The following is a 144,179-nucleotide window of genomic DNA, read 5'->3' as shown; positions in this document are numbered from 1 at the left end:
ATCATTCTGATCACACATAGCTGACTAATTAAATTTAGGCTATATATTCTTTCTTTTTTTTAGCAGTTGGCTCTAAAATCATTTACTTTACAATATTATTTTTTATGTTTTACTTGAGGCGAGACACGGCAGGCAAAAACATCGTTTTTTTTACTGGTCAATTTTGAGATTTTTGGATATTTGTCTTCTTTCAGACTTGTGGTGAAAAAAAGTCTGAAATACACATTTAGGTCTTTATTTTATTACACTTTGTCTGTTTGCGTCTGTAGATTTCTCATAAATTCAACAAAAGTTGGCGTTCTTAATCAACATGCTGCTCCGCGATCTGCCGGCACCCTTTCATCACATGCACCGTTAGGAAGCTCTCTCTCTCCTCATACTCCAAGTCTGAAATCTCCACTTCAGTAGCACCTATACACCAAACTTTCCAGTCTTGTACCTAGTTATATTATGAAGACATTTACAGAGGGATTTGTAAATATATTATTCCTAGCCTGATTTATATAACATCTTATTCAAAAAAAACATTTTTTTAAGGCTATTGACAGTATTTTCTGATTTACAGGATAACAAAAGTAGATATCCATAAATCCCTCTGTAATTTTTTTCCCATCTAATATGTGAACACAATGAAAAATTATTTTTAACCTGGCTTTATCCAATACTCAGATTTTAAAATATATGCAAATTAGCGCATATTTAATTAGATATTGCCTAATTTGCATATTTAAACATTAAATTACAGAAAACTTGTAATACATTTCTTTCTCATCTTAATGTAGGTAATCAACTGGGAAAGTTTCATGGTGATATCTGCTAGTTAAAAATTTTACCCTATTCACCTGTAGTGTCTCGCCTTAATTTTACATGGTCTCTTAACCAGATCCAAATAATATCTGTTCATTATTCATTTGTTTTTATAAAAAAGTCATCTGGGTTGTTTTGGTTCTAAAATCATTTCTTGTTTTGTTCAAGCTTTAGCAGATACCTCCACTCAAACAGTCTCTCTCACTATACACACAAATAATCTTTTCAACAGCCTCTTAAGACTCTAACTTAGACAGAATGTAATATTAAATTCATTACTATATAGAACTTTCTAATTAAAACCCTTACGACAATCTAAAATACGTTATTCAAGTAACATTTCTTAGGTTATCTTTAGTTTAAATGCTGGATGGATTCACTTAACCTTTGTTATCCAGATTTTCTCTCTAATTTTTTTTCTCAGAAGATCTAAGATTTAAAAAACAGTCTTCATCTTTAGCCATCACCATGTCTTGGTCATTATCCTATGCCATGTCTAATGACCTGTAGGAGTAAAACTATGATATAGTCAGGAGGCCAATTCTGAAAAGGGCTTCCGTTAAGACTTTTGCGGACATGTTTTGGTACAAGCTGTCACCCTATTTTTTTAGTTAGAAGACAACCATAGGTAAGATATTAGGGTGGTTGTCAAGCTGAATTTTTTTTTTTTGTGACTTGTACAAGCAATTTCAGGCCAATTTGTTGGTTTCCTGCTCAACACGACATGCCAACAGTAAATGTTGAATATCTCCACAACCACAAGGGCCATATTCATAAAAATGGTATCAAATGAAAGCCAACACTCATGGGATGTCTGCTGAAGTGTCAGAATGAACATTTATTGTACAGTGTAATAGACAACAGAACTAGAACATGAAAAAAACAATCTCCGCCTAAAGAGAACCAGTTTTCAAAGTGAATATCAGCTTGGAAACATAACCTAGTATCCCAAAACCTCTATCAATCAGTACCCATATCTATGGGAATGAGTCAAGCCAAGTTTAAAGCTTGTAGGGAGAGACAGTGCAATGCTGCACAAGTTATAATACTTTAATGTCAAGGCGGAAATTTAGAACTGTAGATTATGGTCTATGGTGCTATTTGACTTAGTGTACCAGGTTGTAACACAAATTATATTTAATTCACATATCACTATAGTTATTAATTCCATCCTAACAAAACTGCTCTTTCACTTCTTTAGGGTTAGGGGTTAGTAACTAGTTAGTAGTAATAACTATGTAATAGGCGTATGGCAAAGGTATGTTTTTCCCCATCAAAGCAGTGGCTCTCAGGTTGGCAGAGGTTGGCTCTCAGGTTGTCAGTCTCATCCCTTTGAGACTGAATGGATTGAATAAGCAAGGTCAAGCTAAGCGCAATGCAAATAATGGTGTGTGTCTATTATATTGCAAAAATTTGCACAATATTATACTACAATAATCTCTAGAAAGAGCACAAAGACACCACTTCCTGAAAAATCACTTCAATCAAAGGGCTTTATCTTGACAAATGAAACATTTTTCCCAATCAATATCTCTTCCTATTTTTTTTTTCTTTGGACGCTAGGCTTACTGCTCCCTCTGGATCCATGTTATCTCATCTGAAGGCAAAGAAATTTTTCACTACACTAGTCTGATTGGTTTCTGAGTGGATCACTACAATGTCCTCTGACATAAGCTGAGGGCTTTGCTATCTAACAAACTTATTAACACTTTTAGCTATACACTGTAAAAAATTTGTAACACTCCCAAATCAAAAATTTCAATTGACCGATAACATCTACATTTTTCAATTGGCCCAAGTGAAATTCTGTAAATTCAAAAATTAAATGTACAGATTTTCACTTGGGCCAATTGAAAAATTTAGATGTTATCGGTCAATTGAAATTTTTGATTTGGGAGTGTTACAAATTTTTTACAGTGTAGAAGACTGTAAAATAGGCTGCTGTGCAGCAAATAAATTAAAAACATAATATTTCCATTACACATCTGGACAAAACTTAATTTACCTATTAGTAAGTAAGCTAGTAATTATGAAAGTAAATTAGCCTAGCTATACACTCACCTAAAGGATTATTAGGAACACCTGTTCAATTTCTCATTAATGCAATTATCTAATCAACCAATCACATGGCAGTTGCTTCAATGCATTAAGGGGTGTGGTCCTGGTCAAGACAATCTCCTGAACTCCAAACTGAATGTCAGAATGGGAAAGAAAGGTGATTTAAGCAATTTTGAGCGTGGCATGGTTGTTGGTGCCAGACAGGCCGGTCTTAGTATTTCACAATCTGCTCAGTTACTGGGATTTTCACGCACAACCATTTCTAGGGTTTACAAAGAATGGTGTGAAAAGGGAAAACATCCAGTATGCGGCAGTCCTGTGGGCGAAAATGCCTTGTTGATGCTAGAGGTCAGAGGAGAATGGGCCGACTATTTCAAGCTGATAGAAGAGCAACTTTGACTGAAATAACCACTCGTTACAACCGAGGTATGCAGCAAAGCATTTGTGAAGCCACAACACGCATAACCTTGAGGCGGATGGGCTACAACAGCAGAAGACCCCACCGGGTACTACTCAACTCCACTACAAATAGGAAAAAGAGACTACAATTTGCACGAGCTCACCAAAATTGGACAGTTGAAGACTGGAAAAATGTTGCCTGGTCTGATGAGGCTCAGAGTTTCTGTTGAGACATTCAGATGGTAGAGTCAGAATTTGGCGTAAACAGAATGAGAACATGGATCCATCATGCCTTGTTACCACTGTGCAGGCTGGTGGTGGTGGTGTAATGGTGTGGGGGATGTTTTCTTGGCACACTTTAGGCCCCTTAGTGCCAATTGGGCATCGTTTAAATGCCACGGCCTACCTGAGCATTGTTTCTGACCATGTCCATCCCTTTATGACCACCATGTACCCATCCTCTGATGGCTACTTCCAGCAGGATAATGCACCATGTCACAAAGCTCGAATCATTTCAAATTGGTTTCTTGAACATGACAATGAGTTCACTGTACTAAAATGGCCCCCACAGTCACCAGATCTCAACCCAATAGAGCATCTTTGGGATGTGGTGGAACGGGAGCTTCATGCCCTGGATGTGCATCCCACAAATCTCCATCAACTGCAAGATGCTATCCTATCAATATGGGCCAACATTTCTAAAGAATGCTTTCAGCACCTTGTTGAATCAATGCCACGTAGAATTAAGGCAGTTCTGAAGGCGAAAGGGGGTCAAACACAGTATTAGTATTGTGTTCCTAATAATCCTTTAGGTGAGTGTATGTCTGGTAAGTATATAGCTAGTTGGAAAACAGTTTAGCTTACCTGTTTCTGGCAACATTTGATGGTAGAATGGTAGAATCTTGAGGTAAATGTTTGTGTAGACAAATAGATCAAGTTAATCTGTTGTGTGGTTGTGTGATTCACTCCTTTATAAAGTTTTGTTCAGACTGTACTGTTGACACCTGCTGTGATCATCTTCTCTGGATCTGCTGCCTCAATCTGCTGCCAAATCACAGCTGTGCTGACACAACAGTGACCCTTGTGGTGTGATACTCTTGTGGTATTTATTGATTATTATTTTTTAATGATCATGCTTGCACATAAGTTGGATTATATTGCACATTTGCCCAAAATTACAATAGGTAACATGGAAGAAAATGGAAGCACTTTGGGAAAAAAATCCGCTTTTACCACTTTTAAGAATATAGTGTTAAAATGGACAAAAAACCATTTTCTAAGCTGACAACCTGGCTAGAATACATGTTGAGGGGTTAAATATTAATACTGGATAGGTTGTATACTTGTACCAAAAAGTGTCCAACAAAGTTTTAATATCAGTTTTGGCCCCCTGACTAATATAGACATACCGTAAATCCTCTAATAAAGGCCCGGGCCTTTATTTTACTCAAGCGCATCGCGGCCCAGGCCTTTATTGGAAGGAGGCCATAATTAGAGACAGGCCTTTATTTGTATTTGAGCAAAACGGACTACCAGTAGAATGAATAAAAACGAGATTTTGTGTCTATTTTAACCTATAAAATACTAGGTTAATTGATTGAAAACGTACAGTTAGTTACCATATAACATTATGGTATGCATACAGAACATTAACAACAAATAAATATAATATAAATAATATTTTTTTGTGAAAAGCAATGATTCATTTTGAAACAGTATTTGTTCCAGCAGTAGTAAAGTTAGCTCCACAACAGCACGCATCTGTGCATTCATTGATTTCATTCATTCATTCACACACTAGAAACGCGTGTCTTTTTGCGTGTAACTTACAGATATTGCGATTAGAACAAAGCAAATAGAACTGACCTATTTCTCAGCTGGATCCGTTGCTCCTCGAAATAATACTTCCAAGCACTTCTGAGGTAAATTTTCCAGGATTATTATTACTTAGATAGATGTGTGTTATCCAGCTGATTGTGGGTGTTCAGGTTTGCGTGGATCGCCTCAGATTATTTGCGTTTGAATAACGCGCGCTCTCCGTAATTAAGAGATCAAAGTCAACAGAGTATTTTGAAACTCGTTTGCACTTAAGAAAAAAAGCGAGCCTATCGCGCCAGTGCGATTGTCGATCCCAGGGGGTTAAAAAATAGATTTTCGCCAAAAATCCTCTTTGGCTCTGCAGCTGCCATGGTAAACAACATTAGCCTACCGGTGACTGAATTCTCACGTGCGAGTCAAGAGCGAAGTGATTGACATGACCAGGCTACCATAGCTATGGCTTGGATTCATTAGCAAACATTGCCCCCCTGTGGTATTTGCATGTTACTATCACAAGCATAATGTTGTGGCCTGCCCAGAAAAACGTTGTATCTAATAATAGCCCCGGCCACTATTAGAGACCGGCCTTTATTTACCTCCGCCAACAGCGAGACCGGCCAATGTTAGAGACCCGGCCACTAATGGAATACAGGCCACTATTAGAGGATTTACGGGTATTAGTTCAATATCAATACTTAAAGGGATACTTCACCTCTGGGAAGATGAATGTGTATTTAAAATAGGTCATTTAAGTAGAAGAAATGTGAAGAAATTTTTGAATTTGGAGCTTTCTAGACTGAGAAAAGCCAGAAAATGTATTTTTGGCTTATGTGGATGAAAGACAACAACTCCCAGAATGCACTTGCTTCGCTGCCTTAGGAGGCCACGCCTATCGGTAAGAGTGCGCAGTTGTTGAAAACAACAAAGCTAGCCTACGTGATGAGTTTGCGAGGGATTTAGAGATCGTCCAAAATGTCCGGGATTCGGCTTTTGCGTTCTACAGTCGCCCTTCATCATGTTTACTGTGGCGAGCAGGATGAGGCTGACGGCCGCGGGAGAACGGCGCGAGGCCGGTGGCATGATTACTGAGACGCGCCGGGTCTCGCATCTCTCACGGAGGAGCGGGAATTTTTCTTAGCAATGGTAAAACGCACATCAACCGATCACTTGTTTAGCGCTCATGTAAACACCAATCGGAATGAATTCAGTTAGATTGAAAGGTGTGCATGTAAACAATGAATGGCGACCGCAGAAAGCAAAAGCTTGAATCCCGGACATTTTGAACGATCTCGCCCGCCGGACAAGTCCGGGAAAAGGAGGATGGTTACTTACTCAGCTTTCTCCTACTATTCAGCTTTCTCCACAGAACAAGAGCTTGCTAGCTTAGCTTCCAAAGAAAGGCTGACTGTGTGTACATTCTGTGAGTGAGATCCCACCCTGTATGGGCGGGCTGAAAACATGCGGAACAACGCCATCTACTGGCTGTAGTCTTTAGCCTCTGGCCAGAAAATCCTCCGATGACGCAAAATGACGATTTTTGCGTCATCGGAGGATTTTTTCCAGACAAAAAATACATAAATCTCTTGTCTCAGGGGGATATGAGGGTGGAAAGCATGGTAATTCGAAAATACTACAGGTTTTCTACTAATACAAAGCTTAATGCTAAATCCTGAAGTAACCCTTTAATATCAATATCAATATCAATATCAGTACATCATGTTCCTCATATAAACGAAATTGTCTCCACAACAAATAATGACAATCACCTCATGGTCTTAGCTGGTTTTTGAAAGCCCATTCCCATCAGCTCTTTATTTATAATCTTCCTCTCTTCAGGGTCTTTTCTTGGCACTCTAATATCCATCTCACATAAAACACCTCCCATCAGGAGATGCCCAGCGGTGGCGTGACCCCCTGCCTTAGGTTGCCCTCTATTTGGCCAAAGAGGATCTTACCAGTCATTGAGAAATCACCTTGTGCACACTGGTAACCGCTCTTTCCCATCACAAAATCAGTTTTCTTCAACAGAATCAGGTGTTTTCTGGAGCTTAGGTAAGAGCCACCAGAGCCATTGGGGTTGCGTAGTGTTAAAACAGGGAGACAGGTTAATAACAGCAGTAATTAATCACTAAAATCCATCAAACACTTAAAAGCATCAACCTAGCACTGCTGAGATTATACTCAGTGAATTAAGATCACAACCGTCCATTCAATGTAATGTTACATCTGTAACTGGAGCCATCAGCCCTGTATCATGGTGCAGACTAAGATTAGACAAAGAAGTTACTGGTCCTAAATAAACTAGTCAAAAATGTCATTTCTATTGTTTAAAGTCTGTATCATTATTTTAAAGACTTCTTTAAAGTCATTTAGTTTTACTTGTATATTTTAAATACAATTTGCTCTCTGAATGGCAATTATTTCTTTTAACATTCTGTTGATTCAACTGAAACACTGTGCTTAATAGCTTATTATCACTTATGACACAGGCTCAGATAACAGCATTCAGCTGACTTTGAATTAGAGAGAGACTCTGAGGCATTCAGGACTGGTCTTTTCATAAACTTGTAACATTTTCAATCTACTATCTTTTTACTCTGGCCCAGCTTAAGTGATCTTTGTCAGCGTTTTCAATATAAACATAATTTTTATATAGTTTTGCAACTCACGGTAACACTTTATAGTAACGTTCAGTTGTAAGTCATTAATAAGTGGTTAGTTAATGATGAACTAATCATTTACAAAACATTCATAAATGATTAGCAAGTGATATACTAACATTTTATGTATGTTTTGTAAATTCCGTTACAAGTCATTTACAATTGATTAGTAAATGATTAACTAATCATTTATGAAACATGACTATGCATTCATAAATGATTAATAAGTGATATGTTCATTATTTTATGTATGTTTTGCTCACATCAGGTGCACAGTGGTTAAAGACTCCATGTGTTTCAGAGAAGACCGCTGTCTATACCCTCACCAGTCAGCACTTACACTGCAGTACACACTACAGTGTTCAACACCTGTTATAGATGTGTAAACGCATGAATAAATCATTTACAGCACTTTCTGCATCCCCTAATCTAAAGTGTAAACTATTCATCACTTGTAAATGTCTTACACTTCATTCATAGATTACCACTTCAAGAATCAAAAAGGCATAAGATCTACGAATGTTATCTACGAATGTATATGTAACACATTTACAAGTGGTGAATAGTATATAACATTATTTATTAAACATTTATGAAACGCATATTCATGTTTTGTATATGATTAGTTAATCATTTACTAATCAATTGTAAATGACTTGTAACGGAATTTACAAAACATACATAAAATGTTAGTATATCACTTGCTAATCATTTATAAATGTTCTGTAAATGATTAGTTCATCATTAACTAACCACTTATAAATGACTTACAACTGAACGTTATTATAAAGTGTTACCAAAATGGGTATTATAGAACTTTCCTTCAAAAGGATTTCCTTAAAGGGATACTCCACTTTTTTCGGAAATATGCTCATTTTACAACTCCCCTAGAATTAAACAGATGAGTTTAACTGTTTTAGAATCCATTCAGCCGAACTCCGGGTCTGACGGTACCACTTTTAGCATAGCTTAGCATAGATCATTGATTCAGACGAGTCCAGTAGCATTTCTTTCAAAATGACCAAAGAGTTTCAATATTTTTCCTATTTAAAACTTGACTCTTCTGTAGTTAATCAAGGAACTGTGCGGCCGTACCATGGGTGCAGCAGGCGTAGTGATATGACGCAGCGCCTGAAATTAGTCCCCAGCTCGGTAACTTCTTCCAACGTGACTGGGACTAAGTTTGTCTAACCTATTAGACCTATTTTCAGGCGCTGCGTCATATCACTACGCCTGCTGCACCCATGGTACGGCCGCACAGTTCCTTGATTATTACGCCGGAATGAGAGTAGTTCCTAGCCATATAGGCTTAGAAAATCGCAACTTTTCATTTTCCGTCGATCTTAGTACACGGTTTAACTACAGAAGAGTCAAGTTTTAAATAGGAAAAATATTGAAACTCTTTGGTCATTTTGAAAGAAATGCTACTGGACTCGTCTGAATCAATGATCTATGCTAAGCTATGCTAAAAGTGGTACCGTCAGACCCGGAGTTCGGCTGAATGGATTCTAAAACGGTAAAACTCATCTGTTTAACTCTGGGGGAGTTGTAAAATGAGCATATTTCCGAAAAAAGTGGAGTATCCCTTTAAGACTTTAGTCTTTTGACCTTATTTTTATCTCTTATTCTTTCTCAGACGAAAACGTTATTATCGTCATATTAAACACTGATCTACTTTCAAACCCACATTAACACCAGAAATTTCTGTCACATTTAAAGTTACGGGCTAAATGGCCCTGCTGACCACAACTCCTCTAGTGAATTTGTTTCAGCCTCAACTACAGCAACAGACACCTTACCTATAGTTTGATCATTATGAGCTTGCAAACGGATCCAACTTACTGCCCACCTTTGAAGCAATGTGTCCCAATCAGAAATGTAAACAGAGCCACTGATAAGCATGTCTCTGTACTATTTTGACAGTCCACCAGTGGCAGATTCAATCACAATAGCCGAATCATAATCTTCATCATCATCATTGGCAGCACATTCATTTTCATAAGCTGGTTTTCACAAAGTTTCTGTTTACTTTAGTCACATTTGTCCAGGGAAATAATCCCATAATTTCTTTTACTTGTTTTTTGTAAAGCACAGTTATTCATAAATAGTCCCATAAATTCAATCAAACATTTTATTTTCATAAAATAATTGTTTCTACTATATTTCTTTTCATCTATCAAATGGTTAGTCTGCAGATACAACAAGTATTATCATTATTGTCTCAGTCCCACTTATCTCTACTGTTTATCTTATTACTTAATATCTTACAAAATATCGTATTACTCATATCTCAATCCCATAGTTCACACAGACAGCCTTATAGCTGCTTGCTCCTTCAATCCTTATTATATAAATGTAAGTTCTCTAGACATCTAGATTCATGTCATGCATCCATTTACTGGATGAAAAAGTAAAAACTTTTTTTTCTCCTGGCAGTTTGACTTTTTTCTTTGCACTCTGCATCCTCTAACCAGCGCAGTATTGTTGGCTTATAATCAACACACACACACACACACACAACATTCCTTCTGTTATTCACGTCCCTCTACAACAGGGTCTTTAACTACTGTCAGCCTAGTGACACTTAAAGTTCCTTCTCTAGGGAAATCATGGTAATTAACCTTTCAATACTTCTCAAACATTTGAACCCATACACTCTCCTCATTAGACAAAACACCGGTTTATCATAATGATCTTTTTGGCGCATTTTACTCTGAGATTTCCCCATGATGGTCAGTATTTTCTGTGTTTTTTTTCCCCGGCGCGCCTACATAACTCTAGACGTCTCTAGAGAGATCAATTTTTACCTCAATTGAAAAAGGAGAGCACTTGCTCACAGTTTTGATCAGCCAGACCCTCGGGGTTTCCCCCACTACAGTACCGTGGATTAACTAAACCCACCAGACTAGTATCCCCGTACAAGTCACCACAGTGTTCCTTTGAGCATCATGAGTCAATTCCCCTCAGGTACCTTTTATAATTTAGACTTTGTCTCTTACCAGTCTCAGCTATACGCCACTTCAGTTATTTTTATGATTCCAGTGGTGTCTCTCCTGGACCCTGGCGGTCGGCCCCTCGTCTATCAAGTTTACGAGGTAGGGCTGGAACTGCTCAGTCCAGGTGGCCAAACACAGTCCACTCTCAGGTCCAAGAGGCACATCCAAGGAATCCTGCCGACAACACCAAATTGTGGTGGCAAACAAAATTATATCACTGAGTGTGACAGTGAAGGGAGGGCATCGTTTCTCCTTTATAGTCTTGATTCCCAGAATGTTATCTTTCTAGGCCAATGATGGTATTTTCAACCATATGTGGAACATTCTTAGACTTGTTCATCATAGTTTAACCTTGAGTGGAGGCCCTCCTGTCACCTACCGACACTCTTTACCATTCCAATACAATTCCATATTAGAATAAGGTTTGTGTGTGCTCTTTTACTGTCATATGATGGTCACACACATCTTAAAAATAACATTTCTTCCACAGCTTTCTAATGGAGACAGCCTTCAATGTAGCTTGATGATATGCAGCCTAACTGAGAAGCACCCTGCATGATTTTTATTTCCTTCAACTTGTCCCAATGCATTAGGGGATTGCACCAAAATGCAATAAATCCGAAATGAGAAAAAAAATTCAATAAATTCAATGCCAAAAAAACATGGACTTTGTACTACCATTATCTACACAGACACACTGCTGTGAGCATGGAGAATACACTGATCAGCCACAACATTAAAACCACCTGCCTAATATCAGTCCCCCTCGCGCTGCCAAAACAGCTCTGATGCTTCGGGCATAGACTCTGAATGTGTCCGTTGGTATATCTCGCATGAAGTCATTAGCAGCAGATCCTTTAATTCCTGTAATTTGCAAAGTGGGGTCTCCATGTGTGTCCGGTCCTACTCGAACTGGGGTCTCCGGCGTGGGAGGCGGTCGTGTTAACAAGGACGCTAAAGGCCGCAGCCTGTGGTGCGCCTCTTGAGGCCAGAGGAGTGAAGTTTACATGCACAGCTCTTACTGGCATACGTTACACTCACCCCTCTAAACCTCACTCCCATCTGGGACACAGCACCAAATGTAACCAGTCCTACTCAACCCGCTCCGAGCTGGATTCTAACCGCAGGATAACCCTTCCCACGTGGGAGGTCAGGTGTGCTAACAAGGACGCTAAAGACCACAATCTCTAGTGTCAGTTGTTAGCATGCCTTTTGAGGCCAGTGGAGTGAGGTTTGCACACACAGCTCTTACTGGCCTACGTTACACTCACCCCCCTAAACCTCACTCCCATCTGGGTCACGGCACCTAATTGAACCGGTCTTACTCGACCCGCTCCGAGTGGGATTCGACCCTGGGTCTCCGGCATGAGAGATGTGCACGCTAACAAGCACGCTAAAGACCACAGCCTGTAACGTCAGTCACTAACGCGCCTCTTGAGGCGAGGGGAGCAAGGTTTACACACACAGCTCTTACTGGCCTACGTTACACATGGATCGGATTTGTTGGTCCAGCACATCCTGCTGTCTCTGCCGCCCTGCCTTCTTCCCATAGTGCATCCTGCAGCCATCTCTTCCCCAGGTAAACAATGCACACGCACCCAGCCATTCACCAGATCTCACCAGAGAGTTACTGTCATGTCGAGCTTTTATGCTACATATTCATGGTGTGCATGTGCTGTAGGGCAATTTCAGGTGTGGAGACACAAACACAGTTCATGCATCAGCTGCACACACACATACATAAGAGCTTCTTGGCTCATTTTAGACATTTCTGTCTTGAAGCAGAGTGCCTCAGCACTCAGTGCTTTGATCTTCTCTCCCAGTCCAGAGAGAGAGAGAGAGAGAGAGGCAATGAGGAGGGTATGATGTTGCAGAGGAAGTGGCCTGATTTGCAGCCTAATTTTTTTTTTTACTTTACTTACTTTTACTTTATACTTTATTGTCCCATTCCTGGGAAATTTGTCTTGGACAACATGACACGGCCAGTACACAACTTCGATCACACACACAACACAGTATGGCATACAATAATTACAATATAACAACATTCCAATAATAAAAACTAGCAGCATCCTACATTAATTTTGAAAATCTCTATTTAAAATTTTGACCGCAGTTGGCACAAAAGAGTTTTTATAACGATTAGACTTACACATCAAGACTCTGAATGGTCTCCCTGATGGTAACAAATTAAAATTCACATGTAAAATGTGTGTATCATCAGAGACTATTTTTTTTAGCTTGCTTTAAAATAGATGCCTCGTACAGCTCTTGTATGGTTCGTTTTTCCTCCCACCCTATCATTTTTTGAGCAGTATGCACCAGTCTTACTAGTTTTGATTTTGATTGAACAGACAGATTTCTATACCATAAAGTGATACCATATCTTAAGCTCTCAAAAACAGACTGATAAAACAGAAACAATATCCTCTGGTTCACCCCAAACACTTTTAACCTTTGCAGGATATATAGCCTCTGCTGCAGTCTAGAACAAAGAGTGCTGATGTGAGAAGACCAGCATAATGAATTGTCCAACTCCTAAGTATTTATATGAAGAAAACTGTTCAATAATATTACCATGTATTATTACACGGCTATGGTCTCCCACAGATCTAGGATCAAAAATCATTCAATTCATTTAAAATCAAGGAATCAGAGTCACACCAGCCAACAAACCTGTCAACATCAGAAAAATACTGCAAGGGTTTGGTTGTCTTATTGGCATATGTACATTGCTTTACAACAACAGGGTCATTCCTACCATGCAGTAAATGTAATATTCCAGGTTCCTTTAAAAAAGCTAGTGTCATGAATTGGCTGAGAATGAAGACAAGGTAGGCGAAGTAGATCTATAAGCAGCATTACTTTATTAAATCAAACAAAAGAGTATGATCCAACACGAAGAGTAATCCAAACAAGTGAGAAGGCAAAGAAACAGTTTGCATAGCACAGACAACAACAGACAATGAACAAACAGAACTGAGGGCATTACATACACAGAGAACTAATGAACAAATGAGGAACAGGTGAGATCAAATCAATGAAACAATGAATAACCATGGCAATGGAAGAAAACAGAAGGCAAACATTTATAAAATGTGCGTACACAAAGAGTGTGTGTCCACTAATTCCACGGCAACATTAATATTTATAAAAACGATCTTTGGCCTTTACAAAGCAGAGATCAGAAACCATTCAGCTGCGCACAAATTCAAGATCATTTGCGATTTATAAATTTCACTTTCTTAAAGAGAGGTGTACAGTACATTCGTTCTCTGAATCACACGTACGCACATTTGAGAAATTATCGTAAGATCAAAAGGTCGGATGGTTTCTATACAGCATTTTAGAAATGAGGCCCAGGAAATAACGAATAACAAATTAAAAGTCCTTGAAAACAAAACAGAAACCAAAACAGATTACGACAGCTAGTTTCTTAATGAGATGATCCTCCAGGATGTGACATCCTATTGGAGCGCAAACATCAGTGAGTACAGGCAATATTTTGCAATGTTTTGTGGTATATTAGTTGGTTTATCTCACTCTAAAACATTCCATCCTGTTTGATAAAATTACAAAATCTGTATATTGTCCTCATTTGAAAAAAAAATCTAAATGAACTTGTCATGCAAGCAAACACAATCCCTCACTGAGAAACTTCAGCTCTTTATTTCCAACCTGTTATTTTCTCATTGTGCAGATATTTGAGTTATAATTTCTAAAGTCAAAATGTCTGACCTTGACGAAAGGCTGTAAACCATTTTATTAAATACAATCAATAAATTAGAACACAAGACTATATATTTATTTATTTATTTAAAAGAGTCCAAAGGTACAACATAACATGACCCATAAATAGTTTCATGAATACTCACTTCATCCTCTTTTGTTCTCCAGTTCCTCCTCTCGTCCTTAAAGAGTAATGGTGCTCTCTGGGTTTGAGAGATGAGGTGTTGGGAGTTTTAATAGCCTAAATAAAGAACACACAGCCGCTCTGAGAATCAGTCTGGACATAATGGCTCCAACTCTTAGCTAATTAGAACTAATAGTGGTAAGGAAAGAGGCAGAGAGGTTTTTCACACCCTATTGAGCAGCAGATCCGTCCAACAGAGAGCGAAGAGTAAAAAATCAAGGATAGTTACGACCTCCTCCCTAGGTATCAGATCCTCTCTCTTTGTATGGAGGAATGCCGTAATTGAAGGGGATTTGACATACTCATTTCCATCTTGACATTCGTTCCATGTGTCCCTTGGCCAGACAAAGGGCAAAAACAGTTTCTCATTTAAACAAGAGTTTGCTAACTATGTTAAAACCATACTTTATACAGTTTTAAAATTGAAATATTTACAGTATGTGTCACAAAAACACTGAGGATTTCAATTAGGGTGAAACTACACAAAATACAATTAGTTTCCTGCAACATACTTTACGCAAGTAAGAGAACACTCACACTAACACATTAAATTCTCAGCATTGCCTCAAGGGGAACTCTAGTGGGTATTACCGTTTTCTTCTGCAATCAGTTCTCCCTTTTAGCAACAATTTAATGAGTATTGCTGAGCAAGTTAGATACAGTTGATTAAATGCCAAAGATAGCTAAAGGTACCTCCATCCAGTGGCGTAAATAGGATTGTATTGGAACCAATGCAAAAACATTTGATGCCCCCAAACTCCCAGAGCGTACATGAAAATATAACACTGTAATTTTGTCTTACAAAATACTATTCTTTCTATTTAATCTGATTGCTAATATTTATTCGCTTACTAAAGCTAAATCTAGGTGAAGTTCATTATACCATTAACCAATTAAGCCATACCAACCACCCATGAGCACTGTGGGACTGCATTTTGCACTGGAAAATTACTAGTTTAATTTATGGTTTGAAATTGGTCAATTTGATATTTGCAGTAAAGCATAGAATATGTTTTGTCTTCCTTCCTCCCAGAGTACAATAATTTAAAATGAATCAGTAATAAAATAAATAAAATAGAAAATGCAGTAAATCTACTCTCAATGGTATCAATAAAGTTTATGTAACATCCAAGATCTTTTACACTACTCTTTCTTTTTCTCTCTGTACTGAGGGAGAGTTTTGATATCTGATTTCAATGCTGATGTGTTCATCCCTGGGCTGGTGATGTGATCTCCTTTCATATAGCGCATTAAATCTTAATGAGGCCAGCAGCGAACAACCTTTGCCGATCACAGCAGAGGAGAAAGTGACACACGAGCCTGCCACACCTACCCAGACGTTGGTGCGCTGCCCAATCGGAGGCCACCTTATCATTTGCGACATTTTAATGCATTTGTTTAATTGAGTTTCACATTTCACAAGAGTTTCCTTTAGCTCAGTAGATATGGCTTTGGGCCACTCTTAAGATGAAATCAGGAATAGTGGATAATTCAGGCTTCTGTAAAGAAGTTAAAACTAAAAGAAAGAGACAGACTAACTGTCTTATGTTGTGATTATTTATTATGTTTTACAGTTAGTTCAGGATGGTTGGTCTATTGAGGTCAACTAAAAAGTTCTTTTCTAGTGATGATGATTTAATAGTGTGACATATGCAGCTTTGAGCAGGTTTTGGCTTCTCGTAGTCTGTCACTACTGTTAGATTATAAAAAAACAGCACCGCTGCTGCAGCCAAAGCCAGCTTTTGTAACAAATTCAGCCTTTTATAATACATTTCAAGACAATTGTTGGGCTTCAATCACCTGCCGTGAGTATTATTCCAGGTATAATCCATAGCTCTCCATTTATTTCTAAGGATTATAAATGTTTGTGCAAAAAAAAGTGTTATTTAAAGATATTTAGACTTTTTATTTGCTGAATATCCGCGTCATCAAGGGATCCATAACACTTCGGTCAGTGTCGTTTTTGTCCCATCTATTAATTTATACATTCAGTTCACAATGGCTTAAATACACATCTTCTATGATGAAAATGCTTGTAATTTCTATATTAAAAATAATTTTGAAATTCATGAAGTTCTTGAAAATATATATATATATTAATCAGTTAATCATTATCTTCTATAAATTACAAATCTTCGTTGTTGCCACTTGCCATATTTATAAACCCCTGAAGACCATCACAACTGTTTGACAATGAAAATAAGTCTCTTAAAATATCTGATATTTTTAGGTTGTAAAATGTCATATGGTGTGTGGCTTGCCATTTTAACTTTTTAAAAATTAATAATGATATGTACACTCAAATGTATTAAAGCTCTAAAAGTATATTTTAATTGTTACACCCACATGACTTAAAGTCTAAAATAGCAGATGAAACAAACATGAAGTACATTTCTAAGAGCTTGGCACATTTTTTTATTTCACAAAATTTGTAAGAGTTTTTGTGTGTGTGTGTGTGTGTGTGTGTGTGTGTGTGTGCGTGTGTGTGTGTGTGTGTGTGTGTGTGTGTGTGTGTGTGTGTGTGTGTGTGTGTGTGTGTGACAATTATCAGTCATTTACCCACTTACTAATGAACTAATCGTTCAGATGACCCCTGACTAGCATATTTTAAATATATATAATTTATATTTATAGCTTATAGTAGATTTCTATTCAATTTTCATGCAGTTTTATGCTTTATAGGCCCAGCAAACACAGCAAAACTAAATATCTTTGAAAATAAACAAAGAAACACAAAATGTTAATAGAGTGAAAATTGCTATTCTTGTGTGTATTCATAAATCTAGTCAAAGCACACTCAGGTCCTCTAAAGATGGGTGGACTTAGTCATTTTCAGAGGCAAGAACTTTCTGATTCTTTTTGTTAAAGTAATTCTAAACTCTTATATGAGATGAGATTCTTTTATCCTCAGCACACGTGCTCAACGGGAGGCTCCTGTATCTCAGATACATCTCTCTGGTGCGAGCGTTAGAGTCTGCATATAAGAGAGAGATCAGATGGGGGGAAAAGAGTAGATAAAAGATATAAAAAAAACTGAATCTCTTGAATTGAATATTACCGCCCCACCTCCTGCAGCGAAAGTAGAAAGATAATTTACAGATTTGATTCGATCACAGATGGAGACAGAAAAAGTATCCGTGCATCTGTCTATCCAAACTCTTCCTCTCCTTCTCTTTTTTTCCAGCTTTAATCTCTGTTTTCAAAAGTTTGCGACGTGACAAAATTCTCACTAGTTACTTTTCAAAGCTCAACCAGGTGAGTACGTTTTCTTTGGCATGTTGTGACTGTTTTATCATTGTGGAAAGGCTGTGAAATTCGGTCTTCATGCTGCTATGAAGATTTGCGTTTAGCAGCCGTACAGAGCTACAGAAGCTGAAAGACCTGTCATTTAACAGCAAAACGGCTCAAAGCGACAGCATGATTTATCACAGATAAAAACAAATCTTTCTTTTCAGATAACTCTTCGCGGTTTCATTCTCCTTTTTACCCTGCAGTGAAATGGCATTTAAGCAGTGCAATGAGAAGTCCTCTCATATCTTCTTTCTTCTCTTCCTTTATGCGCACGCACACATAAACACACGCACCTCTTTCCACACAACAGATTGAGGGGGTGAAACATCTTGTTTTTTCTGAGACGAGAGGAAGAAAAATCTTCAGCTTCTCTGGCTTCAGTGTTCAGATAATGACACATGAACGTGTTAATGTATTCAAGACCTAAAAGGTCATGCATATCAATAATATGCTTTTAATGCTGGTTATTTATGTATTTCCACAGGAGTGTGGGAGAATCCTGCAAGGATTGAAAATCTCTCTCTTCGCTCTCACACAGGCCTTTGACCTTGGCTCTCCTTTGAGATGGGATACAGTCTTTGCAGCTTTTAAGGTCATTTGAAAGTTAGATCTCTTAATATACATTTGTTAGCACACAAGGGAACTGCCTACATAATCATGGCATGTATCCTTGCCGTTCTCAGTGGAAAAATAATCCAAGTTGTCTTATTTCTATGAGTTGTAACATGTTTACCAAATGTTATGCATTATGTTAGTTGACTTTCATCGACGTTTCATCAACTGATTAGTGAGTCATTGATTTAATGGTTAAAAATCCCCAAAAATTTGTAAAATTGGCCTTAAAATCCTAGGCTGTTTAGAGGCAAGTTCCAATGTGACAGCTTACCCCATATTTGAAATAAATTAAAAGTTTAATTAAAAAAAGGCAGTTCTTTTGAATTTTCTATTCATCAAAAAAAATAAAAAATAAAAATGTTTCACGGTTTCAACAAAGATAATAATAAGAAATGTTTCTTGAGCAGCAAATCAGCATATTATAGAATGATTTCTGAAGGATCATGTGACACTGAAGACTGGAGTAATGATGCTGAAAATTCAGCTTTGCTGTCACAGGAATAAATTACATTTTGAAATTTAAATTTTGAGCAATTAAATACAGCACAAGATACTTCTTTCAAGAAAATTAAAACATCTTATGCTGGGTACACACCAAAAGATAATCGGGCTGATTTTGGGCCGATTTCCCCCCTTCCGACAATCCTAGCTATGTCCCGATTATCTTGATGGTTTAACAGATTATTTTATCAGATTTTCCCTTGGTGTGAGGTGTGTTAAGAGTGTCCGAACCTGCTCGGAAGAACGTCGGAGCCGCTCCGATCGCGAATCGTAAATATTAAACATGTTTAATATTTACGATCAGAAATCCTGATGTGTGGGGGGAACCCCGAGGACAAACGCGCGCACGCTCTGGAGATAATATCACGTGAAACAAAACAATATCCAATCAGAAAGCGAGATGATGGAAGACACGGTCATTCTCTCTCTCTCTCACACACACACACACACACACACACACTTGCAGGAAGCTTAATGTTAAGATTTAGTATTCATAAGTATAAATTTCGAGGAAACAAGCCTTTGTTTTTCATTTTAAGTGCAGAAATTTTACAATACCTAAACACAATATTGGGTTTGAAAAATAAGAAAGCTGCAAAGTGCGTTTCAATCTGTAAACATTTTCAAATTTTTGTTTAACTTTTAAGTTTGTCACTGTTTATGTATATGTCTTTTTATGTTTGTTTATCGGCTTTACTCTTTGTACCCCCCTGACTGTAATTGTAATTCTTCAATAATAATCAAGAAAAAAAAGAAAAAAAAAAAAGAAAAAAAAGAAGAAGCTGAGTGTTAAGGGATCAGTGAGGTTCTATAGAGGGATTAAATAACTTTTTCTAAAGAGACAATAAATCCAATAAAGAATAAATAAAGACAATAAAGAATGAATATATTTCTGTATAAAAGGTTATATACAATGGTAGGTACAATGGTTTTTTCACGTGAATTTTCTGTGAAAATCATTCCAAACACTATCGCAATTTCTTCCTGCATGTTGTCCGTCATGCTTATTCTGAAGTCTCACGATATTTTGCGAGATTCCCTGTGTTCATAGTCGAGACTCTGGTTGAAAATCTGTTTGTGTGTGGTGTGCTGTCTTTGTCACATCATGGCACACCACACACTATAGGAGCAAAACGCTTAAATCTAGGATTTTTTGTCCTCATGTTTGTGGTCTGTCACATTTTGAAAATCTTATAAGATGTAAAAAATCTTTTGGTGTGTACCCAGCATTACTGACACCAAACTTTTGAACAGTAGTGTACAGGAAGAAAAAGCTTTGGAATTGAATCACTGTTGAATCTGCACACGCGTACTGGTACCTTCATTTCTACTGGATTAGCAGTGTAGCAATAATATGTTAATTAACAATGTTAGAATAATAATAACTATTTCTTTGTTTATTTTTCTTCTGCATAACTCACCACATTGTGAGGAGCTCTTTCTTCGCACAAAAATGAAAAAGATATTTAGAAGTTACAGCTGAAAATATGTAAAATAAATAAATAAATAAAGATTTTAGGTGCTTTTTTACAGTTTTTGATGCAACTGCATGAAACCGCTTTATTTATTTGCCTCGCTCTTCTGAGAGGATCAAAGACCTGGGCTTTCAACGGTATACTTTTACTCCATTATATTTGACTATAGGGGTTATCAACGTCGAGTACTTGTAAATACATATTTATTTATTTATTTATTTATTGGTGTGCCTTTTCTATCTCTCCCAGCATTCCTTTTAATCTTACCATCATTTTCTTTGGAATTCTCTCCTTTTCTCCAAACGTGACATAGATAAGCACGCTATCAGCAGCACCGCTTGTTTCAAAAGTCTGACAAGTTCAATGGTTATCATTTTCACAACATTCCAGCTGACGTGAAAGAAAATTACTTCCGAGCTCTTAAACCAGCCCTCACTTTTAACTTCCTCTGTCTTGCCAGACACTATATTTCCCCAATTCTAAGCTTGTTTGAAAACACATCCAAACACAAGCGTGCCATTCTCATCAAAACTCCTTTAATGACTTAAGCTGCGTTGAACTTTAATTCCAAAAGATGATTTAAGCTGAAATCAAGCTTTCTTCTTAAAACTCTTCCTTTGCATCTTTCCCCCTTCATTATGTCAACAGACATGGGTGAAAAGGCGAGGATATGGATACAACTGGCAATTAAAACCAAGTTCATTCATGAAAAGAAACAAGACTGAGAGAGATGGGAAGATAACCCGTGATCATTATCATTTCAGTGCATTAATATGCCTGCAGATTTTGATTTTCCTCAGTGCTGATAAGATACTGCTAATGAGGAGAGACATTGTAAGAGTTTCTAATGTTCACGCTGCAGTCCGATTTGGTTTTCAAATTTCAAATTGGATTTTGGTTTTCATGTCTTTAGAACTGACTGTCTGCTAGTGAGGAAATGTGATCCTTCTACCCGGTTTGCTATGGTAATGATGTAAGTGCCAACACAATGTCAGTACATTGCAAAAACTGAGAGCAGTCACTGTGGAAAGATACAACAGAAATGTAGTCTGCTCATGTCTGTCTTGACATCTGATCTCACCAGTGCTGAACTCAACTGAAGAACATTTTATGTATTCATGCCTATACCATCCAAAATGGCTGAGTCTTCACTCAATGACTGTAATTTTAAAGTATCCCTGAAGGCCTTGATTAGCTGCTACAGGGATGTTTAATTAGGGTTGGAGACAGGGGTGTAGCCAGAACCTTTTTCAGGGGTGGCCAGGCAAGACCCAGTGATTTCACTGGGGTGGAAAAAAAATCTTGCTTAAAATCTAGAGAAAATCACTTAATATGCATGTAACTGTGATTGTGTATAGTCTGAGTGGAATACCTTAAAATGGATGTGGAATGGAACGCACATAAAATGGATTTCATGTAACTGCTCCTGAACAAACACTGAATCATTGTTCCTATATGTAATGTTTGCATTTTTGCATTCTCTTCCATAGACAAGGAGTCTCCTACACAAACGTGATCCATCTATACCGTAAGTGTAATCGGTAGACTGATCAAACAGCTTATAATTGTCACATTGCAAAATGTTTAAAAGTTTGTTAAAAATGCAACAGTGTGTTCATTTATATTTTTGTTGCAAATGCAAGTGGCTGTGCATTTGTTTGTGCTATCACAGGATATGTGAGTAATGTACTGTAAGAGAGCATGTATAACTATATAACTATTTAGGCTATAATATATTACCAGATTTCTTATCTGATCATATAATCCAAAAATTCACTAATAATAATACAATAAAAAATATATACACACATAACATTTACACATAACATTTACACTTCAAACATCTTTACAATTTTAAAACCAACATGCCATCCAAAACCTCCCTCAAAACTCCTTCCACAGACCATATTTCAGAGAACCTTTGAATATCATTAATCAATTTAAAATGTGTATTCTATTTTAATTCAGTCACCATGCCTTTAAAAGTATTTTCTGCATCTACTGTACCCAATAACTTGTTTTTTCGAGTTGTCCAAATTGCCATTTTGGCCATACCCAACAAAAAATTCAATATGCATATTTTTCTTGTCTCATGAAATGTATATTTGGGACCACTTATAAAATACTGATTGGAAAAATCTTCACCAAAACCTTCAAAAAAAAAAAAAAAAAAAAAGACCCCCTAACCTCACACAATAAATAAATAAGTGGTCAACTGTCTCTTCAATTCCACAAAAAGGACATTCCTTACCCACTGCTGGATTCAGGTGTGCCACGTGTCTGTTTGTAGAATAAGTCTCCACTGTAGGTCTGCTGTACGTTTCTCAGTGGGAGGTTTGTACAGAGACCTCCAGGATCCGTTAAAGTCTGATCCAAACACTTCTGTCCACCTCCCTGCTCATACTCATTTTAAAACAGTCTGATGGGCAACTTTAACACAAGTATGGTAGATTGCTTTTTTTACCTGTTTCATGAAACTGTCCCATCTCCGGGGACTTAAAAGTTACGGTAGTAATGTGTCAGCATCTTCATAATTTTCCTTTGCTTCTGCAGATTCACTGATAGTTGGGAACTGATAATTTCTCCTCCAATCTTGAGCTGGTTGAGTTTCCAGTGCCTCCCTGCAGGTTCCAGGCAATGCTCTCTGCACCTCCTCTAACACCTGCTGCAGAAGACGGAGTGATCGAATACCCGTTTCACACTGTAGTGCTGCAGCCGTTTTCCATCCTTTAAGGTCTCTCAGATCTCCTATCCTCTTGAGTCCAGCTCCCGCCAGGCAGTTCATCAAGCTTCCTGATGACAGTGTTCTGGTTTGTATCAGTGGATTGTAAAACAATGGCTCTCCCATAATCCACTCCTTTGGTTTTGAAATATCTCTGCTGACATTGAAGTTATCAAGCCAAGCTTTCAGCATTGACCGATAAAACAGGGTTAAATTACTTAAGTCCAGTTCTTTAAGTCTCAGTTAAAACAATTGTTTCTCATAACCAAGACCAGATGCTGTCCTTAAAATAGCACAGGCAACACGAATCCATCCCAGATCCTCTTCATATAATATTATTTGTGCTGTTTGCAGTCTAAAAGTAATAATCCTGCTTCTTATGTCTATCAGAGCTTGTCCTCCTTCTTGTAAAGGCAGATTTAACGCAGATCCAGGAACCCAGCGTTGCCCCGACCAAAAAAAATCTACAAACTTCTTCTGTATAACTTTTATCAGTTCATTTGGAGGATCCAGCACATTTAGGCTGTGCCATAGCATGGAGGCGGCCAGGTTATTTGTAACCAAGACTCTACCCCTGTAGGATAGTTCAGGTAATAGCCATTTCCATTTAGACAACTTGGCTGACACCTTCTCCAGCATACCCTCCCAGTTTTTTTGTCTAGAATTTTCTTTACCCAGAAATACTCTAAGAATTTTATTTCCCTCTGTATTCCATTGTAACCCCCCTGGAAGCTTAGGTGGCCCACCATTTTTCCAGGGACCCACAACAATTTACTTTTGATGAAGAGGCTCTCTCATATAAAGCTAAACTTCTAGACAGTATCTGAATATCCTCTTGTCCAATAATAAACAGTTACATCATCAGCGTAAACTGAAACAGAGACACTTGACTCATTAAAATCTCCTGGTATATGAAAACATTTCAAATTATTTTTCAGCTTAATTAGCAAAGGCTCAATAACTAAGCTGTAGAGTTGTCCAGAAATTGGACAACCCTGCCTAATTCCCCTCCTAACAGGTTTTGGACAACAATTGTTGACAAATTGCCAAACAACAAGACAAAGGCTCCTACAGAAATGAATGTTTCCCCAAACCCAAATGCTTTCAAAACATTTAAAAGGTAATCATGACCCACACGATCAAATGCTTTTTCTTGATCAATCGATAAGACAGATTTTCCTATTTTTTCATGTCCTCTTCATGTTCTCCCTTTCCCTCCTTTCCTTTTAAAATAAAGATATTAATAATTATAATAACAAATATCAGTAGTGATAATAAAGATGTTGATAACAAACTTTCTGATAATGATGGCAATAGTATTATATTAATAATAATTTGTTTATAAGGGACAAGACAGCATCCAACCTGCAGAGGCAGCCCAAACCCAAAAGCTCCCATCCCCCCCATCCCCATCCCAGCACACTAAAATATGCCCAAAATAATCTGAACAATGCTCAATTGTCTATATTCAGCTCCATAGAGATTTGTCACTGTCCATGGTGCTGAAAGAAGACACTTTTGTTTTTGCATTTGCATTCCACTTGAAGATGAACACGATGATCACGTACAAAAAGTAACAACTAACCCAGTAAATGGGATGTATCATTTGGCTTAAGGAAAACATAACAATATGAAACATCTGTGCATTAAAATGTTCTTGAGCAACACAGGTGTATGTGTATTTCAGTGACTCCAGTCAGCCCATGGGAGCTGTAGTCAGCCATAGAAAGAAAGATGAGGAAGAGATAAAACTGGGGAAGAGCAAGATCAGAATGGGGCCTTAGGGACAGCTTTAAAGTATGGCAATGTACAGACCGTAAAGCAGGAGATTTCACCGAGATCAAACTCCCAGCAGTCTCTGCCGTAAACACGGATATAGAGAAATATCTTCTGTCACAGAGTAGATCTGTGAACGGTGATAAACCGTAGGAAATCAACACCATTGAGTACAGCAGGTAATGTGTCCATGCTTTATGATTTTTATGAGCACTTTCCATGAATACACTTCCAAATAAGGGTACAAACAAACAGGAACATTGTACAATAAGGTTTTATTTGTTAAAATTAGTTAACTACATTAATGTGAACTTACAACAATACCTCTACAGCATTAATTAATCTTAGTTAATGTTAGGTCCAACATATACTTTAAAGTAAAATGCTGTACCTGTTAACAGTGGTTAATGCACTGTGAACTAACATTTTTATTAACTGACATTAACAGGCTAATAAATGCAGCAAAGATATATTACTCATAGTTAGTTCATGTTAATCAATGCATCAGAGGTGTCAAGTAACGAAGTACAAATCCTAGTATCTATACTTCTACCTGAGTAATGAATGTGAATACTTTTGACACCTCTGCAATGCATTAACTAATGTTAACTAATGGGGGGGGGGAAAGAAAGAAAAAAAAATTATTAACATAATTTAAAATAATTTACATTTAAAACACAAATAGTTTTAGCTTTGGAGATAAGGTTTTACCAGTTCTCATGATGTAAATAAAAAAATAAACCCTGCATATGAGTTGACGTCTCTTGATTTGTGTTTATAATAATAATCAAAATTATTATTCTTGAGCAAAATAATCGTGATTGTGCATTTTAACCAATTTATTATCCTCCAGCCCGAAATACAACTACACCATGTTTAAATACTGATTGATATCACTATACTAAAGTGATTTACAGATTAGCACAGAGCCTAAGTACCATAGACAAGGTGAGCACCATGAACATTTATTCTCCAAACCAAAAAGAAAACTGTGATTCAAAGGCCTTTCAAAGCACAACCTTCACAGGCAGTGAAACACCCATCTGCTTATAAAGTTTTCGCTTACAGTAATGTCTGCAGTTTATGTGGGTTAGAGTAGCTGGAGGCTGGGTTGGTGAGGCAAACTTTAACAATAAGCTCTAGTCTGGAAGCTCTGACAACAGTGCAATTTAACAGCAACCCTAATGGGCCTGAACAAATCTGCCACAAGTCTGAGTACATGAAAGCAACAAAGTGCTTATTTTGAAATATTGTGAAGTCACTCAACATGTAAAGGGCCTGACTAGAGAGTTTTAGTAATGCAAGACTTGAGAGATAGAGAGAATTCACACACAACTTTAATCCAATCACCTCTGCAATGAAGCAACAGAATGTAAAGATACCAAAGTAAATGAAAGCAATTCACTTGATTCATTTACACATAATGACACACAAACAGATGTCATGGACTCTTCATGCCTGCAGGCTTTTCATGTCTGCATCTTTATGATCCAACAGTGTTTTTCTGCTTATGCAAAAGTGTGAGTCAGAGACTGAGGAAAATCAGATGTAGGGATATCATAGCACATGATTTTCTAACACGATGTGTTAGAGTGTGTGCACTCACTACGCATACAGCAAGATCACTACTGTAAACTGTTCTTAAAAATAAAGGTTCAAAAGGGGATTTGCACAGCGATGCAAGCTATACTGTAGAAGAACCATTTTGGGTTACGCAAAGAACATTTCAGTGAAAAATTGGTGAAAAAAGGTTAAGTGGATTTTAAAGGTATCATCGAATCAGATGCAATAATAATAAAAAATTGTCATCATGATTTCAAAACACTATATTCACAACATCTTGCTAAAAGTGGTTCATTTATGACCTTTTCCCTTGCAGTTGAATTTTATACCTAATTTCAACCATTTTTATTTAGCTTAAAGGTCCATGTTTCTTCACTTCATGGTGGATGTCGTTGCAAGAATAGAAAGGCCAGTGGAAATTCAAATGGGGAGAATAAACCATTGAACCACTTCCAACACTCATACAAAGAAATACAAATAATAATAATAGATTTTAAATCACAGACAAATTCATTTATTACTAGATTTATTATTATTTGATCCCACTTTATATTAGGTGTCCTTATTACTCTAATTAATTCACAACAGAAGGCCAGGAAATTATGACAGATTATTTATTTTTATTTATTTTATTTTTTGCTTGTACTATACGTCTAAACAACAAATATGTTCTGACTGGTTGTGATCCTGTCATGTCGAGCAGCAATTTCACCTTAGGCGTGGACAGACAAATTGCTTGTCACTGAAATCTTATCACGTCTGGTTAGGACACAGTGAAGAAAGCGAAACTGCCGACTCTATTCAGACCGTCTAGACTGTGGGACTGCGAGTTCCTTCAATACATCTCTCTTCTGTTCTCTATATCACAGAATATATACTGATGGCCAACATCAGAGTGAATTATACAGAACATTTAATTTTTGTTGCAATCATTGCCAACAGTCTGACCTATGGCACTTCTCCATAGTAAACTTTAAAAGTTATCTCTTTCAAAATAACATATATTTTGTCGGTGTTTGTGGGTCTGATTAGGTCTTATTTGAGTTGATTTGATCTGCGCTGTATGAATGTAACAACTGTCTCTCTCTAGGGCAGCAGAAATTATGGACCAACGTGAGAGAAACTTGTTACTCATTTGGTCCAAATACAGTAAGCTATAACAGAGAATGCTATACATGCCAGAAAAAGAATGAGGGACAGCTGTGCCCTTGTTAATATGTAAATGAAATGGCTGCACTGTCCTGGTTTAATTACAATTCTAGAGGATTCAGTAATTTGGAAATAACGTTCAAGGTTTGTGTGCCATGCTCTCGCTTTTTTATGCAGAACCATCATGAATAGATCCTCTAATCACTTAATATTGTACAAAGTAGTGTCACATTCATTAGCTATTGGTTAACCTTTGTTTAGGCTTCCTGTTTCCTTCAAGCTCAGATGGAGTGATTGAGTCCTTCATGGTGTCAGGTACACATGTGTACCGCATAGGGCTCTTTTACAGCCACTTACGGGTCAATTGGTGCTTAGAAATCGCAAGCACAGATGGCATACAGTAATTAACATAAATTAAAATCCCCACTCCATTTCAGTGATTGGCTGTTTTGGAGTCTCGAATGGATGCCATATCCTTCTTTTAAATGTATTGTACCTACTGAGCCCTTAATGGCATTATGAATAGTAGCCTACCTTTATGAAGTCTAAATAACAGTCAAAAGAGTGTGTGAAACGATACTGATGCAAAACAAAGAAACTGATTTCACAACACGACTTTGTTTACAAGTTGTCACACCTCACACTTTTCTCCTTCCATAAATAGGGTACAAAACTTTTAATTCGGGACATGATAAAATACAGTTCGAAAATGCGTGTAATTTCTTAATTTTCTGACAATAAACATTAAGTAATGCAGCCTTCACATGCTATCGGAAATTTCCCACTTCTGAAGTCGTGATTACGAGCTTGCTGCTTTCAAGTGATTTGTTGTCGGAAAGAACGGGAATCATGGAGGACACCAAGTTTATTCTTGCCTGTTTATTGGGAAAATGTTATTAAAGCCAAAATGATATTTAGCGTCCCTTTCATTGACAACCACATAAACATTCACCGTGCTATCTAGTTAGTCAGCTTGCTGACGGTTCTGGAACTTTGGTCAAATACAGGCTATTTTCGCTGTGTTTAAAACGTACAATAGGCTTCAAATTAATATTTATATATGTAAATGTGCCCTTTAATGACAAGACAAGGCGATGTAGCTGTTGTGGAAAAAATTAATAAATAATACCAGTCAGAGCAGCAATCGTTCTCCCCCTCAACCCTCCCACCCAACTCGGGAACATGGGTATCAAAATTATCCTAGAGCTTCCCAGTGGTAAATAGGACTTAACAGTGTGTTCATGTCCAATTTTTGTTTAAACTTTATTTTACAATATGTGTACTGTACTTACAAGAAAGTGCTGGTAATTACATGTAGTAAGGTAACTAAATGGGTTAAGGTTAGGTTTAGGGGTAGGTTCGTACCTAGTTATTACCCAGTTTTTGCAATAATAAGTATGACCATGCGGAACAAAACTGTAAAATAAAGTGCTACCCATTTTTTAACTTGGAACCTCATATTTACGGTAATTCTGATAGCACATGAAGTAAATGTCCATAAATATACAGCATTTATAAAACTAAAAAGATCTTTAAATTTACCTAAATGATTACCTAAATTAATGTTAATTTGTTGTCATGATTATGAATAAACTGACATTACATTTTGATCAAAGGGGACAGTAAAAACATTTAAAATGTCTAAAATTTCTCTAAAAAAAAAAAAAAAAAAAATCTAGAAAAACTATCATGGTTTCCACAGAAATATCAAGCTGCACAGCCGATTTCAACTATGGTAATAATAATAAATGTTTCTTGAGAACTAAATCAGCATACTGGAATGATTTCTGAAGGATCATGTGACACTGAAGACTGAAGTAATACTGTATCTCACAATATTACTGTATTTTTTATCAAATAGTTGCACCCTGAGCATAAGAGACTGAACAATATTTTCCCATAAACCAAAGAAGCATATTAGTTTTTTCTTTCAATAATTAGGGTAACAGTTGATGGATTGAGTTTGACAGATCCTGTCAAGAACTCTGAGTTCGAATAGGCCATCATAATTTTGAGGGAGGGGGAGGCTCATAAAAAATTCTTAAAAACATAATGTGACACCAAAGTGTATCCCTCTTGTAAAAAGTGCCAATCTAATGCTAAGAGGCAGTGAGAGAGAGAGAGAGAACTGATGAGTAAAATTGCCCAAACTTCACATATCATTGTTTTCTTGCACCTGCTGTGCTGTTTCGCAGTCTTCCTTTACTGATACTTGCAGGAAAGGAAAACTCAGCCCAATGTTTTAATTCTCAAAAGCACACTGGCCTTTAAGCAATATGGGTCCTGATTGGATTTCTGATATCCTGAGGCCATCTTAATCACTACCAAATACACACATTCTGATGAGAGAAGTACTTCAAGTAGAGTCTTCTGAGAGAGATAATGACCACTAAAAGAGGAAAGAGGAGAACAAAGAGAAACGATCACACCATCAGAAATTAGCCATCCTCTATGTCCTGATTAGCTGCAGACCCTGAAGAATTCAGATATCTGCTCTTCTAAGCACCTGGGCCTGCTCAAACACCATTTAGAAGTTAATGTAGATATGAATAAGAAAAATCAACTTGCTCAGCATGTTAATGGTGCATAAAGTGGAGGTGGATCAAAAGTACTTCAATAACAATTTCTTTCACAGTTTATTCCCTTAACAAGCTGTCAGACTGTGTTTTAGAGGCCATTTATCTGTCAAATTATAAACTGATGGAGGTGTGTGTATGTGTGTGTGTGTGTGTGTGTGTGTGTGTGTGTGTGTGTGTGTGGGAATGAAAGTGTGTTTTGAGCACACTAAATATTGCTGAGGTAACTTGTCCCGGCAGTGCTGTACCACAGCGCAGTTTGCCAATGCAGTGCACCTTTCACAGTAATTAAAAAACTTAGCCAAACGCTCTCAAGCACATACAGTGAGAGATGTAAATTCTTTCATAGCAGGGTTAAAGAAAAAGGGTATTGTGCAGTGGACTTAAACAGAAAAAAAAAAAACTTTTATTCTTGTGGACAATCACTTTCATCAAACCTTTCATCTCAATAAACACATATACAAGTACTGCTGCAGAGAACCTTACAGACAGCAAGGGATAGTGAACAGGCTCCTGAGCTGCAGAAGTCTACAGGTGAGATTTGTTGTGTTGTTGCATGTATTTATGAACATTCATTGAAGAGATAAGAGAAAAAGATTTCCCAATTCTACATATGAGAGACATCAGTAGAGCGTTTAATAATTTCCTCTGCTCAAGCAATGTATGTCATGATTCGGTTAGGAATGAGGAGAGATGAGCGAGGCTCTAATGTATGTGCAAACGGTACTTTAATTAATCACAAATACACTAGGAAAGCTAGCAAACAAGAATAGGAATAAAACTATGCATGACAAGAACAGAAAAAGGTATGGAAGCTTGTTTCCCCCACAGAATAAAAAATAAAAAAGTAATTGTGACTTTTATCTCACAATTAGGACTTTTTTCTCTCACAATTGCGGGTTTACATCTCGCAATTCTGAGAAATGCATGTTTTAAAGTCAGAATTGCGTGACGTAAAGTCGCAATTGTGTGTTATAAAGTCAGAATTGTTACTAAAGTAAGAATTGCATGATATAAAGTCAGAATTGCATGATATAAAGTCGCAATTGTGTGTTATAAAGTCAGAATTGCATGATATAAAGTCAGAATTGCATGATATAAAGGCGCAATTGCGTGTTATAAAGTAAGAATTGCGACTTTATACCTCACAATTCTGAGAAAAGATGTAAGAATTGCGAGATACTCGCAATTGCAAGTTATAAAGTCCAATTCTATCTTTTTTCCTCAGAATTGCGAGTTTATATCTCACAATTCTGACTTTATAACACGCAATTGCGACTTTATATCATGCAATTCTGACTTTATATCTGTAAATGGCTATATATCGAGATGTAAACTCGTAATTGTGAGATAAAAAGTCGCAATTATCTATTAAAATGTTTTATCCTTTTTGCGGAAACAAGCTTCCATAAAAAAAGACCAAACAAAACAATATCAGTCAATATTCACTGACTGAACGAGGGAGAAAACAAGGAACAGGCGGGATTAATCAACTAAGAAAACCTAGACTAAACACATGTAAAGAAAATAAACTTGAACCAAAACACAGATGATATGTGACAATAGCTCTGTTCCATCCACCTATTTTTATGCAAATTTTGGATGGATGGAAAATGCCAAGATACGCACATAAACTACGATGGAAACACAAATGAATTCCTCGATGCACAACAAAAAACGTGACTGCCTCAACAGAGGATGTGATTGGATAACTGGACTAAGCAGCAGATCAGTTTCATTGCACTGCATTTTAAATGTTGGTTTGATCATTCTGAAATGCCTGAGCCAAAGTCTGTCATCAAAATGATTTGGTTTAATTCATTCCCAGAACTGTCTCACATGATTACGTTCACAAACAACAGGCATCCAAACTCAAGATAACATCCCTGTGTTTATTGAATTTTGTCAGAACGTTCTGAGATGGAAGTCATTTATGATGTACTTTAGGATAAAAGAGCCACAGTGGCTTCTCCGATTGCAGCAACTTCCATTTTTATTACAGATATTTTGATCAAATTTACGAGGAAGTGACGATTTTGTTCTTTGGAACACATGGAATGGAAATGGTGCTTTATTTTTACATATTTTCTGCGATTTCCAATTTTGTGCACAAGTTAAAGGTACAATATGTAAGATTTTGCATTCAAATATCCCAAAATCACAAGGCCAGTGTTATATATTTTGTTAAGTTGATCACTTATAATATCCCAAATGTTTCCAACTATTTTTAAATCGTGAGAAAATTGCGATTTTAACCAAGGAAACGGGGCGTTAGAGCAGGGGTGAGCTGGGAGTCGCCAGTCAATGGCGTCATATCCGCGTTACCCTCGGTTTCCGCTCGTACTGCGTGGAGTCCTGGACAAATGCGGAAGTTGTAGTTGTAGCGTCGATCAAGCAACAAACGTTAGCTTGTTTCGTGCAGTCGTTATGGAACACAATTTTTATTTACCGATTGCAGCTGGTTCTGTCGACAAAGACAAGTCCCATAAAGGTAAACGTCAACGTACGGGTATTATTGCTTTAGGTTTGTGTTTAGTTTATTGACATTGTTTATCACGTCTGGTGTTTATGGCCATGTAAATAAATATAGTGTGGCGAGCAGGACGAGGCCGAGGGCCGTGAGAGAGCGGCACAAGGCCGGTGGCGTGATTACTGATGAGCGACACCTGCGCGACGCACCGGTCTCGCTCACGGAGGAGCGGAAGCATAAAGGGGGAGCGACGACAGTGAAGACCGAGAGAGGACAGGCCTGAACTTGTGTTGTGTTTTGTTTTATTGTGACAGCAGTCGTACGTGAGGGGCTGCTGTCTTTTACTTTCGTTTTGTATTTGTTTTATTTTTATCATTAAAATGTGTCATGAATGTTCACCGGTTCCCGCCTCCTTCTTCCCATAACATCTGAACTTCGTTACATATAGCATGTGTTATACATAAAGATGAATCAGTATTTTGGCAAATGATGTGGGTATGTTCGAATGTACTTTTACAACAATTGTTTAGAACACGTAAAACTGCGCCGCGTTATCACAAGAATGAATTTGACAAATACAGTAACATCTATGATAACCAATTTAGTATTAAACCTTACTTTTCTTGCGGTTAATTCATTTTAATGAAATAAAAGCATGTCATTAAACGCAACATTTATAAAAATAGACCTTTACCTCATCCATGAAAATGATTTTTCGATTCCCGTCTGACTGATTTACATCCACGGTGGAGTTGAAAACGACAGTTCCCATCATTCCACGCTCCTTCACATCGTCATAAAGCTACGCCGTTGTTGTTGTTTGGAATGTAGTGCCCTCTAGTGGCAGAAAATCGTGCATATTGTACCTTTAAATTCACAGCTTTGGATGGAAAATAGCTACTGTAGTGTTTTGTTGGAAAAAGCTACTGGAAATACAAAGTTCTGTTATGAAACTCTAGATGGTGCAGACTGCTACTGTAGGTCCTTAACTCAGTTTGCTTGAAATCCCATCATTCTCTATGGGGCACAGCTGATTGGTTCCTGTTGTATCAGTAGCCATTTACATTGTGTGCTCAACCTTCAAATACTTGGTTAGCATTTGCTGTAGCAGTGCAGCGCTTTCAGAAGCCCTCCATCTTCCCCAGCTCCACCTGTATAGATCTGCTATGGGTAATTCATGTACGCTATATTGTACAGCAGCAGCATGTCTTACTTGCTCACAGCAGTGTGTCGTGTGTGTATTGACAGTAGCAAGTCCTGTATTTGCTCTGCAGCAGCAATAAGCAACAGCAGCAGCAGTGTATGTGTGTTCTAGGTTTACTTTTAGACATAGCTTACCTTTGCAATCATTTAAAGCATATCTTTAAAAACAATAATAGAACTCTGTTAAATGTCATTTTTATCATAATGTTCAACTATTATGTCGTGATACTTAAATTTTCTTTTAGCATTTAAAATGAATCCCTTTTTGTATTACAACAACATAATAAAAAAAAAGAAAAAGAAATGATAAATAAATGGTATTTTCATTAAAAAAGATTAATGGAAATATGTGTAACGATGACTGCAGGGAAGCTGAAGACAGAAGACTCAGGTTCTCACAAAACACTAATAAGTTTAATGCTTACTCAAAGCAAGCAAACAGAGAGTGCAAACACATCTCAGCATAACAGAGACTGGACAAAGAGTGAAGGCAAGGGTGAGGCTTAAATAACAAACTGAAACAAGCTAATAAATGACACACAGCTGAAACCAATGAACTAATAATGACAGTAACCATGGAAACTGAACAAAGGAACATGTGAAACTCAACAGGGAAACAGATCAAAAACAAACATAACCCTGACAATATGGCTAATTATGGTTGAATAATTCCAGAATTCTGACTTTATAACACGCAATTGCGACCATAATCCCCAGCTATATTTGAAAGTTAATGGCTGAAAGCTTCAGGAAACAAAGGCAAAAGGAGAGGAAAAACAACAAAAACATTCATGAAAGGATTTGTCAGTATGAGTCCCCTTTCATCATGGAAAATGCTCCAAATAAAAAATACTGCAGAAATCAGCAAAGATGAGAACAAAACCTTGCTCGTATAGGTGTAAACTATAAGAGAGAACATGAAGTGTTGCTCATATGTTTCATCATGTATTCCAGTATATATTTTTATGAATTATTCATTTATTCCCTTGTACAGCCATTCATCTTTTTATTTTTTGTGGCGTAGTGGGAGTTAAAGATTTCTTTGATCGTGTTCTAAACGTGGGCACTTAGTGTGTAATACTGTTTTTGTTCAATTAAGTGGTCAAAAGCGTGAACATTTTTCTCTGTAGCTGATTTTGCAGTTGAGAAAGAAACCCCATTTGAGTATGACGAGTATACCCTGAGAAATCCATCAGAAAATTCCGCCCTGCGGTGCAAATACACAATATAAATCCACCATAGCTCAGAAACCGTAGCCAGAGAGAGAGTGAGAGATGCAGTGATTGAGGGGAGATAGGGTTATAGAAATAATCACAGTGTCCTTCACCATCAGGATAAATACAAATATTCTAAAGGAGAGTGTAAAGAAAAGCTGAGAAAAAGTTAAGTACTGTATGAGATCAAAAACAGATCAAAGTTCATCTTGCAGATGGAGTGCTGGAATATATAACAATACATAAGTTGCTCAGAACATTCTAAACACGCTGAGGTTATGCTATGTTCAAACTGCCATCAAAAATCAAAACGGCATATTCAGATTTTATCCAGATGGGTTTTTGAACAGATATTTTTTTATCCAGATGGGTCTGGACAGCAAAAAAACAAAAAACAAAAAACAAACATGAAATCAGATATGTATGATATAAATATCATTGTCTATGCAAAATCCTCATAAAACATGGAAACCCAATGTGTGTGTGTGTGTGTGTGTGTGTGTGGTCCTATGTTGTACTATCCCCACATGTGACATGGATAGTAATACCATAAATGTTTTATCTTGTGGGGACATCTTTTTGGTCCCCACGAGGAAAGCAATCATACTAAATTCTGTTGTCTTAAAAATGTAAAAATTCAGAATGTTTTCTGTGAGGGTTGTGTTTATGTTTGTGTTTAAGGGTAGAGTTAGAGGATGGAATATACAGTTTGTACAGTATAAAAATCATCATATCTATGGTAAGACCTCATAAAACATGGAAACCCAACATGTGTGTGTGGTCCTGGTATCCCCTATGTAGTACTATCCCCACATGGATAGTAACACTAGAAATGTTTGATCTTGTGGGGACATCTTTTTGGTCCCCATGAGGAAAGCAGCTTATAAATCAAACAAAATTATGTGTTTTGAAAATGTAAAAATGTTTTCTGTGAGGTTTGTGTTAAGGGGTGGAGTTAAGGTTAGGGGATATAAAGTAAACTTTGTACAGTATAAAAATCATAATGTCTATGTAAAGTCCCCATAAAACATGGAAACCCACCATGTGTCTCGAGCATGCCAGGCCCTCCCTCTCTGTCATTCGTGCCTCGCTTACAACCTCGTTCATATACCGAATAGGGATGAGTGGAAGACGGCGTTTGTGACACCGACGGGGCACTATGAATACCGGATGATGCCATATGGCCTGGTCAACACCCCCTCCATATTCCAGGGCTTCGTGAACATGGTGTTCTGGGAGTACCTCCACCAATTTGTCCCGGTGTATCTCGATGACATGTTGATTTACTCCTGGAACATGATACTAGCCCTTGTGCTAGAGTGTCTATGTGAGTTCCAGTTGTTCCTCAAGGCAGAAAAATGCTCTTTATGAATGCTCTCCAAGAATGCAAAAACAGATGCTTTATCACACCAATACGCTCCTGAGAACAAGAAGCCAATACTGACTCCAGAGATTTTCACCTGTCCAATTCAATGGAACCTTGATGATCAGATCATCCAGGTTGCCGCCACTAAACCCTCTCCACCTGAATTTCCCGAAGGGAAATGTATTCCAGCATCTCTCAGATCCTCCCTCATTGAGTCCGTTCATTCCTCACTAGGCACCGGCTACCCAGGTATTAGTCAAACCCTCTCGCTTCTCTGACAGAAGTACTGGTGGCCCCATATGTCCCAGGAAGCATAACACTTCATCCAAGTATCCTCAGAATGTGCCATCGCCAAATCTCCATGTTATTTTACCTGCCGGCAAACCCCTTCCATTGCCTGAACCTCAACACCTCTGGTCACACCTAGGGGTTGACTTCATCAAAGACTTACTAGTATCCAAAGGAAATACCAGTGCCGTGGTGGCTGTTGATAAATTCTCCAAAGCATGTCGACTGATACCACTGAAACAGTCATCCACCACCATGGAAACAGCAGAGCTACTATTTCTTCATGTGTTTAGAAATTTTGGATTACCCGAGGATATAGTATCAGATCGCGGCCCCCAGTTTATCTCTCGGTATGGCGAAACTTCTTCTCACTCCTGGGTGTGACCATAAGTCTTTCGTCTGGGTATCATTCACAATCTAACGGGCAGTAGGGACATTCAGGGACTCCAGGGACATCCGCCTCTGACTCCCATGTAAAAAGCTAAGTACAAGATTTATTGGTCCATTTACCATTGTCAAACAGATTAATCCAGTGATTAACCAACTCAACCTTCCTAGAAATTACTGTATTCATCCCAGTTTCCATGTGTCCCTGCTCAAACCTCAATACTCTTCTGTGTCTGAAACTTCCACAGAGCCTGGTGCTGCTGACGGTCCTCCACTGGGTCGGAGTATATTGTCCATTACTTCCTGGACTCCCGCCGTCGAGGAGGGTGCCTGGAGAATATGGTAGATTGGGAGGGTTATGGGCCCGAGGAAGTAATCCTCACCGTCCTGCCTTACTCACCTGTTTGATGTCTTGTTTCAAAAACTGTTAGAGATCTTACCTGAGTTATGTTTGATGCCACGTATCAAATACTGTGAGAGATCTTACCTGAGATTACTTACCTAAGTTGTGTTGAATGTATCAGTCAAAGGACTTTGTGAATACTTACATGTGAATAATCACCTGACTTGTATCCTGTTTTGCCCTTTCTGGTGAAAGCTTTTCTGCTTCAAGTATGTGCCTTGCCACCCGTTGTTTCGCAACTGTCCAGTCATCTTGCTGGTCTTATGCTGATTTCAATAAAGGTCCTGCAACTGGACTCATATTGACTACCTCTCCCTAGTATCACTACAACGTGTGTGTGTGTGTGTGTGTGTGTATGTGTGTTTGAGTTCCTGCAGTAAATCATTTATCATTTGATTTTGCCAGGAGGGATGTTCACAAAAACCAAAAAAAGCCCTCCAAATCAAATCGCTCCACTCCTCCACCTTTAGACATGAATAACTTCATACTGCTGTGACTGATAATATTTTATTTCATTGCCTTTGTACCAATCAATAAATATCTATTTTATGAAATCTAACAAAAATGATTAATGATGTTATTTACGGCCCAAACAGAAGATAAATGAAGACATTATTCCCTCATTTTATGAACTGATACAAAAGACTATTCTGTCTCTTTCTCTCTTTTGTCATGTTGCTTTTCTTTTCAAATAAAATGAATAAAACAAGTTTTTAATAAGAAAAAATGTGAATGTGAACTTATAGCTAGTGGTTATAACACCCCTCGAAAACAAAGAATTAGGTTCACTATACTGTACAAAAAGAATACATGAATGTTTTGGTAGCCTATAGAAATAACAGTTTACTCATTCTGTTAATGTATAAGAAGTTAATGAAAAATATATTTTTGTATGCTACAGTAGGTGTCAAGTTTTACACAGTGATGATATTAAAAGGAACAATTATGATGCAGAAGGAATATCTGATGGATTGAAACAGGCCTCTGTTTTTTTTAAATATATATATATTATGCTTGTAAGAGACTTAGAAGTATTTTACTGATGGCTCTGTATAAGAAGAATCTAACTTCAAAAATGTGATAGATTGTTTTCAACAATTGTGATCAGGGTCTTGCACATGGATGGGACAGCTAATGGCGCTTTTCCACTGCATGGTACGGCTCGGCTCGGCTCGGTACGGTTCGACTCGGCGCGGAACGGTTCGGCTCGCTTCGCTTTTCCACTGCGTGGTACGACTCGACTCGGTACGGCACGGTTCGGTTCGCTTTGCTTTAGCTCGGTTGCTTTTCCACTGCAGTTAGTAGCCTACCGCTTCAAAGTGATCGTTATATAGTTGCCGTCTCTACTACCATGACATCATATTAAATGCGAATTTTTCATTCCGTGTTTCCCCATCCACTCCTCGCAACTGACGAGAGGAACGTCTGCACCTCGTCCACTGACCACGATTCAGCCATTTCTTTTTTTAAAAGTTTATACTCTTTTTTTTTTTTTTTTTTTTTTAGCAAATACTTTTAAAACAGGTGTTACAGCGTTGGCTGTTGTCTACTGGCTATTTAAATCTAGCGGGTTTAGTGTCTCGTGTTGTAAATACAATGACGCTGGTAGAGATGATTCTGTCTGACCAATCAGTGATCTGCAGTGTTTTCACGTCACATTTTAGTATCGGTACGGTACGCTTGGAACCTCAACAGAGGTGGTACCATTTAAAGCGAGCTGAAGCAAGCCGTACCGTACCGTACCATGCAGTGGAAATGCGCCATAAGTGAGCCGTACCGAACCGAGCCGTACCGTACCATGCAGTGGAAATGCGCCATTAGTGAGCCGTACCGAACCGAGCCGTACCGTACCATGCAGTGGAAAAGCACCAAAGCGTGCCGTACCGAACCGAGCCGTACCGTACCATGCAGTGGAAAAGCGCCATAATATTTGATGTAACAGGTGGAAAAATATATTTACATTGCCATTTGCATTGCAGGCATGGCTTGGGAACCAATAGACATGGGCAGACTGCGGGTCCAATATCAAGACTATTTAAATAATGTTCATTGTTTATATATTACGGACCCTTTCCAAAAAATTTGAATATCATGGAAAAGTTTATTTATTTCCATAATTCCATTCAAAACGTTAAACTTCCATAGATTATAGATTCAGGGCCCACAACTTAAACGATTTCAAGTATTTAGTTGTTTATTTGTACATAATTTGGGCTTCCAGCTCATAAAACCCACGAAAACAGGATTTCAAAAAATTAGAATATTACATGAAATCACACAGTAATTACACAGTGATACCATGGTCATTGAACCAGGTTTTGGTTCTTTTGGCAGTGTGGGCAGGTGCAAATCCTGCTGGAAAATGAAGGAAGCATGAAGTGCTCTGAAAATGTCCTGGTAGACGGCTGCGTTGACTCTGGATTTAATAAAGCACAGTGGACCAAAGTCCTCTTTTCTGATGAGAGCAAATTTCGCATCTCATTTGGAAACCAAGGTCCCAGAGTCTGGAGGAAGAATGGAGAGGCACACAATCCAAGATGCTTGAAGCCCAGTGTGAAGTTTCCACAGTCTGTGTTGGTCATCGGCTGGTGTTGGTCCACTGTGCTGTCCACTCAACGCAGCCGTCTACCAGGACATTTTCAGAGCTCTTCAGGCTTCCTTCAGCAGACAAGCTTTATGGAGATGCTGACTTCATTTTCCAGCAGGATTTGCACTTGCCCACACTGCCAAAAGAACCAAAACCTGGTTCAATGACCATGGTATCACTGTGTAATTACTGTGTGATTTCATGTAATATTCACATTTTTTGAAATCCTGTTTCCGTGGGTTTTATGAGCTGGAAGCCCAAATTATGTACAAATAAACAACTAAATACTTGAAATCGTTTAAGTTGTGGGCCCTGAATCTATAATCTATGGAAGTTTAATGTTTTGAATGGAATTATGGAAATAAATAAATTTTTCCATGATATTCAAATTTTTTGGAAAGGGTCTGTATTTAGACACCTTAATAAACATGCATGGCACATGTAGTAGGATCCCTCCAAAACTTACCCCCTAATATTATGTTTTGTCTACCTGATATAGTAGATTTGGATCAGGATCTTCATGTTAAATGGCTTGTGTTGGATCCAGAATTAAATTAGTGCTGTCAGATGTCAAGTTGGGTGTTCAATGAACATATGAGTGCAGGATAAGTGAGGGTTTACCAAATTTCAAATTCGTTGATCGCCAAACGCACGTAAAAATTGGCCTTGACGAGTAGATTACTGGCCATTTGGCTGTCAACTTCATTAGGAACTACAATAACTAGGTGTAGATTCCAAGAAGAATAAGTTTCCCTCCTCAGATTACAGAGATTCGACTGAAGTTCATCCAGGAAGCATTCTTATTGGTTTTCCTTTATGACAAGGATATTTTATGCATTTTAGATGGTATAATTTTTTATGCTGCAAGTAACAACGATTAAAGTAAAATTATACCTATACTGTATGTTTGAAAATCCAATTGTTGTTAATGCATTATAGTCGCAATGTAAGTAGCGACAGATCTTTTCCTTCAAATTGTGACACATTTGAGTTAAATGAATTATCAAAAAAGAAAACAATCAGTTATATTCATTGGTTGTTGATTGGAGGAAGGCAAATCTGAATGCGAGCCTGCAGATTAAAGGGGCGGGGTTTAAGCAGACTAAATGATTGGAAAAGTCTGCCATACATCATCAGAGACAAGTCTGTCATTTCACCAGAAGATTGAGTTATGAATTTTTTATAAAAAATCTGCAAAAACTGTAAAAAGAAATAAACAAATGAATAAAGGAAATGCATGAATCATTCATTCACAATAAGATAAATAAGATTTATTTTTAAAAATAGAAGGTTGAATTTCCATTTCATGCCGACTCAAAGGTTTACAAACAAATTCAAGCGATACATTTTTTTCTATAATATCTAATTATGTATCAGTGATATTTTCCGATATGAATATATATACACACATATGATTCTAAAGTGCAATATTTATACAACATGCAATATTTTTGCACTTTAATTGCATACTGTCTCTATAAGAATCACCCCGGTGTGGGTCATTAAAGTTCAGCTCCAAGCCCAAAAGAGTTTAGCAAAGATAGCAGCAGTTACACTGTTAGTTAGTTACATTATCAACTGAAGAGAAAGGGCCAGGAGAGCCTTTTTACCTCTTGCTGTGCTTGTGGTTTTAGCAATAATTTAATTTAAGTGTTTCTTAAGGAGTTGGGCCAAAATCAGCAGACAATGCCAGTTTCAATGCTAATTTGCCAGTGTAAATATTGAACAGTGCACAACCACAGAAATAACCCCGTGGTACTCATATCTTCCAAACATACAGTTATTGTTCATTTGATTAGGTTTTTTAATACATCTGCAAATTACAGAATATTTCATGCTACTGTAAATATAATAAAACATTTTCACACAGATTATGATTACATCCATATCTTGCTTCCACGTGGGGTTTTCTTTTGCTAAGAACACACTGCGTCAGCACACTTAGGAAGGTTTAATAATTTGAAATGGTATTAAATTATCCCCCAGCCTCCTTTTTACACAAATGCTTCTGAAGTTGTACGAGTCCAAGTTTTCTTTGCTCTTATAAAGTGGGGCACCGAGCCACAGGCTTCAAATATTAGAAAGCAATCTGAACAACAGATGCTGAGGCATAATTTGAGCACTGGCTTCTCTCAATTGTTCTTTTTAAATATCCCAGCTCTATTGCAGAGCCAGAATTTCCAATAATGTGAAGGAAGGTTGGCATGAGCTGCAGGTATAACCAAGCCCAGGACCCGTCAACCTCCCATAGGAAATATAACTTCTAACTCAAGTTCAAAGTGTGCTAAGTTGTTTAGTATTGTCGGTACTGTTTAGTCATTGTGAGATCGTTTACTGAGCCGTATGCACAGCGAGTCCTGGGAGGTTCTATATTGCTCAACATTTGTCTTGGCATTGATTCTGTGCCTATACTCTTGTTCCGGTGTGTTATGATGATCACTGTATACTCTGCTGTGTCTGCACATTTAGTCTGACACCATGGGAGTTCATTAGGAGAGTTAGCCTGGGATCAATTAATCAGTTTTACCCATATTTTTATGTATTATGTTTAATATAAATATATATTGGGTAGACACACACACACACACACACACATTAAAGGGGTGGTTCACCCAAAAATGGTGATCACGTAGTAAACACAGTGCAGCGTTTCTGGGTTCTACGTGGAAATGCCAGCTCATTACCAGCCACTTTATTAGGCACACCTGTTCAACTGCTCGCAAATATCGAATCAGCCAATCACATGGCAGCATCAACTCTGAATCAGACATTGGCTGAATTCGAAATTGTCCCATACCCTCAAATAGGGCACTATTTGAAGGGACAGCCATTTGTAGTGGTGTCTGAAACATAGTGGACGATATTAAGTGCACTCATTCAATTCCACATTGCACCGCAATAACGAGTGTACAGCCGATGTATACGCTCAGTGGCTGTCCGAATTCGCTCACTTGTTTTCATTTACTCCTTCAAGTGAACTGTAGAGGACTTATGTAGGGAATAGTGATTTCGGATTCAGCCATTGTTTAAGACTCAAAAGTTTTGTTAGTCTCATAGCAATTCTTGATTTAATGCTTTAGAGGGGTCAATATTGGAGGCAATTAGGTCTTAGGTAGCAAAATAAAGATATTTATTCACACTGATATTCCGATATTTGAAATCTGATGTTCTTCTATACTGTTACTATTATAATACAGTGCAATTCCTAAACTGTGCCTATTGGCTACTAAACTGGTACAAATTAACTAGTTACCCCTCCCAATATGTTCAAAACACAATTATGTCCAATTACACCATAGTGAAAATTCATTCTTATAATAAACGTACAATAAATACCGGCTGCACTCAAATTTTGCCAGGTATCGTGTATTGTCTGTTATATTATAAACATAATTTGTCATATTTTATCAGTAGGAACAGTTCGCTGGTGATGATTGATGTTTATTAAAATAGCCTTCAGATCAATCTCATAACATGTCAGACATCATCCTATATTGGGCCTTTGGTTTACTGTGCAGGGAATCAATCCCATTAAACTGAAATGACTGCAAACATACACGTTTAAAATGTCTCAACTGCAATTTCCTTTGCAGGAAAAAACCCTGCTGCTAAATAAGAGCTCCAGCAATGATGCATTGCTGACTATATCTAGCACTGTGGTGAAAACTGCCAGTAATTATTAAGGTTATTATTTTAATTGTAGTTATTATTAAGATTTTAGATATAACTAGGGGAGCTATGGCTACAAATAGAGGGTCTTAGACCCTTTTAACCAACCTGTAATTTGAACGCTCTCTAATAACGTTTCTCAAATAGCATCAAGACTGAGAATTTGGGGTTAATTCTCCTCATCCATCTCTCCATCATCTCTGCCCTCATCACGTGTTTCACTTCACATTCATTCAGCGAGTAATGCTGAATGCCCTGTGCAATCTCTGGCTGTGACATGCCTACAGCTCACCACAGATCTTTTATAGATCATCTACCCATCCGTTTTGTTTCCTTTCTTCCCACAGAGAAAGAAGAGGACTCTTGTGTTCCACTTGAGTGCTTCCATATTCTCCAGATGCGACACGAGTGTTTTGAGGTGCTCCTAATGGAAAGCAAGGGAACTCATAATACCTGTCAACTGGCCTCACGGGAAGATGGCTTTACGCGTGTTCAGGCATCAGTGTTTGAAGTGCTGTTTTATAATCTGGCGACCAGGGGCTGTATGCTTCATGTGCAAATGTGTTAGCTTTGTCATGGAAATAATGGCTATAAACGATGTGTTTCAGGCAAGTGTTTTCTATTGGAGAAATTATGGCTGTGTGTTCACCAAAACATTTTTAGCTAGCTGAAACTGCCAGGTGCTCTTCTGAAGACGCCTAGCTGTGATCACTTGAGAGCTATTTTTTCTCAATTGAGACGCTTTGGTTGCTATAATGTGGAATATCCGTGGAAGTGTTTCAAGTATCTGACTTCGCAGATAGTTTGTTTCTGAATATAATAGTCAGACTTGCTCTGGCCCTTGTTTTGGTTGAGGACATGCCTTAACATAGGGTTACCATATTCCAGGACATGTCCGGCCGGGATTTCGAGATCGGGATACGGCTTTTGCTTTCTCGTCGCCATTCATTTTGTTTACATGCACACCTTTTGATTCAGTAGGACTGAATTAATTCCGATAGGTGAATCTGAATGTAGTGTTTACATGAACGCTAAACAAGTGATCGGTTGATGTGCGTTTTAGCATTGCTAAGTGTTTTCGTCTCGATCGGGATCCGTGTGAAGCAGAATGCATGACCTGCAAAGCTGGCACGTAGGTGTCAGTGTCAAATAATGTAATAATGTAAACATAATGAATGGTGACTGTAGAAAGCAAAAGCCAAATCCCGGGCATTTTGGGCGATCTCGAAATCCTGGCCAGACATGTCCTGGTTAAACAGGACGTATGGTCACCCTAGCTTAACATGTAGAAAGAGAGAGGACCGTTGCATTAATGCAACCATTTACAGTGATGCATGATACACAGCGCTCAGCATGAAATAGACACACAGTTCCCATTAAAAACTATTGATAAAATATGCTGGCCTAAGGGGGGGAAAACACTTTGGTGGACACACTGCCTAACTCCATTTGCAGTGGACTTTGTGCTTTAAAACTTTCCAGATTGTTTACATGCACAAACAGATATATAACAATAAAGGAAAGGGACATTTAAAAAAACAACAAAAAACATAATAGATTCCCATTAAACATTCTTTATGAAACCATCAATGCCAATAAAGAACCTTTATTTGTAAGAGTGTTGCATGTGCACACACTGCCCAAACATTTGCCATCCATCCATTCATCCATCCATTATCTCAAAAGACAGCATGCAAATCATTCTATTCATTTCTAATGTGGCTTGCAGTGAACAATGTTAGAATGTCCTTTGGAAATGACAAAACAAAAGCAAATTGTGTTGATTTTGGGCCAGCTTCAGTTTAAATAGGAAACGACAGCATCCGAATGTGTGATGAGGGCTGAGGGTTGTATTGATTATAGAGAAAACAGACTGTTTGGCTATGAACAATGTCTGGCACACTGCTGACAGTCAGTGAGAGAAGAGGAACGAGGAAAATAGGCAGAAAGAGAGGCTACAGGAAAAGGCTGTATGTACAGTCTCATCTGATTTATATGTACACAATTATATATATCCATAGATAGATAGATAGACAGATAGATAGATCCCATTTGATGTAGCGCATGGATTGGAATGTCTCGAGTAATGTTAACCACAAACCTTAATTTATTCATAAACTCTAAAACCTATTCTCATAAATGCAAAAGGAATTACCAGAGAGAACCCATGGCTTTAAAATGCAAATTCTCTTTCAGGTTTTATGACTACAAACTAAGCAGCTAAATTGAATTAAAAAAATTGATGGCTTATATAAGCTAGTAACATATGAATCATGCATAACTCAATTCTCTTGACCTCAGACCTTGACCCTTACATTGCAGCGGTTACTACAGTGCCACTTTCAAAAGCAATACAGAGTGAAACACATTTTACATTTAGATAAAAACACATGAAAGGCGTGTCGCTAGACCCTTTAAACTGAGACACGAGCCTCTGTGAAATATATCACTGTGCCCCAGTAAAACATTACTGATCAATTCTTGTCTGACGATTAAGATTAAATTATTCTGACCTGAATTTTTTTTTGATCTATTGATCTAACAGGTCCAAAGGTTTGCAAAAAGGTCTGAAAATTACTCCGCTTAAATAATTCAGACAGTTAACTCACGCTCTGTGTGCGCGTGCGTGCGTGCGTGTGTGTGTGTGTGTGTGTGTCTACGCATGCAAGTGCTTAAATACACAGGGAGATTAATCAAGGGAAAACAAAACAGGTGTGGTATTAATCAAAAACCAAACTAGCAAACAGAACCAGTGGCTCCTGACCGTAAGTTTAGGTAGGCCAGATTCTGGGTCTTAGTGCCAGTTTATTATAAACATTTTGTAAGCTTTATTTTGTTATCTCTGAATACACTCAGAACAATTTTGGCAGAGGTTGCCTAATTCATCCTGAAGGTGGCGCTCTAATGTTGATTGACAGGCTTTATGTACACACGGCACATGCATAGAACAGTGCTATCTTAGAATTGCCTTAATGTATAGCCTATTTATTGCCTCCAGATTTTGTTTTAAAAATTACTAGTTGTGGAGGAATTCCAGTGAGGAAAAGAAATACTATATAAGGCTATTCACATGAGCACGTTGAAACTAAAGGATTTATACTTTCATTCATTTGATACTCTACTCCACATAGGAAGAACAGACATGCCAACTAGTTACTGACCTGATGCAGACTAATATAAACATAGCTAAAGCGGATTTATATCGTCTCGGTATGGAGCGGGGTTGATGCAAGCTAACATGAAAATAAGCAGGGCAGTCTGAAATCTGCCCCAATGACTCTCTATGAGAGCGTGCTGCAGTTCCATTTTCCACCACAGAATAACATTGGAAATTTGTGGGGCGCTGTGGAGCTAGGGAGGGCTCAGGCACCCGCTGCCCCGCTTAGTATCATAATATATGCCTGCGGGATTTTAAATTTAAATTTTAACACATCCTGCTCACTTCACAACTTAAAATAGTACAATTGGTTGCAGAATTCTGAACACATTTACAATTTATTATTAATTCAGTTTATATAGAGGTCTATGTTTTGGATGAATATTTTGCCCTTACAGACAAGCCTTGGCTGAACAGAACTCAGGTAAACATCAACACTGCAAGGAATGAAAACAAAACAAAACTAAAACAAAACAGAACTAGACCATCACACACAGTGGTTTTTCACAGCAAAATAGTAACTTGATACAGAATAGGAAAGAAAGGAAAAATACTACTGGGTGAGGTGTATATTCATTGTGGGCAAAAAACAACAACTGCAAATGTCTTCTATCATTTGTCAAAATATGAAAATATAGGGTATCAAAATATGGGGACTTTTTTTAATGGTGAGCCTAAAAATACACCACCCTTAGAAAGGGGGAAAAAAAGAAGCTTCAATGGGGTTATATAAAGAAGCCAAGGGTTCTGGAATTTTAAAGAACTCTTCATGCCAAAAAGGAGAAATTTCTTAAACGATTGCATAATACTTTCATGTAATGAGTTATATCATTTTTTTCTATAAAGTATGTTTTTGAGCTGCTTAACTCATAAAATCTAATTAAAACAAAAATTTATTAAAACTAAATGCCATGATGGGAACCCTTAAAAGGTTCTATATGAAAACATATTTCTTTAAGGTTCTATAGAACCTTTGGTAACATTTTATTTCGATAGTCCATTCCACTAACTAGTAACTTTGCAACTACATGTCCAGGGCTGCCAACTTTTGAGTTTAGCTTTTTTTTTATGACTGGTAGGATACAGTTTTTATTATTGCTTGACAAAAATTTCAAGATTTAAATTCCATTCTTGTGATTTGATTCCGATTTTGATTCAATATTGACTATTTTGGTAGTCTACTATTTTTTTTTTTAAATAATCTCACCTAATGCTGTAAACATAGAGGGCCCAATCTGCTGAAATATAATGCAGTTTTTGTTATAATAGCAATTATTTAATGACATAAGTAAAAATATAATAAATATGTAATATAGTGCTCAGCAAAATCTCCTCTCTAGCTATTTTTTTCTATTCAGTTAACATGCTATGGTCATTAAATGGCTTTCCTGAGGTAAATATAACGTTATGTGACATAATTGTTCTCCTGATGTTATATTGGGCTCTTTCCGTGGTTGAAAAACACTAATTGGTCGATATTATGTATACTTTCGGTAAGTTGTACTGCATCTTTAAATAAAAAGTAACAGATGATCGGTTCACGTGCACTTGAACTGAGGCGCTCAGCGATCTGTCACGTCACATTTACAAGCGCCAAACGTATTTTTGTCTGAATTTCGTAATAAAATTGACGAAATCTAAGAGCTGAGAATTAGTTTAATATTAAAAGTACCTCTTTGTACTTGTGTGGCGTGAGAGCGTGTGAAAAGTGTCAATTGCGTGAGTCTCACGCTCAATGCGTGAGAGTTGGCAGCCCAACTAGCAGTCATTAGAGTATTAGTAAACTGTCTGCTTAATAATTGCAAACACTTTATTTCAATGGCTCCCAACAGACATTTTACTGACTATAAGTAACTTTACAACTACATGATGTAGTAACTAGCATGGATAGAAAGCCTGAAGACATGGTGCCTCCAATCAAAAGGAAAATTCAGCTTCAGTGCTCAAAAACCATATGGCATCGCATGAAATAAAGATTGTTACAAGGCTCTTTTTATATACTTATCATCTGTTTTTAAAGAAAAAGTGATTGGCAGATTATATCCTTTAAATCCTCAAAATGTGTGTCTAGTGAAAACAGTTATTTACATAAGATGCATCACCATTACAGTGATTCAGGCCTGTTCGAGCACAAAGCAGTGCTGTGTTTTAGTAAGATGCTGACTCAGTCTGATCACTCACATCTGGCCTGCTGACAAACACAGGTGTTTGTCCTCATCAATACTTCCTTCAACATTCTGAATTATTTATTGCCCTTGAAATCTGACTGGGTGAAGCTTCAACTTCTTTCAGTGGCAGAAAAACACAGTTTGAATCCATCTTAGCCCATCCATTTCCACTAACTATAAGATTGTGACACACTGGGCCGACGTCAAAGAACTAGTGGCCACAAAGCCGATCTGTGTTATTGCCTCGTGTCGCTGTGACTGGGACAATGCATTTGAACACACCGTAAAGACTACAGCTGACTGCCAACTAGCACATGCGTTCTGCGCCTGCGTGTAAGGAAATACAGTAACTGTCCATATCAGCAGGTATCAATATCAATAGTCTATATTCGTCTTTCAAAAAGAAAAAAAGATATGAAAAATGTAAACAAAGCAGCGCTTACCATTTTGAATAGCACACCAATCCCGTTGATCACTCTCTTCATTCCAGGCGGCTCATGTTATGAAAATATACACGTATTGAGATGCTCCGGTAAGATGACATATACAATGCTTCTGTCTGTGCCGTCTGTACTTCTTTGCTCACTTTCATTACTTTCTCATTTATTCTTGTGCACTGACTCATTAGCTAAACTGAACAGCCAGACGTGTGGAACACACTGCAAAAACTAGCCCAACAGACACTCACCGACGGCCCAACGATGGCCAACGAATGACCATCAGCTTGGTGTGTCACAGCGCTTACTGTGGCTGCCTCAATGAAGGAAATAAAATATATATATTAAAAAACTCTAGAATTCCATTATATCTGTGCAAAGGCCCTGTTTACGCTTGGCTTAGTTGCTCAAAAAGTTTATTCAGGATCAGAATGAAATCAATCCATCCATCCATCTTCAAACTTTTTTCTTTCAAATATATTTTTTTTTATTTCAAAGCTTTCAAACAAGGCTTTGTCAAACCAACAATGAAGGCTTTGTTTGGTTTATTAATTTTTTTAAATTAGTATTTGTATTAGTAATATTCCTTTCATTCAAAGAAATAAATTTAAATTTGGCATCCTATATTTGCTACCACAGTTCTACTTCAATTCTTCAATTTCAACCCCAATTTAGTTCTGAATGGCTCGTAACCCTGTTACAACTATGTTACTGTATGCTGAAAAAGCACAAAAATATCATCACAAATGTAACATTTAAGGAGTATAACACTTGTTTTGGCATAAGGGTTGATTGACAGGTGAGTAGACGGGCATTTACTATTGTCTGGGACACATCAGGAAGGTTTAGAGTCTTTAACGTGTGTGATCGGATCACAAAAATATCCTTATCACACCAATACACCTTATCATTGTCCACTTGTGATCGGATATGTAAGTGTGAGGATCATGACACAACCAAACCTCTGGTAGCCACTGAAATGAAGACTGTTGGACATTTGCTTACACACATTACCTACTGGACTGACACAAATATTCAGGGAATCAAACAGTCTTTTCATTGTGTTTGGGTTAAAAAATAAGGTTTATTATGAGTGTGTGAGAAAAGCATGGGGCTCTATTTTGAATTCAACATTGATTTTATGAAAAGTCCATAAACACTCGAATCTGATGATCCCTGCGTTTAGAGTAAATGTGCTCTCTCATGGTTGAGAGTGGAGTGATTGCATTGCTTCAGTCCTTTTTATTCTCTCCTGGCCTCCTCTTTCCTCCCTTGAGTGATGATTAGCATGCTCGCTAATGCCTGCTAATGCACTTCTCTTCACTCGAGCCCCTTATCCTGCTTGCTCCTGCGTGGGTCTAAATAAAGATGTATTATTGAGCTCCCAATATCACCCTGACAATCATTGGCCAGTGCTATCGTTCCATTAGCGTTGACAACAAAAGGCAGGAGCAGTCTAATTCATCAATCGCCAAGCATCACTTTCAGGGAACTCGTCAATGGATGGTGATCTCAGCTCTGAGCTCAATATCATCAAGTTGGCATTTGTGATTCAGAGCTAATGGAAATGTTGCAGTCTCTGACCGAGAAAGACCTCAGGAAGCTATTGTCTGCTATCGCTAATGAATGATACCGATGCTAGTTCATGTTACAAAAGAAGATTGTTGGCAAAAGAGTCATGGCCATTCAAACTAGTGCATGTGCATAATTTAAACTTATAAGTAACTAATAAGTTAAATAAAGGTTATACATTTATTGTAGGTTGTAAAACGTTCATTCTAAATTCATTTCTAAATTTGGTAATTGTGATCGCTAAAAGAAAGAAAGAAAGAAAAGGTTGTGATTCTTTAAAAAAAAAAAAAAAAGTATTTCTACACTAAATCTTTGTGTAAAATGGCTAAAAGTTATGCCATTTGTCCATGTCTTACCTAATACCAATACCAATAAAAACAAGTGAGACCATACATACATACACATACGTTTCCATACGTAATATCATTCATAAGTTTAAGGGTAAGATTTTTTTTTTTAAAGAAATTAATACTTTAATTCAGCAAGGACGAATTGGGTCTTAAATTGGGTGAGAGATTGGGGGACAGTACGTGACAGTAAATAAAAAAAAAGAAAACGGTTCATTAGAACTTTCTATTTATCAAATAATCTCCAAAAAAATTTATCGCAGTTTTCACAAAAATATTAATCAGCACAACTGTTAATTTTCTTTGTGCTTTAAAGAAAACATTTTCTTAAACACCCAATCAGCATAATGATTTCTGAAGGATCATGTGACACTGAAGACTGGATGTAATTCAGCTTTATGAAATATAAACCAGGAGAAGCTGTGCAAAATAAGCCAGCTGGCTGCTCTCGAATTGCCCTTGCTGTATTTCAGTGGCATATGTCACAAGGCGTCGATGCCATTTCAAGTGGGACAACATTTCTAACCGGCATGCACTGCTTCAAGTCAGATGCTGATCGGTCTGAGCATCACTGCATGAACCTAATTGTTTAACAGACCAATAATGGCTTAAGTCAATTAAGTCTGCACTTGCTTACTTGGTTGATGGCTATAGTGACTGTGTATACAACATCAGAACTAAGAAAATGGTGTAAACACTTTTGAAGCGTAGGTCTCCATTAAGGATATCCTACAAGTACAAACTAGAGAGTATCCATTTAATGTACTTGGCCATTTTGTCACTATAATACTTAAGTTAGAGCCAAAGGCGACTTCAGTCGTCTTTCAGCGAGCTGGGCTGGTAAGTGAAGCAAGCTAATGCAATTATGAACTCAATTAAGTCGCAGTAATAGAGTTTCCGTGAACGCGACCTGTTAATCTCCTGACTGAAGTGTCTGAAAGTGGAGGGCAGCAGTGAAAAAGTGACAATAGGTTTCATTTAACAATCGTGGATTCATTCACACGGAACTTGTTCTTCATGCTTATAAAAATGCGAGACTGCTTCTAATTGGTCTACTGACATTGATGAGATGCACTGCGTGTCAAAAGTTTATGGACATTTATGCTATGTAAATGGGAATCATTTGCTCACCCTCATATCGGAAATATTTCGATATTAACTGTTCTTTTTGTCTTTATATTGAAAGTCAATGGGGTCCAATGCTGCTTTAGACCACAATGGCTTTCATTGCACTGACAAAACACATTGTTCAAAACATCTTCTAATGTGTTCTTATCACTCAATGGATTCTATTTATGTGGTGTAATGCTAAATAATCCTCCACACCAAAAACACCTTTGAACCTTCTCATGAACAAATACAAATACAAAGAGAAACTTATGGTAGAAGTTTAGAATCAGACGCTCTGTGTGGAAAGACAAATTTAGTGTTGCTGTTACAAGATCTTGTTATTTGTGCTGTATACCCTTATATGAGGGTAAGAATTAATTGTGAATCTGATGGAAGTTTTGCATGATAATCGTTCTGTGCATCTAAGACTTGTATGTGTCAGGCTTCTTGGGTGGATGAAGTAGGAGACGAACACGAAGACTATGAATTCCAAGGTTTTAATTCTCAAACATAACAGATACACAAAAACAGGGAGCGTGTGCTCAGAGCAGGAACCTAATATTAAACAAACCTAACATAAGCATTGACCGACAAGTGAGTACTGAAAGACAGGAACTTAAATACACAGATGACAACGAGTGAAGACAGGTGACGGTGATGAAGAACAATGGCTAATAACTAAACAGGTGACAGAGATGATGATGACCAGGTGCAGGTGATGATGACTGGGAACTCTGGGAAGTGTAGTGCAGACAGGACAATGACAGACGGTGAATGTGACATTACTCCCCCCTCCCGGTAGGCGCGTCCTCGCGCCGTAGAAAGACCAAAGGGGTGGGAGGGTGGGCGCCCTGGAGGCTGACGGGGAAGACAAGGCAAGGGAGACAAGGCAGGAAGCCTCCAGGGCGGAGCAGACTGTGGGTGTGGTCACGGTGGAGCAGGCTGTGGGCGTGGCCAGGACAGAGACGACCCCTCGGGCGGCCACGGCGGTGAGGACCCTTCGGGTGGCCACGGCGGAGAGGACCCTTCGGGTGGCCAGGGCGGTGATGTCCCCTCAGGCGACCACGGCAGTGAGGACCCTTCGGGTGGCCATGGCGGTCCGGACCCTTCGGGTGGCCAAGGCGGTGCGGACCCTTCGGGTGGCCATGGCGGAGAAGACCCTTCGGGTGGCCATGGCGGAGAAGACCCTTCGGGTGGCCATGGCGGAGAAGACCCTTCAGGTGGCCACGGCGGTGAAGACCCTTCAGGTGGCCACGGCGGTGAAGACCCTTCAGGTGGCCACGGCGGAGAAGACCCTTCAGGTGGCCATGGCGGAGAAGACCCTTCAGGTGGCCACGGCGGTGAAGACCCTTCAGGTGGCCATGGTGGTGAAGACCCTTCAGGTGGCCATGGTGGTGAAGACCCTTCAGGTGGCCATGGCGGAGCCCTATGGCCCCCCCCCAAAAAATACTTGGGAAAAGTCCCGGGTACTAGAGAGGGCTCGGTGCTGGGCAGATCCAGCGACGAGGGCTCGGTGCTGGGCAGATCCAGCGATGAGGGCTTTGTGCTGGGCAGATCCAGCGATGAGGGCTTTGTGCTGGGCAGATCCAGCGATGAGGGCTTTGTGCTGGGCAGATCCAGCGATGAAGAAGGCTCTGAGCTGGGCAGGACCAGCGGCGAAGAGGGCTCTGAGCTGGGCAGGACCAGCGGCGAAGAGGGCTCTGAGCTGGGCGGAACCAGCGGCGAAGAGGGCTCTGAGCTGGGCGGAACCAGCGGCGAAGAGGGCTCTGAGCTGGGCGGAACCAGCGGCGAAGAGGGCTCTGAGCTGGGCGGAACCAGCGGCGAAGAGGGCTCTGAGCTGGGCGGAACCAGCGGCGAAGAGGGCTCTGAGCTGGGCGGAACCAGCGGCGAAGAGGGCTCTGAGCTGGGCGGAACCAGCGGCGAAGAGGGCTCTGAGCTGGGCGGGACCAGCGGCGAAGGGGGCTCTGAGCTGGGCGGGACCAGCGACGAAGGGGGCTCTGAGCTGGGCGGGACCAGCGGCGAAGGGGGCTCTGAGCTGGGCGGGACCAGCGGCGAAGGGGGCTCTGAGCTGGGCGGGACCAGCGGCGAAGGGGGCTCTGAGCTGGGCGGGACCAGCGGCGAAGGGGGCTCTGAGCTGGGCGGGACCAGCGGCGAAGGGGGCTCTGAGCTGGGCGGGACCAGCGGCGAAGGGGGCTCTGAGCTGGGCGGGACCAGCGGCGAAGGGGGCTCTGAGCTGGGCGGGACCAGCGGCGAAGAGGGTTCTGAGCTGGGCGGGACCAGCGGCGAAGAAGGCTCTGAGCTGGACAGGACCAGCAGCGAAGAGGGCTCTGAGCTGGGCCGGACCAGCGGCGAAGAAGGCTCTGAGCTGGGCGGGACCAGCGGCGAAGAGGGCTCTGAGCTGGGCGGGACCGGCGGCGAAGAGGGCTTTAAGCTGGACAGGACCAGCGGTGAAGAGGGCTCTGTGCTGGACGGGACCAGCGGTGAAGGAAGCTTCAAGGTCAGCGGAATAAAAGAAAACAAAAGCTCTGCAGGCATGACGCTGTCTGTCACAGGCGCAGCGGGCATAACGCTCACAGTCTCAGGGGCGGCGGGCATGACGCATACTGCCTTGGCTTCGGCAGATCTGGCGTGAAGTGCAGGCTCGGCTGGACTGGCGTTAAGTGCAGGCTCGGCTGGACTGGCGTGAAGTGCAGGCTCGGCTGGACCGGCGTGAAGTGCAGGCTCGGCTGGACCGGCGTGAAGTGCAGGCTCGGCTGGACCGGCGTGAAGTGCAGGCTCGGCTGGACCGGCGTGAAGTGCAGGCTCGACTGGACCAGCGTGTTCAATGGCTTTTCTGACTGACATGAAGGCTGGGTCGAACATCTTCAAAGCCAGGTCTGCACTGTTCGACACCAGCTTACGAGCTCGGGGCCAGAGGATCCCCGCAATCAATCTCCCCATCTTCTTTCTTCTTTACGGTCGGTCAATCTGTCAGGCTTCTTGGGTGGATGAAGTAGGAGACGAACACGAAGACTATGAATTCCAAGGTTTTAATTCTCAAACATAACAGATACACAAAAACAGGGAGCGTGTGCTCAGAGCAGGAACCTAATATTAAACAAACCTAACATAAGCATTGACCGACAAGTGAGTACTGAAAGACAGGAACTTAAATACACAGATGACAACGAGTGAAGACAGGTGACGGTGATGAAGAACAATGGCTAATAACTAAACAGGTGACAGAGATGATGATGACCAGGTGCAGGTGATGATGACTGGGAACTCTGGGAAGTGTAGTGCAGACAGGACAATGACAGACGGTGAATGTGACAGTATGCATAAGTATAGAATGAGACCAATGAAGGTTGTTCATAGTATACTGTAATATATATATATACTTAAAAAAATGGCAGCTGTGGTTGCCAGAAATTTACCTTAAAAACACAGTGACAATGTTTCAGTTATTACAAAATGGCATATTGGTGTCTGTATATTTCACAACTTATAACTGTGTATATTTCATAAAGTGATGTAATGTTAAAGGGATAGTTCACCCAAAAATGAAAATTCTGTCAGTAATTACTCACCCTCATGTTGTTCCAACCGCGTAAGACCTTCGTTCATCTTCGGAACACAAATTAAGATATTTTTGATGAAATCTGAGCCTTGTCTCACTCCTCCATAGGCTGCTAGGTGGCCCAAACTTGCTGGCCCAGAAAAGTTATTAAAGAGATCGTTAATATAGTCCAAGTGGCTACAGTGGCTCAATCTTAAGTATATCAAGTGACGAGAATACTTTTTGTGCGCAAAAACAAACAAAAATAACGACTTTATTCTACTATTCATTTCCTTCTCTCTCGACCTCTAGTTGGTTCGCGTAGTGTTTTTGCGCAGCGCGTCTGTGTTACATGTCACCACGTAGGCTCACTATTGGCCGACGCTGGTCATGTGTGTGATGCGTGATGACGTGCAACACAGACGCGCTGCGCAAAAACACTACGAGGCCCGGAGAGAAGGAAATGAATAGTGGAAAAAGTGAGCACAAAAAGTATTCTCGTCGCTTGATATACTAAAGATTGAGCCACTGGAGTAACTTGGACTATATTAACGATCTCTTTAATAACTTTTCTGGGCCAGCAAGTTTGGGCCACCTAGCAGCCTATGGAGGAGTGAGACAAGGCTCAGATTTCATCAAAAATATCTTAATTTGTGTTCCGAAGATGAACGAAGGTCTTACGCGATTGGAACAACATGAGGGTGAGTAATTACTGACAGAATTTTCATTTTTGGGTGAACTATCCCTTTAAAGGTATAGTGGAGGATTTGCTTTTTCCGGGTGGATCTTCAAGACTATTGGTCCTCCTAGTTGTCAATCATTCTGGTGATATGTTTACGTAAGGCCGTCGTACGTGCTAGTCCCTCTGTAGTTTTCGCTTTCTGCGAATGCGCACTTTCAGGTGTATACATACAGACGGTTGGTCTGGGAACGCCCCCGGGAACGCCCCGTCATGTGATGTGAATTTAGCCCGTGGGGGAAACATTGCCTTGGCGCTAATTGAAATACACGGGACAATCATGCCGAAGAGTTGCTGTGTCGTTTTCTGTACCGCCAATAAACAAACAAATTATGAACTGAAGTTCTACATCCTTCCTAATAAACACACAGAACATTTTTGAGATTACTGTGTGAATAAATCTCTGTGTGATATAGTAGTGGGTGTTAAACTCGTATCTGGCAGTGGGCCAGATTTGTCTACATGCCTTACGAAAAAGAACTATAGTAATCCTATAAGATTTCTATAGTAGTGTATAATACTTCTGTGATGTTCTGTAATACCTCTATAGTACTTCTATAGTATGTCCCAAAATATTATAGTATTCCTATAGTTGTTTTTCATAAGGGATGTCTCATTCACATTAGCGTTATCAGCTGAAGGCTCACTTGATAGGCCAATCACTTCGTAATGACGCGAGCCGTGAACCTATGGAGTAGTCCGAGGTCTGAGTTAGGGATAACTGTCAGCACAGTCCCTCGGCAACTTCGTACTACTGATCACCGTTTTACAAAAGGATTAATAGTTTAATAGTAATAGTGAAGCATACGTACAATTGGTAAGTGACAAGGTTTTATGGAGTTATAGTATGCAACGCTACCGCGATGTCTTACCTGGAGATTCAACCAGATAACAAAATATGTCTGGAAACGACACCTCCGGCCATTTGGTTGGGTCATTGACCCAGTTTTTAATTAAATAAGGGCAATCATAACCTATTGTAGTTAATTTTGCAATGTACCATTGCCGGTCAGCAGGTGTCAATGACTCGCAATACGACATTTTTGTCATTCAAATACACACGATGTTCGCAGTGTTTTCCCCCACGCCGACTCCACCCTCGCCACGCCCCCAACTATGACTAGATGCCGACTCTATGTGTGGTGAGCTACGGTTTCAGCCATTCATTGAAGCTCGCCGTTCTCACCGGGTTTTTTCAAAATGTCTGAGGGTCGCAAGAGAAAAAGTGTCTACGAATTGTATGTCAAGAAGAGAAAGGCCTCTGAAGAAAGAAACAAGACCAGACTGTTTTTGGGAGAATATTTCACACGCTGGCGTGCGCTAAAAGCACAGGTTGGGCTTCCCACTGATGCCTCAGTCGCGAAGTTTCTAATCGACAGGTAAAGTTTGGCATGCTATTTGGAGAAATCCATTTAAAATCACTGCTAGTAAAAGTTAATGTAAGCTATGATTAGCGATGCTAGCCCTGGCACAAGTCACACACTAGGCTCGTGCATGCTCTCTCGTGCACACGTTTAATAGGCGTTCCCTCTCGAGAGCAGGTAGAGTGTTGCGCATGTGCATTTTTTCAAAAAGTGGAGAGGGCGGTTCTTTTCTAAAATTCGGGAAAATCCTCCACTATACCTTTAATATACCAATCTACTTGTCTTGAACAATCATAAGTGGCCTGTCGATAAAACATGGTCATTACTTGTGTGTATAGATGGTGCACTGGGTCATACACACAAAGATCATCAAGGTAACACACATCATCCAAAAATAATGCAATTAATATCAAGTAAACGTAGTGTTAATGTTATATTAAACAGAAAATGTAACACAAAACATACTAATATTATACATATATTATCATATGATGTGTCACTGGTTGGGTATTGGTTGGGTTTTATCCGATACCTTAAACGGTTCTTGAACCGGTACTTAAGAAAATGAAACCGCACACACTTTATCAAAAAAATAATACCTGTGTGTGTCCAAACTGGACACAATATTAGCTTAAATCTTTAAAGATTTTCTGATTTCTGATTAAATGAAAAATTGCGCCGTTTAATAGGCTATTGATGTAGCCTAAAACACTTAAGTTAAGATCAAAATTTTGTCTTCTCATATTATGACTTTTACTTTAAAACAGAGAAATATCTGACACTGAGCAGAAATATTTAACACACACAGTAGGCTATAGCCTCATATAAATATACTTGATATACTTCATACTTGATATGCAAGATTTGCAGTTGGCTTTAAAATACTTTACCATGTCCACCACCATACTGGCAGCTGAACTTAAAGCGTTTCGTCAAGCGTGTCAGAGGTTTTGGGTTCTAATCCACATTCGTACAGTTTTTTGTGTGTTTTTTTTCAAAACCGATTATGCTTATCAGTGGTTGTATATCAAGCAGGGACACGTTTGTGTGCATTATATTTTGTGATTTCACCGGAACGAATAGAGAGTCTCCGCAACGTATTGAAGCGCGCGTCCGAGTGAAGACGAGCCACAAGAGAAAACACTCTATCCGCGGCGCTGATCACAGCGGCAACGAGCACTTTGATCACTTGATTTAAAAAACACATTTCAGCGCTAGATCGTCTCTTATTTAACAAACGAACGAAATGAATGCTGTGCTGGTTAACTGGAGATGTTTTATTATTGGAAGATTCGTGCCGCGAGATGTTTTATAGGGGGCGATAAAAAAAAGTCAGGCACCGAAATCAGACACCGAAAGTTTCGTTCTTATTCGGTCTCGTTACTACCGTTTACGTCGGAACCGGTTCCCTATTGGAACCGGGTTTCGGTACCCAACCCTATGTGTCACACAGGGACTTCTGGGAATGTCCTGTTACTGTGTTTTACTGTAATTCAGTTTTTTCTTGCAAAAAGCCAGAAATATGACAGCATTTTACAGTAAAATCATATTGCGATGTTAAACGATGTTAAACGATGATTTACAGTTTTCACGGTAATTTATGCAGTTAACCAATTAACAGGTTTTTACTGTAGTATTTTTAAAGGTTCCTTTACAGTGTAATTGAGCTGTGAAACTTATTTTGTCTGTAAAATTTGGTGACATCTATATCAAACAAAACTGAAACAGTTGGACAGAAAAGTCTGAAAAACATTTATTTATACTCCCCTTCAGATCTGCATCAGAAAACAAAGCAGATGTGACACATGCAATAGGAAGCCTTGATGAGGCGCTCAGCAAGCAGACAGATATTGCTTTTGTTTATCCGTCCTCTCGCCATCAAACCGAGGTCTTGCTTGAAACACCGGAATTTAGGAGATGTGAGAATTACTGCACATCAAACGCAACAGCTTCCTCTCAAACCCCCAAAGGTCTAAAAATAGAGATTAACAAATGCTGAAAACACAGAGCTGATCTTTATACACACTTCCTCAAAGTGAACGAGACCCCCAGTGCTTATATAGACTGGAACAAATAGGTTGCTCCATAGCCCCAAGAAATCTCCCATCAGACACCTCTCCCTTGGAGCAGATCACATGATTGGCCACATCTATCACAACGACTATGTTTGTGGGCACAGAAATAGCAGTTTGACGTAATACAATTCAAACCCTTCAGAGAGGGAAGCGAGGACACACATGCACATGCTCACATTCGCATTTGAAAATTAACAGATCCGTCTACACCAGTGCAAAAGAAGGTCACGGGACTGACGTTTCTCAATTCAAAGACTGAAATGCCACATGCAGAGCATTCATAAATATGCCAAAACATGCTCCAACTCATCAAGTTCTGGTTGGTGACCATGCTAGTAGATGCCATAACCACAGATTATCCGTCTCTAAAAACATCTTCCTTTTTATCAGTAATATCTTGCTATATATCTTCTATGCTTTTGCTCTGTCTGCTGCCTTTCACACAACAACTCCTTTGGCTAACGTTCTAGCAAGGCTCTTTCAAAGTTATGAACAAATGTCCTTCCAGTAACCATAATAGAATTTCCATTCAAAGTTAATAATGTTCTCAAAATGTTAGCACAAAAACACACATTGTTCATGGAGCGTTTTTTTTTTTGGGGGGGGGGGGGGGGGGGGGGGGGTTCTTGTTTCAGAATGTTCAGAGAATATTCCAAAGTAACATTCCCATAAAGTTTGCAGAATGAAAAATGGAATGTTTCCTTAAAGGGATAGTTCAAGCAAAAATGAAAATTCTGTCATTAATTACTCACCCTTCATGTTGTTCCTAAGTCTTTTGTTCATCTGATTAGAGAGCTTTCTATCCCTCCATAACTATACGCAACTGACATGTTGACGCTTCAAAAAGTCCATAAAGACATTGTAAAACTAATCCATATGAATTAAGTGGCTTAGTCCCATTTTTTGGGTGAACGATCCTTTTAACATTAGTATAACCAAGAAAAAAGAAAAAAAACTTTAAAAAACTATGTTTTGAATGTTCAGAGAACATTCAGAAATAAAGTTCTTGTAACTTTATGGGAATGCTATCAAAACTTTATTTTAAGGTGTCGTATTACAGTGTAATACATTTAAGTACTGAATAATAACAACATGTACTTACTATAGGGTTAGGATTAGGTTGTGGTTTAGGGTTAGTTGCATGTAATTATGCACAATTTAGACATTACTATAGTAACTAAATGTAATGTGTAACAAGGAAATTGTAAAATAAAGCATTACCAAGCATTACAATTCTCCAGATATAAAAAGCTGTTGTTTTCATAATGCACTTTAAATGTCACCTGTTTCCCCGTCTCTTTCATAGTTAGTTTTCTGTTGGTTTCTACTTTCCTGCAAATTAAAGGCAAAAATTACAAAACATAAAAGTAAAACACTAATCACAAAAAGCACACATAAATATCATAGCATTGCTTGCTTTGAAAATATTAAGCTTCCTCAAGAGAGGCAATTTATTTTACATGATCAGGCACTCTTCTCAAGAGGCACAGAGAAATGTCAAAACCATCAGAAAGTAAAATGCAAGAAAATAAATAATAAATGAATCATGAAGTCATGGTAACAAAGAGTAAGAGGGGTTGGACTCCTCAACATTTCTCTTCTTTTTAGGTAAATGATTCAGCACCAAAAACAAATATTCCTTGTGAGATGTTAGAATGGATCTCAACACAGTGTCTGCCAAATGCATAAAATGTAAACATTCTAATTGTAATTGTAAAATTCCATAGGCAGCAGATAAATGTAGCAAATGTAATTATCGTATTACTGCTTCTTATTCTAATTCTAATTACACAAATACAAAAAAGTAAATCTTCAGTCCATATAGTAAAATCATGTTTTCTTTGCATTTTGTGGTTGCTCAGCTCTCTGTATCACAATTATGCTTCTTCTTTCACTAGCACTAAATACAGTATATTAATTTATGGGTCTTTAATATTAGGTATGAGTATTTATTGTAACTCTCAGTGGAGGGCATGTGTTTCTTTGTTTGTTTTTAAATCCAAGTGGGTTTTTTAGTTAATTTTTGCAAACTGCGGCTAGGAAAATAATTATTATGCTTTGATTAAAACACACTCCAATTCATCCTGATGTTTCCAGAAGAAAGGCTTTGTACAGACACAGTGTGCACAAAGATCTAACAGAGGCTTAAAATCAAATGACCAAGCCTAATACCACTTCTAGACAACTTCTTGACTTTTACTCATACTGCGGTGAAGGATGTTATTTTATTTCATTCTCTCCGAGCCAATCCATAAACATATGCTATATTTCATGAACCACAGTGAAAAATGTTTTTCATCCATAACCGAAGATAAACCATGACATTACTCCCTGATTTAAGACATTCATACAAAACTAAGTGACAACTCTGTCTCTCTTTTCCTCTTCCCTCACACACTTACTGTTATTCCATTCCTCAGGCAGATGAGACTCTCATTTATAAGCTCCAAAAATGCACGCTTTTGTCTGTGAATGACAGTGATATTATTTTCTCTTAGTCTGCGTCCTGCATGCTCTAATCTGCCTTGCCTCATGGAATTGATTTATTCAGATGTGCATCAAGCCGAGCCATCTTTAAACACTTTGAATATTACTTTATGTTCCTTCCCCTCCCTCTGCATTTCTGTTGTACTTCTCTTTGTTTTATTCATGGGCAAAATCAGCAGCAGTCATGATCTCAGCATAAATGCGTATCTTATTCTTTCACTTGCCATTGGATGTTTTTTTCTTCTTCTTAAATCCCCATTTTATGCCTGACCTGCTTTTATGCAAGAACACCAAAGATCTGGATTTGCATTCAGCTTTGACAAGTACCCGTGAAATCTACGATGACTTTCAAAATCTTCTCATCTTTTTATCTTCTTCAACCCTCATACGTCGGTATGAAGAGTTGAATGCTCTGATAAATAAAGCACTGTGTTGCGCATTTGACTGCAATGCTGATCGGGCCACATAAGTGGATATTATGAACGTATTTGCACTTCGTACAGGTTTTTTTTTTTTTACCGATTATGCTCATCAGTGGTTGTATATCAAGCAGGGACACGTTTGTGTGCATTATATTTTGTGATTTCACCGGAACGAATAGAGAGTCTCCGCAACGTATTGTCCGAGTGAAGACAGTGCGGTGTGCGCGAGCCACAAGAGAAAACACTGTATCCGCAACTCTACACAAAAAAAAAAAAAATTGTGGACAGTACATGAACATATAAAACAGCTCTTAATTTAAAGATTTACCTTCCTTATCCAGTCCAGACCATGCTGGGAAATACAATTTGGTTATGGTGCCAAACCCTATAAATCCTACTGTATCATTTGATACACAAAATTCCAAGGCCTCTAAATTATCAACATAATCAAAGCGGCTGAAAAACCTGCTGTGCACCATCTACATGCTTTCCGTTGTCTGATTGATAGTTTATTTTTTAGCAAGTTAAAGGCCTTTATAAGGCCTTATAATTCTAAAAATGTACCCCTTCAGATGATGGACTACTTGTAATTTTGCTGTGAAATCTTTACTGAATTACTTTTATATTGTTATTCATATTTCAAGATTGAACACTTCTGAACTGAAGCGACTTAGTACCATTTTTTTACCATTTACTCTCAATCATCATTGTATTGCTTTGCATTATATGTTTTTGTCCCCACAATAAAAAACCATCAGTGCTTTGATAATAAAACTAATAATTCAAATGTCATCTTATCAAGACATATTGTTTGGAGATAGAATGACAACTGATGTCTGATATTTTATGCATTCGGTTGTACTGTTATAAAGATCTCATCTCATTGATTTACATTACAAGCTATTAGAATTTCATCAAACTTTTTGACTATATAAATATCAGCAAGTGTACAAATTGAGGTGTTTTTTTCCTCCCTGAGAATGAACTCCATATTCTTCTACTGTATATCATACTATATGAGCCATAAAAGCCTGGTGTGTCAAAAATGATACTCAACAAAAATCTTTTTCTTTTCAGATTTTAGAATTGAACATCCTTCTAATCCGGCTGTCGTGGAGCATCCATACTGTACATGCTGGTTAGCAGGCAAATGTGAGGGGTTGAAGACCCACTCTGGTGTCTGATTTGCCCTTGCCTGGATCTGTTCCTCCCTTAAATCGTTCATATTTTGTCCTGAAGAGAGAAAGTTAAAGACCTGAGGTCTACAGGCATGATGAAGTCAAGATTTATAGTTACAAGAGCTATATAAAACTCGATAGTCACAGCTGGGTCAAGTTGACAGATGAGAACACAAACTCAGGTTAGACATACCTTGAGGGAGTCGTCGGATCGGTTTGTCTTTTATTGCTGCCCTGAATGCAGACAGAGCTGGGACAAACCACAGATGCACTCTTGTGGTTTGGAGGTGCATGGCCCGTCTGTACAACTGCAATACAATCTAAAACACTGTCACAAGGGTAAAGTGCATTCAGATTTTTACCGCAATGGCGCATTCAGCATATTCATATCAAGCAGTCTAGGTGACTGTTATTTATTATGTTTTTATGAAATTGTATTTATCATGTTTTTTTGAAGAAATGTCAATATGTCAACTGATGTAATTTATACTTTGCAGCACATTTTCATGTCCCCATTACATTGGACAAAATATTAAACTCACACTTTCAAAGACGGTAATTACATTAGTTTGGTATTGTAATATGTTTCATGTAATTTATTTTTTAAATGTAATTTATTCCTGTGATTTATTCCTTCTTTTTATTATGAATGTTGATGAATATTTTTGGAAACCATGATACATTTTCAGGATTCTTTGATTGTCATGGAACAAAAGAATGCAGACAACGGTAAAATCCAAACAGACTTTGAGACACACACAGGGTGTAAACAGGTGAGTAAGTGGAAGGTAGATCGTTGAGATGATACTGGCAGGGTAATGGCTGTTCTTATCTGTATGCAGGCAGAGATAACTGTGACTGGCTGGCTTGAAAACGATGTGATCACTGAAGACTGAGGAAGACAGAAGACTGGACAGTTCGAGGCGAAAGCACACAGGTTAAGGGCTGAACGTAGACTGGGTAAACCCAGCCCGATTTGCCGGCGATTTGATTTCGCCCTGCAGCTCAGGCTGGAAACCTGTACATTCTTCTATACTGCTTCCGTTACAAATTTGCGGAGACCAATCACAAACTGGCTTATCCACCTGCCGCGCTATTAGCGGGTTTAATCCAATCCAATTCCTTTTAACCTCTCGACGATGCTCAATGGCTTCTTTAGTTTAGCAAACAAATCGCTCGAGTGGGTGTAAATACCACTCACTTTCATGTTGTTGTTTTTTTGCACAACCTGCAAAATTCGCTCAATGCTATTGCTGCTTCTGCAAACCGCTGATCAATGCTCCAAACCAACACTTTGTTGACACGTTTCCTGCCGGGAGTTTTCACTGCAAAGTACGTCACCTGGATCGTTGATCTGATTGGTTAAAGGACTATCCAATTGCGTACAGAGTCATTTGTACTATGCCTGTGGATCACGCCTCTTGTGCAGTAGAAAATACAGAGCAGACTCCCCATACTAATGTACCCTGGAAATCCAGAGTTCTTGCGAGAGCACAAATTGAATTTGAATTTGAGTTTACTCTGGCATCGAGTAATGATGCTCATTAAATACGCCCTTGTATCTGAGCTGCACCAATCACATCGGGTTATCTGATATAGGTGGGCCAGAGGCGAGCTAAACAGATGACGACAGCGCTGTGATGTAAACATTGCAAGATGGCTATGGATGAACACCAGTTGTTTGAAACGGCTTTGGCCGCTACAATGAACGAGTTAGACTTGGCTTTTTATCTAAAACAGGAACAGAAGACGCCGCTCGAATCCTTCCTTTGCAAGAAGGACGTTTTTGCTGTTTCGCCGACCGGATGCGGCAAGAGTCTGATCTACCAGTTAGCTCCGCTGGTAGCTAAGCGTATGGGGCTTGTTGTGATTGGTCGTAGTGTTATCCAATTGCGTGCAGTGAGATTTTCAAATGCATGCTTGGTGCCGCCCCTCGAGCTGGCCGATTTTCATTAGTCGATGCCAGACCATTAATCTTTCAGATTTAGGTCTGGATTTCCAGGCTAAGACTAATGTTCGATCTTAAAAGATTGAGCTTGGTCTGATGATAGCCAGACTAGGTTGAATGAGGAGACCAAACAAACATGTGTTTTTTGGTGCTGGTGACTGAGGATTGTGACATTGATGAATAGAAAGGTCAGCATTATTTTGAAATATAATTTTTTTGTTACACTGTAAGAGTCTTCACTGTCACTTTTGATCAGTTTCACGAGTTCACATGTTAATGAAATCTGATGTAATATTAAAATGCGTATTTGGCTTACTGTCCGGGGGGAGGGCTCCGAGCTCGGAATTCAGCCCGACCCCAGAGTACTCCCCCCTATAAATGTATAGATCATAGGTATCTATGAGCAGACCCAGCCGAATGTGAGGTGATGGGGTGGTGGCGGGATGCTGAGAAATTTGTCATGAGACAGGAGGTAAGGGAAGGCTTTATTTATACTGGCTATTTCTTGTGCTGATTGGATGATTACCTGAACATGCTCCTCCCGAACTTTGTTACATAAAACTTCATTTTGTAAAAGTTACTATTCAAAAGTACTGCAAAACAGAAGCGACCCTGTAAATATTCAATTTAATTTGACCAGATAACGCTAATCTTTCTGTTCAGTACCGAATACGAGTGTTTCCCCCCAAAAAAATGTATGCATGTGTTGCCATTACTTCAATAGCAGCTTTACAAAAGTCTTCAATTAATCACATGGCTCTAAATAAGTACTTCAAAGGTCAAGTTCAGCCACCCAAACTCATTCCAGTAATGAAAGCAAATATCTTTTCAGTTAAATTAAACCGATAGAGAAGCTCAATTAAAGCAGCTCATCTGAAGAGCACAATAGGAGTGCCGTCAGTGTGAGATGAGGACACCGGAGCTCTGCATGCAAAAAGGAAGTGTAAGACAAAGGCCTCTTTAGCCACGCTTAGAATGCGGCCTTCTTGGAGAATTAGCAGAGGAGAATCTTTTAACGGCCTACATTCTCTCGTTGGCAGTCATATTAGTGCTGTAACAAAGACAGTCTTGGGAGCCCTATTTTCAGTCTGTTAATTGAATTGTGTGGGAATTGTTGTGCTGAAGCGGTCCTGAAATAGGCGGCTGGCGGTGTTAGACAGTAACAGACATCTGAGTTGACACTGCGGATTACACAACATAAGAAAAGGAAAAACACCCTCTCTCTCTCAGCACACATCCAACCACGCACAGGTTTGCACGCTTACATTCCCTCGCCTGCATGCGCAATCAATGACACACACGATTAGCTAAAACACTCTCCCATTCTTTGTCTTCACCTCTGAGCTGTCTCAAGGAACAGCGGAATCCACTCCTCTCCACGATCCTCGTAAAAATCCCTAAAAATCCTGCTGCTACTCAGCAGAGCTTCGGTCCGATCCCACCAGCTCAGAAGTGCATTACAGCACAGCTGGATTGGGAGCAGGGTACACCGAGTGCTGTAATGGGATGTGCAATTGACTCGGGTTGTGAACCTGTCACAAGGTCTACTAAAGGAAAAGAGACAGGGAATGGGGAACAGGATAAGTCTGAGCCTTAATGCTGATGAAGGATTAAATCTGGCCATTGAGTGCTGTTAAAATAATTATAAAAAAGTCTAAAAAAAGCACAGCAGTAATCTGATAAAGCAATGCCAGCTGTACTCTCTATTGCTCATGGAAACTGCCCGCAACCAGTGTAATTTTGTCAGGTTGAGTCAGTCGTATACTTGTATTGAGTAATATTTTTGTCTTGAATAAAACCAGTTAATTTATGTTAACATGCCACATAAGTTACTTGACAAAATATTTTTGCAGTTTGGAGTAATAGACCACCAATGGTCTCTATCAACTGAGTATGCAAAGGGCACTGTATGCAATAACAAAATACTTTGAGGTTTTATCATCTAAAATATAATTTTTACATATATTTTAATGATTTTTTTTTTCTTTTTCTTTTTTCTAATATACTTTTTAATACCTTTATTTCCTCAATTCTTCAATATTATTTCCTGCTATTGAATTTCTGCCCCAAACTTGAACCAGACCCTAAAGGATTTAGGTCGAGACATGTTTACTTTACACTAGAACAGTGGTTCTCAAACTGTGACAGATACCAAGTGTCTCATGAGGTGATTGCCTAATTTGAACAAATCGACTGATTAATCAACAAATTAAGTGATTATGGTTATTTTAATTTGTGATCAAAGATGAACTATTATGCTGGGTTTTTTTATTTTCAACTTTCTTTAGTGTGTAATGTTGCTGTTTGACCATCAAACAGTTCTGCAAAGTTATAAAGCACAAAGTCTACTTCAAAGGGAGTTATTCTCTATATCAGCACTGTTTCTGAACTCCCTGAAACGCCTCGATTGTAGTCTTCAGTTTTCTTCTGGGAACCAACACGTCACAGTATTCCTCCTTTAAATTCCCTCCTAAGGCATACACAAAGAATATGGCAGAGGCCTGGTTGAGTTGTGTTAGTGTGTTGTCGCCATGTCCAAGAGACGCTGTTTTTTTCCACCCCAAATCTGTCAAACTGATAAGGCAAAACTGACAGCATCATTAGTGTTTATAAGCTGAAACTCACGGTTATGGTAAGGGGCGTGACATTTCCAAAACACGCTCAAAGCGACCCACCAATCACAACACACCGTTCCAGCCGACCAGTCGTTGAGCTTTTTGGAAGAAGGGGCTTCAACTAAACCGAGCATTACTGACAGACTGGACAGAGAGGATCTGCAACAGAGTAAAATATGTGAAAAATAATGTTTTTGTTTTTTTGTTTTTTACATTCAAGCATAAAAACCCATCCTAGCAGACCCCAACAACAAAATCATCCTTGTAAAAGGGCAAAATATGGCCACTTTAAATGTCTGTTTTCTCACTTCAATAATGTAATTCACAGTTAAACATCACGTTATGTAAGTGTTTGGTCCAAATAGTGAAAGCAGCAGTCTGGCAAAATTGGTTGTAGTAAATAGATGGGAATCAACTGACTTTAATTGAGTTTAAGTCATGCATCCTTATCCTGAGAACAAACACCAACTGGGTGTGATAGGAGAGGAGAGTTATGAACAGTGTGTGTGCTTTGCTTATTCTGTTCTCAAGCTGACAGACAGATAATTATGAATGACACACCGCTTCACTGTGCATGCTCATGAAATGAAACAGAGAAGCACAAACTCATGTGGGTCAATTCATTTAAATGTTGGATGAGATACACAGGGGTTTGAGAAGAAAAGTGCTTATGCATCATTCCATTTAGAGAGTGGAACTGGACTTGGCACTGGCTTAGATAATCAAGAGTTTAGTGTTGTGAATGTTTTACGGGGACCAACCGATGCACAACAACACAAAATAAAAGAGGAAGCAAAACAATTATGCTGCAACGCACCTGAAATAGTAGGAATTAACATAAAAAGTCCAGATTCCATGCTTGGTTAGGTTTCCAATAATAATACCTCAAATGCAATATACAGGATGATGCATGTTTTCCCAGCATGCATTGCAGGTGTTGGTTTAATAATTAGTGGTGATCACTAAGGCAATTATCACTGTTGTTCAAGATGAGAACAAAACTGAGTTAAATAAAAACATAGAAAACCCAAGCAACCTGACAAGTACCCAGAACACTCTAGCATCTCTACATTTTTGTTTGGGCAAGGCAAGCATGACAAAATATTCATATTTTGTCATGCTTGCAATATATGCAAAATATTTTGTCAGTGTTTCATTGTGACACTATTTAAACTATAGGTTAATATTTTCGTTTTAACTTTGTAGCCAATAAAGTTCTACCATAAAGGTGGTAGACTTCTGTTTTATGAACAAATATAGCCTAGATCTATAAAAATGTCACACCGCTCCTAATAAGCTTTACATCTATCAGATTAATTTATATGAATTTATATACATACATATAACAAGTTAAAGCTTACATGAACATTCTTTTCTTCCAATTGCGTGTTTCAGGGTGCTTCTTGTGATTTGATTCAGAATTGTTCAGACCGCTTTGCGAACCCATAGCCTACATGGAAGAATCGACTCAAATGATTCATTCAAACAATTTGTTTGCGAATCGGACATCAGCGAGCAGCTTACATATGCAACTGTGTTCGTTCAGGTGCAAAAGTAACGAAAATGTCTGGAGACATGCGAAAAAGTTTGCGTATTAAGTCGAGTAAAAGTCAACAAATGCATTTGTACTCGGTAAAGCAGTTTTTTTTTTTTTTTTTTAGGTCAAAGCTATGACGTGAATAAGTAAACATCTTTTGTAGGCTATATTTCCGCCCGGGGTAAAGGAAGTCTCACTTGCACTCTTGATCTCCGCTTGTGATGCTGAATTACACGGCTCGGTACCCGCTACACTCCATATAGCCAATCCGCGCCGCCGAAGCGGGTGCCCACCTCTCACCTTCATCACCATCATCATCCTCATCCTCACAGTCAGAGCCAGACACCAGCCGAACAAGACAGTCTCAGACAGACCTCATGTAGGAAGAGAGAGAGAGAGAGAGAGAGAGAGAGAGAGAGAGAGAGATACTTAAGCCAGCGCTTAGCATTATTTCCCCCTCAGAATGGAGTGATCAGCATGATCAACTAGTGGATCCGGACAGCTTTTTCAGGTCCATGCTTGGATGTTGTTTATATCTTTTCATCTCAGCTTTGAGTTTCACCACTGCAACCGGACACTTCCACTTGTCAAGACAGATAGTCCAACCGCACCGGTATCAGAGCACATACATACATGGGGATCATCGCAGCATTGCCCGGAAGATGTGTATCACTGCTCCGCTGCTGAGATCTGTGTCGCCTGCGCTCGTCGTGGGATCGGATCCCTCGGTTCATGTCCCCGTGTCATTCCCGGTGAACTGAGATGGCTCTTTGCGCTGTGCTGCGACAGATACGCAGACCGCGGCAGGATAATTGGACACGTTTAGTGTTACTTACGACCTATTGCTTTTTTTGTATATTACCACTGAAACAACTTTGCGCGTTCCCGTCATCGCTGAGCGACTGTCAAACACCCACCGGGTGGAACTGCTCCGGTAAGAGACCCGAACACGCTCCTCTGTTCGTGCACCTTTGCGCGACTATTCTCACAAGTTTGTCTGTTTTTAACGGGGTTATTAATGAATCATTGAGCTGGGGATTTTATTTAGAATTACTAAACACACATAGGCTAGCTTATTAGATGTTTAGTCCACCTGGAGTCTTGGTCAGTCATGGGTCACCGCCACCCTAATACAAGTTGAGAGTTTGTGTTCTAAATTGAATGTAATGAGATAAAAAAAGAGTAGCTACTGCAAAATAATGGCGAAAATACAACCATGCTACGCCATCAGTGTGCAGTCCGACTCACGAACAAACATGACTCTTTTAAGGAATTGTTCAAAAAGACTCAAGGACATCACAAGTTATCGATTTTACTCAGCTTGAATTAACTCAATGAAATCTTCAGAGCAGGTACTAAATCAACATTTGACTCACTTACTGAACTGCAAGGGATTTCGAAATTGAGCACGTCGTTTTGTGTACTTGCGAATCTGAAATTAAGTCAGTATTAGGCTACTGACTGCAACATACATACAACATAGGTAGTAGGCTAGTCTTGTATTTTTGTAACAAATATATTTTAATCAATGACATTAGAACATGAAAAACAGAATTCTGTAGGAAACACTGGGATCTATGTGGAAATATGACCTAAGATGATACCTGTCATTTTTAAAATTACAAGGTTGGTAGCACATCTCCTCAGGCAGACAAATAACTTGTTGTACTGGTGTGTGCACTGTCAGGGAAAAGAAATGGGGATGTTACCGCTTGTCACTAGGTTAGTACCCTCAAAGGTACACACCTGTTCAATCCCATAATGGTGAACATTGCACTGTATTATTAGGGTGCATATTATTACTTTAATGTTCTAATATGCGTTCTTTAGGCACAAAGATGTGAGGGCGCTGCCCTAGGGACAAGCTACAGGTAAGATTGTTAGTGTGGATTGTGATCCTGAGAGGTAGCTCAGATTTTCAGTACACGGGCAACTTTGGAGTTATCTGCAAAGATTTGTAACCGCAAGGTTTTAACGGTAAGCATTTGTGCATGTGAAATCTGTTAAGGCTATCATCTGGCCCCAAACAAGTACATCTGGTGCTGCTTTACTCCATATCAGGGGAGTAAATGTAGCACTGAAAGGGAGCGCTTGTCAGAGATACTTTGGGAACAAAGGGCCCTGCTGTGCAATTATGTTTCTCTTTAAATAGCTGTAGGGGGGCAACAGTCTACAAGAAATCTATCTGTTGCACAGACCTACAGTGGCCTATGTGCGATAATTCAGTGCTGAACCTCCTTCATAAAACAATTTACTCTCTACTTAGACACGTCAGTAAAAAATCTGATTAAAATGAAGGGAATTAGAGTGCATATGCAGACCTGTAAATTTGCTGTTGACATGTTCTTCTCTCCTCTCTCTCATTCTGTGTGTGTTGGGCTGGGCTCCGTCGTATCGATTCCTTCCCATCATGTAACCCCACCACAGTGCTGTCACAAGTGTCGAAAGCAGAGCTTGATAAAATAAGCTGTCAGATAGACAAGCTGCCAGATGGCTGGCTTGACTATATTTCAATACAGATCTATCAAAGTCCGTTACACTACAGGTCTTTTTGTTGTAAGCTTCTTTTCTCTTTGGCAGCCTAACAGTCATGCACACTAGTTTAGGCAGGTTACGCCGCTGGTGAACTATTGAGGGCATCAAGGAGCTAATAAAGAGATTATTTGATTGTTTAAATGACCCATAAATGGTTGCTTGGCTCTCACAGAATGGTAAACTGCCAATCATTCCTCTTAGAGTGCCCTTATTATGCTTTTTTTTAATATTACCTTTCATGTAGTGTGCAATATAGCTGTTAGTTAATGTAAAAGATCAGCAAAGTTGTAAAGATCAATAGATTCTGAACTGCTGAAACGAGTCGTCAACAATTCCAGTCTCAATCCCGTATCTACGTAGGTTTGTAACAAATTTGCATCATTTCAGGCCATCCATGGTCTTCATCGTCTACTTAGTGTTTTGACCTGCCCTCAAACACTATAGTTGTAACTGAGCAGCAACATGTTGTCGACATGTCTGTTTTCTGCGTTGCGTATCCACTTTGCATGCACATCCTTAGGATGAGGACTAACACTGGAATTGATACGGTAAAACCGACGCCATTGTTACTGTTCGTATCTCTGTGTACAGAATAGAAGTGCTGCTGAGGAAACCACTGGAGCTGAAATTAAAGGGATAGTTCACCCAAAAATGAAAATTCTATCATTGTTTACTCACCCTCAAGTTGTTCCAAACCTGTATGAGTTTCCTTGTTCTGCTGAACACAAAGGAAGATATTTGGAAGAATGTTTGTAACCAAACAGATCTCGGTCCCCATTGACTACCATAGTATATTTTTTTCCTACTATGGAAGTCAATGGGGACCGAGATCTGTTTGGTTACAAACATTCTTCCAAATATCTTCCTTTGTGTTCAGCAGAACAAAGAAACTCATACAGGTTTGGAACAACTTGAGGGTGAGTAAACAATGATAGAATTTTCATTTTTGGGTGAACTATCCCTTTAAGATATGGCAATGGCCGTTTCGTTTCTGATATGCGGTGTAAGCGGTAGACCAATCACAACAAACTGGGCCATCTGACCAATGAGAGCAGAGGAAGCTCTCAGAAAGGAAGGCTTTATAGAGACTGAATGCTTTATTGAGCCGTTTCAGACACTGTGAGAAAAGAGGTGATGTTCAATGTATGTTGAGAAAATTAAAGTGTTTTTTGACCTTGGATGCATGTAAACCTCCAAAACAACATTTTTTGAAAGAAATCAACAAATGTCTTATTTTGGCATAGCTTGAATACCTAAAACAAGACAAAGCTATTTGCCAAATGGGGGAATAACAATAAATGTTCACATTAAAAATGTGTTCAAAATCTACTGATCTCTTGGGATCATTCTCAAATCATGCTGGATAACATAATCATATGTTTTTTTCACAAACTTGTGGAATTCATGGGGGACAAACCAAATTCTATGAACACCAAAATTGGTATGCTCATCATCTTTTCTTTTTTCTTTTTTTTTTTCTTTATTCATTATAACTATATTCATTCTTTGATTCAGAAATGCATTGATTATTTTGATTTAAATTTCTGGGAAACAACACCAAAATACTGAAAGAGAAGATTTTTGCATTGTATAACTTCAGTATGGAGGAAAGCACCTGACTATTTTGGCCTTTCATCTGCAAATTTCTCTCTCCTTCAGACTGTGAAAGACCACAGGGATTAGTCTAATCCTGCACCTCAGCGCTTTATTCCTCATTCCTTAGACACTCGGTGCGCCAGAGCCTAGTTTGATTGCGTTTGTGTGTATGAGGGAGAGAAGGAGAAATAGAAAGACTATGAGAGTGGAAGGTCTTCAGGGAAAGCTTGTCTGAGCTCCTGGGCTAATGAGGAAGTTGTGGTGCCCTATTTTGGGTTTCTTGGGGTTTTCCGTTCGGCTCTCTCTGTTCTATCTCGCCTTTAATGCCATTATTGAGATTTAATCCAGTAGAGCACAGGAAGGATGCCACTACTCAGTCAAGAAAAATGAGCAGGAAGAGAGTTCTCTCCTCTATTTATCTCTGTTCTGCCATCATTACTTGGCTCAGAGGAGGCATAGAAGATGTTGCAGGGCTAATTGAATGGCTAACGCAAGAGTGTTTGTTATAAAATAATAATGCCGCTTGGCTCGTTCAAGGAGAACGAGCGAGTTGGTATTGAATGGTGGAGTGTGAGTTGTGTACCTGGAGGTGAGCAGGAGAAATAAAGGACAGTAATCAGAGACGTCCCCACAGAGTGCACGCTCATAAAGCTGAGTGGTTAGGAAGAGCACCCTCTTTAAATATGCATGATAGCAGATGTTTCTGTTTTTCATTCTGAACATTGTTATTTCCTCTGTTCTACAATTCCTAAACACTGAAAACAGGCTACGTGCTCACACACCTGAACAACATGCAAACACAGAAGCATTACCAGGGATTCACAATCTAAACCTGTAAATAAACAGAAAGGTTTCAGTCTAGTTATGATGTCAAATGAATAAGAAATATTTAAGATTCTTTACCTTTTCTAAGTTACTGATCAAAGAAGCAATCTTTTGTAAATTAAAGCATACCCTATTATGCTTTTTCAGATATTACCTTTCATACAGTGTGTAAAGTTTTAAAGATCACAATAAATGGAGTTATTGTTTGCCAAAAGAAAGAACCAATTCTGAACTGCCTAAAATGAGTCGTCAATAATTCTGCAATCCTACGTAGGTTTGTTACAAATTTGCATAATGCCATTGCCAGCATTTAGTATTTATTGTGAACAATGTCTACTTTGACAAGCTCCCAAACACTAGTTGTAGCTGAGGCCTGGAAGAATTTGGTTCGTGAAGTTGACGTGTCGAGAAGACGCTGTTTTCTGTGCTGCGAAAGCAAATCCACTTTACATGCAGTTCCAAAGGACGAGGACGAGGGCTCAAATTGAAATGGTTAAACCGACGCCATCGTTACTATTCGTATCACTGTGTATGCAAGTGCTGAAGCCTCCGGAGCTGAGATTTAGATTTGGTAATGGGCGTTTCGTTTTTGACACGTGCTGTAAACGGTAGACCAATCAAAACAGACTGGGCCATCTTACCAATCAGAGCAGAGTAGGGAAAGGAGAGGTTTAGAGAGGCCGGATCCTTAATTGAACCGTTTCAGACACTGTGAGAGAAAAAGGTGATTCTGCAATGCATATTATAAAGAGTTTGGATGCATGCAAACTTATAGGATACATCCCAAATTAGGAACCTTTAAAACAGCACAGTAGGGGGACAAAAATCTACCAAAACGTTCATATTTGTTGCATCAGTTTGCTTTGACTCCTTTTGACCTGAATCCATCTATTGTGTTCTTCAAATAATTATACAATTATTTGATGCATTTGCATCAAACAGCAGGCAATATATCTTATGAATCAATAAGAGTAGGCAATCTAATATATCTTATACAAGTATTACTTATATTTTAAGATGTACAATGGTATATCTTACTAATATGTGGTATATCCTAGGGGTGCGAAAGATTAAGAACATAGCCCACAAATTTGGATGGGGCTGCACAGAAACAAACATCAAATTCAGTGCTTGAACAATGATCCCTATGCACAAAGCAATGAACACAACCTTTCTACTTCATAGACAGCCAAGTTTTATTAAAAGCAGCGCCAGCGGTGATTTACCCTTTTAAAGCTGGTTCACGAGTTCACACTTACAAATCATCAGATAGAGTAAAGGAGTATGCGTATTTGGCCTGCTGTCCGAGCAGAGGGCTCCGAGCTCGGTATTTTGGCCCGAACCCAGAGTACTCCCCCTGTATTCCTGGCTGCGGTAGGAACCGGCAAAGAGTGAGGAGTCGGGGTGGTGGAGGGATGCTGAAAACTGTATAGAGGCCTTCTCTCATGCTAATTGGATATATTTGTTAATTGCTGAATCTGATTGGAATGACGTGTTGATAGATCATTTAAACTTTGTTAATGAAATCATTTAATGTACATAATTAGAATAAAACATGAAATTGGATGATGGAAATGATAGGAAATTACAAACAGAACTGAAACAATCTAGTCACTATTACTGGGGTGTATTTAATGCATACAATGTAAACTTTCTCAGTTTAAAAACACATTCACAAATGGAGGCCGTTTAGAAACGACTGTGTTAAAGATCTTCAGAGGAGAAGATTCACAGCTTCAGTGAGTTTTTTTGTGATTTGGGTGTAAATCTTGTCTCGATGAGATTTAATGCATGGCATGGCTTTAAAACGCAGTAAATTGTCAAATCACTTACCTTGTGTGGCGTTATTCTCAGTGACTCACACTTTGCATAGTAAAAGGCTGTTTGGCATAAGCTACTGGCAAAACTGTTTAAAAGTAAATAAACTGAGCAGATTTTGTAGAGAAGTGGTTTATTGCAGTCATGGCTCAATGAGTGCATTTACATGTCAATAAAATGCTGATAATTATCAAAATCAGCTCAACTTTTTGAGGTGATATTGCTGTGCTGGCACAATTCATAATTTAAAAAATATGAATCTTACTTTTGTCTGATTGAATGAAAATCTTTAGCATTGTAAATTCTGACTACCAAGCTTTTGTCAGTAACTATGATAAAAGCAGCCAAATTTCAATGCAAAAAGCTAAGGAGAAAGCTGTGTAGAACTTTGTGAACAATGAGCATGTCAGTTTTGCCGAGCTTTAAGCGCCATTCTGTGGGCCCGAATTCACTGTGGGACTGATAATGTCATTAAAAACTGATATTTTCTAAAGCAAAAGTGAGTGAATTCACATGGATAAAAGGGGAAAATACCTTCCATTTGCGAAAACTCATCGTGTCTTTAAGGTCAATCTCTTAGGCCTTGTTTTCCGTCCATTTTCAAAGTGGTAAAAAAGGTTGCTCTGCTTTGGAATGTGTGGAATTCATGTGGCCTCCTTAATTTGTTAAATTAGCACATGTAATTGAATTTTCTGCATTCTGGTAAAATAGTTATGCCCTTGAAACGTTTCAGATATTAATGTGTGTACTTTTGTCGGTGTGTGCTCTCAGCAAATCCAAACTCGCATTGTGACGTGATTCTCCAGATAAAATCTTGAGCGAATGCGATTTGTCTGGCTACACGAGACAGACAGGAAACACTGTTCATTCGATCGGTACTTATGGGCAGCTGTCACATGCAGCCATATGGCGGTGAAACCGAGCTCGACTCCCAGGGGTTTTGGGTCGATCCTCCACAGGTGTGCCAGAAGGTGCGAAGTTCAGTCCTTATTAATCTTGTACACACCAAGGTTTTTCCAAGGGCACCTCCAAAAAATTCACAGACAGAGCTACGTCCTTCATTTAACACCAGTTCTTTTCCTGCTTGTCTATTTTTGAAAAAGAAAGCCAACGAGCTCAATGGTAGATTAATGATGAGTGTATAAATACTGCACTAATGGCCGGGCTATTCTTACTGGACCATCTGTTATGAGAGACAGGGTAGTGCTCACTTACATGCATTTGTTACCAACAAGGCTAGCATCAACAACCGTCAGTGACTGAACCCAGGAGGCGTGACAGCCCACAAATCACTACTGAAATGCTGAGATTTCACTGTATGGGAAATCTGTTTGCTACAATGTAAAAAAAAGTTGATCATTATGTATTATTTAAAAAAATAAAATAAAATAAAAACTGTTTAAGCCTTTCTACCAATTCTTTTTTTAATGGAATATTGTAGTTTTTATTCCAAATTATTTATCCATGCACATCATTATATATATCTTTTTTTATTCATGTGCCCTCATAAACTTTAATCCAAATAACTTCCCCTCCCTTATGCAATACTAACTAACTCTTCTCTTCTCTTCTCTTCTCTTCTCTTCTCTTCTCTTCTCTTCTCTTCTCTTCTCTTCTCTTCTCTTCTCTTCTCTTCTCTTCTCTTCTCTTCTCTTCTCTTCTCTTCTCTTCTCTCTTCTCTTCTCTTCTCTGAATCTTCTCTTCTCTGAATCTTCTCTTCTCTTCTCTGAATCTTCTCTGAATCTTCTCTTCTCTGAATCTTCTCTTCTCTGAATACGTGTTTACTGGCGTGAGGGCAGGACAACCTGCCACTCACATGAGATCGACCAATAGGAAACCACAATTATCCAACCATCCAATCAGTTCTCAATGGACAAAATCAGGTCCCACCTTACATTATTTCTTGTTCGAGAAGCCATTTCGCTTGAATGTACATCACAAAAGAGAAGAAAAGCCTATCACATATGTTTCATGCCGACTTTAATTCAGTGGTACTTACAGTTTCTTTGTTGTGAAATTTACTAGCAATTTCTGGGTGAAAATCGTTTCTACACCACTTGTCAGAGATGTCCAGCCATGTGTATGTAAAGCCTGTGCATTCACTGTAATAGCGCAGAGAGAGCGTAGCCTGTCACAATGGCCGACTGATTACTGACTTTTCAGTTGCATTGCTTTCATTAGCATGATGTTAGCATGCTGTGCTTTAGTGTTAGTTTATACAGTAAAACACTCTTGGAAAAGTTGGGTCTTTAAAATTGCAATGTAGCGAGCTGTAGCTTCTGTATTGTGATGTACATCCGAGTGAAACTAATCATTGAAAAATAAAAAAAAGTGTAGGACAGGACACCGTAGGTTCCATCTATCGGTTATTTATTGGATAGAAGCAGATCTAAATGCGTGTTTTCAGTCCATTGTAAGAAAGGGACAAGGTTTTTGCGGGTGAAATGATGGAAGACATAGGGCATACAGCACCAGAGAGAAGTCTGTCATTTTACTGGAGGATAGAGTTATGACATTGTGATTAAAAAATACAAGGTAAAAAAAAGAAGAAAGATATGCATGGATGAAATGCTTAAAATAGCTTGAATTTCCATTTCATGCTGACTTTAAGTTCATCCCTGTTATGGCACTGAATCAACCGCCATACACATTCAGATGAATGTATTTGACCGTTGAATCGTGTCTTGTGCAATTTTGGTTAAAAATAGTTCAACCTTTAAAAAATGTGTCTTAAGATCCCTGCATTCTCCATTCCGTACACAAGAATCAATCTTATGTCAAAACCCTTAAGAAATATGACCAATCATGGTCAGGTGAACCCAAAACCTGCATAATTGTACATGGTTTGATTAGTCGTGCAGACAATTCAATAACTAGCTGATTTTCTTTACTTTTACAAGATACCGCTGGTGTCATGAACAATTAGTTTGCCTGTTTAATTTAGTCCGCCTAGACATTAATGGTCAAAATAGTTCAGACAACACCATAAAGCGATTTTGTTGGATTTCTAATCAGGCACTGAATAGAGTAAGCAAATAAAAAAAAATTCAGCCAATGGAATCGCTTAGAGGTCCTTTGGGACTAAATAAAAAAAATGAAAAATTATATTAAAAAGTATATTTATATTTTTTCCGCTGTAAACAAGATGCATGTGATTGCACATTTATTAAGAATTATTTTTAATGTTTCCTTTAGCCGACATCTCAAATATATTGCACATTACACTGTAATAAAACATCTCGGTTCATGAACACAACAGCGGTCTGGTAGCAATAACTCACATTAGTGTGAGCTTAGGTAATACTGCAGATGCTCGGTAGCTTTTGCACCCTGTGGGTTAACGATACTCAGTCCATTTGCATATTCATTTATTCATTTAGCAGATGTTTTAGTTCAAAGAAACCTTGCCCCGAGTTCATTAGCACAACATATGCAAGCACAGATTTCTTGTGATGTGTTGTTTGTCAGCAAATGTTCTGATAGCCCTGGTGTCACTTTTTGTAAACTTTCAGTTCTGTTGTTGTCATTGTATTTTCTATGCCACTTCCTGTGTGAAGTTCACTGTTCACCCAAACAGTGTAGCTAGCTAAACTACCAACACTATCTCTTTCTTTAGAGAAAATGAGCTATGCTAAGCTTAGTTGCTGGTTACACTATAAACTTTCTCTGTAGTTTGCGATATCATATAATCATATTACCAGTTACCAATTATAGCTGAGATAATATGGATGTGCAGTCTCAATTAATTTTGAGACGTAAAAGCCAACCAGGCTATGCAACCAGTGTTGCCTGATTCGCCAATGAAAGTTGGTTATTTTTAATGAGTCAATCAAAATGACTCGCAAATGAGTCACACACAAACTCTAAAACATCTCACTTACACACTGAAATAGTTGGAGTGGTTACCAAATTAACATCTGACTCACTCGCTGAACCACAAGCCATTACTTTCAGTCATATTCGATTCCAATAAGTAACATACTGTAATGGACAAATATGTTCCTCTGCTTGCATACATTGACCTACAAACAGTATGTTGACGTCTAAAGCCACTTTTCGAATTTCTGTTCAGTGCTTTACTCTATGCTATGCCACAATGTAATGTCTTTGAATGATCTTTATTAATGTTTTTATCTGCTAATATGTGATTAATTTGATTAATTCATTAGCGTATGTAACAAATTTGAATTGACTGACAGCCCCATTTACATATATGTGTATCAATGCTTATATATACTGTATGTCAATGCTTTTGTGCTTTGTTGTTTTTTTTCACTTGCAAAGAACACAAAAGTTTTCCGGGGGATGCAAAAGTTTTGCAAAGGAACACAATGTTTTTCTTTGGAACGCAAAGGTTTTGCGAGCAACGCAAATTTGTATTAATTGTTATTTTTTAATTTTAGCAGGGGAATGTATATATAGTGAGTATATATCCCTCAAAAGTACTACTAATAATAAATTCCTTATGTTTCACTATAGTTAAAGTGCAATTCAAAGCACAAAATCTTGACAGTTGATTTTGCATGCGAAGCACTGAATCCACTGAATATGATGAATAGAAATGGAAGTGACCCCAGCACTGGAGTGCCACGACTCCTACTCTGAAATTCTCTATTTTGTTTGCAGTGTCATATGGTGCGTGTCGTCTTTCCGTTCCACTCAGCCTGCTTGTCTCTGGTTCATTATCATTCCTCACAGACTTACTTATCCTGAGACTTTGGCTGCTTGTCTTGTTTCAGCACCGCTGTATCACTCTGTGTCACCCCCCTCCCCATCTCTCTCTCTCTCTCTCTCTCTCTCTCTCTCTCTCTCTCTCTCTCTCTCTCTCTCTCTCTCTCTCTCTCTCTCTCTCTCTTGTACACACACACACACACACACACACACACACACACACGCATACCCACTCGTTTGTCTCGGCTAAGTAGTCTGCAACATCGCTGAGGATGATGGGCTGCACAGCCAGACACAACTGATCCGGCAATATTTAAATTTTATGCATGTCTCATCTCAGCGAGAGAAATCATATCTCCCATCTGTGCTCTGAACTCGCTCTCTCTCTTCCTGTATCTTATTTTCTCTCTCCACTCCTCATTAATTTGGGCTAAGATAAGTTTGTCTACATGAGTGTCATATATTATCAATATAGCATTTTTTTTACAAGTTTTTTTTTTCCAGATCCAGATGTCTTAAGCACAGCATGATTTTCTTTTCAGAAGAATCCAGTAAATATGAGAAGAGCTTAAAATATAATAAATAAATAAAAATGTATCTATGTTGTATATTACAACGCTATGCAAAGTCACACAGTGTTAGAAGGATCAAAACAAGCTTACTAAGCTTATATATATTTTTTTTAAATAATATGTATTATGACATTTATATATTCCAGAGTTCATACATTCAAAAGTTTGGGGTAGGTAAGATTTATTAAAGTCTCTTATTCTTACCAAGGCTGCATTTATTAAATCACAGATACAGTAAAACAGTAATACTGTGAAAAATGAATACAATTTAAAATAAACTTTTTCTATTTTAATATATTTTAAAATGTAATTTAATGATGGTAAAGCTGATTTTATTTTAGTATTATTACTAATTATTTACTATTACAATCTTTCAACATATTTTCTGATGTTCATTCATGTTTATTTCATTCTGCAACGTAAAGAGAAAGGGATGATGGCGTTCACTCGCGCTGTGGTGCTACAGTGATCTCTCGCGCCACATTAAAGGGCGCCAACACGGCATTTGTTCTTTGAATTTTGTGATAAAATGGACAGAATTTGAAAGCTGAGACTTTTTGTCATATTAAAATTAACAAAGCACAAATATATTTGCGATTTATTGGACAAAAATTCATGATGAAACCTGAAAAGTGACCCACAGTCTCTTTTCAACTTTCTCTTCATAAATAAATAAATGCATAATATAGCATGCATACATATGCTTGTCCTGTAAGTTCGAGAATAAAAATGAAAATGTGAACGAAAACAAAGCCTAGTAAATGTCTTATCATTAAAATCCGAAAAATTGTAATGGTAATAATACTCCCGCAAATTTTTTTTCCTGTCCCGTCCCAATGATTAATAGTGATTTTGTTTCCCATTTTGATTCCCGAAAAAATTCAACCTCTACTGTGTACCTAAACTAAATTGCAACTTCATTGTATTTAAGGGATATAGTGTTCAAATATATCCTTTGTGCAAAAAAAAAAAACGCAAAATTTGAACATGCAACTTTTAATGACTTCTGCAGTCTCAAAATTATTCTACCCCTTCATGGCAAGCATCTTTAGTACTTAGTAGAACACCCTTTTGCTGTTATGACCTGCTGCAAACAAGATGTACACCTTCTGGCAGCGTTTCTGAGGAATCTGAGCCCATTCCCCAGAAACAATGGCCTCCAGTTCAGTAATATTCTTGGGTTTGCATGCTGCAACCGCCTTCTTCAAATTCCAGTGCCAGAGGATGCAAAGCAGCCCCAGAGCATCACAAGCCCCACCATGCTTAACTGTAGGCTGTGTTCTTTTCAGCATATGCTTCATTCTTCTTCCTCCAGACATATTGCTGATCCATAGGGATGAAAAGTTCCAGCTTTGTTTCATCGCTCCACAGAACAGAATCCCAAAACTTCTGTGGCTTATTCATATGATTTTGAGCAAATTGGAGCCGACTTTTCTTGTGCTTTTGGGTCAGTAGTGGTGTACGTATCGGAGTTCTCGTATGCGTTAAGTACGTTCCTTACTGTGCAGCTGAAACCTCAGTGCCTGTTGCCACCAAGTCTTGCTGCAGAACTTTTGCAGTCACTCGAGGATTTTTCTGAACCTGCCTTCTCAGAAATCTGGTTTCAGCCGTTGATAGCTTCCTTTTTCTGCCCCGTCCAGGAAGTGTAAACCACTGTTCCTTACTTTGAACTTGCGAACTATGTTTCCAACTGTCTCTAGGAACATTTAGTGACTTCGCTATCTTTTTGTATCCTGCTCCTTGTTTGTGAAGGGTGATGATATCTTCTCTTAACTTTTTGGACCGTTCTTTTGACTTAGCCATGTTTCTAACATGCAGTCAAACGTGACACTCAACAAACCTAGCCAGTTCAGATATTTCATGTATTCTAGCTCAAGCACACCTGGTGCAACTAATGAAGCCCTTGATTAGTTGCATCAACACCTGTTTTGCAGATTTGCGCTGTTGTGAGGGATTCTATTCACTGGGACTGCAGAAGTCATTAAAAGTGGTATTTTCAGTTGAATTTGGGGAAACCACTTGAAACATTTGTTGTGTTGAGCTATTTCAATTACTTTTGTGTGATTTGTTCAATGCAAACAGCCGAAAGCTGAAAGTCCCCCATTTTTCAAGTATATGATCAAAACACTTAAGTGCACTTTTTTTCACAAGGATCATCATTGCTCCATGTTGTAACGTTATACAGTGTGACGGTGATGCTCGGCACATCCTGTTCTTTGACTTGCAGATGGTGGAGCTTATGAAATATTCATCCTGAATTATACTGTTCATCTTTGTGTTTACAGGGAGGAGCCTTTGAGTTAAATTTTGACTCAAGGCATTGTACAGTATGTAATAGTCAGATATGGAGGTTGTGTGTGAGGCCTTGGAAGTGTATTTAGCAATAATGAAAACTTAGTTATTAGAAAACTTAATTAGTTTCTCTTAGTGTGTAATTCTGTCTGCTGTATTCCGATATGAATTTACCATTTATGTTGACAGACAAGGAGAAAACCTCAGTCCATTAAGAGACATCCTGCCCACATTTTGTACAGAGGTCTGTAAGCTTCATACCCTGGGCTGTTATGACCTCAAACCAGGGACACGGATACGCTCTATTTTATCAAAGCAGCTGTTGCAACAGAGTATCTGTTGTTTGCTACTGCATTCATGATATGCTTTAGCTTTAATATCCTCTATCCAGCTTGGAACCAAATGTCCTTTTGTCCCGAGGAAGTAATTGTGTGAGGTTGTTTCACACCAAGTGATGTGTATATTCAGTTTTAAGGAACTACAGTGCTTCATCTGACCTCTGGCGCTGTTAGGGGAAAGATTGTTGTCGATGTTGAACCGATATGAACTGATTATGAAACATTCAAGCCCATTTTTGAGACATCACACGCTTACTTGGTTGCTAAATGAGTTCCTGTGACCTGATCTAACTGGTATTGTCAAACAAACCCAAAATGTGTGTGCACAATTACAGTAGTTATTGCAATTAGTGCTGTCAGTCAATTAAAAAATGATATCAATTAAATATGTGCAATGCTAAATAGTAAAATGAATGTTAATTGTTCATTTTACTATATGGATCTTTTATAATGTAAAATGTTTTTTGTTTTATATACACTACCGTTAAAAAGTTTTAGGTCGGTAAGACCGATTTTTTTATGTTTTTGAAAGTCTCTTAACAAGGCTGCATTTACTTGATCAAAATTACAGTAAAATATGAATACTATTATTAATATACTAATAAAATAACTAAAAATTAACAACTAAATAACTATAACAGTTTTCTATTTTAATCATTTTAAAATGTAATTGATTCCTGTGATGACTGCTGATAATCATCTATATTCCTCTATTCATACTGATTTGATGCTCAAGTAACATTTCTGATGCTAAATATTTTTTTGTGGAAACGTTGACGTTTTTTTCCAGGATTCTATGATGAATAGAAAGTTCAAAAGAACAGCAGTTATTTGAAATACAAACCTTTTGTAACATAAAAAATTTTTTGCTGGATAAAAATATGAATTAAAAAAATCTCACAGACCCCAAAACTACAGCTAAATGTTCTTAGCATGTTTTGTACAATATCTGTTTGTAATCTATAACCTATATTTGTGTATGTTTCATGACAGGGTTCGAAGAGCAGGACACTGATCTTTTTCTGTGTGACACAAACACATGCAAGTTTGACGGCGAGTGTCTGCGAATCGGGGACACGGTGACGTGCATCTGTGATTTTAAGGTAGGAATCAATGCTCCTGGAATACTAACATTTGCATGCTTTATTAGCACCACATGTTGAACGTGTGACCGTGTTAAAAGCATCACATGCAGAGTAAACAAGCTGTCACAAATTAAAATACACCTACACATGCCTTCTCACAGAAAACACACACACACACATACATTCTCTCGCTCGGTCAGAGTGCTCTGCTTCACTCAGACATCGTGCATCTGCGTCTTGTTGCAGGCCAAGCTGCATCACTCAGGTAAATAGCATTATCTGTCTGCTCGCACAGTGCGCGGGGGGGAATTTTCTTTGATGCATCTGCTCGATCGCCCGGCCTCGCTCTGCACAAAGATGCCTTGTGCACTTAAGAAGGGTCACGCTGCATTCATTTCTGCCCTTAATACAATTGAGCGGCACTAACGCTAGTCTGGGGCCATGTGAGTGCCTCTAGCTGTGGTGGGGAGGGTTATCGGTTAAGTATCATGCGCAGCGAGAGATGGTACCCGCCGCTTTAAGGGTGTGTGTGGGGATGCCCTACTCATGCGGTTGGACACTGCTACCCAAAGCCCTGCCCTGCCTCTAGACTCCCAAACAGAAAGTGGAATGGGAGAAGTGTGTGTGAGAGAGAGATGAATGGATGTGATTCACACAAGTTCACTTACTGACATGCTATTGATCCAACTCTCATACTCAGAGAGAGAGCAAAAGACAGAAATGGAAGGCGGTCAATCTCTTTCTGGATCACTAGCTACACCGAATGGAAATGCAATCTGTTTGATTGAGTAACTCGCCTGTTTGTCCGAACAATGGAGGATGGGGGAGCGTTTGAACTGTTTTTAATTTGACATGGTGCCATATAAATGAAACACTCGTGGGCACGAGATTCTTAAAAATGCATCCGACACATGTAGCTATGGAAAAACAATTAATAAGTAATCACAGATGGAAAGCAATAACACATATTGTGTAAACATAAAATAATATAAAATACCGTTCACAAGTTCTGGGTCTTTTGAAAGAAGTTATGCTCTTATGCTCACCAAGGCTGCATTTATTCGATCAAAAATACAGCAGCATTGTAATATTGTGAAATATTTTTACAATTTAAAATAACTATTTTATATTTTAATATATTTAAAAATTAAATTTATTCCTGTGCTGGAAAAGCTGAATTTTCAGCATCATTACTCCAGTCTTCAGTGTCACATGATCCTTCAGAAATCACTCTACTATTCTGATTTAGTGGCCCTGTCCACACTACTGCGTTTTAGTTTAGAAACGGAGAATTAAAACGAATACGATCTCCGTCCACACCAGCGTTTTAGCTGCGTATTAGAATTGATCTCCGTCCACATTAAAACGACTGAAAACGCGGATCACGTGACCATTCACCAACACTGGGCATGCGCGTGCCGGTGTAAACACAACTTCATTGATACAATTATCCCACCATGCGCTGGTTCTTCCCGGGTTAACCCAAAACCGACGCTCCATGTACGGTCGATACCGCCGCTGCACACGGGAATTGTCACAGATCGCTCGAATAATAGCTTGCCTCCGGCGCATGTAGGCAGTTATAGCATTGTAAAATGCAGAATTTACTTGCACAACAGCTGCTAGCAAAGATATACGCCATGACTGATGACACCCAATCATAGAGCCGAGCGTGAGCCTCTACTACGTCATCGTTTCTAAAGTCCTCCGTTTTGACCCGTCCACACTAAAACGCCCTCCGGAGATTCAAAACGAAAAACGGGTCGGCAGCGTTTCTAAACTTCTCCGTTTTGGGTCTCCGTTTTTGCCGTTTTAGTGTGGACGGGAGGTGCAAACGTATCAAAAGGTCTCCGTTTTTAAACGAAAACGCAGTAGTGTGGACGGTATGGAAGCTTGTTTCCGCCACAAAATAAAAAAAATTCAATGATAATTGCGACTTTTTATCTCACAATTGCGAGTTTACATCTCGCAATTCTGACTTTATTTCTCAGAATTGCGAGATACAAAGTCAGAATTGCGTGAAATAAAGTCGCAATTGCGTGTTATAAAGTCAGAATTGCGAGATATAAAGTCAGAATTACGTGAAATAAATCAGAATTGCGTGTTATAAAGTCAGAATTGCGAGATATAAAGTCGCAATTGCGTGTTATAAAGTCAGAATTCTGACTTTTTTTCACGCAATTCTGACTTTATAACACGCAATTGCGAGTTTATATCTCGCAATTCTGACATATTTTCTCAGAATTGTGAGATATAAACTCACAATTGTGAGATATAAAGTCCAATTCTAAGGGGGAAAAATATCATGCAATTCTGACTTTATATCTCCCAATTGCGTATTATAAAGTCAGAATTGCGTGACTTTATTTCACGCAATTCTGACTTTATATCTCGCAATTCTGACTTTATAACACGCAATTGCGACTTTATTTCACGCAATTCTGACTTTATATCTCAAAATTCTGAGAAATAAAGTCAGAATTGCGAGATGTAAACTCGCAATTGTGAGATAAAAAGTCGCAATTATCTCTTAAAATGTTTTATTCTGTGGCGGAAACAAGCTTCCATAGGACGGGGCCTTAGTGCTGAAGAAACAGTTCTTATTATTATCAATGTTGAAAATGGTTGTCTGCTTAAAAATTTGGTGTAAACTGCAATATTTTTTTGAGAGTGAATAGAATTTCAAAAGAACAGTATTTTTTGAAACAGAAGCATTTTGTAACTTTAAACTGTAAATGTCTTTAATGCCACTTTTGATAAATTTAATGCATCTTTGATGCAGCTGAATAAAAGTATTAATTTCTTTTTAAAAAAGGGGAAAAAAAATGACCCCAAACATTTGAACGGTGGTGTATATTTGAATTTGAAATACTTATGTAAATTTTGTAAATCTCCTGTGTGTAGTGGCTATCAGTGTATTTTCATCTGCATAAAAGTCAAGCAAAATGCTTTTTCTCTCTTTCATTTATCCTTGCACTCTGGCCATCTGTCTTGTAGCATGTGAGTCAAATGACTATGTGCAAGTGCCAAAGCACTATATAATATCTAGTCTGTATGGCTCTGAGTCTGTCATGTTCCAATTTAGAAAAGAAAAACATACACTGACACACTTTAAATTACACATCTGTGCATGTAACTGTCATACAATAATGGATCTGAGAGAAGAACCAGTACACGAGTAGTATTCTTGCACAAAGCTCAAATCCTTAGGAATGGAAATGTAATGGTTCAAGAGAACATTTTATACAATAGAAACGATATCCAAATTCCTGTTGAATGCAATGGTGTTGAAGAATAAAGGTTTTCTTTTTCTCAAATAGGATATTTTAAAATAAAAATGTACTATAAATGTAATCTCTTTTATTTTATTGCAATATATAGTTGTTGTATTGTAATATATCGTTCGTTTATTGAAACGAAAGGCTGGAATACACACTAGGCATCATACACTTGCCGACTGGGATCACAACTACCAGACTTTCAAATTGTTCTGAACACAAAAAGACAGCTACGGTTTCAGTAGCGACTAGGGCTGTCAAAATTGCTAAAAAAAACACATATATTCGAACTATTCGAACATCTGGTTGCGCATTTTGTCCATTGCATTACGTCATTAACAGGACAAATGAATACAAAGAGACATAACTACTTGTATAGGTAGTTTATTTAAGTAGAAACATATTTGACAAAGTATTACCTACACAAAAACAAGTAAATCAACTAATGGCCAAGACCGCAGACCTCGCTCGCTCGCTCACTCACACTCGCAGGCACTCTTTCTCTCTCTCGCCCTCACCGCTCTCTGCATAACGGTTTAAATGAACAACAACAATAGACAAATGTTGAGTGCTGATCAGGAGTTTTGTGCAAGTAATTTAAGGTCGCGACTCTTGTCCCAAATATAGCAGGCTTCATTCAGTGATTGAAACAAATATTATTAACATTAATTGAAGTTTTACAGTATATAGAACCGACATTGAACGCTCCGAGCGAGCTGTGCTGTGGTAAACATGGAACTTTTCCTTGACATGAAACGGTAAATAATCAAACCAGTGGAAGCCTGCAGTGCATGAAACTGCTGTATCTAACCTACCTTATTCATGCAATATCTATTCAGTCAGTACAGTAGCCTACACTTTAGTAATGTTTCTGTTTAACGTTAAATAAAATGACCTGTCCCTGACCCCTCAGGCAGCGCGCCCACTCGCAAAGCAAACAGCCGCGCCTCTGCTACCGCGGGCGTGTTTTTCCACATTCGAATATTAATTTTCACCTTCGAAATTCAGTTTTTTAAAACTATTCGAATATATATTCGAATTTAGAATATTCGTTGACAGCCCTAGTAGCGACACATCTTACACTACGATATGTTTACTGAAATTGCCTCAAAATATCAAACATGTTTTGATATCAACCGACAGGGTATAGTAAATGTGGCCGGATTCCTATGTCCTATGTCATCTATGTCAGGATTCCTCATTTCTGGTCCTGGAGAGTCACTTTCCAGTAGTTTAGTGCTAATCCTGCTCCAACACACCTGGCTGTATTTATATAAAAACCCAAAGACGACCTTATCAAACATGTTTTGATATCAACCGACTGGATGGAATCATACTCTGAAGATAAAAAATCAGAGTCTGTGCCCATCATACACTACACAATTTTCTGTCAAATCTGTCCAAATCTGCAGACTGGCACAGACTTTCGCCAACTATTGTGGACTCTTCTAGACTGCAAATCAGTTCAGAAATCTGAACTAAAGCCATGTAGTGAATTCCAGCCTATACTGTAGCTGCAAAAATGTCTCATTTTGACACTTCCATAACTTAGATCAGGGTTCTTCATTCCTAGTACCGGAGAGCCACTTTTGTTGGATGTTTAGGTCCAGCTCTAATTACTGATGAACACACATCAGTGAACTAATTAAGGTCTTTGGGTTTTTATATAAATACAGCCAGGTGTGTTGGAGCAGGATTAGTACTAAACTACTGGAAAGTGGCTCTCCAGGACCAGAAATGAGGAATCCTGACATAGATGAACACACGTGACCGGCCACATTTACTATACCCTGTTGGGTAAACAGAAATTTGGCCTGTCCAATCATGGAGATGCCAACAAAAACGAAAAAATTAGAAACAAAGGAGGCAGTGGAAGGATGGGGAAAATTGTGATGTATTATAATATTCTCCAAAGCACTGTTAGTCATTTCACATGCAAAAAGCCATTTACATTTAAGAATTAAAAAAGCAATAAATTATTAAAAGTAAATAAATCAGAAATTTCAAGTGTCAGAGAGAATGTGGAAAATGGTCATGAAAAAGTGAAAATAAAATGATAAACTAAGAATGTATTAAATGAATATGGGAAAGAACAAAGGCTGTTGAAGGATGGGGCACATTTATTATAATATTCAGCGAAGCACTGTTACTCATTTCACATGCAAAAAGGGCATTTACATTGAAGTCTTAAAATAAAGTCAACAATTTCAAGACTCAGAGAGAATGTGGAAATTTGTCTTGAAAAGTGGATATAAATGAATATGGGAAAGCATAAAATAATGATGATGATATACTACATACAAACTGTATATTCTATCCACTAACCCTAAGCCTTATAATCACAGAATACTTCCTGCATTTTTACATTTTCCAAAAAACATCACTTAGTATGATTTATAAGCTGTTTTCCTCATGAGGACCAAAAAACGTCCCCACAAGGACAAGGATTGTCAACTTTGTGGGGACATTTTTCACCCCGTAACATAGTTTTCCTGAACCACACACACACACATGCGCGTACGATCAACATCCACAGACGGAGGCCATCACCTTGGAAGCGATATGAAGAACGGAGTGCTTTAGCTCAATAATGCGACTTTTGCCCAGTCCCTTTCCTTCCTCTCTCTTTCTTTTATTTTCCACCTACCAATTCATTACTGTATCTAAGAGCTCTGATTAATTCAAACGTCTTCCTCCAATGCTGTTCCCAACACATCTCAGATAGTCTATAGTCAGATAATGTGTGTGATTTGGCAGGTGTATGTGTGTGATAGTTTGTATGCAGCTATTTCTCTTGAGTCATGTGGATTCACATCTAATGTATTAGAGACTTACAGTATAAGAGACTTTCTTGCTCTTTTAATTATGGGATACAGTGACCCCTTTAGGTAATCAAGGTAATATCACTCAACAAGTCCCCCAACAAATGCCTTAAATGAAACAAATGAAAGCTGGTAATTTGTTTGCTAATTATGTTTTGACCTTTTTTGACAGCACTGTGCTACACTAAAATTTGTTAATGCATCCTACAAATTGAGCTTTCTTTAAAGGAATAGATTAGTAAAAAAAAGGTCCTGTAATGATTTACACCATGCCATTCTGCCATTTACATTCTGTAAACAATTATTTGATCCACCATTGCATCCACCATGTTTTCTGACACCCCTAACTCGGAAACTCTGGGATCCCACACATAATTACGACATTGTGGTGCTGTTCGTCTCGTAATATCTTTCTAACGTGACTTGAATGTGCCATATAACTTGTAGCACATTAGTCTACAATTGATGTGCTGGTGAGCAAGTGTGAATATATCATCTGTTTAATGTTGCTCATCCAGTCATATAATGTATTACTCTTGAGTCTTTTGTTTTTACGTGTTACATATTGTGAGGCTGCTTTGGCACTGATGCCAAGCTTATCGTTCATTTGTTATTAATAATCCTATCTTCTGATTTGCATCCATAAATTTGAATCTAATGAGTTAGATCTAATTAGGTAAAAAATCTAATGAGATGAAGTTCCTTTCATTTTTAAAGTTTTTAAGACACTACATTATTGAACAGACATTACTACATTATATACAGTAGAATTGTTTTTAAACTATAAAACTAAATTTTAATATAAACCATTAACACAATTTTTTTCACTCATTTGATATTTCATATTTATAAAAAATCTTGGTAGCATAACTTGTTACTTTATCTCATTTAGCTTAGCTTAGCTCATTTTTATTCGTCAATGTTAAAGGGTTAGTTCACCCCAAAATGAAAATTTCCTAATCACCCCAATGCCATCCAAGATATCCATGTCTTTCTTTCCTCAGTGGGAGAGAAATTATGCTTTTTGAGGAAAACATTTCTGGATTTTTCTTCTAACAATGGACTTCATTGGTTACCATCATTTTTAAGTCCAAATCAATGCAGTTTCAAAAGTCTTTGAAGTGTTTAAACGGGCTGTACACGATCACAGCTGAAGAAGAGGTTGTTATCTAGCGAAACGATAGGTCATTTTCAATTTTTTTTAAATAATTTATATACTTTTTACCTTCAATAGTTCGGATTGAGCTGATCAACAATCGGACAGGGAACTACGTCATCACGTTGAAAGGTCACGCCGGCGCCGGCAATACTATTTGAACTACTAGTCATATTCATCAGAATGTTATTCATATACTATTCATATTCATATTCACTGAATACTATTACTATATACACTCACCTAAAGGATTATTAGGAACACCTGTTCAATTTCTCATTAATGCAATTATCTAATCAACCAATCACATGGCAGTTGCTTCAATGCATTTAGGGGTGTGGTCCTGGTCAAGACAATCTCCTGAACTCCAAACTGAATGTCAGAATGGGAAAGAAAGGTGATTTAAGCAATTTTGAGCGTGGCATGGTTGTTGGTGCCAGACGGGCCGGTCTGAGTATTTCACAATCTGCTCAGTTACTGGGATTTTCACGCACAACCATTTCTAGGGTTTACAAAGAATGGTGTGAAAAGGGAAAAACATCCAGTATGCGGCAGTCCTGTGGGCGAAAATGCCTTGTTGATGCTAGAGGTCAGAGGAGAATGGGCCGACTGATTCAAGCTGATAGAAGAGCAACTTTGACTGAAATAACCACTCGTTACCACCAAGGTATGCAGCAAAGCATTTGTGAAGCCACAACACGCACAACCTTGAGGCGGATGGGCTACAACAGCAGAAGACCCCACCGGGTACCACTCATCTCCACTACAAATAGGAAAAAGAGGCTACAATTTGCACGAGCTCACCAAAATTGGACAGTTGAAGACTGGAAAAATGTTGCCTGGTCTGATGAGTCTCGATTTCTGTTGAGACATTCAGATGGTAGAGTCAGAATTTGGCGTAAACAGAATGAGAACATGGATCCATCATGCCTTGTTACCACTGTGCAGGCTGGTGGTGGTGGTGTAATGGTGTGGGGGATGTTTTCTTGGCACACTTTAAGCCCCTTAGTGCCAATTGGGCATCGTTTAAATGCCACGGCCTACCTGAGCATTGTTTCTGACCATGTCCATCCCTTTATGACCACCATGTACCCATCCTCTGATGGCTACTTCCAGCAGGATAATGCACCATGTCATAAAGCTCGAATCATTTCAAATTGGTTTCTTGAACATGACAATGAGTTCACTGTACTAAAATGGCCCCCACAGTCACCAAATCTCAACCCAATAGAGCATCTTTGGGATGTGGTGGAACGGGAGCTTCGTGCCCTGGATGTGCATCCCACAAATCTCCATCAACTGCAAGATGCTATCCTATCAATATGGGCCAACATTTCTAAAGAATGCTTTCAGCACCTTGTTGAATCAATGCCACGTAGAATTAAGGCAGTTCTGAAGGCGAAAGGGGGTCAAACACAGTATTAGTATGGTGTTCCTAATAATCCTTTAGGTGAGTGTATAAAATAGCAAACAATACTATTTGAACTATCCTCCTACGTACGGTCACATTGTAAACAGTGGGGCGGTACTTCTGCCGGCGCCGGCGTGACCTTTCAACGTGATAACGTAGTTCCCTGTCCGTTTGTTTATCAGCTCAGTCCGAACTATTGAAGGTAAAAAGCAGCTGTAGCTTTGGATCTGAAGCTGTTCATAGGCTATATGTATAACATTGAGGCCAGGCTGGTAGAAGATGACTTGTGGCTCCGCTCTGAGTTCCAGGACACAATGAGGGATACAGTTCTACAGAGCAGGAAAAACAATATGAGAGATAGATGAGAGCAGTTACAGTAAATGGAGGAACAGGAAGAAAGAATTTCTCTTAATGACATGTTTTAATATCCTCGTCAAAAAGCGGCTGCTGGTTGAAGATATATGAGGAAACAGCGGTTATGTCATATTTCCTTCCTCTCTATTCATCCTTCACCTGCTATTATCCATTTTCTTATTTAAGCCTTACAATTCTTTATATCTTCCTACTCAGTCTTTCATTCACCTCTGTAATCTGTCAAACGCTCATCACAAACGCTCTGTTTTATTGGCCTAGATAGTAGAGCTGCATGATTAATCGTTAAAAGATTGCAACCTTGATTCATAATCTCGATCTCATTCCTAAATGACACAGATTCACCTATTAAACGTGTCTATTTAAACCTTTGACAAAATCACAGCGGAACATTCAAATTTGCATTGTTGCTGCTGGTGACCCAGAGAGAGAGTATTTTCAACCACACACAGTATCATTATTTCGGTGTTTCAAATATTCTTATTATCACAGAAGTATTGGGATAAAAGTTTATAGTTCGGATATAAACACTGATGTGTACGGTAGTGAACAAAACGGAGTAAAGCACTTTTTGAACGGAACTTGTCATTACAATGATTGTATCGATTACATCATTATGCCACCAGGGGGCGGCAAGTGACTGTTAAAAATGTATTTGTCATTGAATCATTCATTCAAGAGGTTCGTAAAAAATACAAAAATAAATTCATTCAAATTAGCCACCAAAACGAATTTACAAATTGCCATAAGAGTGTGTTGAAAATGTATTAAAACTACATAAACTTAATGGGACTTTGAGACTTGGTTTTAATATAGTATGTTAAAGGGATTGTTCACCCAAAAATGAAACTTCTGTCATCATTTACTCACCCTCAGATTTTGATATTTTGAAGAACGTTGACGTCCAAACAATATGGACACTCAAAACACTCAAAAATATCTTCTTTCACGCTGAAAGGTGAACTATAATGTCAGTATAAAAGTAAAAAAAATGACTGTAGTATTAGATGTTTGTTGATAGTCTAAGGTAAATGTGGTTCCATATACATTTATTTACCTGGTATAAACATGAAATTAAAACATGAATTAACATGCCTCTTCATTACAGAAGTCCACCTAACTTCACTGCAATGAACATATCAGTGGACATTTCCGACAGATTCAGTGTGTTCTGGTTCATTAAATCACCTTGTCCTGTGTTAATGGCTGACTGCCTGTGATTTATAAATCACACTAGAGATTTCAAACTTTGAAAGAGTCACCCTCCCTCTCGTGTCTGTTTTGTCCTTCACTTGTGCTCTCTTTTCCCCTCAGGCCATTAGTCAGCAGTTCTGTGTTGGTGTGAGTGTGTGTTTCCAGTGATTTTACAGTGTGTTTGCTGTGTGTCAGTTGTGTGTGCGTGTGTGTATTCAGATAGATGGATAACCTCTTGTTTAACGGCAGATGTAAATAACCTCTATTTGCTTTGGCTTGATATACGAGTGAAACCGGTTCACCTTCAGTGTTCTTGCTTCTGGGTGACCTGCTTCCTCCAGGCGCCACACCACAGCTGGCCACAACAACACCAGCGGACTTGTGTTCCTCCCCGTGTGTGTGTGTGTGTGTGTGTGTGTGTGCTGTAGAGTCACAGTCAGGTGTTATACCAGCCATTATTTCACTCTTCGCTATCTGCAGTCATGTACACCTGAACAGATGTCTTGTGTTTCAGAGCGCCAATGTAATTAAAGTTTGTCCTCATCTGATCTCGACCATTAAACATTTACAACAGAAACATGCATCTGTGACACCTGTGCCTCTTTCTCTCTTTACAGTGCAGCAGTGACTATGCTCCAGTGTGCGGATCTAACGCCGAGAGCTATGAGAACCACTGTCTCCTGCGCAAAGATGCCTGCAAATTGCAGAGAGAGGTGCTGTTGGTGTCAGAGGGCGCCTGCCCTGTCGGTACGTCCCTGTGTTTTAGAGGTGACTGTGTGTGTGCTGATGATTGCAATCTTTAACACTTTTTACAGTAAGGTTCTATTTGGTAATAGGAACTAACAATGAACAATACTTTAATTCTAAATACTCTCATATTAATACATTTTCCAATATTTTAAGTTGTATAAATTTACATTTGCTAAAAAAACTGTATTTTGTGAATTAACTTTAACCTAGATTAATAAATGCGATTAAAATATTGTTCTTCAACAATTTACTAATGTTAACTAATTGTACCTTATTGTAATGTTACCAAATTATTTAGAAATAAATCAAATATTTTTGTTTCGTTGTCCAGTGAAACTTCTTTAAAACATGATACATTTATTTGAGAAGCAAACATCATTAATACTTTACAATATGGTTCTGTTTGTTAATGCATTAGGTATATTGAACCAACAATGAATAATACTTTTACAGCATTTAGCCTATTAAATATTAGTTAATGTTAAATTCTATGTAAATTCTCACTAATGCATTTTTTAACATTTCAAGTTGTATACATTTATATTTGCTCATTTATTTAAAAAAAAAACACAGTATTTTTATGAATTAACTTTAACCTAGATTAATAAATGCTGTTTAAATATTGTTCTTCAATGATTTTCTATTGTTAACAAATTGTACCTTATTGTAGTGTTACTTAATCTTTAGAAAATAAAATAAAATATTTTTGTGTATTGTTGTCCATTGAAACTGATCTAAAAATCTTTAAAACGGGATACATTTATTTGAGAAGCAAATCAGCCAGAAAATATCTGTATAAGTTTATTGTTCTTACAATTTATTCTTTATGTTTCTTTATTGACTCACAATGTACCCAAAACACAAGTTTAAGTAGTACAAATGTATGCTTATAAACATGAAAAAAAGTTACGATTAGAAAAATGTTTTAAGGGTGTATATATATTAGATAGACAAAAATTAAGTTTGGACCTTTAAACAGAGATTTGACATCAATTACATTCGATTCCACATCATAGAAATGGATTGTGGCCAGATTTTTCAGGCAAGTGAATTCTGAATGCAACTTCCAAACCAACTAACCAACCAACAAATAAATACATACATACAATCCATACATAAATTAATGTATGTATATCTTTAATAATAAAGTTGCACAAGGGAATTAAACCTCGGTCATTTTGCACATTTAAAGAACTGGTGTTTTGCTCAACAAAAACAAGGATAGTGTTATAGGCTCAGAATCTCTCTATTATCATGCATAGGCGTTCGAGCTTTGCAAATAAGTTTTAAAAGTTTACATTTAACTGCAAACTCCCATTAGCAAGGAGAAGCGATATGTTCACATGCCCTCGACGCTCAGAGGCACAACATTCCACAGTGAAACATCCAGTGGGGTTCAATCTGAGTTCTGACTCGTGGTAGTACTCGGGTTCCTTAGAGCCACACCACGGAGGAAATAACAGTGATTATAAGCTAAAGTAATGATCATTCACTGACGGCTAATGGCTAGTGAGAGTGACGAATGCACCTGGTGTTGGGTGAATACAGAATGACACGGTTGGTTCAGAATATTAATGCTGATAATGACACTTGTGAGATTAGGATATACACTCACCGGCCACTTTATTAGGTACACCAGTTCAATTGCTCGTTAATGCAAATTTTAATCAGCCAATCCGATGGCAGCAACTCAATGCATTTTGGTCAAGACAGTCTGCTGAAGTTCAAACTGAGCATCAGAATGGGGAAGAAAAGGGATTTAAGTGACTTTGATCGTGTCATGGTTGTTGGTGCCAGACGGTCTGAGTATTTCAGAAACTGCTGATCTGAAATGGTCTGAAAAAGAGAAATGATCCAGTGAGTGGCAGTTCTGTGGGATAAAATGCCTTGTTGATGCCAGACGTCAGAGGAGAATTGCTAAACTGGTTTGAGGTGATATAAAGGCAACAGTAACTCGAATAAACACTTGTTACAACCAAGGTCTGCAGAAGAGCATTTCTGAACAGCCAAAACGTCCAACCTCGAAGCAGTTGAGCTACAGCAGCAGAAGAAACACCGGTGACACTCCTGTCGGATAAGAACACGAAACTGAGGCTACAATTCCCATGGGCTCACTAAAATTGGACAGTAGAAGATTGGAAAAATGTTGCCTGATCTGATGAGAATTTGGCGTAAACAACATGAAAGCATGGATCCATCCAGCCTTGTATCAACCGTTCAGGCTGGTGGTGGTGGTGTAAAGGTGTGTTTAAATATTTTCTTGGCACACTTTGGGCCCCTTCGTACCAATTGAGCATTGTTTAAATGCCACAGCCTACCTGAGTATTGTTGCTTATAATGTCCATCCCTTCATGACCACAGTGTCCCCATCTTCTGATGGCTACTTCCAGCCAGATAACACCATTTTAGTCACAAAGCTCAAATCATCTCAAACTGGTTTCTTGAACATACTGAGTTCAATATACTCAAATGGCCTCCGCAGTCACCAGATCTCAATCCAATAGAGCACCTTTGGGATGTGCTGAAACTGGAGATTCGCATCAGCCGGTAAATCTGCAGCAACTGCGAGGTGCTATCATGTCAATATGGACCAAAATCTACTATGAAGCATCTGCTATGAAGAATTTAGGCAGTTCTGAAGGCAAAAGGGGGTTTAACCCGGTACTAGCAAGGTGCACCCAATAAAGTGCTTATAATAATCTTTAAGATAAAGAAAACAGGGACAAAGTGTTAATGTATAGTATGAGTATAGAGTTATACATTTAATGTGAATTGTATAGATAAATTGGTCTTCAAAGACTTTAATGACATGATGACATTAATGACAGTTCATATTAAAATCTCTGGGTTTTTATTGCAGACATTCTGGCAAATCTGTGCACAGTTTGTGACATTGGTGAGATCGCTTCTGAAATTTGGATTTCACTGCTGTGAAACAGTGTGAAAGCTCAACACACACCTGCTGCGGCAGCTCCCCTCGCACGCTGCTAATGTGTGTGGTGTGAAACAGGCTGTAAGAATTTAAATAAAAGCTCAATTTATTACTGAAAAACATGAAAGATATACATTTAAAAACTGTTTTACTTTTGCAAAGACATTTTGTGCAGGTTACAGTTTGTTTTGCTGAGGGAGACAGCTGAGATACAGGTTTGACTGACATTCTGACAGTGTGACACTTCAGGTGATATTGTGATGGCAGGCAGTTCGAGAACATCTCACCTGGTACAATATTACAGTGGAAGAGAGAAAGAGAAGCAGAGCACAGTGCTGACAACAGACACCGGTGGTGAAGATACTGATACTCCAATGTTCACTGGAATTGAATCTTTAAATAACATTTAATACCAGAAACGATTCTTGTTTGTTTTCACTACTTCACAGGTCACACGTTGTTTTTCTCTCTCATTTCAGTCTCTTTCTTTCGCCTTTTCTTAATTTTCTGATAAATTATCTGAGAGACACAGCTTTCTGAAGGCAATTCAGAAAAGCACAGGGGAATCACAATCGGGCTTATTTATTGCTATAATGGCAAATTACTTCATTCCACCTCCTTACATTTTTCTCACACAGATACACATACACTACTCATTAGAAGTAAATTCATGTGAGGACACACACACACACACACACACACAGTATTTTGGTCCAGTCCTCTTTTTGTCCTCTGTCTCTAGATTATAATATTCTCATATATACACTGTAAAAAAATTCTAACCCTCCCAAATAAAAAATTTCAAGTGACCGATAACATCAAAATTTTTCAATTGGCCCAAATGAAATTCTGTAAATTATAAAATTAAATGTACAGATTTTCACTTGGGCCAATTGAAATTTACAGAATTTCACTTGGGCCAATTGAAAAATTTAGATGTTATCGGTCACTTGAAATTTTTGATTTGGGAGGGTTAGAAATTTTTTACAGTGTATAATATAGCCATTTTCTCTGCACTCAAAGCGATTTACATAGAGGGGGGAATCTCCTCAACCACCACCAATGTGCAGCATCCACCTGGATGATGCAACGGGCAGCCATATTGCGCCAGAACGCCCATCACACACACACAGGAGTGGAGACAGAGTGATGAAGCCAATTAGTATATGGGGATAATTAGGAGGCCATGATTTGCCCAATTTTAGTCATATTTTATTAAATGAGGAAGGCGGCTAATCTAATCGAGAACACAAATAAATATTTTGGGTGTAACTGTACATTCCTACCGTTACACCCCTAATAAATATGTAATAATAAATATCTAAATATAAATATTTTTAGTTATTGAACAGCTTACACTATTGTTTGTCAGTAAGATTTTTTTAAAGAAATTTGAATGATTTCTGAAGGATCATGTGACAATGAAGACTGGAGTAATGATGCTGAAAATTCTGCTTTGCCATTACATAAATAAATTGCATTTTAAATTAGATTTAAATAGAAAACAGTTATTTTAAAGGAACACTCCACCGGTTTTTTAAATAGCGCTTATTCACCGTCTTTCCTACATTTAGATAGGTGGGCAAATGCATTTTTGTCTCAGTGCATGCATTGTTTTAATTTGGCAGCGCCGCCACTAGCTTAGCTTAGCATAATGAATGGAATCCTTTGTTGCCAGCTAGCATGTCATGATAAAAACAAAACAAAAAAAAACGAATTACTTCTTGTGGCCTGCGTATTCACGAGTACAAATAGCAATGCAGATTAAGACTAGGCGATTTCCTAGGCAGATATTGACTTGGGACTATATTGGGGTGAAGCACAGGCGAAGCACTGCTGCTTGGGCGCAGAGATATCACACAACACCTGACACAAGGTAACACAATACCTTGTCCCACTCGCCACAGTACAGACACTATTTCAGTCGGCATAGGTTGGCATATTCCCCCACACTCACACCACCAGTTCGTGTTGGCTCTCATCCTCACGTCCTCAGGCTGTTGAGCGATCGCAACCTCCTCCTCCTCCTGTCGTTCTATTTCCAAAGCACGCAGCTCATCTTCAGAAAACTCTGGTTCATAGAGGTATGGTTCTGGAACTTGACTGTCTGAGAAGTCACCCTCTTCGTCTCTCACAAAATCCACCATGTTCATCGCCATTCACTATGTCTACTGTTGGAAAAATAGCCAGCTACTATTCACACCGGTATGTTGACGGAAGTTGGGGGATTTCAGGTGTTGCGTGATATCTCTCTGCACCCAAGCAGCAGTGCTTCACCCCAATATAGTCCCATGTCAATATCTGCCTAGGAAATCACCTAGTCTTAATCTGCAATGCTATTTGTACTCGTTGTGAATGCGCAGGCCCCAAGAAATAATTCAGGTTTTTTTAGGGTTTTTTATCACTTTTACTCATGACATGCTAGCTGGCAACAAAGGATTCCATTCATTATGCTAAGCTAAACTAGCGGCGGCGCTGCCAAACTAAAACAATGCATGCACTGAGACAAAAATGCGTTTGCCCACCCATCTAAATGTAGGAAAGATGGTGAATAAGCCCTTTTTCAAAAAACGGTGGAGTGTTCCTTTAAATTGTAATAATATTTCAGAATATTTCTGTTTTACTTATTTTACTCAATTCAATGCAGCTTGGTGAGCCTAAGATACTTCTTTTAAAAACATAAAACAAATATTAGTAGTAGTATAGTCCCATAAATTATAGAAAATAATATTTGTTTGATTTATTGATTTTTTTTCAAAAACTTGGGTAATACATTTGTCACTGCATTGTTTTTTCTAAGGCACGTTTATAAAAGCCACTTAAATGCCCTAATTGAACTAGGGCATACTCCTGGCTTAAAGGGATACTCCACTTTTTTCGGAAATATGCTCATTTTACAACTCCCCCAGAGTTAAACGGTTGAGTTTTACCGTTTTAGAATCCATTCAGCCGAACTCCGGGTCTGACGGTACCACTTTTAGCATAGCTTAGCATAGATCATTGAATCTGATGAGTCCAGTAGCATTTCTTTCAAAATGACCAAAGAGTTTCAATATTTTTCCTATTTAAAACTTGACTCTTCTGTAGTTAAACCGTGTACTAAGATCGACGGAAAATGAAAAGTTGCGATTTTCTAAGCCTATATGGTTAGGAACTACTCTCATTCCAGCGTAATAATCAAGGAACTGTGCGGCTGTACCATGGGTGCAGCAGGCGTAATGATATGACGCAGCGCCTGAAAATAGTCCCCAGCTCGGTAACTTCTTCCAACGTGACCGGGACTAAGTTTGTCTAACCTATTAGACCTATTTTCAGGCGCTGCGTCATATCACTACGCCTGCTGCACTCATGGTACAGCCGCACAGTTCCTTGATTATTACGCCGGAATGAGAGTAGTTCCTAGTCATGTAGGCTTAGAAAATCGCAACTTTTCATTTTCCGTCGATCTTAGTACACGGTTTAACTACAGAAGAGTCAAGTTTTAAATAGGAAAAATATTGAAACTCTTTGGTCATTTTGAAAGAAATGCTACTGGACTCATCAGAATCAATGATCTGTGCTAAGCTATGCTAAAAGTGGTACCGTCAGACCCGGAGTTCGGCTGAATGGATTCTAAAACGGTAAAACTCAACTGTTTAACTCTGGGGGAGATGTAAAATGAGCATATTTCCGAAAAAAGTGGAGTATCCCTTTAATCCAAGCCCTGTCTGTTAAACCGGGCCTAGATATCTTTAAAACAAACTTTTCAGGCTTTTCAGGCTAAGTTAATTTTATGTTTGATACAACATAACAAAAAAACAGTGGAATGTAGAGTTCCAGCCATGGTAGAAAAACAGCCATCTGTGTGTCTGAGTGTGATGCAGAGATGTGGGGCTGTTCAGAGGCAAAGACAGTAATCAGTGTCAAGTAAAGTGGGCTACATTTCCTCACAGACCACAAATCATTGTGTGTGCTGTGCTATATGGGTGCACACAAATATGTGTGTGTTTGGAGACAGAATAAACACAGGTCACACTGTTCTCAAATTGATCACCCATTACTTGTAAAGAAGAGAAAGATAGCGGGAGGTGGTTATAAATCAGACCCTGTGTGTGTGTGTGTGTGCTGAGGAAGGGGCAAAGCTGGAGGAAGATGGAATCGGAAAAGTCATCATTAGTATAATCCATCAGAACATCTAGACGCTCCCCACAGAGCAGTTTGAGAGAGAGAGACGGGCAGAGAGGGAGACAGTATGATGTAATACCAAAAGGACAGACCCAGACAAATAATTTGGCTAATTATGGAAGATCATGAGAGCAACGGGGATTGGTCTGATCAGCAATGGGAACGAGGAATGATCTGGAGAATTAAAACGCAGATTGAAGATGAAGAAATGAGATGCTGAATACACAGAGCCTCTGTCTCTCTCTCTCTCTCTCTCTCTTTCTATTTCAGACAGCCGAAGTGTCACAGGTTCAGTGTAATGTGGTCCTGTAATTGAGTCCCTCATTAAAACCACAGCCTCATGAATATGAACGAGCTCAGCCTCATCTGCATACTTCTGACAATTTGTGTTACCTGTGACCCAGCAGGGGACACAGAAGTTTGGGAAAGAGAAGTGAGAAACTGAAAGGGTTAGGAAGAGGACATTGCAAAATATCGGTTTCTTAATCTGTTCTTTTATTTTGTCTTGTTTTTTTGTTTTTATAAATGTGTGTTGAATTTACATGATTTAATCATGTATATTGGTTCCACATGAATTAATAATTGTTTCATTTAACTTCAACACTATGAAATTAAATATTTTTTTTTTAAAGTTATTTTTAAGTGACCAGATTAGTGATTCACTCTAAGTGATTTTATACTCCCCGAAATGATTAATTTATCCAGGTTCATATATTGTATATCACATCACTGAATTATAAAATTGTGCTTGCTTTTTTAGTAACTACATTCTTTACCACATTGTTAACCGAGTGTAATTGAACCGGTTCTAAATCCCATTAAAGTCTTTTCTCATCCTGCTCAAAATCACATTTAATTTCAACATTTTTAATCTCCCCATTCAGTTCCTTTCAAAACTATAGTTTCACTAATGTCAACAACAAAAATGTTGTTGAACATAATTGATTGCTTCTGTCTGGCGCTGGTTGAATGAATTGCGTGACGAAGGAGACAGAGGACAAAAACACAGTCTTTATTATATCCACAATGAACATTCAGGAGATTGCATGATAAATGAAACACAAACACGTTTACATAGACAATACCGGACAAAGGAACAGAATGAAGCTCAGGGCTTAAATACATGGGGAAACGTAACCAAGGTGAACAGAAACAGGTCTGTGGAAACTAATTTACAGCCAGGAAACTAGCTAGGAACTCAGGCAGGCAAAACAAGAACAGAACAGTGAAAAGAAAAACTTAATACGCGCCAAGGCTGCATTTTTAAACAGTAATAATGTGAAATACAATTACAAAAAAATTGTAGTGCTGTAGTGGCTCTATCCATGTATTTTGACTTTCCTATCCTTATGGTATGATTCTGTTAATTAAATTAAATGGTTATTTATATGATTAAATGAAATGCTTTTATATTATTTCCACAGTTTGCCATCTTCATAGAATACATTTTAATAATAGAATAAGTTGTATTATTCATAATATATCTAGTTAAGCCATGAAACTAGCTGATGGGTCCTTTACATGCAATCTGCTAGAAATCGCATCATTACAGCATGGCACAAGCTGATTGGCCTCTGCTGATTCTGCAGCCAATGAGATTGCTTGTAGAACATTTAAAATCGTCTGGTTCATTATTTGCTGTAAGCTAGTCCTGCAGGCCGCTCTCAGATTTAGTCTGAAACCCTCCACCTCCCCCAGCTCCACCTGCCTAGATCTGCTACAGGATATATGTATATCTATTTATGCAGCAGCAGCAGCATGTGTCTGTTATCTATTAGCAATAGCAAGTCCATGCTTTCTCTGCAGCAGCAGAATTAATCAACAGCAGCAGCGTAATCCGCCAAGACTAAACATTGTCATTTTCAATAACATGCTAAAACTATTCAGAGAGATGTCATGATTGAACTAAAGCTAATTATTTTGCTATAATGACCAGCTGGCTCTACATTATCCCTTACTTAGGGTACGTTTACACGACAATGATATGCTTAAAACTGAGAAGTCTTTCCTTTGAGTTTTCCGTGTACAGATGATACCATTGTCAAAACGATCCGGATCCGCGAAAACGTCTAAAAACCCTCTATTCTGCTGCCAGGCCATTAGATGGCGATGAAACACCGTCTTCTGAGATTCGCGTTTTTGTTGGTTACGCAGAGACCGGTTTCAAAAAAGTGCACTTTGAAACCCGTTTTCAAAACTTTGCGGTTTCAGGCACCCAAAACGCTGTTGTCGTGTAAACGAATGGCCAAATGCATTAAAAGTTTTACGTTTTTAGTTGAAAATGGTGTCGCGTTAACAGCCCCTTAGAAGGGTTAAGATATTTTTACAGAAAAACAAGACAAAAAATACTGATTTAGAAAAGTATTTCTGCACTAGAGCAGGAGAGGCACAGTTTGGAATTAAAGGAATAACACATTAAGGCCTCGCCTTCCTGTGGCCATCTCAAACGAAGATTTATATTTGTTCTGGGCGGGGAATAATTGGTGGGGTGATTGATGGGAGGGCACAGAGCTATAAGCTGCTCCTCTCCATCATAACAAATTGATGAATGTCAGATTTTCCCAAAGCTGCCGTCAAGCCCAGGGGCGGATGGCGAGAAAGACTGAGAGCGAGAGAACACAGTACAGTCTAGTCATAGCGGCTGTGCCCTTGAACTTGAGAGAGAGAAAGTGGGGTTATCTGGGGCTACTTTTTGTTTTCACCTCAAATGAAACCACAAGAACTCCATTATTTATATTTTGAGAGGTACAGATGCAGCCGGAGGGCAGATTTATAAGTGTTAAAAATTGGAAATGAGGTGACAGCCAGCCTCCCTTCCCTTCCTCTCTAATGTATACATTTCCCTCGATAATTCTTGTTCTTTCACCTTCTAGTTCTCAGTTCTACATATCAAATACATTAGGCCCATAACAGCTCAGTTTAAGTCCTGGGAATGTTCTAGAGTTAGAAGTCTCTGGTGTATGTTAGTGTTCTATAAATGCCTCTTTTAAGTAGGGCTTGGAAAGAAGTGCACTGTGCCACATTGACTTTTGTTTTGCATGATGTCTGTGATATTGCTTCTATTGTTCTCCTGTGTGCTGTCTGTGCAACCTTCACTGACTCAGATAAAGATTCCTAAGACATAAGGTGCCTATTGGGAAAATGGCACAACAGGTGAATTTGTATTTGTAATCTAAGCATAGGCAGAGACCATCTAACCTACAAAGTGACAGTTTGATCTATAAGCTTATTCAAGTGGCGTAGCTCAAATCTGCGTGTGGTGGGGAGGGAGGGGTGGATATTTATATAACATATTTAGCTATATAAATAACTTAATAATTACAACGATAAATACATTCTTGTCAATAATGAATAAAAACCAAACTGTCACATTAATTTAAACTGGCCCAATTGGTTGTATTTGGGATGCTCCACCCAAAAATGAAAACTCTCTCATCATTTACCGTCCCAGATGAATATGGCTTTCATTATCAGATGAATACAAACAAAGATTTTTATAATACTATAATACATATAATACTAGTGTATGGGACCCCCAAAGTTGACACTTCAAAACCACACAAAGTGAACACGATGGTAATCCATAAGTTTAATAAGAATTAATATCTTATGAAGCAAAATGATAGGTGTGCTAATGCTAATATTTTAAAATGCTAATATTTTTCATATGACAGTTGGCCTGAAACAATGTTTTTTTTTTAGGTCAAAATGTTATAAATATTAGTATTTTTCTAAAACACCTATCATTTCGCTTTAGAAGACATCAATTCATCAACTGGGGCCATATGGATTACCGTCGTGTTCGCTTTGTGTGGTTTATGAAGCGTCAACTTTGGGGGGTCCCATATACAGTACTTACATTAATTGATACATTTGTGTTTATCTGAAGAAAGAAATCCAAATACTTCTGGTGAGATTTTTTTGTTTTGGGTGGAGTATCCCTTTAATATTGACATTATGCAATTAAAATGTTCAATTTGACATTATGCATCTTTTTTGATTATTAATTAAACTACACCATTTTTCTATTCTTTAAAAAAAAAACTACAGTTTGCTTAATGAGGGTTCAAAATCCCAACCTAATTAATTTTAATAAAATAAAATTGCAACTGAACTTGACAGCCAGTAATCAATAAGCATTTTGTGTTCCACAAGAAAAAAGTTAGGCTAGATAGATGATGACTTAATTTTCAATTTAATGCAAATGATTTGCAAAAACAGCAACTCGATTAGACAGATGGATTTAGGTGTGAATGATTGTATCTATGAGTGTGCAATCTAATTACCAAATATATTGTCATTTTGTTTGTAAGTTACATTCAGAATTGGTTCAAAAACTCAACTAAATCCGTTTGAATGGACACGGCACTTCTGTTCCGATCCTGACCATCTGTTTTTCTGCTTTGTAGATGCTGGCTCTGGATCAGGGAATGATGGTGAGTATTTTCAACTCATCTCTAATTAATACGGAGCTTTACAATAATGATCTCATATCTCGCTTTGTCTGTTCACATCCGCACACACATACTGTAGATGCTCATACTGAGTTCGGATGACTGCAGCTTCTGTCCGCCTCTCTTGATAGATGTGAATATGCCAGCGGTACTTATGATGTGAATCCAGGATGAGGAATTTCACTCTAGAACATGGCTAATTAAAAAGAGATACAGGATGGGGTGATGGGAAGATCTAAAAAGAGAGAAACAGAAGAAAGAGAGAGGGAGGGATGCTCTGAAGTGGGGGATGCGATATATATATATATATATTCTGAAATATTAGAAAAGTTTGACTGATCAACTGGGAATGAATGTGAAACAAGGAATGGAGAAAGAGAAACTTTGAAATAGTAGGCATTTTGATATTTACCAAATCGCATGTTTACGTCAGAACATAATTTGCATTTTTTATCAAGTTTTGTGTAAAAATGTCTTCACTTTTGATAAAGTATGTGTATAAAGCAGGCGCGGATTTATGGGTGGGCCTGGGTGGGCACGTGCCCACCCAGATTGATCGGTGGCCCACCCAATCAGATTAATAAAAACAATTTAAATTTTTTATTTTAATAATAATGAATTAATAAATGATTTCATTGTAATAGTTTTTTAGAATGTTTAATCGTTTTTAATAGACATTTATGTACAGTAGCTACGAAAATTAGCTACAAAATAAAAATATTATGTCGACATATCACGTGTCAGTCCAGTGATGCTATCACGCAACACCGCGGGCGCCGGCATGTTTCGGACTAAAAGTTTTCCGTCACAGCGGCAACCTAACTGAGCTATGGCTAAATCATTGACACACTTAAAAAAACAAAAAAAACACGTCTAGATGATGATATACTTCTGGACCATACCTGAGGAGGAGGAGGATGGTCGTGAGACACTTAACGTTAGTGGCTTATTTTCATCAAAAAAACATACTCACTATTTGTATTTCAAATGATCCAGTTATACAGCAACTTTTATTTAAAAAAAGTTTTGTCAGCAATGCGATTCTCTTTGTACACACACTCTTCAATAAACGTTTTAACACAATTTTAACAACGTATCATTCAGTGCTACTTCTATAAATATTAAGTTGCTCAAGCAAGTGGTAAAATATTTAAGAATGCGTACTTATATTAAAATCGCAAAGATTTTAAATTAAAACTTAAAATTGACAAAAACAGCCGACTCTCATGCCTTTTCTTTTGCATTTAAGTTTTAATACAATAAATCTTGCATGTTACAAAGAACTTGTTTTTGCACCTCCACGAATGAGACGAGTGTTGTTCATTATGTCACCTTGTTGAGGTAAACTGTAGTTTTCCTTGCTTTACCCCGGTCTTAAAGTAGCCTTAAAAAGATGACTGTGAAAAATAGTATAATTAAATTAAATGCATTTATGGTGAGATTACTACATTTTATTTAATTAAACGCATTTATGGTGAAATTATTATATTTTCATGTCAATCTGTGTTCATTTTGACCACGAACCATGCGCTGTCACTTTAATTCAGCGCGTGCAGCACAGCAGAAATAGACTCGGTGCGGAAACGATCTCTGCACTGCTGTATACGCACCGCACATGGAACGCGGCAGACCGCATCCGCGCTCAGTGTGAAAGCTCTAATACGGAGCCTGGGAATCAGGTGTGTATAAGCTTAAAAAACCCGAGGCCCCTCCGTATATTCACCAGGCCCACCTATTCATGACGTTCTGTATCCGCCACTGGTATAAAGTATATATAGTATGTGTGTACTGTGTATGTGTACACAGTTATTGCATACAGCGAATACACACACTCTCCGAAAAAAAGGTACAAAAGCTGACACTGGGGTGGTACTCTTTCAAAAGGAACTAATATGGACCATTTATGTACTAATGAATACCTTTACTAAAATGTACTAATATGCACTCTTAAAGGGATAGTTCACCCTAAAATGAAAGTTGGGGTGTAGGGGTAGGGTGTAGCCATTGACTTCCATAGTAGGAAAAAAATTATATTGAAGTCAATGGCTACCGTCAAATGTCAGGTTACCAACATTCTTCAAAATATATTCTTGTGTGTTCAACAGAAGAAAGAAACTCATACAGGTTTGAAACAATCTGGGCTGGGTTTCCCGAAACCTCCTTAACGCTACGTCGTTCTTAAGTTACACCTTAAGCTGTACCTTATCGTTAATACGTGTTTCCCGAAACGTTCTTAGTTAAGTATACCTTCTGTAAGTCATACGTTCGGAAGGTTGGTCTGGACCACTCTTAGCTTTACCTTATCACTGTTGCAGGTCTATACGAATATAATTCAGAAGTTTTAATATACCCAGACAGTGTTCAATTAGGCTAATGCAAGTGTTTTCGCTTTTAAAGGCCAGTGCAATTCAAATTGTCCAAGTCCAGTTCGGACGCTAACATTGTTTCTCATGGCGTCGTACGGTATTTTAAACATTTACAGGGGCAAGTCGGTGATTTTAGTGCCGTCCGAATCCATAATATCAGTGTTTTTTCTCACCCAACCCACGTAAAAATCCCTGGCCAAATGAGTACCTACTGTTTTTTGACAAACAGGTCGTGTGGTAATTTAATTGCCGTCTGAATCCACATCTCTGAGTTTACAAGAAGAGATTCAAAATCAACTGTTTAAATCCTTTTTGATCACTGCCGAGCACCGTACGTTAGATGTACACTTTTATTACTGAAATGCTGGAAAGTATTTACAAGAACAATATTTCATCGCAGCTCCACCTCAGCGAACAAAAATGGGAAAGAGAAGAAAGCACGTAAAAATTTGAAATGGTTATTATGGCAGCAATATATGATACAATGTAAAAATATGTAGGCTAGGCTATTATAGGCTATTATATTATAGGCTATTTTTTTATAATATCCCATTAGTCCTAATAAATGCAATTTCAACTATTTCTGAAGTGCTTCTTGTATAAAGAACACCGCTTTCTCACATAAACAGCCCCTGCACGAGAGAATAATTGATTCTCGAGCCATCGATATCAACCAATTCAGCACCATCGCCACGGACAGCACCGGGTAACGTCGCACGTTAGAAGGTATATCTTAAGCAGCTTCCTAAGTTATGGTTCGGGGAACACGCTTAGAAATGGTATACCTTCAGTTAAGTTATACCTTAAGAGTCTTTGTAGCGCGCTAAGAGACAACGTTATCGGGAAACCCAGCCCTGATGGTGAGTAAATGATGACAAAATTTTCATTTTTGGGTGAACTATCCCTTTAAATTTTGATAGGGTACTGCTCCCAGTGACAGATTTTTGAGTGTAGATGACCTACAATACTACATTTGCCAAAATGTCCACTGCAGTGTGCTCTGCTTGACTTTTCATTTCCAAAATGAACGATAATTACAGCCATGATTTTTTTCATTTGATCGGACTGCAGGCATTTACGAAATTCTTACATTTAAAAAAGCAAATAGCTAAATAAAATGTTTTCATTTCCATGACATCCATGTTTAAGGAATATTGCCTACTGTTTCAATTACTATTTAAAAAAAATAGTGGACACTGTGCACTGTATCTTGTATTAGGGATGCTCATTTCGATTAATTTTCCCGACCGACAACCGGCACTCTTTAATCGATTATTAACCGTTAACTGATAAGATTCCAAATAAAAATGACGCATATATCTGTGACCCTTTAAAAAAATAGTTTTTTTTTTTTTTTTAAGGGTTTATTTTAACGTGCAAAGTGCAAACAGCAGCATACAGAACAGATCAACAACAGAACCTGGATTCAGTTTAAATTTTCACGCACCTGCAGCATTTCTGACAGTGAGAGAAAAACAGAACAAAATAATACAAATAAAAAACAAAATAGGCCTACACTAAATATATTTTTTAAACTTAAATAATTAACAAATTAAGATGACAAAAAGAAAACACTGAATCCGTTTGAACAAAGCTTTCAAATACCGGATTTTTTTTTCCTTTAGACTAAGATTTTTCGTTAAATAAAAATAGCAGCCCTATAGCACCTTGTCTAATTTTTATTTTTAAAAAGCAACATATCAATCAACGTGATGTGGGTTCAGTCTGGAGCGCAGCCTGTTGACAGTCAAACGCGAAGTGTATATTCGCATCGCGTTATTTACTCGCTCTAGATTACTCGCGGGATATTTTTCTTGCTTTTCGCATCACTCGCGAATAAAAATATACCGCGCAAAGGAGTGTCATCATCATCATCAACAACAACACAATTTCTTTCTGCCATAATTTTTCCGTCATGTCTGAAATGAATGATATTGCTGCTCTGTACTTGTTGTGGAAGTCCCAAATACGGAGGAAAGCCAAACGCCGACGTGTCTGGGTTCACATCACCATCCAGAGGCGCACTCAACTCGGTGAATTTCACCTCTTCACGCAAATTTTCTGCTCGAGTTGAAATTTTTTAACTTGTCTTGCGTGGAAGACGCGATTGAGGCCATTATCCAGCTTTCGCGGCAAACGCGTCGCCCAATTCGCGTCATTCGCGTCTTTGCATTGACTTTGTATGTAATCTACTCGCGCAAATAATTAAATTCGCGTTTGGTGTGAACACGCCATTAGACCCGCGGCTGAAAACACCCTCTCCTATGGGACGGATCGATGTCCCGGGAATACACAGGTAACGTCTCGCTAGATACGTGTGTGGTTGCGCGTGTCTACGCGCTCCTTGAGTTAATAAATATAAGCTATATAGTATTTTATTTTTAAACCATGCAGCAAAAAAAAAAAAAGAAAAAAAAAAAAGAAGCTTAAACAAAAAAAAAACGTTTTAAACCGTTTAACTGATTTTATTAATATGAGTTTAATATGAGTATTAATCGGTCAATTTTTTTACTTTCGGTTAACGGTTAAACGGTCAATATGAGCATCCCTATCTTGTATACTGTATGTAGCACGAAAGCAGAATGTGCACACAGTAAACAGTGGAAACATTTATTTGAAAGAAATAAAGCAATCATCAAACATTGGTTCACATGTACTGTATAAGTCCATGCACTGGATTAAAAACTGGGTTGCTGTTGGAAACAAGAGGGCAAACATAACCAATTAAAAGGAAATTATGAGGAATTCAAGATCTCTTCATATAGTTTGACTGTTTTTTTTGTTTTTAACTATAAAAGACATCATTAGAGATGAAAAGGCATGTGTAAAAATAATAAACTTAGGATCTGTAATTGCGTGGGAATTTTTCAGTAGTGTCTCAAAAGGTCGTGCCAAACAAGGTCAAATTTGAAATAGTTTAAACTTTAAATAGTTGCGAGCGACACAATACAATGCTTGACTGGCACACTGCCACTGGAGGTAATAGCTGATGTTTCTCTCTTATAGTTCTATTTATTGGGCAATGCCGATGAAAGTCATGTGAAAGGGCCTTTACTGCGAGACGTACAGGTGTGTGTACTGTGAAGTACAACTGTCTCCATGATTTTGTGTTTCGTACTTTTGTATTCATTTCTGTCAGGACCACTATCGTCAAATATGATTTACTGTATTTAGCATACAGTTGGATTGGTGGTATGGTTCAGTTTTGGGCAAGAACTCCCTGCGCATCCATGCAGCCTAGCATAGATAAGAGCAGGTAGAGCAGTGATAACCCCCCTTAGGGTAAACAGAACAGAACCAACATGAATGTATTGCAGATATCATTAATTAATAAAGTTTTAATGTACAACATAATTCAAAGGGGGAATCAGAATGCCAAATCCTGAGTGACGACAGGAGGAGCTGGGGATGGAGCAGGGTAATTCGCTCCTGAGAAATGCGATTGCTGTTGATAATACTGAAGGAGCTTATATATATGGATGATGTGATAGGCGTCGTATTCCTATAGGTAGACGTGGATCAGCTGAGAGTCATCTGATGCGAGCTTGACTAACGTGATCTGCCAGAACTAACGCTATGCTTGATTTTCTATAATTACACTAATATTTTTGTGTGCCTCTAATATGCTATTTTGAAGGTTCCTAATTTTGTTCCTACAATACATTTTCATGGATCAGAGGTCAAAAAAACACTTTCATTTTCTCATAATATACATTGCACATCACCTCATTTCTCAGAGACTGAAAACGGTTAGTTTGAAGATTCAGTCTCTCTAAACTCATCCTTTCCGAGAGCCTACTCTGCTCTGTTTGGTTTGATTCCTTCAGAAATCATTCTAATATGCTGATTTGATGCTTAAGAAACATTTCTTAATCGCGATGTACAGTAATTTTTTTTTTTTTATGGAATAGAAAGAACCCAACAGCTAGTAAGCCACCCTGCCCATCCCTATAACTGATCAGGAATTGATAAACAGGGACTGGGAACAAAAAAAAAAATAGAAGAACGGAACAATAGAAGAATGTGGCTCAAAGAGCAAAGAACAAGAAATTGAGGATGAGAAGAAAATAATTGAAATCAAAACGAAAGCAGATAGATAAAGACATGTGAAAGCCATACAAGAGGGAAAAAGCGTAGAACAAGTGAACAAATGTAGCCACTGTGGGAGAGAAATAGAAAAGGGCAGGAAGGGAGATGGAGGGAGGGGTTCAGCCGCTTAGAGACTCAAGAGAAGAGTTTAGCTTGAGGAAAGCATTTCCCCTCCTCCAGTAGGATCAAACATGTTTTAATGTCTGAGTGTAAATCATTGATGAACTCTGGCTCATACATTCTAAATCACACACATACACACTCAGAATCAGATATGTTCTATCGACGTGGAAACAGCACTTCCTTCTTGCTCTGCCTCACATAACTGAGAAGCGATATGCAAGAATTTTCAAGCACACACACATAAAATGTGACAAAAAAGACCTACTATTTTATGAATACTGTAAATCTGGACACTTTCACCTACTATATAGTAGGGAAGTAGACATATTCGTATGCAGGTATGAATTAAAAACTGCTATTTTAGTTTTTTGTTAGAAATAAATTATTGAACGAATAATAAAAAATAATACAAATCTTGTGTTCAGAACCATGTCCTGAGTATAGACTACAATAATGATTTATATTCAGAGCTGTCGGGTTCGATTTTGCGATTGTAGGTCCTCAATACCTCAAACTGTCAGATTCATCATACAGCATGATGAACTGATGTAAAAATGTGCTTCCTCAAGTAACTCACAATTGACTTTGAACATACTTGCATTCTGCATTTGATTGTAAGCGACAACAAGAAGGTGACTTTCGCAACGTGCATCTCAGCCCATTGCTAATATCTCCATTTTAGTTAGCTTTTAATTAGCAACTTCACACACTATCCCTGACTTCCTGAATCTGAATGTGAACACAGTGCAGCAGCTCAGGGCTGACACTTCATACTCCATAATGTGTGGAAAATCAGGCCGTTCCTTTACACCCACTCAAACCAGCTATTTTCTCAGGCTAAAAGCTGCTGCTTGACCCATATTTAGCCTTCAGAAGCCCTCACATGCTATGTTTACTTAGATCTTTTCATTTTCTGCCAACTGCTGCTCAAGCACCGCAGATTTGCAATTAGCACTGCCCTAATTGAAGTGTTTAGTCATGGGCACTATTAAAGCTTAGATTATATTGCAAATGCATACCGAACACTGTTTGTTTCTTTGGCATAAAACCACTAAGGTGAGGTGTCTTGATCTCTGTGTTATTGAACTGGTGATAATGTCCGATTTTCGTGCAGGCGAGGGCTAAAGGAAGAGTCTCTGGTTGTTTGCCATCAATAACCCATCACAAATCTTTTTTACGGTTACATTTTTATTTTATAGGGGGGCAAATTGGCTGATACTGCAGCCAGCGGGCTGGTCCCCAGCAATAATCAACCAATTATTTAATCATACACCACATGGTTTCTGCTGTTATCTACATATGGTCATCTAGAAACCCCAGACATTCAAATTTTCACTTCCTATAGGATTACATTCGCTTTTTCTGTAACATTTAAATTACAAACCTTCTATAGCATTTATTAATCTTAGTTAATATAGCCTACTTATGATGAATTTTGATTCATTGCATGGCTTTCTATTTTACCACCTGTATTATTATCATGGTGGTTATCAGTACATTGTAAGGTACAACCCAAACAGCAACGTAGTGTCGGCCCAGATCCGGGCCACATCTGGTACATGGATTCAACGGGTACCAGATGTGGGCCAACACTATGTTGCTGTCTGGGAAAGCAGACTTTGGTGGTTCAAGCAGATTTGTATAAACATTAAATTACTTGACATATACGGTTAAAAGTTGTAAAATATGCAGGTACCAATATGCCATCCTGTAACACCTGAAACATTGTCAGCATATTTTTTTACAGTAAATTTTGAAGTAGGCCTATACGTGTATATAACATTCTGCGATGGAGTTTTCTTTTCTGAATACAATGACAAATTTATTTGTGTTGCCAAGGCTTATTTGAAAAACAACAGCATCGGTTTCAGATTATTTCATAAACCAATAAAAGAAGACTGAACTCTTTTATCTGAAAGGAAACAGGAACATTTTATTCCTCATGATTTGATGAATCCTTTAAGATCTCTCACTCACTTTTCTCTCTCTCTCTTTCGCTCTCACCAGTTAACGAGGGTTCAGCAGAGATCAGTCAGAAGGAGACATCAACGTGCGACATTTGTCAGTTTGGGGCAGAGTGTGACGAGGATTCTGAGGACGTGTGGTGAGTCACAAACACACGCCACAGCTTTTCAGGGTCCTGACGTTCTGTTCTTCAGAGAACCGGAGGGCTTTAGGAATATGGGGCTGTGTCTAATGGTATGTATCAGATGCAGAGTCTTCTGCAGGCCTGTTTCTCTTGAGTTTCTGTTCTTCCTGGCACTGATTCTGATGGCTGATAAAGTCTACGGCATTTCACTGTGATACATTACAGCGCATAGCCGAGGGTGTGTGCTGCGCTGCAGTAAATAATCTCTATTCGATTGTCCTTCTCTCTGTCTTTCCGTCTCCTTTCTTTTTTATTCTTCAGCTCTCTCTTGCTCCCCTTTTAGCTTTGCAATCTCTCTTGTGGTATCTATCCCTTATCTTTAGTGAGGTTTATGATTAAAGCAAGAAAAACAATTTGCCAGTAGGGTAAGTAAAATAAACTGAATTCAAGATAAGTAAATTGATCCTGTTTTTGGATATTATTTTTGAATAGTATAGATCCCGGTTTTGAATATTATTAGATATTTTTACTGGAAATCAAGAAAAAAATTAATTTCAGCTGAACAGGAAACTAATTTCAGTGGTGAATACAAACACACACACACACACACACACACATATATATATATATATATATGAATGTTATTTTATTTCATCTACTTGGCAAGGCAACACTTCTCGTTTTCATTTAGTTTAACTTTATGTACTAAAGTAACTAAAACTGAAATAACATTATTAAAAACTATATAGACTTTAAAAAAAAAGTAATAATAATAACAAAAACAATCAAATTAAGTGAAAATAGAAAAGTATTCAATACTATACTCAATATGATACTAAAATAACTGTCTAAAATTTACAAAAAAGAAACTGCGTGGAGTCATCAAAAATAAACTATGAAGGCATGGTATAAAAAAATGTCAAATAATAATGTATAAATAATAATAAATAAAAAAACAATAAATAATAATAAAACCAAGCCCTGGCCATTTATTTAAACTCAGTAGTAATATCACTCTTGTATAGAGAATTTATTGTCTCACTCAAACTGAAAACACATTCAATTTGCCAGTAGGGTAAGTAATAAACTTAATTCAAGTAAATTGATTCTGTTTGAGAATGCTGAGATTTTTTTTACTGGAAATCAGGACAAAAATACTCAATGATAGATCAATGATCAAATAGTCAATGATTTTTCCAGTTCACATCAGCAGAACAGGAAACTAATTTCAGAGGCAGAGCAAGTTATTACATTTTGATGAAAAATTTAAGTCTATTTTTAATGTCATATCAACTTTACTGCCGCATGTATAGCAAAATTCCAGGTCAGTATTCTGACCCTTTTATAATCACTCTCACATGGACAAGGTTTCAGGTTTCTCTTTTCTGTTTCATTTCAGCCTAGTAATTTATTTAACCCATTGACTAACATGTTGTCCCTTGGCATTCTGTGGCATTCTGAGCAGATTGTAAATGTTAATTGTATTGTCGCCGGACTGTTTGGGCAAGTTCTCTGTCAGTCTGGAAAGATGATGGATCATTTCCTTGTACGAGACCCATCGTTCAGGACAGTGGACAGGAAACCCAAGAGATGGAGGGGCAAACGAGTGCAGCTCTCTGCTGCAATCCCATCTTCAATTAATAGAGTTCCTCTTCCCTCGCAGACAGATTAAAACCTCAGGACCATGGGAGGGCAATTACCATTCAAATATCCCTCACGGTAATACACTAACCAGACAGATCACAGGGAGAGGGAGAGAAGATAGAGATGTGAAAAAAGGGACGGGAAGGATTGAGGGAGAAAATGTCAGAAAGAGACAGAGATGAAAAGAGGGAAATGAGGCATTTCAGGCAGCTCATGTGTGCGACTGTGTCTGCGGTAAGGTTCACGTTGTCGGTTAAAAGAGGGAGGGAAGAGGGAAAAATATAGGCCCTGAAACTTTCCTTGTCCTTTCCAGCAAATGGTCAGTGAAAGAGATGCTTAACCTTCAACCTCAGGGGGGTCAGACTAAATATTATATGAGCTATTTTCTATTTATTCATTATTAATACGTTTTTAATTTTAGCTATCCTGTCACTGAAATTTGGAACATGTCTAAATACAGTTTACCATAAAACCCTGATTTGCAATAAACAAAATAAACATTTAAATTAAATAGATAAAATATATTTGGTTTACTGATAAGCTTATATTGCCCATAAATTAAAGAATATAATATAATATTTGCACTAAGTGTAAATAGAAACAAAAAGTATTTTATTTGCACTATGTGTAAATAGTTGATAGATGCTATTTATACTTTGCACCTCAGAGTGTTGTAGTATATTATAAAACAGTATAACATTATAACAGCATATTCAATGTATATGATTATATTTAATAAAATCCTAAATGGATGCCGCCTTATTGGGGCTTTGCTTGACCCTGTTCATAAAGCCCTCCACTACACCTACTCCTAACCCTTAACCCAGTAAACACTTATTCCCACTATTAAATTTTCCCACCTTTATTTCATTTTTTTAATAATTCCTTAATTTTTCTTTAAAATAAACACCATTCCGAGTCGATATGCGATGGAAAAAGGGAGAAGAATGAGTTTGGAAAAAGGCGGATAACGCCACCCGCCTTACTTTCCACACCACTGATCCTGTTATGAACAAATTTCTTTTGTAATTTTGCCTGGCTCAATCATATTTTGGTGGTGTAAATAGCCTCTGCCAACAAGGCGGGCTATTTGCAATTGGTATAAATAGACACTCCATAAATAAATATATTTGCTTATTGTTATTTCATGCATGCATCTAACAATTTTAAGGAATGTTACATATTCTATTTTTTGATAAAATTGGTTAGATTACTGCAGTGAACTGAATATCAATTCATCATATAAAAATGATGACTACTTTTTCTTATGTTATGTTAGATAATACCGTAGTATATAGTTCTCAATACAAAAGCATGGGATTTGTGCCTCTAACAAGTCATGGAAAGTGCCAGGAACTACAAAATCGTTACGTAAAAAAAAAAGAATGATTTTTTACTCCTGCCTGACTTCTTTTTCATTACTGACCATAGATAATGTCATTTAGCAGCTCTACAAAAGACCTGTGCCACACCTGCCAATTACATGTCAGAACAGCAGCTCAATTTGTCACTGTGAAATCAGAGGCTTATTCTTCTGCAGTCACACCTCTCCCTCATTCTGCTGATTACTCTGAAAGATGCGTTCTGCTTTTTCTCTTTCAGGTACACAATGTCTAGAGAAAGTGTAGGTGCTTCTTAGTTTACACAGCTTTTAAAATTCACAGTTCCTTGACGTTCACTTCATTCGATCCTGTTAAGTGTCTATTATTTTTGTGTATACAAAGTGAAAAACAAAGTGTTAAAAAAAACAAAGTGTTGTGCTTTTTGCCAAATAAAGAAAATTTATTGCGTAAGTTGCTTACGCTACGGGTAAAGTCATCTTTTCTCGAGATCTGAAGCCAAAAAATTATCCTTAATTTTGTATTTATTGTCAACGCAGTGCGGCAGCCAGCAGACCATAGCAGGCTGTATAAGCGTGCTCATTGGCTGTCCTGCGGCAACTGCAGCAGCCTACCGGTGAGCCCTGCGTGACGTCGCGCCCTCCACGCGTCACAGCCCGCCAGAATGGGTGTGGCTTAGCGTATATAAGGAAGGGCTCAACAGGCTGAACTCTGATTTTCATTTCTTCAGCGAAGCTCTCTGCATCGCTGGATCTTTGAGAGAAGCCGCCGCCGTCGAAACAAGCGACAGAGCAAGCCTAGGACAGCGCCTGAACAAGCGTCCCCCATGTCTCTCACAGAGCTCACTCTCGTAAAGCCGGCAAATGCCGCTCGAGCGTTAAAAGTAGGAAATGTGCCCACGAACCCGTTCCCACATCTGCCCGCTCTGTCACACGGCCAAAAAAATAAATAAAAATCCGGCTCACGCCGCATGTGTTTTAAGTGTAGAAAATGTGCCCACGTTTCAGTGTTCACCCCTACACACAAGCACTATACCCCCCGTGCCTTTCACGGAGCCCACTCTCATAAAGCTGGCAAAAGCCGCTCGAGTGTTAGATGTAGGACATGTGCCCACGACCCCGTGCCCACACCTACTCACTGCCCGCTCCGTTACACGGCCACTTCCTGCCGGTTACGTTACGAATGTATGTCTTGTGCCCACTCACGAGCGCTCATACTTACTGGCAAGCATTTTATCCTCGCGCCCCGTTTCTCGCACAATATGCTCCCCGTCCAAAGCCACCGGGACAACGTGTGTAAAACGGCCAGCCATCGCTGTCTGCGAGCCGCCGTATTCAAGCACCAAAAGCTGCTGATCTCCGTATATTTTTCCATTGTCTTCGGTCGTGTTTATATGTAAATTGCGTGAGTTTATTTTGTCCATTATATCGAAATATCTGATATATATAGACCCTGATATAGAAACTCCCTTCAAAGAAATCAGGACAGAAGTGGTTGAAAGTGGACGAAAGAGACGGATTAAAACACCAGGTGTAAACGGGAATGTGTCTCCCTCGTCTACTTGTGATCCGATCGACCAAAACGCATCTTAGAACCAGGCGTAAACAGGGCCTAAGAGCGAAAAACAGCGATGCATTTATAGAAAATGGCCTGTTAGAAAATGTTTGTGCGTTACAGTCGCTGTAGATTTTTGTGGTTTAATATGCAGGGAATCTAATATACCAAATATAGCTGCTCCAATTCCACGAGATTAAGTATATCTTTGAGAGTCATGAAATCCCTACTGATCCTTTCTAAGTTGCTTTCATCAATTATATTTTTGGAAAGCTGTGAAAAATGAGAAAATATAGTTTCCATCAGCCACAGCGAACAGTGAGTGTGCTAGATTGATTTGCAGAGCTGTAATTCCAGACGTTATAGAAGTCCTCTCTCCATCACTCTCTCTCTTTCTTTACCTTTCATTCCCCCTGGAATCTATTTGTATGTGCGTGTTGTGTCTGATAACCAATTAGCAGCTACATCTGCACGCATTGATGGTCCTATAGCAGAGAAATCCAGCTCAAGCCAACAGTAATCAATTCATACCCTCTAATCACATTTACTTCAGCTCAGTGGAAATGCAATTAATCTGCTTCAAAGCATGCTCTTTGAAGAATCACATCTTGTGTGTGTGTGTGTGTGCATGCATGTGCGTGTTTTAGTGTCAAATGGTTGTGTGAGAACATATGTGTGGATAAGTGAGTCAGACATGGTTCATGTTGCTTTGTCTTGCGTATGTCTTGCCAAATGCTGCCAGGTCTGGTCTGTTATCCTCTGGGCATATATGGAGGGATTAGAAATATTACAGAGGGGTTTTATAAATCAATACCAGACTCAGAGATGAAGTGCTCGCCAGTAAATATATTAGACAGATGAGATCTAACAAATGTATGTGGTCTAAGAGCGTTTTGTCTTTCTCTCTCTCTCTAAGAATTTGTAAGTGTGCCTGTATGGTAATTACCGTAGTTATACACTTGCCAATGCCAGACAGACACACACAAACACTTTCATCTTATTAACTAGCAATATGACTGTATATAAAGTTCTTTTATACTCAATGTTATTAGTACAAAGTGTTTGGTACAAAAGCCTGAAAGCGCATCTGGGATTCAAACAAACATTACATCTTGAAAATAAGCATACCTATAAAACAACCCATTTTAAGTTTTTTTTTTATTATTATTATTATTTATTTTTTTATACAACCAAAGAAACATATTGATGTGTGTGTGTGTCCATTAGTGATGTCCGGCCTAAGAAAAATCAACACACTTTACTCAAATATTATTAAAAATTTGTTAAAGATTTTGTAAGCATACTGCATAGTTTTGCTTTGAGTCAATTGTTTTATTTGTGATAATGCAATGAAACATGCCAAATTGTGAATCATTTTTGGCCAGGCTGTCATGAAAAAGAAATTAAGAACAGATGCAAAAACAGGAGAACCAATGAAATATTATTTGATTTACTGATTCACTGATTATGTTGTAGTCCATGTATGCTTTTTCCTGTGAGCTTTTTTTTCTACGCATTTTATGCATATAAAATAAAACCTGTAGCTGTAGTTTGCCTTTTTTGACAAGTAATATTGTCAGATAAAAACCTTAACCAAGTTAATGTTTTGTTCTTTCCTCATAATTAAAATAATCAATACATATATTGATGGTTTAATCGAACTTGCAGTCATTAAAAACATACCCCCATATAAATCAGAATTGTTTTAATATTATTTACTGTTACACTATATATAAATATTTTGATAATAATTTTATATAATATTATTCAGTAATTTTAGTTTTAACTTTTACAATTTTTTGGTTATTTTGTCTGTTTTATTCTTGTTTTTCAAAAAATAATTCTGTTTAGTAATTTTATACTTCAACTTCAAATTATTTCTATTTTATTTCAAATAGTTGCCAAGGCAATTTTTATTTAATTTTTTACATTTCAAGTTGTCTTCTAATATTTATATTTTATTTTATTTCAGATGTATTTTAATTAACAACAAGTATGTATTTTGAATATTTAGTTTAATATTTAGTTTAATATTGAATATAATTTTTTTAAACTTCAAAACAAGAACAGAATGATTCCTTATCTAATAATACATTTTTAATAAACTTTATAATAAACTATTGCTAAAAAAAAATTATATATTTAATCTGAGACCACACAGGCAAACAGATGGCGATATCGTAGTTCATCCACATAGATAAATATCTCAGGCTGCAAGTAGGAGAGGGAGAGACGATGCTCATTCTGCCAGGATAGCAGAAGTCTCCATTAATGGGGTGTCTGGCAGAACTGTGTGTTTAGATAAATAAATGAACAGATAAACTGCAAATGCAATGCAAAGTAAATTGAAAGATACTTTGAGAATGCTTGAATAAATTAAGAATCTGTGTGCATCTATTTGTGAGTGCTTGCCTGTACTCTAATAGGAACATCACTTGGTACAATTACTTGGTATTTGATTTGCTGTGATTTGTTTGAGCAAATGGCTTTCTCTTCTTATTGTATTCTGAATCTGATTTATTAATCAGTGTTTTTCTGACTCTGAGAACATGTTTGACCATGTGGACTTATAGAAGCTCACTACTTTATTAAATTTGTCTACTAACACTGTCCAACAGTGGATATACATGCATCATCTGATCCCTCATGAATAAATGTCATTTACACCATCTCAAATCTACAGAGCCCCTAAAGGGACATGGTGATGGAAAAAAAAAAATTAGATGGGAGGAAAAATTTCAATGCTTTTGTGTTCAGTCACTAGACTTTTCCGTTCCCTCGCAAAACTTTGCATTTGCAAAGTTTCCCGAGGGAATGCAAACCATTTGCGATAAAGTGCAAAAGCATTGACCAATCATTTTTCCTCCCATCTCATATTTTTTCTCATCACCATGTCCCTTTAGGGGCTCCGTACAAATCACCATTGATTATGTGGTGGAAATGACAGCAATGGAGATGACATTTTTGAAATCTAATGATAAACTACTTTATATTGCACATTTTTTGTGCACATAATGCACATAAATAATAATGCATACATTTTACATAATTACAACTTGATTGGAAATGTTAACAAGTGATATTTACTATGAATTTTCTTTGTATTTTTCATACTGTACATCACATGTCTCAGATTTCATATCAAGTATGCACATTGACATTGTTCCATGTGAACGGATAGTTTTGACAAAGTTGTCTTCTGTACATGAAAAATGCAACAAAACAAAATCCGTTTCAGTACATAAAGAAAAATAATAAAAACAAGCCCTAACTATAGTTGAATAAACAAAACAGTCTTATATAGGGAATTTATTGTCTCACCCTTACTAGAAAACCCAGGCATGAATCTTCATCTAGTGCGGACAGTAAAGTTTACTCTGCCCTATGTTCTCTCTCTCTCTCTCTCTCTCTCTGTAGGTGTGTGTGTAACATCGATTGCTCCCACATCAGTTTTAATCCAGTTTGTGCATCAGACGGCCGTTCCTATGACAACCCCTGCCAGGTGAAAGAGGTGTCGTGTCAGAAGCAGGAGAGGATTGAGGTCAAATACCTCGGACATTGTAAGGGTCAGTCGCAACTCTCAATTTTTTCAAAACAAATGTGTCCACCTCTGCTCCAGCCTGACAGTCTAATGACATTCATTCTACTCCCGATCTGAGGAGGTTATGAGAAAAGTTAACCCTCACACACCATTTCTCTTACAAGGCTTTGATTTCTTTTATGATTTTTTAATAAGCATAACTATATTCTGTAGCCAATGTATATTTAGTAGAGCTTAGTAGATTAAAATAATCACATGAAATGCAATTTTTAGATTTTTTGACCCAGCCCCAGTCATAATAAAAAATTAGAGACCCATGATCATTTGTATAAAATTCCTTACAGAATTTTGATGCATTATTGGCCCAATTTAAATGAAGAAATCTAAAACAGATTTTTTTTCTGAAGGTTCCTGAACATCATGTAAGTGTTGCTACTGTGCAAAAAAAAAAAAAAAAGCATACAAAATTATATTTGTATTTAGCAAGGACACATTAAAAAGTGACAGTAGACTTTTACATTGTTACAAAAATTATATTTCAAACAAATACTGTTATTTTAACTTTATATTCATCAAACAACCCTGAAAATTTCATTGTGGCTTTCATAAAAATATGAAACATTGAAAATTAAAAGAAATGTTGAGCAGCAAATCAGCATATTAGAATGATTTCTGAAGGATCATGTGACACTGAAGACTGGAGTAATGATGCTGAAAATATAGCTTTGATCACAGGAATAAATAAAAATGTAAATATATTAAACAAATATGATTTTAATTTGTAATAATATTCACTATATGTTTGTACTTTTTTTTTTAATCAAATTAAATACAGCTTTGTTGAGCATTGGAGAAAAAAGAAAAAATCTTACCAAAACCAAACTTTTGAAAGGTTAATGTATTTTTGTCTTTTTAAAACACATTACATTTTTGTACATTTAAGTTTCCCATTTAGGGAAAGAAATCAAAATAATGCATACAAAAGATTTTTGCTACAGCAGTCATTCAAATTAACAATGTTTCCCACTCATAGATGTCAAACATTTTAATTAAATTCTGACCTACTCTGATTAAAAACATTACATTTTGCATTAATGTTTTCTTAAATAAATTTTCTCCTTCATTTACTAGTAAATAAGAGTCTGGTTTGCTTTTAATTTCAAATTCACTAAAAGTGTTAATAAATCAAAGGCACCAAACATAAATGTCAATAGCTCTAAAAAAGTGTCGCTCCTCTCCTGTGATAAACAGAGTGGTGTGAAGGAGCATATTGAAACCAGCGAGTCTCTGGAGAACTAGCCTGCTTTATGTGTCCTCAACAGGCCACCGTACCCTGATACCTCCCAATGTGTGTGACAGTTTGACTGAGTGGTGTGACCTGCTTCACAGACAGTGTCAGGAGGGAGTTTGAGAGTGAGAGAAAGAGAGAAGAAAAGAAAGGAAGAAAGATTGTGATTGAGTAAACAGAGGGTGTGGTGTCACTGCTGTTGCATTGATCCCTCCATTGACTTGCACGGATACCCTTCAAATGCTCTCTTGCACGTACTCACACACTTTTCTACTCACCGTTTAGAGACAAAACTCTGCTAAATAGTCTAAAACTCCTATAAAAAGCTAGTTCATCTAAAAAGTAAGATTCTGTCGTCATTTACTCACCCTCTTTGTGCTAAGTCTAATTATTTTAGAGAAGTCTGTGAGGAACAGATTGAAATTGAAGACTGAAATTTGAGAGCTGTTGGGAAAGGGAAGGTTTCAGCAAATTATTTATTCACATTCACACGAGTGCTGCAGGAAACGAGTTAGCACAACGATCTCAAACTCACCCTGCGTCTCAATGTCCATACTATCCAACCTAAATAGTATGTGAGATTAGAATAAGTGTGTCCCAAAGTATAGTATGTTGAAAAGAGTATGCCAGAAGTCCCCGGATGGTCTACTATTTCCGGTGGATTTTCGAAGTGTGGATCCGTGCACACTATAAAGGCGCACAACCCACTGCGCTTTGAAGGAGGAACTACAAACACAAGTAAAAAGTGTTTAAAAACTACAAAACATGGCGGATATGCGCGACCGACGGTGAGAGGTTTAGATAAAGATTTGAGTGACTAATCAAAGTTTAACCTGATACAAAAATATTTATCTAATGTTATCTGTGTTATATTTCAGTCTCCGCAGGAAAGCAGGGCAAGGAGCAGCAGCTCATTTGCATTTAAAGATACATGCACGAAAACAGCATGTTTTTCCTCCCACTCAAAAATGGGCATTTACAACATGGTGTGATAAATGATCTGTGGGGTATTTTGAGCTTGAAACTTCACAGACACATTCTGGGGACACCTGAGGCTTAAATTACATCTTGTAAAAAGGGGCATAATTAGTGATGGGTATCTTTCAAAAATGTTCGATATCGATACTGATACCTTGACTTCGAGACCAGTTCCTGAATTATACTTTTTTCGATACCAATTTTATGAAACCCGTTTTGTCAAGATTACATTACATAATACCTAAAAATGACCTTTGGTTTTATTTTTTCAGTTTGTTGACTCATTTAGGCCACCTGGGGGCAGAATATATGCCTCACGCTCAAGCGCACGCAAAAAGCTTGCCTAATGATTATGAATATGTCGGGAAAAATAGCAAGGAGACATTTTAATTGTTTATTCATAAATGAGTGTTTTCTGAGTCAGTGTCGGCTGCAAAGATGAAGTTGACGTTGCTGACTCGTCATCTCCGCAGCATAGTGTTCACACAACAACCTGACAACATAAACATGGTTGCAGAATTACAACAGTCTTCCTCTCTCTCTCTTTTTCTGGCTGTGTTTAGAGGAGAGAGACCAGGTGAGTGAGGTACCGTGGGGTCTTTACATCCCGTGTCCGGAGCGTTACAAGAACTACTGTGTCCATGGAGAGTGCGAGTATCCTAGCAACCTCTCGCCCCCCACCTGCAGGTAACGGCACCACACATACAACACAGCAAACTCTTCCTTCTCCCTCACCTACACACCCACTCTTTAAAGGACAGTGTGAGATTGATTTTGGAGAAGAGGTGAGAAGACAAAAGCAGGGGAGAGAACGAGAAATGAGAGATGAGATGAGAATGAGATGAAAGATGTGAAGGAAGGAGAAAAAAAGAACAGATATTGTGTACGTGCCTCTCCCTAAAAGATGACTCATTCCTACCAGCTGTGTGTGTGTGAGAGTGTGTGTGTGTGTGTGTGTGTGAGAGAGAGAGTGTGCGCTGGCTGGCAGGTGTCCCCTTAACCGCCTCCTCTGAGAGGTCGAGGTTCTAATTAAACAAGACTATGTTTTTCCCAGTGTACACCAGCTCCCTGCTGCACACTCACTCCCACACACACACACACGCACACACTTTCACTGCTTTTTTGCACCGATAAACACTGAATGCCTAGTAATTATCCACAAAAAGTGGCATCAACATCCTACTGCCATGTGATTATACTCACGCTCTTTCACTGTCCTCTATCATCACATCGACACACACGCTACTCGATGTCTTGGGGTCTGCTGAAATAGTCTATTGATTATGCCCATCTTCTCTTTGCTTTAAACTTTAACATGTTTATCTTGTTTGTGTGTGTTTTCCAGTTGTCATTCGGGCTTCATTGGGCCGCAGTGTGATAGGAAGGACTATAATGTGATGTACGTGGTACCTGGTTCTGGAAAACTGCGTTACGTTCTGATCGCATCCATCATTGGAGCTCTGCAAGTGGCCATTATCTGCCTTGTAGTGCTTTGCATCACACGGTGAGCTTAAATACACAGATTTTTCTCTAAACACTCAAACTTCACAAATGCACGGACATGGTTTTCTGATGTTGGTCCCATGTAGCTGGAAAAAAATGTAACAATTATGTAGATTAAGTCAGGAATGACAGGAGTCCATCCACATGTGCACTTTTTTTTTTATTGTAGAAATGAAGCTGTAAAAAATTGTGTCTGGAAATATGCAGCAATGTTTTTTTCATAAGAGTGTTAATTAAATATTTAACAAGAGTGTTACTTAAACTAAACAGCACAGAGATTCCAGTTTGTGGGAATCATGACAGCATATATGGAAGGTCAAAGAGATCACGGTTTATTATTTTTTTGTCATGATTTTGTGATCTCCATAAAACAAGTTATTTTGAGTTTCCAATTGTTTCTTTTTTTCTGAGAAAACTACAGAAAAATAACTCTAATATATGGGCTCTAGATGATAATGTTATTGTATTTATTAATCATTACCTATTTATATGTGACCCTGGACCACAAAACCAGTCATAAGTCGCACAGGTATATTTGTACAATACATTGTATGCGTCAAAATGATCGATTTTCCTTTTATGCCAAAAATCATTAGGATATTTAGTAAAGATCATGTTCCATAAAGACATTTTTCAAATTTCCCACCGTAAATATATGAAACATTTATTTTTTGTGAGTGAATGCAGCACAATCGCGAACATAAATGGACAACTTTAAAGGCGATTTTCTCAATGTTTCGATTTTTTTGCACCCTCAGATTCCAGATTTTCAAATAGTTGTATCTCGGCCAAATATTGTCCTATCCTAACAAACCTTACATCAATGGAAAGCTCATTTATTTATTTAAAAAAATTGACCCATGTGACTGGTTTTGTGGTCCAGGGTCACATCTGTCATTATGTATAAATCCTATCTAAATATTATCTATGGGATAAATATAAATAATGTTCCTATGTACATATTTATTCATGGTTTCCACAAAAATATTAACCAACATTGATCATATTTTTTTTTCTGAGCAGTAAATCAGCATATTAGAATAATTTCTGAAGAATCATGTGACACTGACGTGTGACACTCAAGTCGAGTAATGATGCTGAAAATGAAGCTTTGCCATGACAGGAATAAATGACATTTTATAACATATTACTTGGTGAGCATAAGAGACTTTCAAAAACAATACAAATATTTTACCAACCCCAATCTTTTGAATGGTAGTGTTCATACTGATTTTTGGCAAACTATCCTTTTAATATAATATACAATACATGTATATCTAAGGGATAATGTACATCCAGCCGGTTGTTATTGCAGAATATCGCTGATCAACTTTTCGGGGTTTATTCTGAAATAACTACCGGCTGGATGTACATTATCTCGCTTATTACACGGCTGCTTGCCACATAAGTAGACAATTAGACACTAAATATTTTATTAGGTATTTTCAGCGAAGAAAGCAGTTGCTAGCAAGCGGCAAGTTCAAACTAGACGGACATTTAAGGAATATGATACAGTAATACCATTTATTACACTGCATTTTACCACATAATTAATTATGGGGATACAAGATATTGATTTGAGATTAAACTCTTTTAAAATCGTCCCTTTTTGTTATCTTATAATCCATTACAGTGTACAAAACAAATGTTGCAAAATGGTTGCGTTTGTGTGAAACAAGAGAAACAAGATGATGACCCGACAAAAATATTGATTTGAGTTTTAATATTTAATTAGCTCACCAAAACTTCCATGAAGAAAAACTGTTCCTAGCAAGGGCTGACTTCATTTTCCCAGATGAACCTTGGTTATCAGTTGTTATCGGGGAATAACATACCGTGATTGACCTATCAGAATCAAGTATTCCACTGAGCCGTATAATAATATGTATTAACTGCATGTACACAGAAATACACACACTTGTATGAATGCGGTGACAGCTTTGCTGATTATAATGGGATTCGAGTGTTCTAGTATTGTCGCATTGCACACTGCCTGTATATAATTTATTCAAAATTCAACAGCTTTGTTTTCCCTGCTCCTGAGAAGGACAGTGTGATTTTCTTGATTGTCTGATTGATTCATTAACATTTCTCAGCTTGGTCTAGATGTGAAGCCTACAATAAATAAATATGGCATGCAGCTGCCTCAGACAAAATAAGTTTATAATTGTAAACCATGTAAATCAGAATAACTGTGATTGCAATATCCAGAGAAATGATCAACAGTTGTGATTTACCATTGTTAAAACCTGATACACACACACACGTGCAGTCATGAACAAACATGAAGTGAAAGGCACACTGTACTCCGCAGTGCCCTCCTTCACCTTACAGCCCGCAAACCGTTTCTATAGCAACACACTTTCTAACTGCAGCAGTGACTTAGGACGACTTTCTCTTATCTGTCTCCTCTTGCTTTCTCTCTCTAATTTTCTCTCAAGTCCTGTCTCTCTCTCTTCATGTCTTTCCTTCTACCTAATCAAAGATGCTCAGACTGAAGCATGTTTAATCAAACACTCCTGCAAGGACGTAGTGATTAGGTGATTGTAATGATTCTCTGACGCCGCGTTGCATGCAGAGTGTGAGAGCTACTGGGAGGTAACAAAAGTAGTGGTCCGGAGAGATTGTAATAGAGAGAAAATACGAAGAGCGAGGAAGAAAATCGAGCACTCTCTGATGAGCCATCATTCAGACTCTTTGACCTTTTAAAAGTTTACAACCCACAGTACTGCTGTTTTTACCCTCCGCTGTACCTCCACCTGTAAGCAGGCTTTCTGAGGCCTGTAATGTGTTATGGTTGTGTTGTGATTGTTGCTTTGGCTCCCAGGGACGAGCGGGGCAGTGGAATGGACCGTGATGCCGTAATGGCTCTGTTGCCCTCAGTGTTTCCTCCCCAGGGAGAAATTGCCACCTCGTTTTCGTATAATCAGCACAAATGGTCTTCGACTACAATCCATTTAATAAAACTCGCCAAAAGTAGCCCTGTAGGATCCTAAAGCAGAGAGTTTATTGATTGAAGTGAAAGTGCCAAACAGACACAACAATGCAGCAAAAGTGTTTTGCAAGGATTTAATGTCTAGCTTTTTTTAGGACAACATGTGAACCGTGAACCGTGGCCCTCTCACCCCCTTCCCTCGTCTGAAATACGTTTACTCAGCCTAAAATCAGCCTAGCTTATTGTGTCCTCTTCTATAGTACGGCATACCTTTGACAAGAAATGCAATAAGCAAACAGCACAGTGAGTGTAAGAGTTCTCACCAAAATAATGCAAAATGTAAAAAAATACACATCCTTGTTACAATAATTTGCATTTCAGCAGCCTATGGTGACAACTGGCGGGATTGTAAAATGAATGGCACACAAAAGCAACAAAACTTTATGTAAGCCTATCATGACAGTGAACATCAATCGTGACATTTTGGAACATGTAGGATAATAAACAATATCATTAGACTGGATTACAGCAGACGATTAAATGTATGAAACAGACCGTGATACACTTTTTATCTATTTATTTCATTTTACTTATGCACATGCAGAATTACAGCAAATATGCATACCATTATGCATATTTGCTGAGTTGGTAAATTTACAGAATGACCTTAATTCTGCAAAGTTTTCTCAAATAAAACTGAAAATATATAAAAGAGTGGCAGCGACAGCCAGAATAAAATCAGTTCTCACGTGACCTATTTTAAATAATTAAATCATTTTAAAATAATAAATAACTTTAAATAACTTGCCCAAACAACAAACAATCTTGTTTGATGCTGTCATCCAGCAGTATAGCTTGCTGGGGTTGAAATGATTTCAAAAGCTTTGGCTTTCTGCACCAAATGAACTCTTTCCCCACCATTGATGGAATTTTCCGGCTTTTCCAGTATTTTATATTTTGATCATTTTATTTAAGTTTAAAGGAACCGTATGTAAGAAATGTATTTCAATTAATCATAAAATGGCCCTGACATGTCACTAGACATTAAGAAATCATGTTCATTTCAAATACTTATATCACTGACAACAGTAGTCCGGCCAGGATATTGTCATTTAAAAGTGAAGTTGCAGCTCTCAACTGATGTTGATGTTGTCATGTTGTGTTTTGGCCTGAAGCGCCACCCTCCACCTATCTACTAATCACGAAGTCAGTAGTGTTTCGGCATCCGGGTTGCCAGCTCTGCTCTAGTTACCACAGCTGCAGCTACAAACGTGTCGGATAAAAAATGTCTAACGTTACGAAACCTAAAAGACCTCGTTATGAATCCGAAATACGCAAAACATCTCTCATGAAGCATAAACATAATTAACAGCAAAAAAAACGTACTGTGTAGGACTCGTCACTTGCCATTGGAAGCTCCTTGTAGCAGCCTACGTTCCTGCTGGATCCTGCAGCCTAACTGGCAACCTCGAGTCAGGAGGAGGGGGAGGGGATACACCCAGTGTTCGAATTGTGTCAAAGCTCTTGGGGGGTCCCCACAAAAAAAAAAAAATTTTTTTATAATATACATATTTTCATTTATTTATTTCATATAATACTATAATTTCATTTACTTAACTTTTAGTGTTTCAGAACATGTTTTTGCAGTTGAGCATTAACTCTGTGCATAATTGATGAACAAAGACTTTTCTCCACCCAAAACCTATGTAATAATCCGGGTTTTTCCTGGGTGCTAAATGATAACTAGATAATTAAATGTGTATTTTTTGTAGACCATCATATAGCCTACTGAGTTTCCCACAGTATTTTTGTGTATTGAGCCTGGTACCTCTTCCGGGGGCATGCCCCCCCCCCCCGGGAAGAAAATTTTGTACATTTTATAGATAAATTCATTAATCTGGTGCACTTTGAGTCCCCCAAATCTGCTGTTAAAAATAAATAATCCACCCGCCAACCTCCCGAACCTATGATATTCTCTGATTTAGATATCTGCATCTGATCATCACATTTCAATTATTCAAATTCTCAGTGTTAAGCATGATAATATGATGAAATATCACACTGTAGGCTGATTTAAAATTAAGATTTATTTAAAATAAAAGTTCTTCTTTTGTCAAAATTACATTTCCAGCCTAAACAGAGGCTTTACTCCCTTCAAACTTAAATTGTCAATGTTTCATTACATCACTGTTGGAAAACACTCTTATCAGAATAATTTTTTTAGCTTTATAAAGGGCATTTCTTTCCCTAATTTGTACTCTCTATACTCCTTCCCTACTCTCAGGGAACTGAGGTTACGTTAGTAGCCTAACCGAGTAGGCCTACGTTATTTCTTAGTTTATTTTTTTGATATTGAAAATTGTTTTAATCAGGGCATTTGTCCGGTTGGGCAAGTAGGCTACAATTCTCTTTCACTTGTCCCTTAAAAAACACACGCACGTGTCCCGGACAACCGTTAATGTCGAAATTCTATTCAGATCAGTAAATTACCAAACAATCATAAAAGAAAGAAATATTATCTTACTGTCATCGTGAGGTGAAAATGAGGATCCACTCTGCCAGACTCTCGTGAAAGTGCTTATCTATAGCACGAAATTTATTTCTCGTACCATTTATTCGCCAAAAATAGTTTTTGCGTGCATATGATACGCACTTTATGGCATGTAATACGCACGTACTCCACACCCCTAATCCTACCCAAGGGGTTTGCAGTGTGTATCATTTACACACAAAAAAACAAGAAAAAAAAAACTATTTTTGGCATATAAATGGCACGATCAATAAAATGTATCTGTTTATAAATTTGAATTACTTTCTAATAGGAGCGGCAGCGAAATACTTTGATTAAAAAAATATATATTACCTAATAAATTATGTTTCTATTATTTTAGTTTTAATGAAAAACCAGGGGACCCCCCGAGGTAATTTTTTTGGGCCTTATGGGGGGTCCCTTGATGCTTATGGGGGGTCCCGGACCCCCCCAGCCCCCCCTCAATTCGAACACTGGATACACCGCTCTACAGTAATTTGAAAGTGATTGCAGTACCAGTTTTGGCCACAATCTTATATATGGTTCCTTTAAGTAATTATGTTCTTTTGTTATTTAAAAATATTTCGATTTAGCATTAATTGGTTTATGGATGGGTTTGAACAGTACAGTAGCCTATATGTGGGATACTTCTCACATAAACAAAATTATGAGAAATAAAATCAATATTTTGTCTTCACTGTGCAGTTTCAGCGAGAGAAAATGGTTTAGACTGTCACTGCTAAAAAAAAAAACTTAAAAAAAAGTATTTAATTCAAATAATGCACAAAACAGTTTCATGGCTGCTAAGAAATATGTATGGCCATTAATTTTCTCAATTCAACCGTCATTTGCTGGTGTGTGACAAAAAGTTATTTTCTGGCTGCGAATGTTATGCTTTAAGACTTGGTAGGTGATTAGTTTTCTAAACCCGTACAGCCAGTGAGTTAAAGGTTCTCTTCACTGTGTAAAACTAAATGTTTGCGAGCGAGAGGATGGAACTAATTAAAACAGGAACAGCTTTGGTCTGGTCAAGAATCAGTGTCCCCCGCGTACCCTGCTGCCTCCGAGCCAATTTAAGAGCCAGGGGCGCACTCTGCCCTATGCAAAACATGACATTTAATAAAGCGAAGAGGAAAATATAATAAAAATTCCTTGTGGTGGAAGGTTTCCCCTGCCGAGCTTCTAGGGAAGCGAGAGAAGCTGTTAATGAGACAATTTAAACCACAGCAAGTGCCTGTCTGCCAGTATCTGATTTCCATTCGTCTGTCTTTCCGTCTGCCTTTTTCTGTGCATTTTATACTTTATATGTTTAGAGCTGAACTTAACGCGTAAATGTAGTACAGTTAATTATGCAAAAGAACCTGTTGAAAAATTAACGCATGTAATCATGCCACTGACTGACCCGTATGTAATTTCTGTAATAAGCTGTGTTGGGGGGAACACATTACAAGTAACGTAAGATACGTTATCAGATTACTTTTTTCAAGTAATGAGTTACTTACCTCTTTCCCCGCCAGCGTTTTTGATATTTTTCACAAAAGTTTCATGGCCCCCAGAATATTTTGTTTGAATATCTGAACTTGCAATATATCAAAAGAAAGAACAGAGCCTCTCTTATTAAAAATAAATAAAAAATAATAATAAAAGTTTTATTCTAGCTTTATCAACACTTGAACGCAGGTAAGTTTCATTAAAAAAGCAACATTTTGAGGAAAAAGCTAAGAAAATCGAGTTTACGGAATTATGAAGCATTTTCTTACAAATGGCAGGGAAAGAGTTAACACTTTTAACATTTATTCACTGACACCTCTCCTGTCCCCATGTTGATTGAAATTGGGAGTAAGTGCAGAGGTATTTCCTTCAGCCTGAGGCTTATACAATTCACTTTTGGCGTGAAAGGGCCTTCACAGTTGCCAAAAATATAACTTTTTTATTATTATAAAAAACAAAAAAAACAAGCAAGCCTAGTCCAGGTGAGAAAAAGTAATGAAAAAGGAAGGTAAAATTACTTTCCATAAAAAAGTAACTAGTAACACAATCAGTTACCTTTTGAAGTGAGCAATGCGATATTGTGATGCATTACTTTCTCCAACAATGATAAAAAGTTACTTTTTTCAGAAAAAAAGTGATGCAGGCTGGCTCGTAAGAACATAGATCAACTATTTAAAAAGCCCTGTGTGAATGTCTACCTCAGACAAAACTCAGTTGAAAATTGGATTACTATAGACCAGGGGTTTTCAAAGTGTGGGGTGCATGCCAGGGGAGGCCCGAAGAGTGGTAAAAATTGTAGCCTAATAATTAGTTTAAAATATAATTATTGAGTTTAATTATTATATGTAATTTTTTTAATAAGACAAAAATAAGATAAACATTTTTCACCCAGAATGCCGTAGCTGTGAATTCGCTGCTGTTTGGCAAGCCCGCCAATACAGATATGCCTATTAATACAATGGAGCGATTTCTGAGACCCCCCGATTCAAAGCCTTCAAATTCAGGGCTTAAACCCAAAAGACGACGAAATGATGATCAGTATTTGAGGTTAGGATGTACGTGGACAGGACAGGTTGATGAACCACGACCTTTATGTGTGGTTTGTTAGGAGATTTTGGCTAATGACAGCATGAGACCCGCAAAACTTCGGCAACACCTTGAAACCAAGCATGTCGAGGTAACAGGAAAAAAAAATCCACAGAAAACTTCAAAGCTTTCAAGATCAGAAAAAAATTGTGGGAGATTTTGTCAAATTAAATGGAAAGTCCACTGAAGCTTCATATCACGTTGCATTTGCGTATAGCCAAGGCTGGGAAAGCGCATACCATTGGAGAGACGTTAATTCTGCCGGCAGCGGAAGACATGTGTTCTCTGATGGTAGGAGAGGCAGCGGCTTCTAAGATCGATTCTGTTCCACTATCTGACAACACAATAAGTCGGCGCATCTCAGACATGACACAGGATGTGAAGGAGCAAGTGTTAGACAGCTTCAGACACAGCCAATTTTTTGCACTCCAGATTGACGAATCCACCGATGTGGCCAGCTGCGCTCAGCTGTTAAAACATGGACATTCAAGAAGAGTTTCTATTTAGTAGTCCTTTGCCCACCCACACAACAGGTGAACAGATTTTCACAAAAATTGAACAAATTTGTGAGAAAGAAAGATATAGACTGGGAACGCTGCTGTGGCATATGCAGTGATGGGGCAAAATCAATGACGGGCCGCCACAGTGGTCTTATCTCGAAGGTTAAAGAGGTAGCCCCGAGAGCCGTGTGGACCCGCTGCACAATCCATAGACAAGCTTTAGCTGCCAAGAAGATGCCAAATGATCTTTGGAGTGTCCTCGATGAAGCTGTGAAAATTGTCAACCTGATTAATGCACAACCTCTAAATGCTCGTCTTTTCCACATTTTATTCGATGAATTGGGAACGCATTACAAACAGCTGCTTCTGCACACCGAAGTCCGCTGGTTGTCACGGGGCAGAGTTCTATCACGACTTTTTGATTTGCGTGAGGAAGTACTACTTTTTCTGTCAAACGTTCAATCCCCACTGGCGAAGCACATGAGCGATTTCAATTGGATTGCAAGGTTGGCATATTCGAACGCCTCAACACGCTTAATACGTCATTGCAGGGCAGAGACGGCAATGTGTTTTTGGCATATGAGCAAGTGTCCTCGTTCAGGAGAAAGCTGGATCTATGGGCCACTCGTGTGGAGAAAGGATGCTTGGACATGTGTCTCACGCTGGCTGATTTCATGAAAGAGACAGGGCTGTCAGTGGTTACTATTCAGCCTTTGGTCACTGAACACTTGAGGGGTCTGTGTCAGCAATTCACACACTATTTTTCTGACAAGAGACAATCCAGGATGAGTGGATTCGCAATCCATTCAAGTTCAAGCCAGCAGAAAGTGACGCACTGTCTATACAAGACGAAGAGGCTTTGATTGATCTGACTAGTAATCATGAAGTTAATCATGATAACCATTGGGTCAGTTATGTCAAAAGGGCTTTGAAAACTTTATATTTTTTAGGGGCTTTATTAGCAAGTATTGATATGTGATTATTTTTATTTAATTTGATTAATTGATCAATTTTTTTATTGACAGCCATAATCTAAAATCTAAATGTGATTTTTCTGTTAGGAAAAATTGCAGTTGTTTTTTAAAAGCCCAAGTTTGCTGTGCTTATTTGTAGGGCTGCACAAATTGTTCAAAACATTTGTGATTATATCAATACAGCTATAATAATAATAATAATACAATATTAATATTTCTTATTTTGTTTACATTCATTTAATAATAATAGGGCTGCCTCCTATTAGTCGACTAAATGTTAGTCGATGAGAAGAGGCTTAAGCCCGCGTACCCTTCGGCGTACCCTGACGTGCACCTCTGCAAAAATTGAACAACGCGTCAGTTCTACGTGGACGCAAGTGCTGTGATAAGTCTGCTAGAACCCCTCTCTCGGGTTTCACATGTGTAATTCTACACTCTGCATGTGTAATTGCACGTCAACGAGGACAACGACGCAGAAGTATAAATGAAAACCAATGCGTAGACTATAGCGTAGAGGCTCCGGCGTAGGTCCGACGCAGAAGTATAAATCAGCCTTTAGTCGACCAAAATTGTATTAAGTCAGTTAGTCAAAAAAAAAAAAAAAAAAACTCCACAGGAAGTGGCAAAGTCACGCAGTCCGTGAGGGACAGATCATTAACGGCGGGTCCTTGTGGTAATTACAGTGACTGGTCACTAATATTTATGGCTGTCGTTAAACCATCAATCTTTAATTTTGACCGAAAACCACAGAAACGCTACTCATTACAAGTTTGGGAATATAAAACTTTTTTTGTGTGTTTACAGAAGATGTCCACGTGGGAATCGGATAGCACGGCAGAAACAAAACGTTCCACACTTCAACTCCGAAAACACCCTGCGGGCCTCCACCAGACTCATCTGATGAACCCTTAAACTGCTAGTAAAAAAGAGTGACATGTGCTAAAGACAGCAGAGAAAGACCCCAGGGAATTGTGGGAACACACACCCCTATCCAGACAGGTGTGTAAGACCTGAGGCGGGACTCATGGCAGTGTGCAAACCTTCTCGTCTCTTGATTCCCATAGGATGCACACAGAGGATGGGCCTCATGGGACGGGCCTGCAGTGGTTTTTCCACCTGGCCTGCAGGCTTGAGTAAAAGCTCAGTGAGAAAGAGAACAGGCAGTCAGCTTCGTCAAATCGTCAGAGCGTACAGCCAAAAACACCTCTTCCCTGGGGTTGCAACAGTCTGGAAAAGAGGAGTGTGGACGGATGGATGAACGGATGATGGATGGATGACTGGAGCGGTGTGCCACATGTTGCCTTGTATTTGTTGTCTATGACACCATAGAAAAAAAATGAGCTCTCCAAGGCTCTCCTTGGTTATGTATTATATATTTACAATAGGTTAACATACTTGTGATGTTATTTTTCTTCGTTTTTATTCGCTGTAATGTAAATAAATTATTTATATCATGTGATTTGATGCATCATGTATGACTGACCTCCACAATGCAAAAGATCAGGTATGACTTACAATGAGGTTTCATTTGGTAACCTTTGTTAGAGTTGAAGTATGTTATTTCTCTGATTCGTTGCTGAACATTGTTGATATTTGAAATCAACCCAAACAAACTTACCCCTCTCTTCATTGCTCCGCCTCCAAAGCTCACCCTCCAATCCTAACCACCCTGATCTGAGTCGGTCTCGAACCCCGATCGCAAAATATCCCAGTCAGCAACATAGTGTCGGCCCACATCTGGGCCTTGTGGAATCCACATGTACCAGATGTGGGCCGGATCTGGGCCGACACTATGCTGCTGTCTGGGATAGGTCTCTGCAGGATAGTAATAGGAGTTGATCAGTGGTCGAGGCCAAATTTAGAAATGCCCACTTTTTACGACAAGGATGCACAAAAATAAACGAACACACAAGAGTAAATACAAACAAGAGTTTGTTGTTAGTTGCCAACAGCACAGCAGCTCCAGACAAACAATGACACTCAAAACCAGTTACTCACGTATGGAGCGGAATCAAAGCAACCTCCTCGTCTGTTTTCAGGCCTTCCCGCTTAGCTCTCTCCAGCGCTGGAAAGCTTTTCTAATATTAATGCGTGTCCTAAAGCTCTTTCCTGATCATAACCCTCCATTTTACAGTGATATTCTAATGAGCTTTTCTCTATTGTAATGTCTCTCAGCCATCTCTCTTTCTACAGTATTTCTTCAAATCTCCCTTCACGTTCTCTCTCCTCCACCGTCATACGCCCCCCTAATGCTGATTGGCTACGTTTGTTGTTGTGTCGGTCGACCAACTTTCAAACAGTGTTTTTCAAATATTGCTTACCCCACCTTTAACTACATTAGTTAACATGAACTAACAATGAACAAGCCTTAAACAGCATTTATTAATCTTAGTTAATGTTAACGTTTACACTGTAAAAAAATTCTAACCTCCCCAACTCAACATTTTCTAGTGACTGATCACATCTAAATTTTTCAATTGGCCCAAGTGAAATTCTGTACATTTAATTTGATAATTTACAGAATTTCACTTGCGCCAATTGAAAAATTTAGATGTGACCAGTCACTAGAAAATGTTGAGTTGGGGAGGTTAGAATTTTTTTACAGTGTACTAATACATTTTTAAGATCAAAAGTTGTATGTTAAAATTAGTTAGAGTTCACCTAAAAATGAAAAAAAAAAAACCTGTCAAAATTTTTTGAATAAAAGCTTAAATTCAATCCGTTCATCATATAAAGAGATTGAGTGTCTTCATAAAATGTGGACTAAACCTCTCGATTCATATGGTTAAGTTTTACGATCTCTTCAGATCAAAGTGGTAGTTGTGTGGACTGTCAATGGAGGAAAAGAAAGCTCTCATATTTCATTAAAATATCTAAATTTAAGTCTTTTTAATATTGGCACAACAGAAGTATTTTTGTCTCTCTGTTCAGAAAAATATCTAAACATCTTTAAAAAATAAATTTCTCAAGCAAAACTATAAAAAGATTTATGATGAAACCAAGAAAAACATTTTGCCAATGAGAGAAGACATTCTCTGAAGATAATTTCTTGTGCAGTTTTGCATTTTAAGTAAATTTTATTTAGTTTTAAGAATATTTTTATTGGAGAACAAGACAAAATCCTCATTAAAGGGATACGCTACTTTTTTCGGAAATAAGCTCATTTTACATCTCCCACAGAGTTAAACAGTTGAGTTTTACCGTTTTAGAATCCATTCAGCCGAACTCCGGGTCTGACGGTACCACTTTTAGCATAGCTTAGCACAGATCATTGATTCTGATGAGTCCAGTAGCATTTCTTTCAAAATGACCAAAGAGTTTCAATATTTTTCCTATTTAAAACTTGACTCTTCTGTAGTTAAACCGTGTACTAAGATCGACGGAAAATGAAAAGTTGCGATTTTCTAAGCCTATATGACTAGGAACTACTCTCATTCCGGCGTAATAATCAAGGAACTGTGCGGCTGTACCATGGGTGCAGCAGGCGTAATGATATGACGCAGCGCCTGAAAATAGGTCTAATAGGTTAGACAAACTTAGTCCCGGTCACGTTGGAAGAAGTTATCGAGCTGGGGACTATTTTCAGGCGCTGCGTCATATCATTACGCCTGCTGCACCCATGGTACAGCCGCACAGTTCCTTGATTATTACGCCGGAATGAGAGTAGTTCCTAGCCATATAGGCTTAGAAAATCGCAACTTTTCATTTTCCGTCGATCTTAGTACACGGTTTAACTACAGAAGAGTCAAGTTTTAAATAGGAAAAATATTGAAACTCTTTGGTCATTTTGAAAGAAATGCTACTGGACTCATCAGAATCAATGATCTGTGCTAAGCTATGCTAAAAGTGGTACCGTCAGACCCGGAGTTCGGCTGAATGGATTCTAAAACGGTAAAACTCAACTGTTTAACTCTGGGGGAGATGTAAAATGAGCTTATTTCCGAAAAAAGTGGAGTATCCCTTTAAGAAAGTGTTTTTGTCTTCATAAATTCACTACAGGGTTTCTTCAGGTTTTAATTTAAGGCCTTTGTAAAAACCTTTTGAAGAAATTAATTTTAAAGAAAAATGTTATGAAACAATATGTTAATATGTTTTCTAAATGTAAATGTCTAGGGAGAAACATTTGAAAACACAACTGGTGTTTGAAAATACAACTTCCAACTTATCTCCATTACTTTTTAATTAATTTTTCTAAATATATAAATAAAAATAAGCCAATTCCCAAGCACTATAACATAGAAATAACATTTATTGTTCCTTATGATTCCACTGCAAAATGCAAATGTTTAAAGATTCTTAAAAGAAGGTAGCCTACATTTACTAAGCAAAATAGCATACGGCTTGGTTCAGAAAAATCTACTTAATTAATTAAAATAAAAAAATAAGTTTTCATACCCCACTGACATGTGTTCTGCTTTTAAAATCATTTTTAATTTAGTTCATTTTCAAAAATCAAGACATCTTATGTTATTTTGCATCTCAAGTTTATATTTCAATGGGAAAACAAAACAAAACAATAAAACGACTTTATGAGTTTAAGACTTTCTGTTCCGATTTAAGACTTTATTGAGGCTTTAATTTGTAGAGGGGTGAATTAAAACCCGCAGAAACCCTGCAGTATAAACCGAATGATCTTCCAATGACTACTAAATGACAGAGTCTTACAATCTCTTCAGCAAAACTGTTTTCCTAAAATGTCCTTAACCTTCTTGCAACATTCCTTCCTGCTAAACCTTCCAACTTTGAAGGTCTTGTCACTTGTGAAAAATATCAATACTATGACAGATTTAGAAGTACCCTGAACTCTGTTGATTAGCTTTAGAACTGAGATGCATCCTTTCTCGTCACCTTGTTTCTCTTAGCACAATCTGACACAAGCAGGAAAGGAAAGTCTGTCTGTCTGCCTCCTCCGGCCCAAAGGGAGTTGTAGGCGGATGAAGCCCAGCAGCCGGTCGATGGCTGTGAGCCGCACCCATTACCCTGCAATCAATGCTGCCACAAGATCCGACTGTCACAACCTCAGTCCGGCTCTCTCCTACGCCTCTGAGCTGTCAAATACAATCACCGCCAACAAGTAGTGTGTGTGTGTGTGTGTGTTGTACTGTTACCAATGCCCTCTGTGACCTAAGATAACTTGTGGAACCAGATCCAGCAGTCCTTGGGAGACAGAATGGCGTGAGTGTGTATATGTGTGTGAGCAAGTATATAAAACTACAAATGATGCATGAAAGAGAACAAGAGTTTTATTATTCCTCTCTCTCGTTGCTATTATGATCAATGTCC

General features: G+C 38.2%; 1 protein-coding gene across 2 annotated transcripts; it reads left to right on the top strand.

Moving 5' to 3' along the window:
* The first annotated feature begins 70,467 nt into the window (after positions 1-70,467).
* tmeff2b (transmembrane protein with EGF-like and two follistatin-like domains 2b) lies at positions 70,468-140,352 on the top strand. Of its 2 annotated transcripts, none has more exons than XM_084426351.1 (9): positions 70,468-71,534; positions 86,241-86,350; positions 97,183-97,312; positions 108,821-108,847; positions 117,451-117,547; positions 125,488-125,636; positions 128,441-128,564; positions 129,223-129,381; positions 139,704-140,352. In XM_084426351.1, the coding sequence occupies exons 1-9, from the start codon at positions 71,363-71,365 to the stop codon at positions 139,795-139,797; spliced, it is 1,062 nt and encodes a 353-aa protein (XP_084282477.1). In that variant the 5' UTR covers positions 70,468-71,362; the 3' UTR covers positions 139,798-140,352. The 2 variants fall into 2 exon arrangements, with proteins under 2 accessions (XP_084282477.1, XP_084282476.1); XM_084426350.1 differs by having other exon boundaries at positions 70,470-71,534; positions 139,701-140,352.
* Positions 140,353-144,179: the final 3,827 nt, after the last annotated feature.

The sequence above is a fragment of the Rutilus rutilus genome (genome assembly GCF_951802725.1).
Source record: "Rutilus rutilus genome assembly, chromosome: 12".
Classification (NCBI taxonomy): Eukaryota; Metazoa; Chordata; class Actinopteri; order Cypriniformes; family Leuciscidae; genus Rutilus; species Rutilus rutilus.
The sequence above is the reverse complement of the archived record's forward strand: the minus strand, read 5'-3'. Positions and strand labels throughout refer to the sequence as shown.

What these genes read in the sequence shown, in the direction of transcription:
- tmeff2b (XM_084426350.1), top strand. Translation starts at nt 71,363, where the DNA reads ATGGCTCTTTGCGCTGTGCTGCGACAGATACGCAGACCGCGGCAGGAT. An exon ending in AGAGGGCGCCTGCCCTGTCG is followed by an intron (nt 97,313 to 108,820) that starts GTACGTCCCTGT and finishes TCTGCTTTGTAG; the next exon opens with ATGCTGGCTCTGGATCAGGG. An exon ending in GAGGATTCTGAGGACGTGTG is followed by an intron (nt 117,548 to 125,487) that starts GTGAGTCACAAA and finishes CTCTCTCTGTAG; the next exon opens with GTGTGTGTGTAACATCGATT.